This window comes from Gossypium raimondii, chromosome 11 (genome assembly GCF_025698545.1).
Source record: "Gossypium raimondii isolate GPD5lz chromosome 11, ASM2569854v1, whole genome shotgun sequence".
NCBI classification, from domain to species: domain Eukaryota; kingdom Viridiplantae; phylum Streptophyta; class Magnoliopsida; order Malvales; family Malvaceae; genus Gossypium; species Gossypium raimondii.
The window spans coordinates 59,580,005-59,723,702 of record NC_068575.1 but is presented as its reverse complement, the minus strand read 5'-3'; the positions used below and the strand labels follow the sequence as shown (position 1 = coordinate 59,723,702).

Sequence of the window (143,698 nt, the reverse complement as noted above, 5' to 3'; positions counted from 1 at the left end):
GTTAAATAAGCTCTTAATCTATGATTTTTACTCATAAAAGCCATTTATTTTATTATTAAAGTAAATATATTTTACCTAAAGTAAAGCTATTTAAAAAAGTATAAACTAATTTGCATTTTATGTATTATTTTCGTAATTTGATGAGAATAGTTTATTTAAAAATTTACTAAATTTGATGATCAGAATAGTTTATAATTATACTTTATTTTTCTATTTGGGTTACATTTATAGGTGATCGGTTTATTATTACTTATAGTTAAGTGATAATTAAGATACTTAGAATTCTAATTAGTAATAACTCTATTTTAATTTAATAAACTATTCTCATTTAATAACTATATTTTAAATTAATAGAAATATCAGACATGCCTTATTGAAAAATAGTTTACTTAATTTATTAAATTAAAATAGAGTTATTAAATGAGAATAGTTTATTAAATTAAAATAGAGTTATTAAATGAGAATAGTTTATTAAATTAAAATAGAGTTATTAAATGAGAATATTTTATTAAATTAAAATAGAGTTATTAAATAAAAAAGTGAGTTGAAGGGGATCCAAAAGAAAATAATAAATAAGGAGGGCTTAGAAGACAATTAGCCACATTTCACTTTTAGTGCGCACAACAACAGCAATTCACTTTCAAAATTCAAAATGGTAAATTTTCATGTCAGGTCCTTGAAACTACAAGTGGTCACATTTTAGTCCTTTGGCACATTGGTGCCGCCAATGGCATTGGCACCATTGGTGCCGCCAATGGCATTGGCACCATTGGTGCCGCCAATGGCATTGGCACCTTTGGTGCCGCCAATGGCATTGGGGTGATCAGGCTGTGTCAGTTTTTGTTTTTGTTTTTGTCTTTTGTTGTTGTTTTTTTATATTTTTGGTAAATAATAAAAAAGTAATATTTTGGTAAATAAAAAAGTTGTAATATTTTGGTAAATAAAAAAGTTGTAATATTTTGGTAAATTTTATTTTTATAATATTTTGTAAAAACCCTTGTTTTTTTTCGTTGTTTGTCATTTCTTTGTTTGTGCAGAGTGCAGCGTCTGCACCACCGGTGGCGTGAGGCGGTGGTGCACGTGCGAGGGCAGAGCTTGATTGCGGCGCTAGAGGCTCACCATTACTGCTAGGGTTTTCGGTGTTTGGGGGGCACTTTTGGGCTGAGTTGGTTTTTGGGCTAGGCTAGGGTTTGGGTTTGGGTTAAAGCTGATTGGGTTTAGGCTAATCGGGCTTAGGACTGTATTTTGGGTAGTGGATATTGGTTGATTCTAATTTAGGGTCTGTTTAGTTTGGACCACATTGAGCCCGGTGTAAAGGGACTATTTTTGGACTTTTAATTTTGGTTTTATATTTATTATTTATTTATTTCTGATTTGGGCCAGGCAAATTTGGGCCATTACAGTTTTTTTCTAGACCAATGCATATGCATGTTTGTTGTGTACTTACGATCATCAACCCTAAAATCGAAAAAGATCTGGGTCACAGGGACTCACCAGATGGATATGTGTAAGCCTTACAATACAAAGCTCGCAGTCTCGGCTGGCATATGCGTAAAGAGTGTATAGCAGGCAACCCAGAGCAATACATGTGTCCAATATGCATAGAGTCTTCTAAAAATGTAAATTCTATAAACAGTAGCTATATATATAAATATTCGAATATTTTTCTTAATAAGACACGACAAAAAATTACTCAATTGAGTGCTGTAGTTCATGAAATTGGAGTAAACACGTATCCATTCATGTGATAGAATCAAAGTGGCCATGTGCACCTAGCTACAATCATGGAGTATTTCAAAACTATTTTGTATATCCATATTCCAATAAAAATGATGAAAAGCTAAAAACTAATCTTGGATCCAACATCCAACTTGTTCGGGAATACAAGAAAAAGACAATCAAGGGTGTTTCAGATTTTCTTTTATTCCTTAATCCTCCACTAAAACCATACGCGTGCTTTGCACCAAAAAACATCACTCTTTTTTCTGCTTTCTGCAACTTTATCCAAAAAATAATACTCAGTTTCCTCAACCCTTTCTTTATCTGATCTTTTACATGAAAGTTTGGGCTTCCATTACCAAATCTAGTATTCCACTTCGGTCACCCTTTTGGTGTAAATCCAAAGTGTCATAAAGCTATATTGGACATGAAATTAATTTTTTTATTAATTTCATAACATGTGGAATATGTGTTCTCGAGAGTGAGACTGGTATTACCTCAACTGCTAGTTTGTTGATAATTTATTTGTTGATATATTAGATCAATAGATGTAGAAATTAAAAAGCGATAATTTTGGTCAAAAAGTAGAGAAGAAGATCATCCTTCTTTTGAGATGTCTGTCTCCTTTTATTATATAGAGTCGGACCTCGAGTCGATTTCGTGTCGAGTTGTTTTTAATTATTATAATTATATAACAATATTATATTGAAATGGTTAAAGTATATTATAAGATTTTACTTTTTATAAATTTAGAATTTAGTTTATATTTATTTATTTTAAGAAATTATTTTTCACTTATAACATATTGTAAGAATCGAACCCATAATCAAATCGGTAACTTTGCATTTGTAATTAAAAACACAGTCAGTTTTTTCTATAGGCTGAAAACATGTATGTAAGTAAAGTTTACCTAATAACCCTTTTCTTTCTACCAAGTGGAGGAGAATGATTTTGTTGATGGTTTATTTTGTATTTGTTCATCCCCTCTACCATCTCTTTTGCCTATTTTACGTGATGATTGTAAAAGTTTATGGTTAAACACCATGTAAACTTGATTAGATGATTCTATGTTTGAATGTTTTTATCATGCAAAACTATAACCTTTTTATGTTTTACATCAAAATGATGGTGCCGCAAAACCGAGTTTTGTTTTATATGTTTATTAAATATTTATTTCTTAACAAAATCAAATATAGGGTAAAAATATCGTGTTTGGAGTTAGATTGCATTTCACCTTATTTATTCAATAAATAGGTATATTAATCATGTACTTAGATCAAAGAGTAAATTGGTCTTTTTGTTAAAAATTCATCAATTTTACCGTTAAAACTAACTTGGTTGACAAAAGAACCGGACATGGACTAATTTTTAACGGTAAAATGAATGAAATAAAAAAAAACAGTTTACTTTTTCATTTTTTTTTAGTAAAAAAAACTTTGTTTTCCAACTTATACATGTTTTGTTTTGCTTCGTGTTAAAACTAAATAAATATATCATTATGAGCACAATTGACGTTATACTTTTGATGCGGCTAAGTCAAATGATTATTTTTAACAAATCTTTGATGGATCCCATGGTGCTAAGAGTCTTAAAACAATTCATAGTATTGTTTATAATGAAATAAGGCCCACTTAGTGTCTAAGCCGAAGTAAATGGTCCTTAAAATGATTCAGAACTGGAATATTTGCTTGGCCCATCATGTCTAGACTGCATCTCCACAGTTGGTTCTAATTTGGGACTAAACTCCATTTCATTGGGTAGCCATGATCTTAATAATAGTGCAATTTACCACTACAGTTCACTATGTCAACTATCGACTAACCTCGAGATCCGCAGCTAACTTAAATCATTCCTGGTCTTGTATGCTTAAAATTACTGAACCATATAGCATTTAAACAAAGAGTATGACGGAGATTAGAGCGTTAAATGTTGAAGGCAGCATTAGGCAGTGGAAATGGATGAGGGTGGGGACATATTTGATACTTTGTTTCTCTTTTTCTCACTCTTGCAGCCTTTCGAAAGATGTTTGATAATTAGAGCTCGAAGTTTGTGGGGACTGTTTGGTTTCAACTACGTATAGAAAAGGACTGGTTGTGGGCATTGGTGCATTTTCGAGTTGAGACAAATGAAAACAGTGAGAGAAGTTGGATTCTGGTATTAGAGTTGGGGTGGGTTTGATCAGTCATTGTTGGGTTGATGGAATATATATGTGAAGGCACACATTCTTCTGAAGAAAATTTAGTCCAAACCAGTAGTAATATAGCAACAATGGAGGGAAAGGAGGAGGAAGCGGTGGTAATGATAATGCCGGAGGTGGAGGAAGTGGACGGGTGGAATCATTTCAGTGCCCCCCCCCAAAAAAAAATTTATAAAAATAAAATAACAATTTTTATTGATTAAAACTTAAAACTTTTTATTTTTTAATTTCTATTTTATTTTTAAACAATGGTTCTGGTCATACTTATTTTTTTTATACAATGATAATACAATTAGTGATAGCTATAGTTTTTTTTTTCTTTTATCTCTCTTTTTTAAATTATTTTTATGTAAGTTAATTAAAGCTAAATTAAGTTAGAGAAAATGCCATGTATAGATGAGTGTATAGTACTATTTGTATGTCTTTAAAATTTGATGATGTGACAATTTTATTGGTGCCTAAAATTATGTTTTTTAGGATGATCTTAATTTAATTTATTCTCAAACTCTAAAGGGATAAATATCAAAATTATACATTAATTTTGATCGAATGTGTAATGTTATACATAAACTTTAATTTTGTGCGATTTTATATATGAAAATTTACCTTTATTCAATTTTCATAAATTCTGATAACATTATCAAATTAGCACTATTTTACATTTATATATTGCACACACAAACAATTATATTAATTTAATATGAAAATAAATGTATGTATTTATTTCTTTTAATGTACATAATTAAATCAAAAGTAAAATTTCACGTATTCATTTGAACCACAATTCAAGTTTCATATGTATAGTTACACGAAATCAAAAATCATATATTAAAATTACACGTTAAAATAAAATTCATATATAAATTTAATATTTATCCAATCTTAAATTCAAATAATTGATATGATTAGAAATTTTAGTCAGAATTTGCCAACAATAGGATTTGATTTGCCCCCACTACTAGATATTATAGTCCCAACCATGACCCCAAGTGAAGTACATGATTTCCCGCCTTTACTTGCAACCTAAATATCCTACCTTATCCTTACCAAATCAAATAAGAGTACAAAATTCATATCACCACTTAATCATACAGCCCACTCTCCACTTCCTCTCTCTTCTCTTACCATTCCGATGAAAAACCAGCAGTCGTTTCATTTTAATTCAATGATCTGTATCACATTATTATGACATACATTCTTATCAAAACCAGCAATTTTGCATAATAACTTAATATTAAAGTTATCCTTTTTTGCACCAGAAGATGATGACCATGTTCCGTTGTGGGAGCTTTCAAAAACATTAGCTTGACATGACATTGACTGCCATACTTTATAATTGCTGTCGTGCAGATTGGAAGTGGTGATTGCCTATGCCACACAACAATTATACATGGAAACCCAAGAACTGCGGCCCAAATGCTAAAAAGCTGTACAACTTGTGTAAATTTTATATGAGGTTGGGGGCTTATCAAACAATGTCAATGTTTAGCAGAGCCCGCTATAGTTTTATAGCTTTTCTGGGCATCAAACAGTGCAAAGCCATTTGGTTTAGTGTCTAAAATCATTTTCACCACACTCGATGATGATGCAGATAAACTTGAAGTGTCATAAATGGGTTAGATTGGAGTCTCCCAACCCTTGTCGGTCCCCACCCTTGTTTCACATTTTTAATTCATCCAACCAGATGAAACAGGGCCAGGGCAGAGCCCTTTTCAAGATTATGGATAACCTCAATTCGGATGGAACCATTTTTGTTTATGTTCAATTTGCAAAGGACAACTAAGAACTGTCCAAAACCAACAGCAAAGCCCATATTCCCTCCAACGATTCAACATCAAACACGAAGCTGCTTCGGGTACAACCACTCCAAATACCTAAAAATACACATCCTCAATGCAAAATAGCAAAGAAGTAGAAAATTAAAATGATTTGAGGTAGGGGTGAGCAAAACTCGATTCGATTCGAAAAAATCGAAAAAAAATTCGAATTTCGAGTTAAACGAATCGAGTTATTCGAATCAACTCGAATTATTTTTTTCGAATTTCGAGTTCGAATCGAGTTGAGTTTTCAAATTCGAATAACTCGAATAATTGAATATTAAACTATAATATTTTACATTTTACCTAAACTCCCAAACCTTTTACTTTTCACTCAAAACTTTTACTCCTTCCCACTTTTTCCCCAAAACTTTTACTCCTCCTCCCAACCCCCAATCTACCCAAAATCCATTTCCCATCAAAATTTTACTCTCCCATTTATTATTTCTCAAAATTTTACTCCAAAAACCCTTAAAACATTTTATTTTCCCCCACTATTTTTACTTCCTCCCACTTTTCCCCTAAAACTTTTATTCCCTCCCCATCCCACCTCCCATCTACCCCAAACTCTCCCCCCTCCATTTTTTTTAATATTTTCCCTCCAAAATTTTACTCCCCCTATTTACTTTCCCTCAAACTTTTATTCACCAAAACTTTTTATTTTCCCCCTAAACTTTTACTTCTCACCCTTTACTCTCAAATAAAAAATCAAAATTATCCAAAAAAAAATCACTAAACATAAATAGTAATAATTTTATTTATATCTACTATTTATATTATTAAATTAAATTTCACATTTTATATTATTTATATTATTGAATTGTTTAGTCATATTGAATATTTATATTAAAATTGAATTATTAATTATGCCATAAAATATTAGTGTTAAAATTTTATATTGGTATCAATTTCACATTTTATTTTTAAAATAACTTTTATTAAAAATCGTATTTTACTTTTAATATATTATTTAATTCCAAAATACATAGTGACAAGAATCTAAAGATAATTAAAACAACTAAGCAAGCAAAGAAGCTAATCAATATATAAAAATTAAAAATAAATTATGAGGTGATGAAAGTTAATAAAAAATTGATTAAGGTGGACAAATTTTATTACGATGGGTGACAATAGTTACAAGGACTCCAAATTATTTTTTAAAAATTAACTCGAACAAATATATTCGATTCGATTCGATTCGAATTCCATCTCACTCGACTCGATTCGAGAAAACTTCAAATAAAGTTAGGATGATAAAATGAGATTCGAAAACTCGATTAACTCGAAAATTTTTGATTCGATTCGATTCGATTCGATCGAATGCTCACCCCTAATTTGAGGGTAAAAGAATCGGAAATATATATATATAAATCAAACAAAGACAATTAAAATCCTACCTAAATGAGTTACATTCCTAGAATTCTTCCTACCCAAACTAATAATGTTTACAAGTCCAACCGAAACTAACTCGGGTTTAATATTATCCAAAACTGGGAACAGAAGTAGGAACTGAACCGGGTTCCGCCTCACCCGGAGCTTCTCTCTTACGTCGCATCTCAAGCACTTTCCGATGATGGTTCGAGTGTAACTCGCTTGAAAATGTCGGGCTACAAGCTGGTCTGTACTCGGGTAAAAGCCGACCCGATTTGAACCTCACCCCGCAAGCGTTGCACAAAGTCTTAACTCCCATTGGACCAGCTCTCCATTGTGGCGTCTTTGTAACTCCACAATGACTGCACCTACGCGTTGGCTGGGTCCCATTTCCAATGGTTGACTCGGTTGCCGGTCTCTTCTTATGCTTCTTCTCCATTGAAAGCGATTCGGATAGTTCTAAGGTTGAATCTGAACCGCTGTTTGAACAAAGGAACCAAGGGCTTGAAGCCGAAGGGCTAGAGGAGGATGACGATGAGGAGCTTGAAGATGATTCTGTAAAAGGAGGGGAAGCGACAAGGCACCAAACTCGACCACCAGTTCGACTGCGCTTGCTTCTGGCTTTGCCTGGAACACGAGTTTTGAAACATGTCGTAACTGGTTTCTCGGGTTTAGGCAATTTGTGGTCTGGTAAATTGGGCTTTTCCGTTAACATTCCGGCGGGATACGCTGCCGCAGAGTGTTCCGAGAAGGAATCCTCAACGAAATGAGACAACCATTCAAGGTTAGCGACGTCATCCGCCTGTAAAAATGGCACCTTTCTCACCATTAACAACTATTCCCCGAACTCAAAATAGCAAAAGCAATTTTTTTTAAAAAAGAAAGAAGGTTCTTTTTAGAAGTACCGGAACGGCGAGCTCGTTGGTGGATAAGGAACTGTAATCAAAATTGATAGTATCGTTAGAAAAATGGTGCTCTTGGCTTAGCTTTTGTCTCTTATGCGAAGAAGAAACTGGTACTTGTTCTTCTTCTTCTTCTTCATCTTCATCATGTTGTTCAAGGAAACCCTCTTCGTGAGTGAAGTCAAACAGGTCGTCTACAGAAAAATCATCACAAGAGACTCCATTTTGTCCATTATTTACAACCCAAATATCCTCAAGAAGCGCTTGGGGACTTGATTTCAAAGCCATCTCCTTCCTAAAACTGGTCTTCAAAGCTGCTTCAACGCATTCCATTTCCTAAAAAAAAACACGTAAAAAAGATAAAAACTCAGAATCTAAAAACAACCCACCACAAAAAACCACAAGCTAATATCTTTACAAAACTGAATACCTGAAGAGAAGAGGATAATAGCAAAGGGGTGGTAGAAGCTAGAGGAGGGAATTTGAAGAAGAAAGGATGGTGGTGAGTTTGGTAAAGCATTGAATGATGATAGAAAGCATCCATGGTTCCTTTGATTCCTTGTTTTATCTCTCTATCTCTTTGATTTTTATTTTTTTCTTTTTTACTTTTCTCACTTTTCTAGGGGATAAAGAAAAGATTAATTTATGGACACTGTATTAAATTTCTCACCTTTATTATACGTTGGAAATTTATGTATTTATAACAGTAGTACTCTCATAAATTACGAAAAAGAAAAAAGCTGACTGAATTACGAAGACTACCCTTTGGGGACTTTTTAGTGTCTGGGTTTTGGCAGAATTAAGATCAGGTCAGGTCGGACCAAATCATCAGATTCTCGAATTCTTTGTTTCCTTTTTTTTTTCTTTTTTTACAAACAAAAAAACCCCAAGGTCGTGAAGACCTAGGAAACCCCAACCTTTTTCTATGTTGCTTTTTTTTTTCGTTTCTTCAGCGGTAAGAATTTGGGCCGTCGTCTATTTTGACTAATTAATTTCACGTTTTATTTCACCACCGCGTTAATTGCCTGCCGCTCCTCTTGGTTGTTCACAGCTACTCCTCCTTTCTTTTCTTTATTTCCCGCCCATTATAGGATAAATTATTTTATTATACAAACCTTATTACTATTCATTTGTATTACACAATTTTTTAATATATCAATAAATGTATTTAAAGTTCAGTTACATGTTCAAAACTTGAAATCAGAACGTCTGTTCAAAATATAAAAAATTTTGAGGCATTTTAGATTTTTTTTTTATTCTACTAAGTAAATGTATCAGAAGCCCATAATTTAGATACATAATTTTGAGGTGATTAGAGACGGACTCAAGAATCACAGTACTTAGGAGAGTTCAACGAATTATGAGAGTTGAAGGTCAGTGACGAATAAAATATGTTCTCATAGAATGTAATCTAATTGTTAACTCTTTAGCTAAATTAAATTTCTACAGGTTATTGATGTTGCACCTAACTAAGTTTTGGGGTTCCTTCAACAAGACAAAGTTAGCAGTACTTTCGTTTAATTTAGTTTTATGTAATTTTCTCTTTTGTTTATCACCAAAAGATATATATACAACTTGAACAATAATATAAAATTTTAAAATGATTGTTTTTAAAAATAAATTGAGCTTAGGTTCTAACATTAAAGGTTTGAGCTTGACCAATTTGACTCGTTTTATTTTATTTTATAATGTATTTTTATTTTGATATATTATTAAATTATATAAATAAAATATATAATACTATAATATAAATATTAAAAATATATTCAGTTGTATATGTTTACAATTTTAATAAAAGAAAAAATTGTAAAATTAGGAAAACAAATAAACGAGCTTAGAATTGGTTTAGATGTGTTATTTAAAAATATCAATAAGCTTGAATAAATTCAAATATTCATAATCGAACTAAACTAAATTTAAATAAACATAAAATATGTTAATATTATCGAAAACTTTTATATATTAATATTGTATGAATGCTTTATTTTTTTCATTTTATTGGTGTTCGTATATAAGTAATTATTGGAGTTAAAATATATTATAAGTTATCCTCATTTTATAAAATAAAATAAAATAAAATAAAAACATTCTCTTCAAAACAAAAAAAAAATCTAAATCAAGTAAATGAAATATTTATTTTATAGTTAATTTAGTCTTACCTCGAATAATATAGATATTGTTGTCAATGGAAGAGTATGTGGGTTTGAGTGCGTTAAAGCGCATTATACTCTGGGAGAAGCTATAAGTAATTTTAAGTAGTATATAAAAAAGAATCGAGATTATTTAAAAATATATATATATTTATTCGGTAAAAGATAACATTTAGAATTTGGATTAGTGTTAAAAGTCTACTACAATTAAACCGAGCCGTAATTAAAAAGCTATAAAAACAAATAGTAGAAAAGTAACCCATTGATAATTATGGTAAAAGTTAGGGACAGAACATGCTTTGTAAGCAAAGACAAATTAAAAAGAAGGGTTGGGCCAGCTTTTGTCCCAAATGTATTCATTACTTAGGTGTTGTGTATTTATTGGATGCAACACCGGAGGGTGACGCGAGTCCGCCAATCAAATCTGCTTTTTCGAGGGTTCTTCTTTTCTTTGGTTTTCCATTATATATTTGTTTCAAAACTGCTACTTTCCCTTTCGACCTCTATATTTAGAAACGCGACGGGATATTTATTGTACTACTACATCAATCTTAAACGCATTAAAAAGCTATCCAACTTTTTTTACAAAATCAATTATTCTGCACGGAACTAAACAATTTATATCCAACTAACCACTCTAATATTTTTGGGGTAATAGAATTTTTAGCTTTATTTTAGTATTTAAATTTAACAATTAGATTTATTTCAATTTCTAGTGATGACAAAGTACAATATTAGAATGTCTCATTTAGTGCATTAATAATTGGATCAATGCTTAAATCGTTTAGATTGATTTGGTTGGTTCTCACCACTAGACTAATAATAATTAATTAATTCATAAAAATCTAAAAAATTATTAAAATTTTATTAAATCAGTTCAACTATCGATTTTTGTCTCAATTCTTTCGACCAATTTCAAGTAGTTTTCGATTCAACCTATTTGTTTAGACCATTATACTAATCGATTTTGGTTCTATCGGTCCAACTAATCGATCCAGTTCTATTCCAGTAACACCGGTCACATTATCAAATTTTGATAGAATTCAAGTTTAGAGACCAAAATGTATCTAGTTGCTATGTTTAGGTACCAAAGTGGACAAAAAAAAGTATAGGTACCAAAATGAACCTAATTGCCTAATTCAAGAGGCAAAAATTATATTATCCCCTTCATGTAAAAATATATAATAAAAAAAGTACAGAAGTAAATAAAAATTTTGAAAGATCATACAAATTTTAAAATTTGTAAGAAAAATGCTATATAGAAAATATAGTTTTAAGAAAACAATTTAAATTCGAAAATTGAAAATTAATATTATTAAAAAATAATCATGAATTTTGAAATTTAATAAGCCGGCTACCTTAATTAAAAAAAAAACAAAGAGAAAGGAGTTTTCATGTTGTCTATGCTTTGGATTTTAAATTACTGCAACATTGTTTGTTGTGATAGTTGCATTAGTTTTGTTAGTTGGTTTCAGGGGCGTAGCCAAAGTGCAGGGGCTTTGGCCCCTTCTCAAGGGAAAATTATTTTATCGCCCTTTTTCAAAATTAAAAAATTTAATTTAATTTTTTTCTTTAACTTTTGATTAAATGAAAAAAATATATATATAATTTTAGTTCTCTGAGAAATTAATAATATAATTTAAACATTTTTAATACAAACTGTTTTTGCTTTTGACCTTAAAATTTTATAAGTTTATCTCAACCCTCTTAAACAAAAATATCTATTTAAATGAAGGAAACCTAAAGACAAACAACAAAGTTTGTGAGGACTTAGCTTGAATTTTGATTTGCATGCTAATTAGTAGGAAGTCGTTTTTGACAAAATTAAGCGAATTTCTTTTACCATTATTTGCATGAGATTTCCAAAACAATGTTTTACGAAGTTGAGAACATTCTGGATTGAATTGAAAAACAGGAGAATTTGAACAATATGTTACTTAAAAGCAAGTATTATGAAACACCCGCCTCCCTTTCCTGTCCACAATAAAACCCTAATCAATCCGACATGTCTTCCTCATCCGTCACTCTCCCCAGTCCCCATCAACCCAAAAGAGACTGTATTTTATAGTCTTGCACTACACTTCACAAAAATCTCATAAAATATAAAAATGCAGCCTCTCTCAGCAGTCAAGACGATGAGTACTGTTAGTGTTCTGTTCAGCACCATAGTATTATCAAACAGATGAAATGGGTTGTAACATTAACTAATTTTCCTGTCAGCAAGTTGCAAAACCCTGCAACATATTTAATCGGTGGGGAATGTAAGATAAATTCCCGATGTTTGTTGAGAAATGGCCTATCCCTTCTTCACTTTCGAGAATGCTATTGATTAGGATATTCAAATTATATGTCATTATAATCACACAAAAAACACCCTGATTATGGATTGTCTCCCAACATTATGACAAGATTAATTAATGGTACATATGCTCTAGATCCATCATGATTTTGATCAACCAAAAAGAAAGGTCCAAATAAGCACGCTAAACACTCCGAAAGGCAGTCATCTTGGCCCCTTAATTCAATGAGATTGTTAAGCATTTAATTTAAACTATTTTCCATTATAATTTTTAACCCAAAATTTTATAGTTTTGTTTTGATTCCTCGATACCAAATTCCTGACTTCACCTTTGTAAACACTTGAATTTTGCATAGAAAACCTCTAACAAGTAACTAATTATCTTTGCATGTTAAAATTATGGTCTTCGAATAAGTGTTAGATATGAGTATATGTCTAATATGATATTTTTTAAATTTTGTATGTACTCAAAAAGTAGCTTAAAAGAGTTGTATTCTTGTACTCATATCTGAACATACACCAAGATACAAATACGAACACAAAACTAAAACAAGTTGAGTAGTGGTAATTCTTGTATTGGGTGGGAAAGGTCAGGAGTTGGAGTTTTCAATCCAGCAGATGGAATAATATTTCCTAACTGAAGAACATATAAAATTACATGCAATTATTCTTACTTTTCTAAAGTGTGCAGGCATGATGAATTAGAAAAAAAAAAAAAAGAGCTATTCAGGCAGGCATATAAAAAGACTAAATATTTAGGTTTGATTTTGATGAGATTATCTGAATAAATTAGTTCATCTATTGAGGAACTTTATCTTCCTTGCCTAATATTTGAAATACAGATTATTCCAGGAACACCCATTATTATTCCAGGAAAATAAACGAAAAAAAGGATCAGGGAAAATTTTAGCAAAGCTGTTGGAGCTGTGGCCCTGTTTCTGGCAGTACCATCTCAGTTTCATTCTACCAAAATAATTAAAGGCTGTTAATAATAAATGGATTTGCAAAATTATTTTCTTTTGTTTGGATATCAAATAAAAAAATAAATTTATATTTGGTAAATTCATTAAATCTAGAATTAATTTTTTTTTTAAATTGAAGTTAAATCAAGCTTTCTTTATTATTGTAATAATAATTGTATCAATTGAATTCATGCTCTATGACAAACTTCACTCTTCTTTGTTGTTATTTTATTTATTATTCTTTAAGTTTTATACTTTTCGCATTGGTTTTTCTGGTTATAATTATATGAATTGTTATTTGGTGGTGTTGGAAAATTCGGTTTAGAGACAGCACAACTTAAATCGAGCTAGTTCGGAAAATTTTTATTGAATAATTAAGAATATAATTATTTAGTAATTAATTGAATACATTACTTAGTATAGTACATGGATTAAGCTGTAAGTGACCTAAACTAGTAAAATTAAATTGGGAATTTAATAAGCCTTTAGCATGCAATTAAACCAAGGATCAAAAGGGCAATTTGCTCATATTTAAATATGGTTGATGGCTTAATAAATCAAAATCATTTTCCACTATCTTAAGAATCATAAGATAATGTGTGATAGCCCGAAATAGGGCCTAATTGGAATAGTGGTTTCGTAACCACAAATCCGAAGTGAAATAGTTTAATTTTATAAATTTTTATTAGTTACTGATTGATTGAAATATTGTGTGAAAATATGGATAGGAAATTTTAATGCTTTAGTGCTTAATTGAATTTTTAGGACTAAATTGAAAAAAATGCAAAGTGTGTCTAATTAGTGATTAAATGACTTAATTGAATTATTGCATGAAATTGGAAGTGTTTATGTGGCAATTAGACCATAAATTAGTGTTATGGACACAAAAGGGTATTTCTAGAAAAATATCTAAGTAATGGGTCAAGGGCATTTTTGTCCAAATTGAATAAAAGACAAAATAAAGATGAAAACAAGTGTTCATCTTCTTAAAATCAGACGTTTGCTGCCAAAAAAATTCATGTCACCATAGCTAGGGTTCTTGAACTTCCTAAGCTCAATTATCAAGAAAGAAGAAATAGTGGAAGTGATCGGGGAAAAAAGAAAGTTATCGACTAAATTACAAAAAATAGTCGTTTTGCATCCGAGGTAAGTTATATGTAAATAATAGTTATATTTGTATAAATTGTGAATTATATTTGATATGTGAATTAATATTGAATGTGGAAGGAAAATTGTTCATGAATTATTCAAGTAATAAAGTGTTAAGTGTAAATTCGGTTGAACTTAGGAATAGAATTGGATACAAGTGACATGTCACTAGAGACCGATGTTCTGAGTGTTACAGATTGTTACAGTGAGTCCCGGTCTTTGGGTGATCTAGCATGTGTTGCGACACTGACGACTTGTGTGAGCGGGCCGTGGACATTTCGGTGTTATTGATCGATGGTAGCCGACTACATTTCAGTGGTAGCCGGCTACATATCGGTGGTAACCGGCTACATATCGATTGTGGCACTTATGTGCTAAATCTCTACGTATCCGTGTATATTCCAACTGTTCAACGGGATTAATAATGAATTAAAGTGAATATGAAATGTTAAGTGTGAAAATGTATATGCAAGTGAATTGGTAAGATTGTGCATGTGTAAGTGATTGAAATTGCTAAGAAATGTTTTGATTAGTTATATGTTAAAAGTGTTAATTATTAAATGAGTAATTATTGTTTACATGTAACTTACTAAGCTATTTATAGCTTACACATCTCTTTCTTTCCTTTGTTTTATAGTGATTTGAACTTGATCGAATAGTGGACCGTCGAGACTCGTATCACACTATCATAGCCATCTCGGTATTATGTGCTTTTCAAAATGTTTGAACTATGGCATGTATAGAGTCTTAATCATTTTGAGCATGACCAAATGATATGGCTAAGATTAGCTATTGAAATGGTTAGTAAAGATTATGTTTTGGTATTATGTATGTGTAAATGGTAACTAATTCAAAGAAGCAGTTTCTTTGACAGCAGCAGTGACGTGAATGTAAAATTCACCATAAATAGTAGAAATGGAATTAGAGAGTGAATTATATATGGAATTAAAGCTTATCAAGTCTATTTTTATATGAAAGAAACGATGTAGGAAAAGGAATTCTGTATTTTGAGATATTTGAATTTTAGTGAGACAGGGTCAGAATGGTTTTTGAAGTCCCCTGTTCTGAGTTTAGAAAATCATTATAAATTGTACAGAAAGAATTATGGGTCATAATTTATATGTGTAGATTTCTTAGTGAGTCTATTTTCAAAAGAAAAAACGATAACCTTATATGTACTCTGTACAAAGAGATAATTGATTTTTAGTGCCGAGAGGTCAGATCTGTCGAGCTGTGAAACAGGGGATACTTTAATGAATAAACTGTACTAATTGGCCAAGTCAAAAATTCTGAAAATTTTATGGTAAGTAGTAATATGAGTCTAGTTTCAGGGAAAATTTACGGATTTAAATTTTGAGTTCTGTAACTCGAGTTATAATTAAATTAGTGAAAGTCACGCAGGTAGACAGTTTTGTTGTGAACAGTGAATTTAATTTTAAAAGTAATTTTTTTTATGCTCCGAATTGGTAAGTTAAATTGGATAACATCTCGTACTAGATTCCGGTGACGGTCTCGGGTAAGGGGTGTTACATAATGACCATTGATTATTTTAATTATTATATTAAATTAGACATTATTATAAGTGATAGTGGGAGAGATGATATATAACATTTCTATCTTCCTCCCATAACCGACTGTAGAAAATAAAATAAGGACAACAACTTATCTTCCATTGCAGATCAAATTCAAAGGTGATTAAAATTCTCATAGACTAACAAATCCATTTGTTAATTTTTGTAATCTTGAAGGTTAGTGTGAATTATCATTATTGAATAAAAAGCAATTGGAAGCTAGAACCATAAATGAGTAGTTGCTAAGTTTAGTTCATATGAGATTAAGTAGATGATGAAGTGGGTTGACTTGGGTAGATTGAATTGAATTAGAATTTATAACCATTATTGAATTCTTAGGACCAAATTGTAAGAAAAATAAACATCAAGATTTTGCAATAAAAATGATAATTTGAGGTCCCTAAAATTTATGAAATCAAATTTCAATTCGATCAAGAAAATTGAAAAATACATATGGAAATTTAGATCAATAGGGTTCAAAGGGTTATAAGGAGATCTTACATTTCATGACATTATCATCCATTTGAATGGTCATTTAAGTGTATGTATTGAAAGATGTTGGAGCAAGCAAAGGGAAGGATAAAGTCGTTAATTAAATCTTGAAAGAATCTTACTCGTTTTATGTTTTGAAAAGTTCTCATGGAATTTTATTATCCATCCTTGTTAGCTATGTATGCTTGTATGTATCATTGTGTTTAAAATGTCATTAACTATGAAATATGTTTAACGTTCAATGAATTTAATATATTTGGCAAGGAAACATTAACATATAAAGCTTAAGTTTGTGAATAAATGGAATGAATATTATTTGATTAGTGAAATGAAAATAATGTATATATGCAAACTTAGGTGTTTATTGAAATGGGGTCAAAAGAATAGTTAATGATTTTCTTATGTATTACGCGGGAGCTATGTATTTGGTATTAAGCTATGTCTTGTAAACTATGGACAATGGAATGAGACACGTAAATGTCAAAACTATTATATGTTGGAAATGGTAAATGTTAATGTAAACTTGGGAGAAAGATTAGGATATAGTTGGCATGTCAATAGGTTGTATACACATTTTTGTATGGGTTTTGGAAATGATATTGAGACTATGTTATGTCAAAGGATGATTCAACATTTGTTGTGGATTATCGGATATGTATTGTCTCTAAGGAGACCTTAGTGTGGTGGAGGGACGTATTTGAATATGTAAATGTATTTGTTCCTTGCGAGCTTTACACTTAAATGCCTTGTTGTGTAGTTCATGCTCCTTAGAACTATCTTTGTGTGGTGTAATTCACTTGCGTGCCCAAGTCTAAGTCTGTTTATACTAAGGTTATATTGGGCGAAACGTTAAAATTGAACATAAAATCGAGTAATGAAAAATGAATTTGATATGCTATATTATAAAATTTTGTAAATATAGTTATAGTGGTATAGATGAGTAGTTCATTGAAAGGAATTGACAAATATATGATCATACAAGAAACGATATGGTTCCATGATGCTTTTGTTTGAGGTTATGATATTTGACATATGAGTATACATGCTTACATATGCGTGCTTTGCCTTGTAATGTTATCTGCTTTGTTTTAGTTAGATTTGTGCTTAGTTCACTTGACATTTAATATGCTCACCTATGAACAAGGTAAGTGTAGTGAATTTTGTAACAGCCCGTTTTTTGATAAAATTAGAACAGTGGTTTCGGGGCCACAAATCTGATTCTGGAAGGAAATTTTATTTTAATATTATTTTATGATCAACAGTACGATAATAATGTCGTATGAAAATTTTGTAAAGAAATTTTACCGATTACATGTTTAATTTGATAAAGGACCAAATTGCACAAAGTGCAAAAGTTTATTTCTAATAGCTAAAGGGATTAAATAGCTATAGAATTCAAAATTTGAGGTCCTTATATGGAAAATAGACCATTAAAAATGCTTAGTGGTTAAGGATGATGATTCATCCATGGAAAATTAATTAAAGAAAATGATGAAATTAGAAAGTGAAATTTTAAAAGATGATAAATGATAAAAAAAATGAAAATATCATCATTTTGTTATCATCTTTCCCAAATAAAACATGTAAACCCTAGCTAAGAGAAAGTGAGCTCAAGCAAGCTATTTTGGCTTACTTGGGTAAGTATTCAAGTCCTGTTTTTAGTCATTTTCATGTTTTTGAGATCGTAATAGCTTAATTTAGCTATCTCGGGGATTAATTTGTAAATTTATCAAGGTACTAGGGTTTTTCCATGGATGAAAATAGATGAATTATGAAGTTTTATGGTAGAAAATGAAAGGTTTTTGATAGATAAACAACTTTTGTAAAGTGAAATTTGATGAAATTAAAGATTTAGGGACTAAATTGAAAAGATGTAAAATCCATGAAAAAATTCTTAATTTTATGAAATATATGGGCTGTAAATGTTATATGTAAAATTCGGCTAGGCTTGGAATAAGGATTAAATTGCATGAATTTTATTTTCCGAGCCTAGGGGTAAAATCATAATTAATTAAAAGTTTAGGGGAAAAACGATAATTTTTCCTAAGATGTGAATTGAATTGAAATGAACATAAATTGATGTTAAATTTATTCATGTAGATCCGGATAGACCAAATTTGGAGTTAGAACGAGGAAATGAGAAAGTGTCGGATTAGTAGATTTTACGTACACGAACATTTATCGAGGTAAGTTCGTGTAACTAAATTGTGTATATTTATATGCTTGAATTGAATGTTACGTGTGAATTGTATAAATGTCATATTTATGAAATTGAATACATATTTGATAATGCCCAATAAATGATAAGTCTCATTTGAATAATGAAATTTTATGGATACAGGATTTACCGTGTTGGTTGTGGTATTGCATATGTTGCAGACACGCCACAGCTCTTACGAGCTTCCTGTTATTGGCCCTCTCGAGCTTCTCGTTATATGGTTCCTGCGAGTATCTCGATCAGTAGTGATCCTGCATGTGTTGCACACATACAGCAGCTCTTTGTGAGCGTCCTGTTATATGATCGATAGTGATCCTGCATGTGTTGCGGACATATCGCAGCTCTTTATGAGTGTCTTGTTATATGGCTCTCCGGAGCTTTCTGATATGGTCGCCTAAACTTCCTGATATATGACTATCCGGAGCTCATGTTTAAAGGCTCTTCGTGAGCTTCTTGATTAAAAGTTCTTTGTGAACTTTCTGATTATGGCTCTTATGAGCTTCCCGTTATATAGCCCGGATAAGCTTCTTGATAGGCTTTTTGTGAGCTTCCCAATAGGCTCTTTATGAGCTTCCTGTTATATGGCTCGAGAGAGGATTTCCCGATTATGTGCTTTAAAGAGCACTCCTGAATATGAATTGACGGATTCTAATTTGTACACTTCAAGTGTACTTCCTGTGTATCCATCGAAGTTTTCAATGATTCAATAGGCAAAATCCTGACATGAAAATATATGAACATGGAATTTGTTTGATGAATATGTTCATCCATGGTTATAGATTTGTACACCTTGAGTGTACTACCCGTGTGACATTGATATTTCAAATGATTTAATGGCCAAAGTTTCGACATGAAATAATCTGAACTCGAGACGAATTATTATGAAAATGTACTTGAAATATAGGAATATGATTTGTATATATTATATGAATACATTATGTGGAAAGTATATGTACATGAAAATCTAATTATTGTTGAGCCCATATATGTTTCTTGATAGTTATATGTAATATATGACTAACAAGGGTGATGAGGATATGTGTTAGGGCTCGTGATCAAATTGATTGAATATGCCTTGCATGTTTATCTTGAATTTAAATGAGTGGTAAGTTAATTGCCATGCTATACGAACTTACTAAGCATTTCATGCTTACTTTATTTTATTTTCCCTTGTTCTATAGTAATTCGGAAGCTCGTTGGATTGGAAGCTTGGCAGAGATCACTCACACTATCCATCGGCCCATTTTGGTATATATGGTGAATCAATTATGGTTATAATGGCATGTATTGGTTATTTAGCCAATAATGACATATAAATGTTTTGAATGAAACCAGCCATCGGAATGGCTTGTGTTTGACATATTTTAGTATGTTTATAAGTGGATCTATCATGTTTGAAAAGTGAATGTGATCATACATATATATGTATTTGGTAACTAGGTAAGTATGAATGATAGATTAACATGATAATAAATTGTCATCTGAGGTACCTAAGGGTACATTGGTTGTTTGTGATAATATGTCATGTTTAAGACATGATTTTAACTTGTTTTGAATGCTTTGATATGGGTTCTGAATATGTAAATTGATGGTGTAGGTGGAAGACAAATTGGGTGAGAAATGTGGCTTAGAAAATAGATTATTTTCGTCCATACGGGCAGAGACATGGGCGTGTGTCTCAGTTGTGTGTGACACATAGCCTAGCACATGGGTGTGTGATTTGGTCGTGTGTCCCCTGCATCTTAAAAATTTCAAAACAGAATGCTTAGGTATTTTCACAAGGCCTGGCACACTGGCATGTGGCTTGGCCGTGACCCCTGCACTTACACACGACCTAGCGCACGGGTGTGTGACTTGGCCTTGTGACTAGGCCGTGTGACTTAAGTCAATAATCACCCTAATTTGGACACGACTTGAGACATGGGTGTGTCTCTTGACCGTGCGAGCCACACGGCCTGACCACACGGGCTGTGTTCCCTACACCTTGGAAAAATTTTGAGATTTTGCAAAAAATTCTCTGAGTACCCGGTTTAGTTCCGACTTATTTCTAATGCATGTTTTGGGTCTCGAGGGCTCATATAAGGGACAATATGATTAAATTTGATTAAATTCTGATATAAATGCTAAATGCTTACGAAATGTCTGTTATTTGACCCGTAAACTCCAATAATGCTCCGTAACCCTGTTCCGATAATGGATTCAGGTTGGGGGTGTTACAAATTCCATTTGAACTTACTAAGTATTATATACTTACGCACTGTTTTTTTTTTTTTTTTTGCGCATAGATCCTCAACTATTAGATTCTCAAAGCCTATTTGGAATGAATGTCACACTATCCATAAAGCGATAAAAGCATGCTTATTTTGTACCAGATGTTGTGGCATGTACGGGGTGTCTTTTGTATCTAATGGCCAAGCTCATGTATACAAGTGTTAAGCTTAAGCTTAATTTTGTTATGATGGAACTAGAAAATGTCTAACTCTTTATTATGTGTTGTTGATCAAATCACTCTGCTGTTATAACTATAAGCTTTAATATTCTCTTATGCTTAGGGTTTATATGATGTGGTATGAATTAGAAATGTGGTGATTAGTTAATTGAATGATTAGTTTCTTACTAGCAACGTTAACTAGTTTGGTAGGAAAGGTAAGTGCTTATCGAGCATGTCAGTGATTAGGCTGAATGTATGTGTTGAAATAGGTATATATATATGATGTTTTGAACATGGTTTTTGAGTGTTATTAGTTATAACTTTATTGATGCTTGGTAGCCTCATAAGAAACATTGCAAATCTTGAGCAAACTAAAGAATGCATGTTGTGACACTTGTACAGCCCAAACTTTGCCCAGCCCAAGCAAACACAAAAAACCCAAATACTGTAACACTCCTTACCCGTATTCAATACCGGAATAGGGTACGGGGCATTACCAAAACACATGCACTTGTAAACGTATTTAACCGAGTTATAAAATTTCATTTAAATTAAAACTTTCAAAATAATTAACATGCTTCTATAACTTTTCACAGTATATCCTCAAAATGTTATAATCATAATAATTAGGGCTTACGAGACCCGATACATACTCATGCAATTCAATGCTTCATTTCCATTTCCTTCAATTCGCAATTTCTCATGCTCACGATTTAGATCATATCACTAGCAATTTCCATTTAATTCACGTACAATTCAATGACCTCAAGTTCAACACTAATACGTATTTACCATTTAACTCAATGTTTATTGATTATACCATTCAATAACACATTTATGAAATTCTCAATTTTGCAATGAAAATATCATTTTAGCTTGAATAACAACATCGTCCTGATATAAATACACTACCACTTACTCATTTACTTTAATTCTTTTGGGCCCATTTGTCACTTACCATCCTTAATCAAATTAGGGAACGGTTACGGAAAATTGAGTACTTCACTTTCACTTTGCCATAGTATAACTATGGTCTTACATGATCACTTATCACCTGTCCCTGATCAGATAAGTGTAGCTAGGCTACCACTTATCACTTTGTCACTTGATCAGATAAGAGTAGCTAAGGCTACCACTTATCACTTTCTCACTTGATCAGATAAGAGTAGCTAAGGCTACCACTTATCACTTTCTCACTTGATCAGATAAGTATAGCACTTATCACTTTTTCACTTGATCAGATAAGTGTAGCTAAAGCTACCACTTATCACTTTGTCTCTTGATCAGATAAGTGTAGCACTTATCACTTTTTCACTTGATCAGATAAGTGTAGCTAATGCTACCACTTATCACTTTCTCACTTGATCAGATAAGTGTAGCTAAGGCTAACACTTATCACTTTATCACTTGATCAGAAGTACTCAAATCCGGCGTTCCGCTCAATTTGATCATTTATTCATATATCAGGCTTACCAACATGTGTTAACTCATAAACCATTCATGACATTATTTCATGCCACATCATATATTGAATATACCATACACACATACTATGAAACTTTATTTTCACACATGAGTTTAAACCATGACCAATAATGCACAAATATAAGTATAATTCATATTTCATCGTTTATCAATTAAAATCAAGCATATGACCAATTATACACAAATCATTCATATATTTCCCAATTTTCCTCCTCCTCCTCTCCATTCCACATCCTTAATGTGTATAACACACTTAAACAACATTAACCTTAATTTCAATATTCACTAACATGTACATTCAAAGCTGTTTATCCGAGTCAGAGTCACTAAATTATTTTTATCCGGAGCTACAGAGCTCCAAATTAAGATCCGTTAATTTTCCCTGAAACTAGACTCACATATCTTCATACCATAAAATTTTCAGAATTTTTTGGTTCATCCAAATAGTACAGTTTATTCTTTAAAGTTTCCCCTGTTTTGCTGTCTGACAGTTCCGACCACTCTTCACTAAAAATTAATTATCTCATTGTACAGAATTTGGATGATATTTTTGTTTGTTTCTTATAAAAATATACTCATTAAGGATTCTAACCATATAAATTATAACTCATAATCATTTTTGTACGATTTTTAATGATTTTCCAAAGCCAGAACAGGGGAACCCGAATTCATTCTGACCTTGTCTCACAAAATCTATTATATCTCATGATTTACAATTTCATTGCTCACACCATTTTTTTTATAAGAAACTAGACTCAATAAGCTTTAGTTTCATATTTTATTCATCCTCTAATTCAATCTATACAATTTTTGGTGATTTTTCAAAGTTACACTACTGCTGCTGTCCAAAACTGCTTTAGTGCAAAATGTTGATTTCCATTTTGCCCCAAATTTCACAGTTTATACAATTCGGTCCTTTCTCAATTAACCCCTCAATTAATCTAATTTTATAAATTACTACTTTACCTAGACATTATAAGTTATTTCACAACTATTGAAATTCAGAATTTCCACATATAACTCTATCTTCAAACTCTTTTACTATTAGGTCCCAAACATTCACTTTCTATTCAATTCTTTCAATAAAATCAGCATATGAACAATTTAAAGCTCTAACTTCATGATAAATCATCATATAATTCCAGCACATATTCATATCAACTTTTAACTTCTTTCATAAAATCAAAAACTAATGAATTTAACAAGTGGGCCTAGTTGTAAAAGTCATAAAAATACAAAAATTTCAAGAAATAGTCAAGAATTGAACTTACTTGTAATAAAAATATGAAGAACCAGCTTGAAGAAGCCCTTCCATGGTGTTTTAGCTGATAATAATTCAGAAAAAATGAAGAGAAATCTAGATAATTCCTCTTTGGTCCTAACTTTATTAAGCAAATTTTGCAATATTCCAATTTTGCCCTTAATTCTTCTCACTTTCTTGCTGATTTCATGCCTTTGCCGTCCAGCCCAAATAGACCTTGGGTCTATTTTCCTTTTAAGCCCTCTTCCTTTTATCATTTAAGCTATTTCATCATTTCCCAAAATTTTGCATTTGTTACAATTTAGTCCTTTTTGTTCAATTAATTATCGGAACTTTAAAATTTCTTAATGAAACTTTAATACTAACTTTTTAACACTCCATAAATATTTATAAAAATATTTATGGCTCAGTTTAAAATCCCCGAGGTCTTGATACCTCATTTCGATTCTAATTATTTTAATATTTATTTCTAGTGCACTATTCACTATTTCAAAAATTTTCCTAACTTCACATTTAACTTATACTTACTAAATTAATAATATTTTCTACCCATTTGTCGAATTTAGTGATCTCGAATCACCGTTCCGACACCTCTGAAAATTCAGGCCATTACATTTTTTTTTTCTTGTCGGATTTGTGGTCCCAAAAACCACTGTTCCGACTAGGCCTAAAATCGGGCTATTACAAATACAACCCAAACAGAAGCCCAACACCCCAGCCCAACAAACAAAGTCAAACTAGGGTTTCAAAAAAGCTGAAACCCTAGCCCTTCTGACGCCTGCCGCCGCACAGCCACCTGCCCCCTTCAGCATCGCCCCATTTACGCCATCAAATCACCTGCAAGAAGAAGATGAACACGCAAGCATCAAACAAAAACAAGAAAAACTGAAAATAAATCATGTATATCTCGACTATAAAAACCGAGATCTAATGCTTGTAAAACTCTCTTGTTTTATGAACATCAGAAAATAAAAAGGCATTTTAGAGGTGATCCTTTATTATTTTTTTAATATTCGTTTGATTTTTTTATTTTTATTTCGTCTTTCTTTCTTACTTTTTTTTCCTTTTGCATTTAAGTAATAAAAGAAAAAAAGAAAAGGGGAAGGGACCGGAGTTGTGTCGCGTCTTGGTCGTCGGAAGGTCTTTTTTTCAGTGACAAAACCCATCGTTGAGAGGGTTGTTAGTCCTTTTTATTGCGTTTTTGGGTGTTTTGAGGTCGGGCTTGAGTCTAAGGGGCTGAAAATAAAATAAAAAACAATTTTTTTACCTTCGTCGGCCACCGTGCGCGGCGACCGACATGGTGGCTAGCGGCCGGACCCCTAACCGGATTTCTGAAGGGAGGGGGATTTTTTGAGAGACATTTTCAATTTTGGGGGGGTGAAGGGCTGTAAATGAAATTTTTTAAAAAAATTGGGTTATATAAGTGCGCGAAACGGCGCCGTTTTGCGCCAGTGCACATCGACGTCGAAACGAGGTTTTGAGATTCGAAAAATCGTACCCTAACTTACGGGGTTTTGATTTTCTCGATAAATCCAAATACACGAATCATTACAAACAAAGTTTTTAAATGTTCTCGGGAATTAATAAAAGATCGTGTTCTAACTCACGAGACATGATCTTTTTTCTAAACCCTAGATAATCAAATATCTTTCACAATAAATAATTTTTTGGCATTTATTCTCGTATCGAGAATTCAAGACATTGTGTCATAACTTACAGGATGTAATTCTCTTTCTCGATTAACGTGAAATATGTAATTTTCTTAAAATTTTTAGCATTGCAACAAAGGATCATGTTTTGAATGTTTTTTAAATTTTCAATCTTCGACACTAATTAATCAACTAGGTATCAATTTTGGGGGTTACGATGGTGCTAATCATTTATTGTACGTAATCGACTCCCGAACCCGTTTTCTGATTTTCGTAGACCAAAATCGTTGTTTTGATAAAATCAAATTGTTTATTAAAACAACTATTTTTCGAGGTAGCCCGATCACACCTCATCAAAAAAGATGGGAGGATACTCCCATGTTTGTTTTTCATTTTTAAAAACCAAATCGACCCCGTTTTCACAAAAAAATGGTGTCAACAACACTATTCCTATTTTAATCATTTTTACGTTTTGGTTCTCATTTGTTATTGATGATTAACGAAAGCTATCGTAAGTTTAGTTAGAACCCAAATATAGTTCATCAAGTGCTTTTGGATGTTCTTTTAAACTCAGATATCTTAATGAATGTATTGAGTGGCCTGAATTGTTGAAATATTTCTTGTTAAATGTTGAATTGAGATCGAAGTTACTTCAACAACAAATGTGGTGTCTCGTGTTCGAATCTGACGATAGAGACTGATGTGGTTAATACACTATAAATGAAAAGCAGAAGAAATCCATAAATGCATTCTTTCAGGGGCATTAAAAAATCTAAAAAATAATTTCAAAATTTTAAAAATAAATAATTATACTTGTTGAATTTTTACTTTCCATTGATAGTATACTTGATAATAATCCTAATTAAATTATGCTGAAATGTCAAAGTTTAATTGAAAATATTCAATAACTTTAATAGTGTCATGTCGTGTGTAATTTTTTTTTATAGATTTTCACAATTTTTGTCATTCATGTGTTATTTTTGACACTTTCTCAATTGTTTTGGTACTATTTGTACTTAAGTTATTTTTAGTTTTGTTAATGGATTGAGTTATATATTAGAACCGAAGGCCAAATCGAAATTTAGAAGGATTTAGGTAAAAATTTTAGACTCGAAAAATAGGCCCGAGCAAAAAAATAGGTTCGTTTAAAATATGGCTTGGGCTTCAACATTCAAGGCCCAAATCCAACCCAACCGATTCGACCCGACCCATTTTTAAGTTTATAATACTTTATATTATGTAATTTTGAACACATTAAAAAAATCTTATACTAAATATATAATACTGTAATGTAAACATTAAAATAATGTTAAGATGACTATATAAAAATATTCAATAAATAAAAAAATATATAAAATTATTAAATATTAAAATAATATAATATAAATATTTAAAAAAAATGGCGCAGGCTTAAAACGGGCTTGGATTAGCCTTTTGCAAATATGAATGACTTTGAATAAATTTTTAGGCTCATATTTCATGCTCTACTTGAACAAACATAAAGTATGTTAGTATCATACTTAAGCCCGACTCAAACCTGGCCCATGAGCACCTCTGGTTATTTCTGGAGTAGATGAAGACTTGGTCAATAGGCCACAATTTGAGGTTCTCTCGTATTTTAATTATCGATAGTTGTGGTTTACATATTAAAAAAAGGCAATTGTTCGTCTTGTTAGTTCAATTCATCTCACTTTAATCTAAATTGTACTAGTTTCTAGTCCGTTTGAGTTGTAATAACTTATTTGTACTTCAATAATTTAATACGTTGGACATGTATTTATATTGTATTTTGATTGTATTTATACTTGAAAAAAAAAGGGCAAATGTTCATCATCTTGAATTAGTAACTTTATATTCTCCCAACCAAAAAAATTAAATTAATAAATTTGAAAACTATAATTATAAATTATATTTCCATGTTCTTTCTAAATATCTTTTTTCTTTTCATGTTGATCTGAATCGAAGAAAATGTTTACAAAAAGTTTAGGGGCAGATAAAACGAAAAGAAAGAGGATGTGAACTAAAAACCCAACAATCTAAAAGACCTATAGACACCCAAAAACACTAGGCATATCCATGAATGCTCCAACAAATAATAAAATAATGATCAAAATACAGATAATGGGATGTCATCAGATGGAAGCTTGATATGCTGTAGGCCGCCAATCACCTTTCTGAGCACTTAGTATTCCTTCTTGATCTTTGGAGAAAGTTAAATGAACTTCCCAGTGCAGTGATTTCAACAAGTTCTCAACTTCACCAATGGCATCTGATTCATCACGAACTATCAATTTTCCACCTGGTCTCACGATTCTATCAACCTCTGCCAACACTGGTTGAAGTTTGCACCTATGGACACCCAACGTGCAAGTCATTTAACAAACAAAAGAAGATTATGAATGGGGAGATCATGTTCTAATTTCTAATTCTACCTCTTTTCCAGCTTCGAGAAAAGGTGATCGGCATGCAGGAGATCATACGATCTCGGATATGTGCTAAACGACTCGCACCAATCGTGGTACATTCCGAAAAGACCGCGTTCGTAGATGATCGGAAGTGTATCCGGGGAATCAAGGTTCACCACATTCATCACCCAGACTTTAATGTCCTTCAAAGCTGCTGCAAACCTGCAGGCATCCAAGGTGAAAATATATGAGAGAACTTTGATATTTGTTAGTGGCAGAGTCAAAATTGAAAACAGAAGAGAAACGACCATTACCCTCCATAAACAGCTCTCATGTCCATCACATTTCTAACATTAGACCAACTGATTCCCAATCCACTCATATACAACTTGCTAACTACTCGAGTCCAGTGTTCATGGTCTTTTACAAAATCTTGAGGAGCCGGTTTCCCATAAATCCCCATCTGGGTTCGGTTCAACCAATAAGGAGCTTTCTGCAGCCGATTAGGCCAATGTGCAGGCCATCGTGTTCCTCTTTCAGCTGGATTTATCGGTACGCGATGCATGCATGCCCGCAGGGGTACATGCCTGAAATGAAACCAGCAATAATGAATCAATCGCCTTTATGGTGCATAAAACATGATAGAGTGCGTGAAGAAACATACCAGACAGCGTTTGCATCATCGTTTTCTTTACACATTGGTGGATTATGATCCGGCCTTTTGTCATAACATTCGTTTGTGATAGGTTTTCGATAGACGGCAGCACTAACGGAGTTCAATTTATCCCTTTTGATGGTCAAAAGATCCCAACACATGGCTTTTGTCAGGGACGACATAGCTGCAAAACAAACTTGACATGTCAGCCCCATGGAAACGCTTAAAACCATGTTTGAACTGAATTGATAGTATTGTGTTTGTGTTCTACCATTCCATATTTCAACATCCTCTGGAAGTTTCTGATAGACAGGGGTGGCTGACCAGATAAAATATCCTCCAGGTCTCAGTACACGGTTCAGTTCTAGCAGAAGCATACCATTTTCAGCATGCCACGGCACTCTACAACGTGCACAGTGAACCACATCAAAGACTCTACAAGGAAATGGTAGCCTCTGAGAACCCATCACAGCTGATATAGCAGGGATTCCTCTTTCGAGGGCGAATTGAACTTGAGCTTCATGCTCATCTTTGGGGGCAAAAGACATTGTTAAAACATCTCTATCGAAAAGATACCCTCCAAAGCTTGCAACTCCACATCCAACATCCAAGATCACTCTGGTGCGTTTACCCCATTTAAGGTTGGGTACTGACTGCAACCACAATTAAGCCAACATAATATTCTTTCTTGAAACATCATCATTGCAGATTCATAAGCAAATAACGGTTTAGTTGATGAGGCTTGTGGAACTTACCTGTTGGAGAAAGTCGATGTAGTGGAGAGCGCCATGGATGAATTGGGTACCCCCACCGGGGAAAGTCAAGAAGTCGCCGCTCACTTTAACCCAGTTTTGGTGCCCTTTAAACTCAGCCAGTTTCGTATGTGGTACATTATTGTACCATATCTGCCAGTTACAAAAATCGTTATCAATCCAACAGGTTTAAATTCAATTCAATTCAATTCAATCTTTACCTTCTCTCTGCTTTTGGGCCAGGAGATGGGCCGTTTGTATCCCTTTGGAAGAGGGACCAAACACGTTGGTCCTTCCTCAGGGCAATGCCTCTCCCGATGCTCGAAGTGCCTGGTACTGCGTAATTTCTTCAAAGCTTCCTCGTTATCCAAACAGGGTATGTAATCAGGGCCAGCAGTTACGTTGCACAAATGCCAAGTGTAACCATAGAGGCCCTCTTTGCCGCTCGATTCGTCCCTCCGTCTCTCCTTCTCGTTCTCTGATTGTGCCTTTTGCGACTTCCAGGCGTTCTTCGATTCGTTGGACTCTTTCGGAATGGTACTTCCTAACGTTTCCTCCGAGGTGGACTCATGCTGTTGTTGAGCTTCAATCTGGGTGTCTTTCTCCGCTGTTTCCTGGTTCGTCTTTGTCTTCAATAAACTCTGGAACGTATCAGTTTGGGTGGCGTTTAGAATCTCCGGTTTGTCCTTGGTTTCGTCATTGAATGTGGCGTTGTCGATCCCTTGCACCTGCGACTCTTGTTGGTCATGATTCTGTAGTTTGTTTCCCTTGGGTTCATCTTGCTCTAGTTGATCTTGATTTAGTTGTTTGGTCCCCTTCGATTCATCTTCCTCTAGTTGGTCTTGGTTCAGTTGTTTGGTTCCCTTGGGTTCATCCTCCTCTAGTTGGTCTTGGATTTTTGGTTTGTTTACCCTCGGTTCATCTTCCATTTCCGCCACATCATCCTTCTTTGATTTCCCGATCATCGTCGTCTCCAGCGGTCTCTCAATGCTTTCAGCGTGTTTCTTCTTCTTTTTGCCACGCCGTTCCTTGGGTTTCTCGTTTATTTGTTTCTTTTCCACAACCCGAATTTGATCTTGATCTTCCGACGGATCCTGATTGTTGATAGTTTCCTCTTGATGAACCTTGATGGGTTCTTCATTACTCATTTGCTTATTATCTTCAACTTCCTTGAGACCATTTTGCTTCGATTGTTGGTTTTGAGTCAACACACTTTCTTCGGATATCTGAGTTTCACTCATTTTTTGCTTCTCCTGTTCTTCTGCTGATTCTTTTCCTTGTAAACCATGTCGGGTTTCTTCAACAGCCGCACCTTCTTTCACTTTATCTAGATCATCGGACTCCGACACCTTATCATCGTCAGGCTTGACGGCCTCATCGGGAAGTTGGCCAGGGTTATCTTCGAACACCGCTTTATCTTTCTGATCTTCGTTAATTTTGGAGGGTTGTTCTTCATTGGAACCAGAAAATGCAATGTCACTGTTGGTGTCAGTGATGGTGCGAGTGGTGGTGGTGGTTTGAGGGGAGGAAACGGAGTTGGAAGTGAGCATCCAAACACCCAAAACACATAAGGTTACGAAGACCACAGTGGTTACAGTGGATGCATACGAAACAGAAGAGGAACGCTTAGCAACACGAGACTTTCCCCCGATCGCCATTATCGTTTTTTATGGAGTTTGAGAGGAAACGAAATGAAGTGAAAGTGATAGCATGGAGATTAAAAAAGACAATGGAGAAGATTAAAAGCTTTGTTTGTGGAATAGATGTAATAAGAGCGAAGAAACTTTCTAAGTTGGAATGTGTCTCAAAGATCCGAATGAGTTGGAGAAGGGGAATTCGTTGGGAAAAATCTTGTTCCTCATGGACCTTCCGTTAACATCAACAAAACCCAAATCCAATATGGCAAAAGATTTAAAAAACAAGTCTCACAGAGCCCAGGGAACAAAGAAAAGGACAATCGTTGGCCCAGCAATACACACAAATGAAATTCTTTTATTAATTAATTCAATACAAGGAAACCAAAATAACATGACAAACAGGAATACAAACTTTATTCATATAATTATCACTTGATGATTTTAAGCGTTAATTTTCCTGCAATTCTGTCTGATCTCACCCCTATACCCTGTCAACGGTGAAATATTCCCCATCTTAATCATGGACTTAGCGAATTGCTGAAAGAAGAGTTCCTGGTTATAAGCATATGTCTTCACTAACTCCCTTGATTCACCATTCTTTGTGAACAAAACTTGGTCAGAGTTCAACAGTCCCTTGTTAGCCAATAAGTTCTTGAAGTAGCTGTTGTCGAACTTTATGGGGCTAACAAAATCTAAGAAAAACAGGTTCTGGTCGCCGCCTGATCTTGGACAGTTCCTGCGCAGCTGAGAAGCATAGGATTGGTCAAGTGTGTTGTCTGGTTGTCCATTGCCTGATTGGTTGTATAGTCTCTGCCTGAAACTGGTGCATCGGGAATTTCCTATTGTGTGGCTCCCTGCATGATATATATATGGACAACTTGGTCATATATTTTCAGAGTATTGCCTTTCTTGGTTATTTGCAGAATGTGAAAGAACTATATAGCTTACCAGAAAGTGCAACAAGATCAACAATGTCTAGGCCTTGTAGCTTAAACTTGGTGAGAATTGTTTGGAATGTGTTGTTTGGAGCAGGAATGTTGTTGTTAGAGCCACTCAAGCTTGCACCTCTGGCATCCCTTCTTCCAAGAGGGACTTCCCAGCTAGGCCCACCTGTCTGCAAATCCAAAAAAACATGTTACCACGGGGTCAATTTCAATGACAAGACAAGACTATAACCAAAACGACATACGAGAACGGTAGAATCTCTAGCAGCCAAAGCCATAATATCAGCACATGACACTGTATGAGGACACTCTTTCTCCATTACAGCTTTGATCTCATCTATCACTTCGAATCCTCTAGCTGAGTTCCTGTTTGGATTCGACCTCTTTTCGCTGATAATGCTCCCGCTGCTGTCTAACAAAATCGATGCATCACAGCCCTGGAAACAATGAATTGTTAAACTTTGCTGCTATATAACCATATATAATAATATAATCCTTCAAAGAAAAACTTGGAAAAGATTGAATATATCCATATTAGACACACTAGTCTTGTATTCGACACTGACAGTCGAGTAGTAAACACTTTGCCATTGGTTTGGCGAGGATGAAGTTACCTTAACAAAGCAGTCGTGGAAGTGTAGCCTAAGCAATGAAGCAGCCATACGAGGTTCCCCTGCAACAGCTTTGGCAACAACGTTTCTCACAATCTCTTGAGCTTTGGGACATGAATGATCGTAAAACTGAGGGTAAAGGTATCCTCCTCCAACTGTCTTGGAAGACAAACAATGGGGGGCAAGGCCAAGGGCTAGAAGAGTAATAACTATGATATAATGAACCATAGTGTTTACCTTTTTTACTTTCTAGACAAAAAGATGTATAGTTGAAGTGGAAACAGCTGAAATATGAAGAGAACACGTTGTTATGATGAGAGCTTTCAAAGAGGGGAATGGGTATTTATAAGGGAGACTTTGATTGAAATGACAATCAAATGAAAGAGATGACATAATATTAGGTAACTAGCTTTGCATCAATCAAAAGCAGGAAAAAGATGCAGAAAGGTTGGAGTTGGTACTAAAATGCCCACATTTGCTTGCCCAGGATAATTATCTAAGATTGTGCTTTTAGTAATAATTGTGTTTAACATAATTACTCAAGTTAATTACAATAAATAAATTAAAAATAATGTTTCTATAATATGTCACGTTGCCAAATTTATTTAAATCTGGGTCTCTACTCTAGCCATGATTTCTTTTTATACATAATACTAAGAGCTCATATCAAAATATTTACAGAAAAGTTGAGCATATCTGTGTATGCATAAATCCAAACAGTCATTCGATCAACAACTCGTGGAATAAAATAGGACCTGGTCAATACCTAAAATGGTCTAAAGTTGATTGAGACACGGTCCTAGCCATACCGTAAAGTTTTAAGAAGGGAGCAGGTAAGCCTGCTCCGTTGACAAAAACCAATATATGAATGCTAACTGGAAATTGTCAATTTCATAAGCTTTACATTAAAAATGTTTATGGAGGTATGTACCATCATCAAACATTAAAATTTCCTGTTCATCTATTATCCATGTACTTGAAAAATGTATGCCAACATGGTGGTTTTTTGAAAAGTTATATCTTCATACATTAACAAAACGCTGCGTACAATCATTGATAGTGTTTTTGTAGGTTTGTATAATCCTTTGCTTCAAAGCAACGATTATGTCCATTGAGTTCTTTTTGTAGAAATTCTTTTACACAAACTTTCACTTGAACAACCAAATTATAAAGAATGTGTGCAAGTAAAACGACTGTCGATTCAAATTTTATGTTATATTTCGATTTGAATATAAATATAAATTTTAACTTAAAAAGAATAACTATTTTTAACTGCAATATTTATCATCTAAACTCGATAATGCAGAGAAGAGATACTAATACGTATAAGCAAAACATTGGAAACACAAGAAAGCAAACCAAAATGATTTCTTCAAAGCTACCTAGAAAGAGGTAAGAATGCTTGGATGGATCTAATAAATTTTTTAACCCAAAATAAATAAAAGTTTGGTTTGTGAAATAATTATTTGTGTGTGCAAATTTTTTATGGGATAACATCCCAACCTTATAATTGGACTTAAAGATTCATAAATGTCGTTTTTAAAAAAAAATTTTGTATTGACAGAAAAATGCTACAAACTGGAAACGTTTTTTACCACATCAACACTAAAAATGGCATCACCAATATTTTTTCTTATCTACTGGTACCACCTATTAATGTAGAATAAAACTTACAAAACAAGTCCTTATATAGACCCAAAGTCTCATTTCCCTTATTTTCTTAAGCGATGTGGGATATGGGATATGGGATATGGATATATATAAACTCATAATCTATTTGCAGCTTATTTCCTGGACAATGTAGGATTGCGTATGAAGACGCATTTTCATAAAATCGGCCTATTCCTGTAATTTTTTCAAAATCGGCCTATACATGTAATTTTTTTAAAAAAATTCGACATTTATGAGTATTTAAGTCTTACGGTTGTTTCTTGTAATAATTAAACTTGAGTTTTGATATTGATAATACAATTCAGTCTTGCCACCACATTCAACACTTATTTAAAATTAGAGTAGATATTTAAATATTTAAACAAGAAATATTAAATAAAAATAATTAAAGTAGGATTGAAGCAAAATAGATTAAAGACATGTTTGAGAGATCTACACATTAAAAATATTTAAACTTTTGACTTGAAATTAAATAAAATGGGTGTGAAGGAAATTTCCAACTTAGTTCGTCGGAATCTGACCAAACTAATCTAAAGCTGAATAAAAGAATATCTCATATATTTAAAAATAAAAAGGAAGAAGCTTTTGGGTTTTATAATATAAAGTTTGTTTTAGGGTGGCATCTTCTTTACCCTTATAGCCTTTAACAAAAGAGAATAATAAAAGGAAGAAGCATATCCTATTCCTATGTTATTATTTTCAAACCAATTTTTTTAATATATATTGTTATGATTGCTTGTATATGTGGCAATTAGGAAAACTTCCTCTATAATTTGCATGAGAAAAGAATTAGCTCAATTGAATCTTTTAAAATAAATTATTTTTCTTAATTTTATATTTTAATTTTTTAAAAATGTTTATAATTTTAAATTATTTGGTGATATGATTTATAAGATAAAATAGGGATACATTGATTATAATGTATCATCAATAAACTACCACATCGAAAGAATAGATTTAACGGTCAACATCAGTCAAATGATTTATTTGACTAATTTTATCAATTGAAGGGTTCGATTAAGTCCAAAAAGTTTGAAGAGGCTCCTTTTTTGTTTAAAAATGCTTCGGGATTTTTATACCATTAAACCTTAATTGTAATTCAATTTAGTTAAAACTTGTTAATGGGAAGTTAGACTCCCTCTTGGATAAGTGTGTCATCCATTGAGAGTCGACGGATTCCCAATAAATCGATATTGGACCTGGAGTTTTTGTGTTTGGTTCCATCCTAGGTTTATCTTCAACCTCTGCTGAGGGTCTCAAGAAGTTCACAAGGGAGCGGCTCCATCCGCCTGCTCTCAGTGGAATTTGAATTTGTGACCTTAAAACTATACAAACAATTGAATATATTAAGTAATTTTCAACGTCACCTTCTTCTACCCTATGAGACCAGAAAAACTATCACAAACATCATTCATGTCAAGAAGTCCTTTCTCAAATACCATTAAATAGAAACGAGATTCACATTGCTGATACTATATATAGGCGCAGAGGTCGTCCCTTCTGCCTGTCAAAAATATTTTGTTCCAACTGTTGTTTTAGCGCTATATAGGAGAAGGGATTGAGTGACACAAGACTTGAACCTGGCATATGATGCCAACAAACAATAAATCTGTCATTGTAGCTGTAGTTTTATCGGCAACTAGCTTAATAATCTCAAAAAGCAGCAATTTTGGTTCATATAAATTAACTCATGTGTCCACTTCTAGGTGCCTCAAATTCTAATATTTGCAACTTTTTCTTTATTTTCAGACTGAATTAATTTCTAAAATTATCAACTTTATTAGTTAAATGTTCTTCTGTCTGCTAATCTGTGAATTAATTTCGGGTAACAATTGGATATGCTGTCGGCTCATCAACAGAGTGAGAAGATATCCGGGCTAAAAATAATAGCATTTACAGGTTAACACGAGCCAATCAAAACTAAAAATCTCAATGCGAAGTTCCATGGCATGCAGAAGTTTCAATGGTGTTCTTCTAGGTTAAATAATAATACTGGTTGCGAAACAAACATTATAACAAAGTAACAGAACCCAGCATAGCTTAAAACAATGTCATCTAAGCATTTGCAGATGCAGCCTCTGGGTGGTAATGAAGCATCTCAGCCCACATCATCTCCCTAATCATCTCTTCTCTCATGTTCTCGTCTATGTCGAGATCAATCGGGACTTGGGCAGGTGGATTGCACCTCGGATCATATAGCCCTGACATGTATGGGTGTAGGAGAGCTTCTGTGACGGTAATTCTCTTAGATGGGTCAAAAACAAGCATACTTTGCAACAAATCTATGGCTAATGGATCGGCTTGAGGATATAAATGGGAAAGATGGGTGCCCCTAGAATAAGGAAGTGACTTGATATACCTTCGGGCTTTGGGATTATCGATAAACTGAAGATCAGCCTCTTGCTGGCTTCCAAGGACATCGATTATTAGCTTAAGCTGGCTGAGGCACTCTGTTCCAGGAAAGATTGGTTTCCGACCAAGAATCTCTGCAAAGATGCATCCTACCGACCAAACATCAATGGATGTCCCATAATTGTCACAGTATAGTAGGAGCTCAGGTGCACGGTACCAACGGGTGACAACATACTCTGTCATGAATTGTTCATTACCTCTGCTGGTTCGGGCAAGCCCAAAATCACATATCTTTAGGTCACAGTTAGCATTGACAAGGAGGTTCCCAGGCTTCAAGTCTCGGTGAAGGATATTTTCCGAGTGAAGGTACTTCAGCCCTCGTAGTAACTAAAATATGCACTAAAGGTTAGTCACAAGCAGACAATACTTATATGAGACATGAACGACAGGGAATGAAAAAAAGACTAAATTTACACATAATATTTGACACGAGATCGCAATTAGGTTCATTGTAGCATATGCAAACGTCGAAGCACATAATTTTTTAAGTTTACATTATTATTACCTTTGCCTGGTATAGGAACCAATCTACAAGTATTTAATGAAGTAATTATGATGGCTACTAGGAAAAAAAAAAACTGACAAGAGAAGATACGTAAACTATTATTTACCACCTTGCAAAGAAAGCAAACCAAACAAATCGAAAATGTATGAGAATCCAACGAAAGGGAAGAGGAAGGGAAGCATAACAAATCAAATTTGAAAGAACCCTTGCCGAATCAAATGAACACAGCATACTATTCATACCTTTATGATTACAAACAACTACCAAATAACTCTCCTTCAATAAATATGCAACTGTATTCCTTGAACTGTTGATCTATTATCATCATCTTGTACCATAATCAATTTACTAATAAGTTTCCAGAAGTACAACACAAGTTGTATTTAGCCTAATAACTCAATGCCCCATAGTTCTGCCAAACTAAATTCAATTTGGGACCAGATCAGCATGGAACTCATAGAAGTCCCAAACCCAAAAAGGCATACAATTTAGCATCAAAGGACGGCTATTAATGCTAACTAGACACTATACATTGTGAACTGCGAAGGCCTTGCAAAATGTGGAAATCAAACAACAAGATCATAACAAGTCCAATGACTTCTAGCTTTGTTACTTGAACTCAATAGTTAATATGCATTACCAAAAGTACCATCTAGACTTGGTTAATATCATTTCTGATCATCCAGGACATAAAAATTTACCTGTTAAATCTAATAATGCAGAAAAATATTTCAACATTTTAACATTAGAAAAGCAATAATCATAAGCAAATCATAATAAGAGTTGAGAAGAAAAGGGTTACTTTCCAAGTACCTGAAAAATAAAATATTTGCAATGATCCTTAGAAAGTGGCTGAGAAGATTTGATAATCTGATGCAAATCCGTGTCCATAAGCTCATAAACCAAATAAACATCCTTAAAACTGGTTCTGTGAGTTGGCATCATGACATCCTTCAAAGCGATCACATTGTCATGTCGAATGTGTCTGAGAAGTTTCAACTCCCTCAAAGTTCTCAACGCATCAACACGATTGTCGAATACATTGTTGATCTTCTTTATAGCCACTTTTTCGTTGGTTTCCTTGTTGATGGATGAGCAAACGACCCCGTATGCTCCTCTCCCTATTGGCTTGATTGGAACGTACTTTGTGTCAATCTCGAAAAGGGTCTGCCACATTGAATAGTAGTGCTTCCCTCTTGGCTTCACCCCATTTGGTGGCTCTACAAGCATCGCCATTCCTCTCTGAAATTCCCAAGAACAAAGGATCACCAAATTTAAAAAAAAAACAACAACCTTAAATTTAACCCAGAGAAAATAAAAAGAAAAAAAGGGTTTGGAATCAATCTTACATGTTGCTTCTACTTTTTTTGATTTGATCTGTTTCTTCGCTTTTTTTCCTAAAAAAATAATAGAAAAAAAAAACAACTCTTTCTGCTGCCCTTTCCTTCAATCTATCAGTAAACTCCAAATTCACTAGCTTTCAAATAATTCCTGTAAAATTTAAAATTTCCACCTTCATTTCTTCCATAAAAAAGACCCAACTTTTTTCTTACCCTTTTCTTCAACCTCTAAACCAATTCCAAAACAAAAGTTGGGACTTTAAGCAAAACTCTAATCCAAAACAAAGAGAAATGGCCTACTCTGATTCCGAATTACTGATCAGACCAAAGAGACAAAAGAGAGAGAAGAGAAGATAGGATGTAAAGATAAGGGCAGGGACGTGATGCCCACACGGCATTTCCCTTTAGGCAAAAACGACATCTACATACTGTTTTAGACCTCGGGGGTTTCAGCTTTTACGAAATATCAAATCTTTTCTCCCCATATATATAAAAAAAAAAAAACAATCTTAAACATGGAAAAATATCTTCTTTTTTCAGATAATTTGCAGCTTGGCTTGGCTTACTGGAAGGCTTTGCCACGCACAAACTTTGAACCCTCTTCGTCTCTCAACTTTCCCCAAAATTGGGGAAATAACAAACTTCTCATACTTTTTTTTTTTTTTGAAGTATATTGAGACCATTCTTTTGTAGACTTATGTGTCACCTATTACTTTTGTTGAAAAAAGAAGAAAAAATAACATATAGATTGTAAATATCTGATCTTTTTTCTCTGTTTTTATTTTTTTATCCAACTTTTTTAGTTATTTTCTTTGAAACTATGTTTTTCCTTTTGGACGAACTTTGGAACCATGTTGTTATGTTCGAAAAAGTATATTGATATATGACTGTTAGCCATAACCACTCTTTTAATTTCTTTTCCAACTTGATTTTCCACAAGTTGTTCTTCTACTTGGTACTAGTTTAATTAATTTTAAATATGATATTAATTTAAAAGAGTAAATTATTGAGGAGATTTTAATTGCATGGGAAGAAATTTGATAGACTTAATATTTTGCAGTAATAATTTTGATTGTTTTGGAGCCAATAGCATTTCAGCTTCCCATCCCAATGGCTAAAGTTGGGCTTTTCATTGATAGAAAGGTGGAACAGATTCTTCTTCTTTTCAACACTTTCTACCCTTTGCCTTTGCTTTTCCTTTAATCCTCAATTCCATGATTAAGTCAATATGAATTTAAAAAGTCGAAAGATATTCAAAATTTATATTATTTATGGAAAAATATGTAAATATCTTTTAAAAAGTTGAAAGTACCTCAATATCTTGTAAATATTATTGATGAAGAAATACTTAAATATCTCTCAAATAATTAAAAAATAGAGTAACTAATGATTCTGTATGTTATGAAAAGTCAAAAAAGCAAGATAATATGAGTCGAAAAGGAGGATTTAAAAAGGTTAAAGAGTGACCAACCATATCTTAAATAGTGGCTTGTGGGTGAAGTTTATCAAATAATTGAATAGATTAGTTTGCACATGACATGAGATGGACTGTTTATGGAGGTTGGTGGACTTTGACATCAATTTAAGATTAGATTTGGTGATTTTGCTTATTTGTCACAACTTTGTTCATTCATTTTTAATGTCGGTGTGCTAATCAACTTAACCTAATGCTCAGTTGCTCACCTATTTGCATTATTCACCTCTAATCTTTTATGTAACAATAATATCTTTTATGTCTCTTGACTTGTATAAGGTCGTGATTATCTGTTTCCCACAAACACAAATCGTGTTAACCCATTAAGGGAAAACACTTCATTCTCATATAAACAAATAAGAAGGCGAAGTTGACATGCATTGTTTGAGTGCAAGGCCTGTGAAGAAATTGAACCTGGTATTTTGCTTTGGGCTTCTGCATGAACCTTGGGACAACCTAGGAAACTGCAAAAAGCCCAAAGACAAAGAAGAAACTGTGATTAGGTGTCCACTGGATTACCTTCTTCATTGATCATTTCCTTACAAGCTGAACAACGTTGCCCATTTTTATTTCGAAAATTAACAACGTTGCAATTTGATAGATTTCTTCTAATCCCCTTTTTTTCAACTTTTTTTTTATTTTTTATTTTTATGTTTGATACTCTTTTTTACATAATATTCAAAAATAGGAGCGAAAATATAATACTAATAAAATACTTCAAGTATATAAAAATTTTAAAATAAATTATTATACCAATATTAAATATATATCTTTATTCAATATTAATATATGATTGAATTGAGTAATATAAATAAAATCTATTAGTTTTGACCAGGTGTGTTCTATCGGTTAACCTATCGAATTAGCATTAATTAAATTAATCGAACTTTTTAAATCTTTAACCGTTAATCAAACTGGATTTTTTAAGAAAATTAACTGAACCGAACTTTTTTTGTTAATTCGGTTAATTAACCGAATTAACCGAATTTTATTTATTTATTTTTATTAAAACAAGTATAAAACATATCAAAAATTAACTGAATTTAATATATGTAAAATGTATATAAAAATATAAATTTTCGATAAATTAACTAATTTCGAACCGAATTAATTCAATTAACCAACCAATTAACCAAAATAATTCGGTTCGACCGATTAAATCAGTTTTACCCGAAATTTTCACATCCCTAATTTTGACAAAGATTCGCAAGTAAGAATTCGAGTAATATGACCACACGTTTTGTGGTTTGATTTTTTATTGTTTTAAAAAATAATATTTTTATTATATATGCTTTTAATTTTTTACATTTTTGTATATTTGAAATTTAATTTTTTTAAGTTGATTCGAGAATTGATACGAATTAATTAAACCGAATAAAAATTGATTGAATTGAGCGATTGAACCGAATTTTTATATCTTTTATTTTAATCTTTTAATAATTTATTTAATCCTACAGATAAATTAATTGAAATAATTAAATAAAACCAATTTTGAAAATTTTCTATTCTTGTAATCATAAATTTAGAAAGTTTACTACATTTATGGCATGTTGGTTGCAGTTGAAGAGGACCCACAGCTTCATTAATGTTACCAGACTGTTGCCCATTATTTCTTTAATACAAAATATTTGCATTAGGGTCCACAACTGCATTAGTTATTTAATAGGGTGATGTGATTGAATATATTAGCGTATATATATCTCAGAAATTTTATGTTAGTTAATTATATTAGATACATAAATTAAATTTTAATTGATTGGCATGAGTATTATTATTAATGTAGGAGGATGTGGGTTTGAGTATTCTAAAGTACATTATCCTCTTATTAATGGATTAGAAGGATTATTGTAATTTTAAACATTATCTTAAAAGAATAAATATTCTCAAAACTTATAATAAGATTGTTAAAAATTTTATATTGAATCATTAAATTATTAAAGCTTAAAATTTGAATTCCAAAGAATGTTTAAACATGTATTCTTTATTGATTTCAACTTTAATTTTCTATTTTAAAATTTTAAAATTCATATTTAATATTAATATTATTAAAAAATTTAAAATTCATCGGTATGATATTATAAAACAATAAAACTTACTTGGTATGTAATAAAAACAATACTATAATAAACTTGAATTTAACAAAAAATTTAATAATATTAACAATTAAACTTAATTTTAAATTTAAAAGAATAAATTTTAAATTCATTAAAATAAAAGTGAAGAAATTACATACTAATATACTAAAAATATAAAAAAAATTTACCGCTATCCTTTGCTATCCACGAGAAATATAAATAAAGGCAAGAAACTTACAATATTTTGTGAAAATCTTGGGCCGGCCATTAGAACTACGTGTGCTTTGTTTTTCTTGATTTAATTCCAATAACGTCGTTAAGTTACAGTAAACATGTGAGACCATTTTACCCTTTATTTTTCTGACAGACTTTTACGATGTAAGAAAAGGATGAAAGAATAAAAAACAACAGAACGCTTACCTGTATAATATAAAATTTTAAAAAAATACTAAAATGACATGTTTCAAAAATTATGTAGTAAAATGGTATATTTAAAAAGGTGAAGGGTGGTGCATAAGCGGTGGCATCCTAAGATTTTGATAAAATTCAGTTAAAAATATATATATTTTAGTAGTGGTGCCAAAGTGATAGGCGACACCACTTAGTCTATTCTGTTGTATATGCGGTATAAAAATACGGAAGGGGTATTGGGGTATAGTGCCTATCTGATAGGCAGCACCAGTAGTATTTTCCCCTTCCCCCATCTTGTTCAATTTTAAAGTATCATTTAAAAAAAAATAACAGAACAAGAGAGGGGAAAGAAAAGAGAAGAAAGAAAAAGTATTATTATTTTTATTGTTATTTTCAAATAGAATAGATTATGATAAGAAAAAATTATTTTGTTAGTATTATATAATTTGTTTAGTGTTATTTTATGTTTTGTTTTAAAGTTATTTTGTTTATTGTGATTTGTTTGTAAGTTTTGTGTTTAGATTAATTATGTGTTCATTGTGAATGTTGTGTTTTAAATTTTTTAATATATTTAAAAGTTTTTATGTTAGTAAATATTATAAAGTAATTGTTAGTTAGTGATAATAACAGGAAAAAATAGATAACTCTGAAAATATTTCTATCATAGATATTGTTAGAAATGACAATAAATTTGATATTGTTATGTTTATGTTGTTCAAATTGTTTTAAGATTTTTGTTTATTTTTTAACAGATTGAGTATTGAAGATGGATAATTAGTTTTTCATATGCGTTTATTTTGATGGAATCATCTTGACAACAACCGTTCGATGTATATTTGAATGTCGGCAACAAATAGCAATGAGATTTAATAGAAATGTCTCGAAAGTTTTCTAAAAGTTTTCAGTTTCGACATATCCCATCAAATTCACTAAAATGGAACTTGTAAACGATGAAGACGTGGAGACAATGATCGCTCTTTATTGCAGGAATTGGAGTGACCAAAATGCACCGATTCACTTATTTGCTGAGTTAATTGTTGTGGAGTCAACTGAAGATCTCACTGCATATGATAAAGAACATGGAGCTCAAGAACCGTGTATGGTGGCTTCAATATTGTACGCTGACAGTGAATCGACTATACGCGGGATCGATATCGATCTTAATGTTGCACCCGATATTTATGTGGTTGGTGATGATGGATACGACAGTAGTGATCTTTGTGATCAAGAGGACGATAGTGATAGTGATCCCGATATGGACGAGGTCTCCGATATTGACGATGAAGACGTGAATGACGATGGAAACATTAACGCGTCTTCAATCGAGAACCAGATTCGACGTATCGTGATACACAATAATCCTGGGCCACACATGTCGCTCATAGACTTCGATGCGACGCATGTAGCCAAGTTCCCAGAGTACTCTGAAATACTACCTACTCACTAGCTAGCCGTAGATTCTGATCCTGAGGAGTTGTTTGTAGACCAGATATTCAAAAGTAAAGAAGTGTGCGTATTTACTATTAAGCGGTATAGCATGAATATATCAGTGAACTACAAAATCACAATGTCTAAACCAACATTATATATTGGGGAGTGTTGGATGTCGATGGAAGGCTGCAATTGGCGAGTACGAATTGCATTTATAAAAAAATTCGCAGATGTGGGAGATACGAAAATTTGTTGGGTCTCACACATGCATATCAACACGTATGACAGAAGATCATCGAAAACTTGATTCCAAAACTATCTGTATATGTATCATGCCAATGGTGAAGGACATAACGACCATTAAAGTTTTGGTATTGATTGCCGAAATGCAGGCATGATTCCAGTATCGAGTATCATACCGAAAGGCGTGGATAGCTAAACAGATGACAATAGAGCAATTGTACGAGGATTTTGATGCGTCATATAATGAGCTACAGGGATGGATAACCGCTATGCGGAAGTACGTACCAGGGACTGTCATTGAGTTATATACACGACCTTATTACGGCCAAAATGACCAACTACAACCGGGAAAAAGAATTTTTCATCGAATGTTCTAGATGTTTTGATCCATGTGTGCGCGCATTTCCCCACTGCAAACCGTTTGTGCAAGTAGATAGGACCTGGCTATACGAAAAATATACACAAATCCTAATTCTTACGATTGCTCAAGACGACAATAAGAATGTGCTCCCGATTGCATTTGCAATCGTAGATAAGGAGAACATAGAATCGTGAGAATTCTTCCTTACCAACCTGCGGAGGTATGCTATTAGCAATGATAATATTTACATCATCTTCGATATAGTGAAATGATTAATTGCCGCCATTAGGCATTCCTGTGTGCCATGGAGATTCATTTACTGCATCCGGCATATCGCGACTAACTTCCATTGAGATTATAATAATGTAGACTGGCGGAGACAAATTGTGAGAATGGGTAAAGGATAACCTTATCTTTTTAATATAAGTTTTAATGTTTTAGGGCAATAGTGTAACTTATATTTTCTTAATACATATACAAAGCACGAGCTAGAGCCACACATTTTCCGCCAAAGAATGACTCGACTTGAGAGTGACATGGAGGGTCAAACGAACACATCTTTCTAATAGTGGTTAGGTACTATGGAGCTGTGACAATGGGCTCAAAGTTTTGACGAGGGCTTTCGTTATGGTCAAATGATCACAAACTTGGTGGAGGGGATCAACGCTGTGTTGTTAAAAACACGACATCTTTCGATTTCATCTTTCTTCTTGGCTACATTCTACAAGTTGGCTACCTTGATGCCAAAAATGAGTCAGCAACAAGTCAACCAGATGGAGGCGGGACACGTGTTTTTCGAAGATGTTAGGGATACAATGGTTTCAAACAGTCGGATTGTAACACCCCCAACCCGTATCCCTCGCCGGAATCAGGTTACGAAGCATTACCGGAGATTACAGATCAAACAGACAGAAATCTCAAACATTTTATATCATCAAAACAAGTCATCAAGCATCGTTTTAATCCAAATTATAAACTCTCAAAAATAGATCTTATAACTTCATTTACAATCAAACACAAAATAACTAATATTTAGACACTCTAGGTACATGCTGACACAGAGAAATAAACATCACCATATTTGAGTTCGGGATCGTTGTTGGATGCTGAATCAGCGATCAAACTTAAGTACTTAACCTGCGCACGGAAAACAAAACTGTACTCTGAGTAAAAACTCAGTGGTATTTCTATAATCCAAATATTTAAAAATAAAACAATAAAATATGTATAATAAAATGTTAAGTACAATTGAATATTTAAAATCACACAATACTCAATTTTCATCACTTGCTATATATAATACATTTCTATAATTTATTCACGTATCATTTAAACAATGGCACTATCCATTCCACAATCAATTTATGAGTATATAACTCGTGTATTCCATGTATTTACAACATATTTCACATTCTATTTTCAGTTTACTATCTCGTATTCTTATTCTTAGCCCAAAGTGGATTTTATAGAACACACGGATATCGGAACAAATACTGAGAGGTGCATTGTTATGCACTAATGAGCAGAAACACGAAGTGCTATCAGAGAAACAGATGTGCTAAACAGAGAGCATTGACGTGCTAGTAATCAGATAGCACTGATGTGCTAATAATCAGATAGCACAGATGTGCTAATAATCAGATAACGCGCTAAAGTTCCCTAATGGCATGCCACTAATATCCCAGTAGTTCTAAATTCTATCTACTTGGGCATTAAAACTGAATTTTATACATATAAAAAATAATCCAATTATCATATTTGCTCAATTTCACATTTACACACACACACATATATATATATATATATATATATTCATAATATATATTCCAATTCAATTCAACCAATATAATTTCATCACATATCAAGACAATCTATTTCAATTGTAAAACACAATAATTCTCACCTCAATCACTTACTATAACATTTAATCAAATTACAAAAATTAACAATTAGATTCGGATTATAGAAATACAAACCATGAATTCCGAGCTATTCGATGTCGACTATATTTTTCCCCTTTTTAGACGAGAATTTTGGTACGACGCTAGCTACGGAATTAAAACAATTAAAAATCATCAATACAACACCATTCAATCTCACATTAAATATTTCAATTTTTACTCAGTATTTTCCTAAATTCCAATTTAGTCCCTGAACCGAAACTAACTTTTATTCTCAAAACTAATTTCATATTTTCATTCCATTCCCACTTTAAACTAATTTTACTCTCTAATTTCACCATAAATCCTTAATTTCGAAATTCTCTCAATTTAGTCCCTATTAATTCAAAACCTATAATTTATTTTACAAATCAACCCTTTACTAACTTCTAACTTGAAATTCAATCAATTTAACCCCTAATTCGTCAATTAATTCAACATAACTCATGTTTAAAAATCAACTATCTTTCAAAATTTCAACATAAATCATGACATATGTTGTTCTAGAACTCCAAAAACTCAAAAATTACAAAAAAAGGAATTAAATTAACTTACCAATTGAGCTTGGAACTTCAAAACCCCAAAATTCCCTTCTCTTTCTTTCCTTTCTATTTCTCTGTTGCGTTTTTCAATTCTGTTTCTTTCCTTATTTTCTATTTGTTATATATATATATAATAATATAATATTATAATAATATAATTAATATAATACTTATTTATTAAGTAAATAAATATAATATATATTAACTAAAATATCTCAGATATTTCTTTAGCTATGCCGTCTCAAATTTAGAAAAAGGCATAATTCCTATTTGGTCCTTTTAACTTTTCTTTAATCTTTAATTAAACTTTTATATCTATTGCAATTTAATCCTTTTAATCAATTAACCATCGAAACGTTAAAATTTCTTAACGAAACTTTTATACTACCTAATGACACTCGTAAATATTTATAAAAATATTTACGGCTTAGTTTATAATATCGAGGTCTCTATACCTCGTTTTTGACCCAATTTACCTAATAATTTCTTTTAAATCACAAAATTCACTAATTCAAAAATATTTCTAAAATCACACTTAACTTATAATTATTAATTAATAAATTTTTCTAACTTTTTCATCGAATTTAGTGATCTCAAATCACTGTTTTGACACTACTGAAAATTGGGCTGTTACACGGATGGCGAGATCGATGAATGTAGAAGTATATTCACGACGTCTTGAAACGTTTTAAGTTACGGAGACCATCGGTCATCGACCCGGTATACCACCTAGGTCCTATAGAGTTGATCTCCCAAACAGACGGTGTGATTATAGAGGTTCTAAACACTTCATTATCCATGTGCGCATGTCGTGGCAGCGTGTGCTAAAGTCTCACTTAATGTTGAACAAATTGTCGATGATGTGTACACTCTCGAGCGCACGTTGCGTGTCTAGGAGAATAAGTTCCCAGTCCTACCTGACCTATCTACGGAGGAGGTGTCTCCGACGACTTTTGAGCTTGTCTCAGACAATGGGTTACGAAGGAATCCGAAAGGTCGTCCGAAATCATCCAATAATCCATAATGAAATGGACATTAAGGAGAAATCCAACGGTAAGCATTGTGGATTATGCAAATTAGCTGGTCATAATAGGAGTAAATGCCCATAGTGAAACTACCATATTGGACAATTGTCACGATTGGGTAGGAATTGAGCTTATGTAATCCAATGTACCTAATTTATGTTACAAAGTTTGTTCCAAATTTTAATGTTGTAATGTATTTAATTTATATAACAAAATTTATATTACAATGTTTGTTCCAATTTTAATATTGTAATGTATTTAATTTATTTTACAAAATTTATATTACAAAACTTGTTCTAAGTTTTGTTCTAAGTTTTAGTGTTGTAATATTGTAATTAATCTAATTTATGACCACAAAGTTTGTTCCAAGTTTTAATGCTGTAATTAATCTAATTAAATAAATACAAAGATCATCTTTTTCTTAATTTATATTTTTTAAAATAAAAAGTACAAACTTTGTAATATTTAAATTGTAAGAAACCCTTAAAATTGATAGTTTGATGGTGTGGTCCTAGGAGTATATTTTTGCGGGGGTCAACATTCACGTTGGGGGTGATCGCGGCGATCAACATCCTCTTCAGTCGCAGGTTGGTGTGTGCGAAACATGGAAGAAAAATCATATGCCCTGAACGCCATCGATGAGCTTGAGCCGGGAGGAATGCTATACTGCGATGAATATGACCTAAGAGGAGTGGAGTAACGCAGTGGATACGGGGCGGGAGGACTGCTGTACTACGATGGTACTGGACTAAAGATATCAAACCCAGAATGATATCTGTGTCCTGAAGAGCCCGGAAATAGTCATTGACCCGCAACTCCGGGTGATAAGAACTATCAGCGGAATGTGTATACGACCACTCGGGCTCGGGCACTAGCTCGTATGCCCCAAGTCGATGCATGTGCGAAGGACTATAGTTAACTACCCACCAAGTAAATATGGTTTTCCCGTACTAAAGTACCATTTTATATACTTTAACGATGGTTGCAAATCGGAAGAAATTTCCATTTGAGGTCTCCGCGCCATCCGATTATCCCACATTGCAATATATTTCTGGTGCACAACCCCCCAATTATTTCATTGTTTTCCTCTCTTGTTAATCCCGTGAATCTTCCCCAACTGCATTGGCGGATTCGGGATATACTGGATGCAACCAAACTGCCGGAGTACTTGATCCCCGTTATACCACTCGACTGTCTGAAAATTGATAATTGGTGCGTTAATGCACCACAGATGAGAATGAATGTGGGCAGACGAGGGCAGCGGAACAGATTGAAGCCACAATGGCAAATTTTACTTTCCAAAAGTTACAAGCTACGAATCCTATCTCCCCCATGTTGCAGTGGAGTGGATCGAAGCAATTCCTATACATCTGAAGATGCTGTAGGATGGGATGAGACAACTTGAAGAAAAAAAAATACCAAGGTCTAGCACGACCGGGCAAAATTGGCCCTTTTTAGTCTTTGCTTCATTCCCGTTACACAGCAATGAGCAAAGAGGGGCAGCTGTAATACCCCATTTATGCCCGGCCCACATGCATATAAAAAAAACAAGTAAATAAAAATAAAAAGCCAAATAAATAAAATTAAAATCAAAAGTCCAATAAAAACAGTCCAATACAAGTTATTAACCCACTAAGACCCAACTAAAATCAAACCTAAATCCAAATTTAACCTAGCCCACTAACCTAAAAAACCTTTAGCCCAATGAGCCCAAAACAAAGAAAGAATCAGAAAACCCTAGCAGTTTCTGAAGCAAGCTGAGGCGCCGCTGCCGAGCCACTCTACGCACGCCCCCAGCTAGCTTCCGTACGTGCCATATCCCGCGCACCTCCGTACCCGTACCTGCAAAGGACAAGCAAACGAGCAACAAAAACAGAGAGCAACAGCAAAGAAAGATACCATAACAAATGGACAGAAGATAATAGCAGAAAAATAAAAAATGTAAAAGAAAAAAAGAGTTTTAGAGAATTTTATTTTGGTTTCTTCTTTCTGTTTTGGCTATATAAGGCCAATCGTCTTCTGTAAAAAAGGTTATTCACGCATACTGTATCAAAAGAGACACAAAATCAATACAAAAATAATGAGGTTTTCTTTTTCTCTTTTTCAATCTGTTCTGTTTCCGATTGATATTTCTTTCTTTTTCTGTTTTTTATCAGATGTATGTATACATAAGGATAGATATAAAATAAAAAGCAGGGATTACCTTTTAGCAGCGCCGTTGGGTCTTCGCTCCCTCTGTCGCTGTCGGAGTCTGGGTGGAGATTAATCGGTGTTCAAACGGCCAAGTTTTTAAGTGGAGAGCGGCTAGGGTTTTCTTTGATTCAAAATGGTTGAAGCATTTTCCCTTTTTAATTTATAAGGGCCATGTAAAATGACACCGTTTGAGGTTTGTTTCAATACCCTCAAAACGATGTCGTTCAATCCTATAACCCAATGATCCGACCCGAAACGGATTAGATCTGCGTGTCCTGGTATTGGTAGGGTTATTTGCGCGCTAGGTCCTCCACTTTTGCGCTTTGGTTCAACCTAGTTTATGTTGTTTCTTTAAATTGGGCCGTCTATTTTCCTACGGATTTCATCTTAGTCCACATGCAATGCTGCGTTTTGAGGGCACGGGATTATTTCCCTTTTTGGTCCCTAATATTGCGCGCATGTTTTGACACGACCCTTAGACATTTCTAATTGCATTTTCTTTCCCTTAAATTCGGATTTAACTTTCGATTTAGTCCCCCTTGCGCTTTTTAAATTACTTAACTATTTTTATTATTATTGTATTATTATTAATGTTACTATAATTATTAGTATTATTATTTGTATTAGTTTATATGTTTATTTATTTTGTTATTTATATTATTACTTTAAGTTTTGAATTATTATCATATATTAATAGTTAGTTTCATTACGTATTTTTTATGTAGTATTATTTTATATTATAAATAAAATTGCATTTCCACTTTGGATTTATTATACATTTGTTTCAAAATTTATTGAGTATTATTGTTTAATCTTCATTATATATTGTTATTATAAATATATGTACATATATGTATTATTTAATGTACTTTGATTTATTTTTACATAATACTTACTTTAAAATTTATTTGGACATTATTATTTTATGTAGTATTTATCTTTAACCGTATTTTTAATTTATTTCAAAATTTCATTTATGTATTACTTATTTTAAATTTATTTTAATATATAATTTCATTTCTTTCATATTTTTAGTTATTTCAAACTTGTACATTGGGTTAGTGTTTGTATTAATTCACTTGTTTCTTAGTATTTTTTATTACTATTAGCTTTTAAATGTTAATGTTGATATTTACATGTGATGTGAAATTATTGCCTTTATGCATATGATATTTGTTTATTGGTATTCATTTATTATTAGTGTTTATTAACTTATATTGTGGTTTATGAATTATCGCCTCGCGTCGTGCATTGTTATTCCATTGTGCTTTATTCGTTCAAAAAGTCGTGTTTAATATGGTTTAATATCAAAACCGATTATTCAAAAACTTTCAAGATAATGCAAAGTTCGGTATTTGGAATCTTTGAAAGAATTGAGCCCTAACGTATTGGGTTCCAATTTTCCCCGTTAAATCTAAATAATCGAGAATTTTCTTTAATTAAAACATAAATAAAAAGCTCATTCTCGGGAATTCGATACGCGGTGTCCTAACGCATTGGATGTTACATATTGTTTTCTCGAGACGATGTTTTTTTTAAACAAATAGAAATAAAGGCAATATTCGATATTTAGGAATTTTGTGAAATTTAACCCTAACTTACTGGGTTTTGATTTTCTCATTTGACCCAAATAATCAAATACCCTTCTCAAGATGCATAGATTTTAAAAGTCAACTTAATTTTGAGGATTTGGAATATTGCACTCTAACTTACTGAGTATGATAATTTATTTCCTTGAAGTAAGGGAGTCTTATTATCCATTTCATTTTATTCAAGATAAAAGGATCCTATTTTGAAATCTTTTCAATGTTCCGACACTAAGACATTAAATAATCGATTCGGTACCAATTTTGGGCGTCACGAGGGTGCTAACCCTTCCTCGTACGTAACCGACTCCCGGGCCTATTTTCTCAAATCTCGCAGACCTAAAATTTATTTTTAATGGTGAACCGGTCACACCTTAATAAAAGATCGGTGGCGACTCCAATTTTCATTTTTTTTAAAGTCGACAACAAACTTTTTAGTTTTTCAAAAAATGGTTTCGACAGAAGGATTCAAAAGAAATTTCATTTATAATATTTATAAAAAACATAAAATAAAATTTAAAAACATAAACTCTTAATCTCAATTATAAAATCTTAAGAAATTAGAACATATAAACTAATTCCTAATTTATCTCATAAATTCCAACTCAATGGTCCCATTCACAAATTTCATATTAATGGTCTCATCTTTTACCTACATAAAAATAAAAATTATATTAAAATAATCAAAATAACATGCCAAATAAATTACATAAAAACAAATCTAATCAACCTAAAATTCACATAACAAATAAATTACATAAAAAAATAAAACATTATTTGTACAAAACATAAATAGGTCTTTTTCCTTTAGTAAACATTAAAATAAATTTTGAATGAATGAAAATATAAAACAAATACAAACATACCTTAATAGCTCTTTTAACCAAATAATACATTACAAAAATCAAATTAAAAATTAAATCCGAATTAAATCAACAATAATAACAACAAAAACAAATTAAATTAACATTACTTTATAAAAAATACATTTTCTTAAACACCTAATCATCCCTAAACAATAAACTCTTCTTTCCTTTTCTATTTATTTTTTTCATTCTCTTTCTCCTTCCCTCTTTCTATTATGCTTCTCTTTTTTTCTTTCATTTTCCCTTCCCTTACCTTCCCGCCTCGCCCTGCCCTGCCCTGCCCTGCCCTCCCATCCTCCTTCTTCTCTTATTTTCTTCAAAAACTTTCTCTTCCAGCCAAAAATGGGGCATTGGGGACCATTATAAGGTCCCCAAACACACAACTCATGGGTTGAAGCCATGACCCGTCCCATCGCCTAACACTGCAGGCTAGTGCCGCCTATGGAGATGGCGTGACCGGTGGTGCCACCTCTGCCGAAGGCGTGACCAGTGGGTGCCGCCTCTTCCCTAGGCGTGGCCCATTGTGCTGTCCCATCTATGACAGCAAGTCAGGTTTTGGGTCCAGTTTGTATCATATATGAGTCGTATTTGACCCGTATTTTCTTTAAGTGCCGCCTATTAAGCTACCTCCATCATTTTTTTATTTTTTGTTTTCATGCAAATTCTTGTTTTCATCCAAGATTAGTTTCTTATTGATTCCACCTCTTTGAATATATCATTTTAGTACATAATTTTTGAAACATGTGATTTCAATATTTTTTTAATTTTATATTATGTAGTTAAAAAACCCGACAATGAAACATTTACTACAGTGAAAATGATCACTTGTGATGAAATCCATGTATTGTAATTTGATTTTTATTCAAAAACTTCTAATTCCAAAGCTTGAATTAAACCATTTTCTCACTCTCTTTTGAAGTTATCAAGAAAGAATCACAGGTTTCAGTTTTTTTTTTTTCCGAAGACTAACACGAATAATAAGTGTTCATATTTCACTGCTCAGACAATCATGTAGCTTCTTAACAGTGTTTGTCATTTTCTGGGACAAGTTAGTAATGGTCGATCCCCCCGAGTCTAATTAATGCGAAAACCAAAGGATCTAAATGGAATTTTAATTGACGCATTAAGAGCCAAGTCAAAGCTTAGATCAGTAAAGGAAGTAGGTGAGTAGTGTATGTACTGAAGAACTTTCAACAAGGGAGAACCGAAGCCATTTTAGTAGAGCCCGGATCTATTTTCAATGTTGAAGAAGCCATTACATGAACCTCTCCCTGTTTTAAATCCTCATCTCGAAGTTTCCGCCATGAAAGCTGCTTCCTTCAACGCTCCCCATTTTCCGTCCATCATCACAAGAAGAACATCAACACAGCCATGTCCAACTCGATTCGCAAGAACCCTTTTTCTTAAACTCCCTCAGAGCTTCCAAAACAATCCCTTTTTTGGACCGTCGGCTAATTCCTTTGCTTCTTCTTTTTCCTCCGTTTTTTCTTCTTCCAACGCATTCATCGAGTCAACTGCCAATGGCACGTATTTGGGTTGGAACAAAGCTCCGGAGATTGAGATCGATGGTGGTGGACAAGCTAAGGCTCTGGGGAACAAAGACAAAATCATAACCGTGGTTCTTTTGGGATGGCTTGGGGCTACAAACAAACACTTAAATAGATATGTGGAATGGTATAATTCCAGGGGAATCCATGCAGTTACTTTTCTTGTAGAACTTAAGGATTTACTATGCTTGGATCCGGTTTCAATGCTTGACCGGCGGATAGCTGAATTGGCTAATGGGTTGGCCACCTGGGGTTCGGAGAAAGAGGACGATGGTCGCGAAAGGTGCTTCATTTTCCATACTTTTAGCAACACTGGCTGGCTCGTGTAAGTTCCTTTTTTTTCCTTTTTCTGGTATGACTAAAGGTCTTTGATTTTGGAATTTTGCACAAGGAAAAGTAAATTCTGGCATTATTTGGCAGATACGGTTCAGTGATTGAGCGTTTTCAGAGAAGAGAGGGGTTGAAAGAGATGATAAAAGGAGTAATTTTTGATTCAGGATCAGCTGACCCTTTAAATCCTAAGGTTATTATTTATGATGTTCTTAATGTTCTTAGACGATTGATTTCAGTTCACAGTAAGCTTTTGAGTTTTGAAATGAAAGTTTTATATCAAATTATGAGCAGAGTTCTTTAGCTTATATCACTAAAGGTCTGCTCTTGAATAGACACAGTGGAATCAATAAGATACTAATCTTGGCCTTTGATAAAAAAGAATTCAGTACGAGTCCAGGTTCTGGACAAAACATTTGGAAATTTCTATCACTTCAGTAGCACTACTCTAATTGTATGATCAAAGTTGAAATACTTGTGTTATGCTTTTTTTTGTTAGCTGTAGAAAAGACTTTAGAATGCGCATTATATGTATTGATTTGTGAAGCAGATGAAGTCTCTGTAGTCTGGATGTTCAAATTCAACTTCTAAGTAACTTTGTTCATATACTATTTTGATTTTCATAAAACTCTCCTAAAGTTTTCTTTGATTATGAGCTTGGATGTCATGTTTTATCTGTTTTGTGCACATTTTCTTATGTATGCTTTCCAACAAGGTGAAAAGGGCTCATCCTTTGCAGGTTTGGGCAGCTGGTTTTGCTGTTGCTATACTGAAGAAACTCAACTCAAAGAATGGATCTGAAAACGGAGGGACCGATTCCACATTACAGAAAGCGGAACCTCAAATGGTTGAAGCTGTAGTGCTAGCTTCCCTGGAAAAGTTCTTTAAATCCGTTCTAAATATGCCGGAAGTGGAAAGGTAGGTTTTCCCATTATGATCCGATTTTGCTTCCCACATAAATGTTAAATGAACACATACATGCCATGCTATTTGCTCTCTCCGAATGCAATCAAATCTTGTGCTTGTGATAAACAACTTGTGCTTCCTACTGCAGAAAGTTTAGAGCGGTGGTTGATGCAGCTTTGGAGGCCCATCCGCACTGTCCGCAGCTATATCTTTATAGCACAGCTGATAAGGTCGTTCCATATAAGTCAGTTGAGTGTTGTATCGAGGAGATGAGCAAGAAAGGGATAAAGGTATCGTCCTTCAACTTTGGCACATCTCCTCATGTCGACCACTACCGGAATTTCCCTAACTTGTACTCATCAGAGCTTCATACTTTCTTTAAAGAATGTTTCCCTCTTTCTAAACAAAAATGAACTCTCCAAGTACTTCAATCACTTTATTGTTGTTGTTGTATGCGGATATTCCTTTGGAAATAAACCTTTTCCTGGGCATGAAGTTGTACTGTTTATCAAGCTGATGCTAAGAGATCACTGCCGAACACTAATAAATTGCCCGTCTTGCATGCTAAAGCTGCAAAAAGATCTCTTATTTTGAACGTATTTTGTTCTTAGAATGCGATGCTTTGAACTTCACTGCTGTTTTAGACCTGTCCAAGAATCTAGGCTACTCCATCCATTTAATATAAAGAAATAGAAACGATTTTGAGCAAGCATTAATACCAATGTTAATTTAATCTCAGAGTCCAGTTTCTTTAATAAGAAAATTGATGATACTTTTTCCTCATTTTCTCAATGTAAAATCCATACATCAAGGCTTCAACAATTTAAAATTATTCCCATAAAAAAAGAGAGAGTATAATCACAAATCATTTTAGTCTTATTAATCATTCTCTCAATATTTAATTAATTTTGAAAATATTAATAAATATATTTTTAATAATTTTATTTTTAAAAATAAATTAAATGATAATGTATAATTCATGTGTATGTCACAACAATAAAATTAAAAATATTGATTTTTCCATTAATAACAAAAAATATATATTTAAAATTAAATTGAATGGTGAAATAAATTATTATGAAATAAAATGTTAAAATCATTAGAAACGACAAAAGCTTCTAAATCAAGAAGATTTCATGAACAACCTTACAACAAAACTGACTGTGTTGGAAATTTCAAAGAATTCAGCCTAACATGTGATATGAAAAGTTGAAAACACGTATTTTCGAATCATGTGAGAATATTCCCAAATAAGAGTATCGAAATTATCTGTATTAGACAGGTTTGGAGGAAGGTTTGTTTAAAATTTGAAAAAATTTAGATAAAATTATTGAGTCTGAAAAATGAGTTAGGACAAAAAATTTAAAGTCTCTTTAAAATATGGATCGGGCTCAGGTTAAAAATTCAAGGCCTGAGTTCGATTCTATTTGATTCGTTTTTAAGTTTATAATACTTTATATTATGTTTTTTTTATATATTATATAATTTATAACACATTAAAAAATAAACCTATACTAAATATATAATATTACTCCAATATAAACATTAAAATAATATTAAGATGATTATATGAAAATTTACAATAAATATAAAATTATTAAATATTAAAAATAATATAAATATTTTTAAAATTTTTAAAAATAATATGAATGAACCTAAAATAAGTTTGAGTTAATCTTTTACAGATATAGAAAAAATTTAGACTGAATCGAGCTTAAACAAACATAAAATACATCAATATCATACTTAAATCCAATCCAAACCATGCTCCTGCCTTTGCCCAACCATTACCAACAACATGCACTTTTAATAGATAAATCCTTTTAAAAAATTAGTAAAATTTTATATTGAACTCTGAAATTTATTTCAGATTTGTAATCTATAAATATATGTTTACGTCCTATACACGTGTTGAAACCTATGTTTATCTTTGAAAAGTAAGAAGATGGTCAAATATATTTATTATTTTAAGTATAATTTGGATTGAATTATATTAATCGTATTTGTTGCTTGAATTTTACTCTCTTATTATAATTAACTAAAAAAAAGGGTGAAGTGTATAAATTTTAGGTTTAGCAAAAGGTGTAAGTAATAACAATGGATTTTAACAATGACACTATGAAAGTAGTGATGGTACAATAAAGCTATTAATAGAGCTTCTAGATATTACCCATACAAGTTTCCAAGCATATTGAGTATTAAAACTCTCTTATTTAAAGCATTTTAGTATAGTTTTCGTAGGAGTAATATAATTATATTTTATTTACCTTTTATTTGTTTTTATTATTTTTAGAGTTAATTTAGATTTAATTATTTTTTCCCTTGTAGATTCAAAATAAAACATTAAACAAGAGACGGTAAAAATAAGTCTTTCACTCCATTGGACCATAATGTATAACTTAGTTTCAACTCGTAAAAAAAATTCTAGCTTCTCCCTACTTCAATTTTGAAAAACAAGAAGAAAATTATATCAAAATAACTCCATCCAAATTCTTCATCTAATTTCTTTATAGATTATTTCCTTCTTTTTAATTGATGCAAAATTGTCTTGAATATCTTTTGTGATGTTTTCTCAAAATAAATTAAACTAATTATTTATTCAGTTTAAGCATATTTAATCTGCTTGTATGGTAAGTGGCAATATGTATTAATTTGATATTCTTAATTTATCTAGACTAAACAGATTAGTATTAACTCTAGTTGCACTAATGAACGAGTTAATCTGCGGCTAAAACATAAGAATATAACTAGTGGGGGAAAGAGATTGACTTAGCTAGATGCTTGAAAGGTCTAAGTAATGCCATTAGATCTTAGATTAGTAATTAAATACATTGAATGAGAGATGGTTGATTAATTATTTTAAGTGAAGTTTCTAAGTTCCATTGAGACATTGCCTTAGTTCAATAAAATCTTTATAATTTGCTTAGTTTTATTTTTTTAATAATAATTAGAATTAAGTTTATTGATTTGGATTAGATAAATGTGTAATTATTTGTACTAACCAACTTAGAAATTGGTGTTTGTCTTATCATTATGTTACTTGGATGATACATTAATTGGCACATACAATTTCAGTCATCAACTATCCTGGTGCCAAAAGATTATTGGGAGATTCTCCAAATGCCAATATTTTTGGTAGCTATCTTGTGTGCTATACGTAAGAGTCGACAATGCCAAATATTCGTGAATTGCAGGAAAAGATGATGGTTGTTTCATTGTTGGGAAAGCAATGCATGTCTTTTAAAAGATACTGAAACCTGAGGTATTCTCCTAACCAAAACATCATTATGATGAAGTTGGTGAGTTCTCTAAAATCAAAGTCGAAGTCAATATTGAAGCCGCACATATATGATCCAAAGCTAAAACACAATCCAACTATTGTAGTTCTAATGACTCACAATCTACATCACCACATTCGTAAATATGAATTTCTCAAATATATCTAAAAATGTATGATTTGAATTTTCCTTTATCTATGAGAAGAGGTTGTTATTAAAAGAATCAAGACCTACACTAATTTAGGGTAAACGTTCGATCGAATCGAGTGCAAAAATTTTGAGTTAATCAAGTTGAGAAGTCTTATTTTATCATCTTAACTCGATTTGGAATTTTTTCAAATCGAATTAAGTGAAATAAAATTCGAATCGAGTGAAATTGTTTGAGTTAAATTAAAAAATGAAACATGTCAAATAAAAATTTTGTTACAGTATAACTAATTCAAACATAAATTTAAAACCATATATATTTAAATTTTTTAAGCAAAATAAAAAAATATTTTAGTATAATAAACTTGAATCATTAATTCTTATTTAGTTTCCCAAAATTATTATTCTAGAAATTTTTAATTTTTAACTTTCTTTATATATTTTTAGAATTTTTTATAAATATTTTGAATTTTAAAAATTATTTTTAATTTTTTGTAATTTTTGTTGAGAGAGACCAATTTGTTTATTTTCAAATTTGACAATTACCAAAATGATGTTTATATCAATCATTATTTAAATTATTGAATTGTAAAATTTAATTCGATTCAAACTCGAAACTTGAATTACTTATTTGAATTAACTCGAATAATTCAAATAACTTGAGTAATTTAATTTAATTAACTCAAAATTTTTTATTTTTTAAATAAATTAAATTTTATTCACCTCTATACAATCTCATATAAATTCATGAAGTCCAGTGTAAATGCATTAAATACAAGATTGATGCAGGCCATCATTGTAAGGTTTGTCACTGACTAACATATTTTCCATATTTGCTACCAATTCTAAGATAGGATACGAAGTAGCAACCTTTTCTATGACAAAGACAGTTGTCTTGTCTCATGCCTGCTAATTTACTTCATTTTCATGCCTGACATTTATGTCCTGCTATAGAGCGCAGTCTTTTCTATCAGCAGATATTATAGGGGCACAGCTTCAATACGTGACGGAACATTAGTTATATAAAAGTAAGATTAATGACAGCTGAAAACATAACGGGTTTTCTACTAAATTATTATAAAAAAATAAAAAATAACCAAAATATTATAATTTTTTTATTTATCAAAATATTATAAATTTTTTTCATTTATCAAAATATACCAAAAAAAAAAAAACCTGCAAAAGGTGTCAAAGGATTAAAATGTAACTATCTATAGTTTCAAGGACCTGACATGCAAATTTACCATTTTAAATTTTGAAAGTGAATTGCTGCCCTGAGAGTGTGGGGCGCACTAAAATTGAAATGTGACTAATTGCCTTCTAAGCCCTCCATATTTTAATTAAGTAATAAACTCTAATTAGTTAAGTGATAATTAAGATACTTAGAATTCTAATTAAGTAATAAATCTATTTTAATTTAATAAACTATTCTCATTTAATAAACTCTAATTTAATAAACTCTATTTTGGTAATTTGATAAGAATAGTTTATTAAATTAAAATAGAGTTATTACTTAATTAGAATTCTAAGTATCTTAATTATCACTTAACTAATATTAGATTTAATTAAAAAATTAATAGAAATACCAGGCATGCCTTATTGAAAACCGAAATAATAAAACTGATCACCCATAAATGTAACCCAAATAGAAAAAAATTATAATTATAAACTATTCTCATCAAATTTAGTAAAATTTTTAAATAAACTATTCTCATCAAATTACCAAAATAATACATAAAATGCGAATTAGTTTATACTTTTTTAAATAGCTTTACTTTAGGTAAAATATATTTACTTTAATAATAAAATAAAGGGCTTTTATGAGTAAAAATCATAGATTAAGAGCTTATTTAACTACAAAAATAGGTTGAGGGCTTGTTTATTAAATAAAAAAGTGAGTTAAAGGGGAATAAAAATAAAATAATAAATAAGGAGGGCTTAGAAGGCAATTAGCCACATTTCAATTTTAGTGCGCCCCACACGCACAGCGGCAACAATTCACTTTCAAAATTCAAAATTCAAAATGATAAATTTCATGTCAGGTCCTTGAAACTACAGATAGTTACATTTTAATCCTTTGGCACCATTGGTGCCGCCACAGTTTTTTTTTTTTTGCAGGTTTTTGTTTTTTTTGGTATATTTTGGTAAATAAAAAAATTATAATATTTTGATAAATAAAAAAGTTATAATATTTTGATTATTTTTATTTTTTTATAATAATTTAGTAAAAACCCAAACATAACCTTCTAATTTTATAAATTTAATCCTCATTTAATTTTCATTTTATTAACACTTAAATTTATAATTTTTTATCAAATCACCTTAAAATAAATAAAAAATTAATGTTTTTAATTTTACTGAAATTACATGTACGCGGATTGCCACATGAATAATAGATCATCATTTAATTAATTTTTAAAATTTAAAACTCAAAAGATTATAAAAATATTTTTAAAAATTTTGTAAATTTTAATTAAATGTTAACGTGTATGCCTTTTCAAGAATGATTGGACAAAAATATAAATTTAAGAATTAAAAATAATAAATTAAATAAAATTTAAAAAAGCAAAAACATTGGAAACAAGATCAAAAGATGGTACCGAGAGAAGAAGTGTAATGTTAAGAAAATAAGTGGTAGTAAAGCAGAAACCATTAATATTAACAAATCATGTGGAATGCTACTGTGTGATCAATAATAAATCCACTTAAATAAATCCAGTGGTTACATGTTTAACCTGTTGTGGCGGAAAGTCCAACGGCTATTGTATGTGAAACGAACCTTTAAATTCCGTAACCGCACAATCGCATTCCCGGATTCATTTCGAAAACTCCCCCTTTCAAACAAACCCTATAATACTTACACAGAGAAGAAGAAGAAAGAAGGCTTTGGCACTCAACAAAGCATGCTTAACATTTCTCCTTAGTTTTATTGGAATCCCACTTTCAGGTTTTCTTCTTTACTTTCATTACTATTATATTTTTCATGGGTTTTTTTTAGTTACTTTATCCTTGCAAGTTGCAACTTTTTTTCTGACTCTGTCTCGGCTAACATGGTGAATTTAGATTGCAGAAGAATCATTTTAAAAGGAAAACACTGAGAAATCTGTACGAGTTCATCCAAACAAGGGTTTTTTTTTCTTCTTTCTAATTTCTCTTCCTTTCTGATGTTTATTTTCTTTTTCCCGGGAGAAAGAAAGATTTTCATTTTCTGTTTCTTGATTGTTTTTTTCTTTTTCAGGAGGGTTATATTGCAAAGTTCTTGCAAAGATGAATGATCTAATGACAAAGTCTTTCTTAAGTTATGTGGACCTGAAGAAACAAGCAGAGAAAGACTTGGAATCGGAGCTTGATGTCGAGAAAGGCGTTGGGCGACTCAACCCTACTGATGAAATGAACCTATCTAAGTTCTTCCAAGAAGTGGCATCGATCAAGATAACAATGGAAGAGATTACCAATCTCGTGTTTGATCTTCAAACCCTTAACGAAGACACTAAGTCCACTCACAGCGCTAAAGTTGTTCGAGGGTTAAGAGACAGGATGGAATCCGACACGGTTTCCATTCTCAGAAAAGCAAAGATCGTCAAGGCAAGGCTTGAATCACTCGACAAATCCAATGCAAACAACAGGAGATTATCGGAGGCATATAAAGAAGGGACATATGTTGATCGAACCAGGATATCTGTAACCAATGGCTTAAGGGCTAACCTTAAGCAAATGATGAATGATTTTCAAGCCTTGAGAGAGAAGATTTTATCAGACCATAAAGAAGACCTCAAGAGAAGATACTATACTGTTACCGGAGAGTTCCCGACCGAAGACATGCTCGAAAAGGCGGTTTCCGGCAGCGAAAACGATCGGTTTTCGTTGAAGGAGACAGTCGAAATGGATTTGAAGAACAAGGAAAGGCATGAAGCAGTGATGGACATTCAACGAAGCTTGCAAAGGCTGCATCAAGTGTTCTTGGACATGGCTGTTCTGGTGGAGACACAAGGGGAGAAAATGGATGATATTGAAGAAAACGTGGCCAATGCAGGTAATTTCATCAGTGGTGGAACCAATAACCTTCATTATGCAAATCAAATGAAGAAGAAGAAAGCATGGGTTTATTGGGTTTGGGGTGTTATTGTCATCATACTTGTGGTTTGCGTCATTTCGATGTTAGCCTCTTGAGAAGCACAAGATTAAGCGATGGTTCTTTTTTAATGTTTCATAAAGTGAGTGATATGAACTTTTTGATCCCATTGTCTAACATTAATGGGACATCACAATTGGTTTATTTTGGTGGGTTTCGGCATTTTTAATATTTCATTTGGATTCTGTTTTTTTGTTAAATGCAATTGAAGATTTTATACGATTGTTTGGAAGAGACATCAACTCGTAAAAATATCATTCTAGCCCCTTTTAATTTAGATATTGAGCTAATTGATCCCTCTTAAAGAAAATAGAGCAATTTAATCTCTATCAATTTCGAAAGTGAGTAACTAAGGAATAATTAATTACAATGTTAACATTTTTCGTTGATTGTACATATTTTATTACTATAATAATAAAATTTTCTTTCCATGTTTATATATTGTAAATGTTAAACATAATGTGTAAATATTGTTGCGGGTTAAATTTACTAAATTAAAAAGCGAAGTGACAATATGTAAACGTTGTGGGTTGAATTTGTTAAATCAAATATCAAATCGACGAAATGCGTAAACATTGAAGACTAAATTTATTATAATACTAATAAAAAGTATTTACAATTGTAAAAACATAAACATTGTCATCATTAATTATCTTTCACTCACTTTTGAAATCCGCATTAATTAAATTGTTGTGGTTTTCTAAAAGAGACTAATTTGTTTAAAATTAAAATTGAGAGGGACGAGAGTGGTGTTTTACCTTATTTACACAAAACTAGCTAGAATTTAGAAAGGATCATATATATATATGGTAGGGGTGTTCAAAGGTTAACCAATTAGTGCACTAAAATCAAATTAATATTAATCAATTAATTGAATTTTTAATCTTTTAACCATTAACATTAATCGAATCAAATTTATATGTTTTTTGTTAAAACAAGTATAAAACATATACAAAATAAATTTATAATGTTCATTTGATTGGATTAGTCAAATTAACCGACTAGTAATAACCTATTACATATAATATATAATATTATTTATTAAGTTTGGTTAATTGATTAATTACCGATTTGAATTAAATTAACCATTAACTGAAATTTTTAAAAAAATTTAACAGACCACTACAGAATTAAATCAATTAACCGATCGATTAACCGAATTAAATTAATTTAATCAATCAATTTGATTTTAACTGATGTTTGAACACTCTTAACTAAGGCTGAATGGACGGTTATGAAGCAGATTGGGTAGAAAATGGAAAAGGATTGTGTTATAATTATATTTAAAATGTTATATTTTATATAAATTTTAATATATTTTTTATGTAACATTATATTTTTTAAATTTATATTCTATGTCAATTTATTATTTGTAAAATAGTATGTATATCTGGGAAAATAGAATTTTCATTTTAAAACATTAAAATGGTCGGTTGTCAAATACTAATCGTGTGGGTAGAAAAAGACGTATCTCCGCAAATACCTGATTGATTGCCATGTGTCTTCATCTACACGCTTTTTTCACTCAGTCCAAGTGACAAAAATGTGAAATAATAATTAATCCTTAAATTAATAATTAATAATTAATAATTAATAATTAATAAAAATCACCTTTTAACGGACCTTAATTAAAAGAAATATCAAACAAATAAATTGTATTTGTTTTTTTAATTTATTCTAAAACCAGAAATTAATTTTTTAAAAATATTATATATAAAAAACTTTGGATCCCCTTTAACTGAAAGAGAGCTCTGGTCTTAAAAAGAGCAGGAGGGAGTTAGTTTTGGCTTCTGATCTGCGGAGAAAAACGGTGTTGATGGCTGCGGCGGTGGCCGGGAGGATTGAACGTCGGCGTTAACGCTGATTGAATCGGTCGCACCGGCGTTACGAATGACGTGGCCATCTTAAGATTCCAGCCAATAAAAAGAAAAGTTGGCACTTTCTTTTTCTAATACTGAAAACCTTCTTAATTTATTTATTCATTCTGATCTGATCTTTGTTTTTGGTTTGTGGTGTTGATTGAACTGTGGGTCCCTAAGAGTGTGTGGGGGAGTGCATCTGAGCTGGTTCAGTTCTGGGTTGATTTGAACCGGTTTGGCTTAGAGCTGGTTTCCTCCTTTTCTCGCAATCCTGCTTTCAGCTTTTCTGGGTTGGTGATTCAGGTAAAAAAGGAAATTCATTTTTTTGTACGTTTTATTTTATTTCATTTATTGGTTGTTGATCTTTGGGATTTCTTTCTTTTTTGGTCTTGGGTGTTAATTATGACTCAGGTTTCAATATTTTTATTTATGGAGTTTGATTTGATAAAAAAAATTGTTTTAGTGGAACTGGGAACCTGATATTTGAATAGTAGAGAAATGTTTATTTTTATTATTTTTTGATGTTTATATTTGTAGTTGAATATTGAGAGATTGGATTTGGCATGCTTATAAAAGATGTCATTGAAGAGTATTATGCGAGAGTTAAAGGAAATGAAGGAGGGGATTGGGAGCATATCAAAGAGAGGAGGGGAAAGCAAGGTTTGGCGTAGTAGGACTCGATCCCATGTTGCTCCTGATCGAGCACCAACTGAATCTGAATCCGTAGAACAAAGCCCTTGGGCGAACCTACCGCCTGAATTGCTCTTGGATATCATCCAGAGGGTTGAAGAGAGCGAGACAGCTTGGCCTGCTCGAGCCGTTGTAGTATTTTGTGCTGCAGTTTGTAGGTCTTGGAGAGAGATTACAAAGGAGATTGTGCAGACTCCAGAGCAATGTGGAAGGCTCACATTTCCCATTTCGTTGAAGCAGGTTGTACTTTTTTCTCTATTGGAAAATATGCCATTTGATTTTGTGGACGGAACTACTGGTTATTTCGATGTTAGTCTAATTTACTTAGGCCAAAATCTTTGCACTGATATATTTGTTGTTGCATCTTTGTCAAGAACATAACTGCCTATATTTCTATGTTGTTGCTTTTTCAATCATGAAATAGACGCTGGCTTATAATGGAAGGTTTCATCTTTGTATTATGAACTTCCAAACGCATGCTTATAAGCTAGGTCTAAAGTTCCCCAACCTTTGTGTCTGCTATATACATTCAACAATAGCTCCGATGTCTGTGTACATAAATAATGGAAGTGACTGTTTTTTATCTCACTCTTCCATTTAAAAGGTTGTTTATATATTCTGTTTATGTTTGTGAACAGCCTGGTCCCCATGAGTCCCCGATTCAATGCTATATTAGAAGAGACAGAGCCACTTCGACATATCTTTTGTTCTATGGTCTGGTGCCTTGTAAGTCCTCTTGTCAGTTGTGCCTTTATGCTTCTATTCATCAAATTGGATTCATTGAAGGTTTTGTGCTAGGGGAGTCAAAAAATAAGTTTGATATCTTGGGTTTTTAAAATAAATTTAAGATGCTAAAACAGATGTGAAGGCTTTGAAACACGGTATAACATTACATTTAGTTTTCCTTTTCCCACGGCTGACTTATACTCATTGAATTTGGCTTTGAGTAATCAGGGTTACATAGCTTTGTGGTTATCGTATTTTGTTCTCATTCTTTTAGCCAATTAATAAAGATTTGTTTGGGCTGCCAATTTTATGAAGCTTCCATACATTTTGAGAAGTATAAACTTGTGTTGCTTCTTTCATTTACAGCTGAGGGGGAGAGTGATAAATTGCTTTTAGCAGCAAGGAAGGTCAGAAGGGCTACCTGCACGGATTTTGTTATATCTTTGGTTGCTGATGATTTTTCTAGGGCCAGCTATACATATGTCGGTAAACTAAGGCAAGTCTCGCTATTAGATTTCTTATGTTTTTCTGATCATTCTCTCTTTATAATATCTGCGATGACATGTTAAAATTTCTTTTCAGGTCTAATTTTTTTGGTACCAAGTTCACAATACATGACAGTCAACCTCCGTGTGACTCAATAATCCCATCAAGTACCCGATTGAGTCGAAGATTCCACTCGAAGCAGGTGTTTCCAAAACTATCTTCGTCCAACTACAATATTGGTACCATTACCTATGAGCTCAATGTTCTGCGAACACGAGGACCAAGGAGAATGCATTGCGTTTTGCACTCGATTCCCATGTCTTCGATTCAGGAAGGAGGCACTGCACCAACACCATTAGCGTTCCGCCAATCCTTTGATGAACAACTTTCTCCCTTAATCAGTTCAAAAGGAAAGGAACCGGTGACAAACCCCAGCTCCCCTACCCTCCCAGCCACTCCATTACACCCCTTGGGCTCAGGAGAGCCACTAACCCTAAAGAACAAGGCTCCTAGATGGCATGAACAGTTACAGTGCTGGTGCCTTAACTTCAAGGGGCGTGTGACAGTGGCCTCTGTTAAGAATTTCCAGCTTGTTGCTGCTGTTGAGCCATCACATAATGTATCACCTGAAGAGCAAGAGAAGGTAATCTTACAGTTTGGAAAAATCGGCAAAGACATCTTCACCATGGATTATCGATATCCTCTATCTGCTTTCCAAGCCTTTGCAATCTGCCTAAGCAGCTTTGACACCAAACCAGCTTGCGAATGATCAGTGAATCGGTGTTGCCATGGATTAACTCTCCCATGCTTTCAAGCCTTTGCGATCTACCAGAGCCGCTTTCTTCCAAATCTGCCTGTGAATGATATAGCATGTTGGCAAGAAGATACGTGCATCTCTCCTTTGGAATGCTTCCTTATTTTATTACTATCGTCATTTATGTTCTAATGGAAGCTTTTCTTGGACAGCCATTGCTGGCTAATGCTTAGCTGTTCGGTGCGTGACATTTCGGATCATGCAATCTGATTTGCATTCTGTTTGAGTCGTATCTTTGAATCAAAACTAAATTAACCGCAAATGCCTATATCTAGTCTTATAGTTAATCTTATTTAGCATGCATGCATGCATATAACCTTGGTAAACTTCAACAATAGATATACAAGGCTATGTTACTTGAATTTGAACATAGTGTCGTCTGACATCAGTATGTTCAAAATTTGTAAGTTTTTTCATGAATTTGAAGGTTTATATCTTCATACCATGTCCGAATGTATCAAACACAAGCATATCGAGCAGATACAAGGTATCCAAATATCTATAGCCTTTTTCTTGAATAATGGAATGTCACATTGTCTAAAGACATTGTGGAAAAAGAAAATCAGGAAAGAACCTAAAAGGGAAGTCTAAGCTAGTTTTAATCTAATTTATACGACAATCCTACTCATTTTCTTCTTCTATCACTAATGATAGATACAAAGCCATCAGCATGTTTTATATTTACTTTCCTAAGAAAACTACCTCTTCTTAGTTCTGAAAAAATATTTGTTGTCTTGAGTAACACCCATAGTTCTCGTCTAAGCTACTCTTAACTTGGGTATATGTTTAGCACAAGTACATAAATGTTCTCTCAATTTCTTCTGTGTTTAGAATGTCTTTGGATGATCATATCTCTATATATTCATGGCCGAATGTGTTGGACTTGGATGCTTCAAAATAATGGCTTGTAGCAGCATTAGTTTTCTTCAATTTAGTACAAGATTCCAGAAATCATATTCGACGTCAGTTTTGACCCAAAAGCAAGCTATTAGATCACATTTTACTATCTCAGAGTGGGGCATGTAATGAATTCCCTAGAGGTAAATTGGAATGGTGGGGTGGAATAGGATTCCTGCAATCCATCATTTAAAAAAAAAAAGGTTTAAATCTAGAATATTGGTGATCAAAGAACTGATGCACTGAAAAAAGTAAGAATCTGTGGTAAATCACGGCTGAGGTCCATAAACTTCGATCTGGCGGACATGATTATCCCTACCAATCAAGTGATTTGACAAAGCCACGATTTGCAGTATAAATGTTTTTAGAAGTTCTACTGCAAGACATTAGCCAAGTGTAATTTTCCTCGATAATTCATTATATTCACTTGTGTTCTCCGGGTTATAAACTGTTTATATTAACCAAAAGTGCCTAGCAACATAAATCGAACACAATTATTTTCATGGAACTTAAGATACAGGCATATGAAATTCCGGTACATCTCTGTTTTTGGCCCATACTACGTCTTCAATGGCAGTACTCCACGGTATACAGAATGTAAGGCTTTAAGAGTCCTTGTTCCAAGATGAAAAAGGTTGCAGTTGCAGAAATATGATTCAGAGGGATATAACACATAACAAAAGGCCATAAATCAAAGCGTTCAATATGAAGGCTTAAAACCATAGGTGGAAATAATTACAATGATGCAGCGAAGGGAAGAGTTGTAACGTACGTCAAGAGGCCTGTTGGGAGGGTCTTCACCAACTTCATATGGTTATATCTCCACAAGATTTCGTCATGAAGGCTCCTCGGTCCTTAATAACTTATGCTGATCAGACTAATCTGAGTTCCAACCCAGCCACTGGCTATTGTCCCTTGCCAACTACTCATCGAACCTACCAATTATGCAAAACTTGCCTAACAACTAAAAGGGCCCATCAATTTTAAAGAACTTCAACGCGAAGAAAGCATAGGATATGAGCTTATCATCTCTAATACGGAAAACTTCAATTACCTATTAGCTATACATCAGCCACAAAACAAAATAAGTCGAAGTCATGAAATATTCTGAGGTTTGAGATTGTTTTCTAGTAAGAACAATTCCCTGCATTTGCAGGAAGCAAACCGGGCATTTATATGAAAAAAATGTGGAAGGCAATGATGTTTACCTCGGCAATCCCTGTATATAAACGTGTTCTATTTGTGATCTCTCGACCAATATGACAACTTACCAGAATCTGATCATAGAGAAAAAGAATTAGACGAAGAACTTCAGAAGTTGCCAACAGCTGTAAATTCTCAAGAGTTATAGAACCAAAAAATTTATAGCAGATGCATCATACACATAATCAAATCTAAGAAACTAAACCATCAAAATTAGTGTTGGAGCCGGAAATTTACCAACTAACTATATTTAGTTACAGTATGAGGATGTTGTAGCCACATTCCGGTAAGTGAACCCTTCCCAGGCAAGGAGAAAGAATATTACCAGGCATAATACTTGTTAACCCTAATGTTAATAAAGAGAATAAAATCCAAGTCTAACCACACTAACTAAATTAAATTTATCTGAAAGTAAGTTTAGGAGGAAAACAGCCCCTCTATGAAGGAAATGTTATATGTGGTAATGCACATTTGACCCTAATTATGACGAAAGAGTTATTAAGCATCCAACTTGAAATTATTTGGTTATATGTATAAAACCTAAGCTGAATATGGGATAACGCCACCTTTTTTGTCTCCACTTACGTGATGAGGTTTATTAAACCCATCACCAATATGGTAATCTTCTTTGTATTGGTGAACTGAAAAACATACTTTGTGTACCCAGTTGTTTACAAATACTTCTTATTTTAGAACCAGGTAAAGCTTTTGTAAACAACTCTGCTTGTTGGTCCATAGATCTTACTAACTGTGTACTAATCATACTCTATATAAGTTTGTCTCAAAGTTGATGATAATCCCCCTCAATGATTTTGGTTCTTTCATAAACCTCCAGCTTTGAGGTTATAGAAAAAGTAATATAAAAAACATAAAGTATTGTGTCCCACACCCTATCGAAGTTTATGGCTAGTGGTGACAAGGCGATATCCATGAACTAGACCTACCCGCAGGCTCAGAACCTAACATATAACCCAGAGAGCAGAGGCCGTAAGAGAAGAAAGTATACAAACATGCAAATAAGAGGCGGAAAAACACTGCATCCAGTTGGGTTCATCATGGTCTTGATAACGATACAAGAGTACTACTGTTTCTTAACCTCCCTTCAATAATTGATTCATTATATTATCCAAACGATCCATTATGATATGCGGTTAGATAGGATGGTAAAACTTGATCTATTCAATGGATTTCGAACAGATTCATACCGAATGGGGCAAATTTTTGTTTTTGAACAGTAGATGTAATGCGAAGCAGGATGGGGTGGGTGAATTTTTTTTGAAAAAGAACAATTATGTTAATTACTTGTCGCCCTGTCCCACCCATCATATAAAGTAGGGTGAAAATATAACATTTGAAGAGACGGTGAATTTGACAACGTTTGCCCTTGTCCTGCTCTATTGCCATCTCTAAAAGATATTAAAATTGGCTATTAACTTTCTATCATAGACTAGCATGCATGCGAATGAACCCCAAAGTCTGAAGCAAAGAAAGAACATTGAAAGATCTCTTTTGCTCCCTCAATCAGGTTCACTTGTTATTAACATTTTTCCTGAGCCATCTGTTCTTTTGTTCAAAAATTCCCTAATAAAAATGTTCCATGCTTATGCTACCAGATGTAGACTAGACAAAATTAGTGGATTTACTTTCATTAGCTTCGAACCAAAAGGTTAAGCGTTACTGCTTGATTGACTCATTATTAACAAGTTGGATTAGAGTCCTAATATTCACCCACTAATGAACTTACATCTTGAATTTCTATATGGGTGTATTGCAGACATCTTCTGTTCTTTGATATGGAATCTAACCACAAAGGAACAGGAAGGCTATCTAGGCATCTTCTTTTGAAAATTTCAGTCACTTCTTTAGGTAAATACAAAGCAACAACCACCAAATGAGAACAAATCTATCAAGGTAAAAAATGGGAATCCATCCGTGTTACTTTGGAAGGAAAGCGGAGATATGATTCCAAAATCTTAGACAGATAAGGTAAAATGATAGTAAATATTCGCTCTACATTTAACCCCAAGCCACTATCACCCAACGGTTAGCCCCCAAAACTACCCTTCTATTATTCTTTGACGCCAACTAGCCAATAGTAACAACTACTCATACTGTGTAACATGAAGAAAAAAACCCTAATTCTTAGTTCTAACTTATGTTATTTGGATTTGGGTGGAAGTGTCAAATAGTATGTGTTCAACACATATATGTTTTCTTCCCCAAACTTAGAGGTCGCCGTACCATGTCTAAATACGTGTCAAGACCAATATTTCAAGAAAAAATGAAATGTTGGAATAATGTAGGTTCTGACTGCCACAGCTTCCAGAACCTTGTTGCCACTTAACCATTGTACAAAAAGGAAATATTGGTCAAGTGAGTGAGAAGATGCAACTGAGTAACTAAAAAGAGAGTCTATAATTTCTAAGCATGAGCGTAGTAAAGACAATCAGCACATATATGCTTATAGCTAGTTAGCTATAAAAGGATACAAAAACTGGATAAAATTTCCGTACCTTCCTCCTTTAGTCCGATTGTCAGAAAGCAGTTTCTAGATTTTAACTGCGATACATACACATGATCACAGTTCCACTTGCAACAGGTCTGTTCATCCTACCACTTGCACAGTCGGCTAGCAAGGGTCTAGGTATATGCCGAGATATTATCTTCGGTTGAGAATCCATATGCCTCACTTTTCAAACGGTAATTTATATTCATATATATATAGATTTTAGTGAGAATTCAGTCCATGTCTTGTTGGGAATAATAGCAAGTGGAAGAATCAATGGTCACAATCTGTGTGCCACGGAGTAAAGAGATTAAAAGCCGCAAATGATAAGATTCACCATCAAGATCTTTCAAGATTTGGTAGCGGTCCAGTAGGGTGCCATTGACAAACTACACAAATTCCCAGTACTATTGACCTTGATTATTTAATGTATTACATGAGGTATGCCGGGCCACAATCTGCTCAGGTTCAGTGAAAATAATGGAATTGAAATCTAAGTTTATCCGTTGATCCCTATCATGGTGAAGGTTCGATTGAATCGAGTAAAATTTTTTTTGAGTTGATAGTCAAATTTTATCATTCTAACTCGATTTGAAATTTTCTCAAATCAAGTGAAATTATTCAAGTTAAATTAAAAATACTAATTACATATTAAGCACATAAATTTGAAATAATATATATTTGAAAACTTTTTCAAAGTAAAATAAAAAATATTTTAGTATAATAAAATTGAATCATTAATTAACTTATTTAGATCCCAAAATTTATTATTCTAGAAATTTTTAATTTTTAACTTTCTTTATATATTTTTATAATTTTTTAAAAAATATAAATTTTGAAATTTTTATAACTATTTTGAATTTAAAAATTATTTTAAATAATTTTGTAATTTTTATTAAGAAAGACTAATTTGCTAATTTTCAAACTTGACAATGACCAAAAGAGTATTTATACCAGTCTGTTATTCGAATTATTCTAGTTATTCTAATTGTAAAATTTAATTTGATTCAAACTCTAATTCGAGTTGGCTCGAATAACTCGATTTGATTAACGTAAAATTCAAATTTTTTTTCGATTTTTTCGAATCAAATCTAATTTTGTTCACTTCTAATCCCTACTATTAGCATAGCCCTAGCTTTAAGGTAGTAAAGTTATGCTGGTTTGCATTTTTTACTCTCCAAGAACATCAAATAATCGCCATGTTGTCTCCGTACATGAATGGTTCATTTTGATAACAATACAAAATAGATAGATCTTAAGAACACTGAGAACCTAAGTACATGCCGGAAAGATACAGGATCATTGTCAAAAGCTATTAGAAGGTTGATCTGACTTAAACACTGCAATTTATGATTTATACATGCTCAAGAGGAGATTGCCTAGTTGATCAAAGTAAATAACCATGGTTGTTTGGAAGTTGAGAAGCAACTCTTATCCATGGTACACATTACAACAAATACAATTAATTAGACTTTTGAAGCTTTTTTCTTCTGCTTCCCTGGAAGCCTTTATTCAGCTGGACTACATGGCCCTTTGGTTTTATTTATTCTCTAATTATAAGGAGTTGCAGAGATAAAAGCCGGTGAATCAGAAACGATTAATTAAGAAAGAATAACAAAAAAGTTTTTATTTCTTTCGTCTAGCTATCATGGTTCAGTTGGAACCAACCATTGCACTTAACTGAGAGCTGAGCAGAAAGACCGTTAATTTACACAATAAACAATTATGGCTTTGTATGTATAACTTGAAACACGAAAGCAAACCTTACGAATCAATATGCGCCTTCAGTTTTGCTTCAAAACTCCATATCATTAACTTAAACTTCACCCGTCTTCTTCAGTTTAGTAAGCAAGGCACATCATCATCTTTCACATGAAATTCATAACTTTAGCAGCTACTTTAAGGTTTTGAATTTTCATTTGGGAAAAAGTGAAACCGTATTATTTTATAACACTTCGTTAGAAACATGTCAAAATCAATACTGAAGAGCTGTTAATGTCTCTAAAACCCAGTTAGAAGACTAGAACCATTACCAAAGGTTAACTAAGAGTGAAATTTTTCTTCACATGCTTGTAACCCAAGAATAAAAGGAAAAAGCGACCATGACGAAGTAAATCACTTACACTTACCAAAAATTCTTAAACTGATCAACTTCGGTTTTATTGACCTTATGTTTCAATTATTCTGATTATCCCTGTCTTTTTTTTTCTTTCTATAATTAATATGTTATTCCAAAATCCAAAGCAAGAAAGAAAAACTTGCTACAACAGCAACATAAGGGTAAAGCCTAACAAGTTTTAACTATCATGGCTTATACCCCTCTGATGTCCACTTTCATGCTAAAAGAAAATGTATTAATTATGATTAACTAATGCAACTACTGCTTTGCTAATTGATGCTTCATAACATACAACAAAGGATGAGTTTGCTCCAGCTAATGGTATCCATATATGATATTTCTTTTCACTGACTAGCAAGCAATAACTAGCAAGGCAAATCCCACTTGCCACTGCTAATCAAGGAATACGGTCTGGTTTTAAAATTATAGAGATTGTCTTTTGATACCAATTCTTCTCTTTTTAATTTTTGTTCGTTGTACTACTCCATCTTGTGGTTCCTATGGGGACGGGTCACTTCATACTCTGCCGTTTTGGAGGATATATTCGCCCAACTGGCTCAACCCCACCACACTTTTCCTCCTGCTTATAAGGAGCTCCTTTCATTTCTCCCATACAACTCCTTCAAGTTAAAGTAATTTTCTTTGAGAGAAATAACCCCATCTTTTCCCTTTATACAAGTTTCAATTTATTCACTCTTTCAAATTCAGGAACTGACATAGTTCTCTAAATTTTTAGCCTGTCATTCTGATCCGAAGCTTGTTAAAAAGACCCTCTGTTTTCAGTTTTTGTGCTTATTTTCACTTATGTCATCCAATTTTCTCAATAATTCACGCTGCTCTAGCTCTTCCTGGACACCTAAACAAAACAAAACGTTCGAGAAGGCTCTGGCTAAATATGACCAGGACACTCCTGACCGCTGGCACAATGTTGCCAAGGCTGTGGGTGGAAAGTCTGCTGAGGAAGTCAAGCTGCACTATGATGCCCTAGTTAGGGATCTCAAAGACATTGAGTCTGGCCGCTACCCTTATCCATATCCAAGTGGAAGCAACAGCTAAAGTGGTGAGTATAAACAACGGTAATGTGCTCTACTTCGTATTTGCAAGTAATCCACAAACACTTAAATCTCTTCAGTTAATTAAGTGAAGAACCCTGTCATATGCATCAGTGTCACATCCTAAATGCAGTTTTCTTTCTTTATTGTAAGAAATACCGAATTCTACGGAGTTCATTCGATAAAACAGTGACTTCTAAGAACTACCAATGAGGCATCCATGAAGTATATCCTTATCCTTCTAGCACCACACACCCACAGAAACTCTTACTTAGACATATACCGCCATTCCCGAAGTCCTTAAACATTGATAACTGGAGTTCCTAGTGGATACAAAATAATCTTGAAAATGGGAATAAGAACTCTTTTAAGTCCCTAGTGGGTATAAAATCATATTTTCTTTTTCCTTGGCATTCCAACCATCCAGTTCAACTAGCTGCTTCTCAAATTATCATTTATGTTTGATGTTCTTTTTAGGACAAAACTCCTTGGAACAACTTGTCCTGTCTACAAGCCAAAAGGAACTCAATATGAGATTGGTCCTTTACTTTATACCAGTTCAGAAGATTCCCATGTATAATAAAAAAAAGGACCACCTTCTTTTGTTTGATTTTAATAAAGGGCCACTCAATAGTTCACCATCTTTATTCTCGCTTTCTCAGTCACTTGGAACATTCTTTTATTAAAATTTTATGCATTTTGTCTTTACGCAGGACCAAACCGATTGCTTTCCAACTTATTTGGAAACATTGACTGCATTATTGCCTAAACTGATAATGTTTCTTTTTCCCTTTTCTGGATCGTTTTGGATTCGTTTTCAAGGTTTTCAGTGAGCTATGAAAAATCAATAAAATTCCTTTTTCCCATATTCTAACCTATATTCTCCTTGTCTTTCAGGTTCCCAAAGAGTCAAGTACTAAAATGAAAAAGAACATGATACTCACAAAACCAGAGACCTCAGTCGCACAGTCGCAGAAATCTAGCGTTGGATGATATTCCCCCAGAAAAAAAGAAAATCCCTAATGTAATTGTACATGCTGCTATTACTATTTTCTGTATTATCACTTTGTATTATCACTTTGTATTTTCCTTTGACCTTGTCTAGTTAAATTAAAATGTTAAATATTTATATAGTAATTTACCTTGTTTTTACAAACACAAAAGCAGTGCCGACGAATCAGTTTATACTAAATTATAAACAAAGCAGGCTACGAAACCGTTGAAGAGAGCCGAACCTGCTTAATTTCTGGAAAATCAATCCAATCGAAGAATCCTGCAGATCTAGCAAATAAGATAATAACCTGAAGAATTCAAGAACAAATTTACTACGAAAAAGACGGTAACACTTGAGAATTATTTGTATACATTTCAGTATCAAACATAAAATTGTTATAAATGAAAATTCAAAAGGTTCGGTTTTGAAATTCTACAAATAAAGTGTCGAATACCGACCTGATCGTTATAGAATATCGGGGATTTTTCGCCGATTCGTAAAGCGATCCGATTCTCCTTTTCCATCACATAGAAGGAATCTGGTGTATCGTTATGATGAATTTCTAGGGAAAAAGGAGGACAAAAGTTGAAAGAGGAATCCAAATTCAAATGAAATGAAAACGTAAATTTGCATTTAAAATAAACGCATGGTTTTAAGGCGGGAACTTGTTTTCCCACACGTTTTCCTGCTTAATAAGAAATCAAATTAAATGAAACAAACATTGATTCTTTTCTATAGATTATGTAATATATATTTCTTTAAGATTGATTCGATCCAATAAGTTGAGTTTGAATTCTCTTATGACTCTTTGTATTTGTAACTCAATTCTTCAATTATGCTTATATTACTGTTTAATGAAAATAATAGCATGTCATTTTGTTTATTTTAAATTACTATGTATTTTTTCTATTTTTAATATAAAAGGTAAAATTACTTTTAAAATAATATATTTCAAGGTATGTTTGTTTCACTACAAATGGTTTCGGAAAATTATTTCGAAAAATGACTTACTTTTCTTAAATGTTCATAATTTTTGTGTTTGGATGAATTTGTGTAAAATATTTTCATTGTTTGATAGATTTCTTAAAATCTTTCATAAAAGTTGTTTTCAATGAAACAAATATACATTTGAAATTTTTTTTATCTTTTCATTGCTTAATTGAGTTTATTTTATATCTATAAATTTATATTTTACATTATTTTTGCATATATTAAAAATATTTTGTTAAATTTCGTAAGTCATTTTTAGTTACATAACTACTAAATGAGTATTTTTATTTTAAAATGTGACATAAAAATATTGACAAAATATTTAACAATGTCAACAATTGGACTTGATTTTCAAATTTAAAAAGTAGAGGATTTAATTCTTGAAAATAAAAGTACAAAGATTAAATTGCAAATTTATGAAGAGTACATAGACTTATGACATATTTTAACCTTTATACTACAAAATATTTATTATTAATATACTTATTATTAAAATAAAATTGAAATATTAAACAATTTATTAATATAATACAGTATATTAATTAAATTAATAATTTATTATATGACTAAATGTAAGTAATTAAATATGTATGTTTAATAATATTAAAAATATAATATTTTATATTAATATTTTAAATATAATAATATAAAGTTTGGTTTAAGTTAAATTTTATATAAAAAAAATACCTATAGAGGAGTTCTTTTTCGAAAAATGACTTACGTTTTTCAAAAGAGTAGGTCATTTTATAGGAAAAATGGCTTATTTTACGTTGATATGTAAGTCATTTTCCGTTGACCAAGTTGTTTTCTATGAAACGAATACAGAAAAATGCAAAAAACATGTTCCGTAAAACTTTTTATATGTAAACAAACAAAACCCTTACTTCATAAAGTAACAATATTTTAATCGTTATTCAAATGAGTTTATGCCCAATTGACTTATGACACCAACTTAATTAAAGACCCGATACATAGTATAGATAATTAAAAAACAAATTGGGTTGAGGTAAGATTAAACTCCGAATATAAAACCCAATTCTTCATTTTTTTTATAAACAAACCCACCTAATTTCAAGTTTGACCTACTCCTTTCGTGTAATGTTAGAATGAGTATTTTTTTTCTTGGACTGATAAAATGAGCCTTGAAAAAAATTTCAGCCAATTGGATTTGATTTACTTGAGTCTGGAATGTTTGACAAAACAAGTAGCATGATTCAGCTATAATACAAAGACTCTCAACTGTTTCTTAATGCGCTTGAGGTCATTGGATAAGTATTGAATGATTATCATTATCTCTTTGGTGAGTAAGAAATTAATTCAGAGATAATTATCTGATTTTCTCAACTTTCCCTTTGTGCTACACGATTTTGAGTTGGAAATCTACCATACTTTCAGAGATCTTTGTAACGGGCTTTTGTTTATTTTATTGTATTGAGTGTTTCACTTTTTTGGTGGTTAATTGACTTACTCTCTTGTTTGATTTAGTGATAGCAAGGTTTTGTAGATGTAAAATTATTGTGTCTGAACTTAGTAAATAAAAATTAGTTTTATTGTTTTTCTTTCCTTACATTTTATTTTATTTTATAATTAGTAAAGTTTCAGTAATATTTCTTTTTCTATGTTTAATTAATCAAATTAAGTAAAGTCAACTTAACCACCTCTAATTTACGTTATTTCATTACTTGGCAGTACTTAAAAAACATCGAATGTCCTTTTGTAATGTTAATTGCCTGTTAAATTTTATGTTGTTATAGGGACTCATCATTCTCATGTTATCACGTAGATGAATAAAATTTTAGATGTCACCACCCTTAAAGTGATCTAAGTTATTTGATTCAATTCAACCATATTAGCACAAATGAATTTAACTAAGATGTACCGTAAAATTTATTAGAAAAGAATAATTTTATTAAAATAGTCATTTTGTTTGTCTCGGGTTACATTTTAGTCACTTATGTTATCATGTTGTAATATTTTAGTCACTAAGCGTTTATTGCCGTTAATGGTGTAACAATAAGTTGATATGTCACGTTAAATCATCATTTCAAATGAAAACTTTAGGTTAAATTATACAATTGGTCTCCATATTTTTTCAATTTGAGCAATTAAATTTTTTTTTTTATGTTTTTTTTCTTTTATTTTCCATTCTCTTCTGCTTCTCCCTCTATTTTCCTCCCTCTCCATCTCTCCTGCTTCTCCAACCATTTTTCAAATATTAAATTTGATACATTGATTTTTTTAATTTCAATTAGAGAAAATAGTTACAAAAAATGTTCATTTTTTCGTTATTGATTTTTTTTTCAATTTCTATTTATGAAACATGTTTTTTCAATTTTTAAATATAGATAATAAAAATAGAAAATATTTTGAGAAACCAAACATTAATGTTTTAAGTTTAAATTACCTTAGATGAATGTATTTTTCTCTTTTTTAATATAAAAGGTAAAACATCTCCAAAATAATATAATTTACTTCATAATGTAATTAGAGGTGATCATGGGTTGGACTACCTGGCCCGGCCCGACGGCCCGCCCTAAAAATGGGAGGGTTCAGGTAAAAATATAGGCTCGAAATATGAATTTGGGCAAAAAAATGAGGCCCGTTTAGAAAACAGGCCTGACCACGGATAAAAATTTTTTGGCCCGAGCCTGGCCCAGCCCGACCTAAATTATATATTAAATATATATTTTTAATTTTTATCAAATATATATTTTTTATATTTAATCAAATATATATTTTATATATATTAAATATATATTTAATATGAGCCGGCCAGGCTCTGGCTTAGCAATTTTCTTTCGGGCCGGGCTTGGACAAAATTTTAGGCCTATATTTTGGGCCGGGCCAGGCCCAAGCCTAGAAAATAGGCCTAAATTTTTGTTTGTGCCCGGCCCGACCCGGCCCATGATCACCTCTATATGTAATGATATTTTAATCGTTTTCAATTGAGTTTATGCCCAATTAATTTATAACACCAACTTAATTATAGACTTAATACATAATATAGATAATTTAAAAACAAATTGGGTTGAGGTAAGATTAAACTCTGAATATAGAATACAAATCTTCTTCTTCTTCTTTTTTTATAAACAAACCTACCTATTTTCAAGTTTGACCTACTCCTGATAAAATGAGCTTTGAAAAAATTTTCGGCCAGTTGGATTTGATTCACTTGAGTGAGGCATGTTTGACAAAACAAGTAGCATAGTTCAACTATGACACATGACTCCCAACTGCTTCTTGATGTGCTTGATATTATATATTGGATAAGTATTGAGTTCTTATCATTATCTCTTTGATAACTAAGGAATTAATTTAGAGATAATTATCCGATTTTCTCTAATGGATTTTTTCAAGGGTTTATCTGCTAATTTAAGAAGATTATTTTGTTACTATTTCAGCCTATAAATAGGCGTTACTTTCCCTTCGTGTTACTCGATTTTGAGAGTTGGAAATCTACAATCCTTTGTAACCAACTTTTGTTTGTTTGTTTGTTTTTTTTTTTTTTGTATTGTGTGCTTCGTTTTTTTGTGGTTAATTGATAAACTCTCTTGAGTGACTAGTTAGTAAAGGGGTTATGAGTTTTATCTGATAGAGATGGATTGTTGCGGTTATGGATTTTATATATTTTAAGCTAGGCTTCATAGACGTAAAATTATTATGTCCGAACTTAGTAAATAAAGATTAATTTTATCGTTTCTTCTTTTCTTATCTTATTTTTATTTTCGTTCTATTTATTATTGCAGCAAGCTCTAAGTTTACTGAAAACTAATAATTTTTTCACCCTTTTATATGTTTAATTAACCCAAGTAATTAGTTACTGTAAATTAACTTATACTCTCAACTCAATCTTTAATTTAAAAATAGTAAAAATGAAAGCAAGATCGATATATTCCAAATCAAAGCCTGCTAAAAAGGCAAATAAATAAAAACCCAAGTCAACTTAAACTCGGCAGTACTAAAATAAACATCGAATGTTCATTTTTCTTTTTCCTTTTTATAATGTTAATTGCCTGTTCATTTTATCACATAGATGAATAAAATTTTACATGTCACCACCCCCTGAAGTGACCTAGAATGGTAACACACTGTAAACAAAATTCAGAAAATAAAACTATAAATTATTTGATTCCATTTCATCATATAATCATAATATTGTTTTAACTTACTAATCCTTTTCGAGAGTTCATTCTGTTGTGTTTCAACCATATTAGTACATTATATATCAAGCATCTAAGTAAATTCAAGCATAAATGGATTTAACTAAGATGTACCACAAAATTTTATCAGGAAAAATAAAACTAAATTATCAAAATAGTCACTTTTGTTTGGAATGTTACATTTTAGTCATTAAGCCATTAATTGCCATTAACGATATAATGGTAAGCTGACGTGACATGTTAAATCATCATTTCAAACAAAAATTTTAGGTTAAATTCTACAATTGGTCCCTATTTTTTTCATTTTGAGCAATTTAATTTTTTCTTTATTTTCTATTCTTTTTTGCTTCTCCCTCTATTTTCCTCCCTTCTCCACCTTTTTTAACGTAAAATAAAAAAATTAAATTGCTCAAAATAAAAAAAATATAGGGACCAATTGTATAATTTAACTAAAAATTTTCGTTTGAAATGATGATTTAACATACCACATCAGCTTACCGTAAACAGAGATTAACATTTAGTCACTAAAATGTTACAACACGATAACGTAAATAACTAAAACGTAACATTTCAAACATAAGTGACTAAAATATAACCTGAGGCAAATAAAAATGACTATTTTAAGAGTTTACCCAAAAAGAAAAAAAAAAAAGGATGTACCATAAAACGAAACTTAATTGGGTTGACCTAAAAGCCCAAAATTAACATGAACTTGATTCCATTTCTTCCCAAATCCAACACAAACCCATCAATGTGTCATGTACATATTAATTAGAGAAAAATATTTGAGAGACAGTAAGAATTTTTAGATTTTAAAAATGACATTGCCCATTAAAAATTTAAGAAATAAAGAAAAAGGATGTGGCAGCATTTGAACCTACTCTTAATAAAATACGAAATATGTTTTGTAGTTTAGAACATAGAAATCTTAGCTGAAGTTATTAACTTAGGTTAAAGATAAGAAATAAATTGCAAATGTTAGAAATTTGAAGTTATTGATACTAGATTTAAGTAACCTTCCCCTATTGATTGTGTGCGATTCTTGGCAGCTGTTCTCCCTTCAGATGGACTTAATTAATGCTTTCCTTTTGTTTTTTCTGTTTTTTTTTTCTTCCTTCATCACCTACTTCTCCCTCCATAATTTACACTGCTGAACAGTGTTCCTTAACTATCACTTAATATTTAACCCAATCCCTAGTTGCCATGACTTAATGTTTCATTTGAATAACCGGTGGGGAGTCTCCGGTGCAATGCCAAACACCATATATGGCACGATTGAAACAACTTCATACAAATAAATCATTGACTAAGATATTGATATTCTTATGACTCCTTCAATAGTTGGGATTTGTATAAATAGTGTGTTTCTCGAAGGTTAAGGTAATATTTAGTCCTTGAATTTGAAGATTTGTATAAATAGTGTGTTTCTCGAAGGTTAAGATAATACTTAGTCCTTGAATTTGTTAGGGATCGACCCGATTAAGCAACAAGTAGCAAAAAATTGGAATAAATTGAGAAATTAAACACACAAATTTAACGTGGAAAAACCCCTTCAAAGAGGATAAAAAACTACGGGCAAAGATAATTTTACTATAATGGAAAAAGAACGAAGAATACAAAAGATGGAGATAAAACTAAACTAAAAAAACACAAAAACAAAGAACCCTCAAAACGTAAACACAAAATTCTCTAAATGTGTTATGAGTTCTAATCTCTAATGGGTGTATTTTCTAAGGTTGTAAAAGAGCCTATTTATAGGCTAAATTCATATGTCAAATAATAATAAAATAATTTAAACTAATCGGTGTTTGATTGAAACAAATAAGCAGAGTTTAACTAGAAATTTTTTCTCAAATTTGACTGAAATAGAAGTCATACTTAACAGAATTTGAAGATTAATATGAATTAAAAGTCAAGAGAAATTGTCAAATTCCATATGAACCAATAAAAGATATGAAAGACTAAATTGAAAAAAATTATCAAATTTAAGGATTAAAACTGCTACCCTTTCTTGAACTATCTAAAATGTCCATTCTTCCAATTCATTTACTATACATCTTTGATATATATCACGGCTGACATTAATCTGACTAAATCTACTAGATAAATGTGAGTATATATATATATATATATATATATATATATATATATATATCCAAGTGATTGTCTATCATTTTCCATATTTCCATCACTCTTTACCACGAAAGAATCTCTCAATTATGATAAGTCTCCTTCAAAGATGGGGCCAATTACATTAACACTAGAAACATAGAGAGTAAAATCAGGATTGCCATGTAAAAACATGGCCCAATTTGTAGCTCCAAATCAACAAAAACTTGGTTCCATCGAAATATTCTTAACCATGGAAAATGGGATTTATGTATGATGCCTATATAATCATGTTGATATCGTAAAAAACCCATCAAATTCCGGTTGCCCCGGCTTTTATGGTAGGGTTTGAAGCAACCATAGATACCATGATTAAGGAGTGAAAGTCAAATGGAAGTGGTGGAAAAAAGGTTGAAAATATCTGCATGCATAAAAGTAAACAACAACATTTATTTACAAACTAGTGAAAGAGCTGAAGCCACGGAGTGGGGAAAAATTAATAATGGCCTGGTTATGGGTCACACTCTTATATATGTTCTTAGCGGAATGTGATGACTATTAAGTTAAATTATTGATTTTATTTAAATTCTAATTTATTTACTCACCTTAAAGAAGAAAATATATTGAACACAAAAATCCTAGATGTTTTAGTGAAAAAGAAGTACAATCTTTATGTGTTTCGGAAGTTTGTAAGAACTGTAATATGTCCGAATCTGAAATACAATAAACAAACATTAAGAAGAAGAATGCCAGATTTAAATGATGTTAATTAAACAAACATTACTTTCTGAAAAAAATCAGGGATTATAGTAAGAGTTCTAATCTATTTCTTTATGCACATCTCTGACCTAAATTTATTCTCTCTTGCTACTAATTTTAAAGGGTTTGGTACAAAAATCTTCCTTACATTTGCTTTTTCTTCATAGCTTGTTTACTGTTGTGCATCCAAACTTTAAAAACCTGTCTCTTAACTCCCACTTGAGCACAAAATTGCTGCACTTCTGGTTCATCTTGTTTCTGGATTCTCCAACCCAATTTCTCAGCAAATTCCATCATCTTATCCTTTTGATCTCGGCTGAACTTTGTTCGAAACCTCTTCTTTGATGACTGTGGATATGATGGTTGTCGACCTCCTGCTTCATTAGAATGAAACATGTTCAGTTCTTCACTTGATGACTCCGCCCGGCCGCCACGGAAGTTCATCATCGCAGCCGGTGCAATTGGCAAACACGGACTGTTAGACAATTCAAGGGAGAATCTTTGTTGACGAAGAGGTGTTGGTTGTTGAGGATGAACGGGTCCTCTTCTCGCGTTGTTTTTGTAGGTAAAACAACACCTTGTGGCGGGATATTGTGTTTCGCCGTCGATTTCTTTTCTGTGGAAATTCCTATGGCATTCACAGGCTGCACATTTCAAGGCTTCTTGGGTGCCGTCTTCGCCGCTGGGCATGAATTCTCCGCAGCCATCGACGACATGACCACCCATGCTGGCAACGTGGTTCTTCAAACATTCTCTATATCTTATCAAAGGAGTCGAGCTTATAGTTGTTGATGTTGGAGCAGCAACTGTTGGAATCGGAGATGAAACTGGATTTCGGTCATGATCTGGATTGCTTCTGGGATTGTCTATTTGATGTTGTGATGGGTTTGATTCATTGTATTGATCTAGGGTTCTTGATTGGTTTATAGGTGCAGAAGAAGATGAGAGTTTTAAGGAAGAATCAGCTTGATTCAGCTTATTATTACAACTAAAAGAGCTCGGCATCCCCATTTCCTTATCTTGGCCTTTCACTTCCATTAAAACTATGGTTTCTAATGTATAAAAAACTCTTGATCTCAGACACCCTGACCTTTTATTAAACTAATATATAGTAGTAAAACATTTACTAATATATTTTAAACCCTAATTCACCATCATTTATTCACTTAATTAAAGGAATAAGCAATAATACCCAAAACCTGTTTCCTGAAATTGTGTTTGAGCAGACAAATGAAGCTTTTTTGAAGGACTAAAAGGGATTAATTATATAAAAAAAAACCATAAATTTGGCATGAAAACTCAAACAGGAAATGGGAATAAATAATAAGGGGCCTTACTGGTAAAATATGCTAAAAGTTGCAAAAGAACTTACCTTTGATGAATTAAACTGATAAGAACTGGTGTGTTGTTTGATGTAAGAAAGTCAGCAGTTGCATGAGGCAGCAGATGCAAATGGAAGGAAACTTGTTTTTTAGCATAGATTAAGGAAGGCAAAAAACTTAACTTTGAATCTTAAAAAACTGATAAGTAAAAGGAGTTTAAATCCAGGACAAAGAGGTTAAAAGAAAAAGGATAGAGATATGTGAGGGAGCTTTTGTTTCCTACTTACCCATCAGATCCAAATAAAATCCATATAAACGAAGGAGCAGGTGGGTTGTTTTGTACTAAAAACAACTAGTGATTAGTATTAACGACTGGTGCCATTGAGAGACCTAGTACTCCTACAGAACAACCGACAAGGCCACGTTAGTTCCTCTCAGAACCTGCAATACTGGTCCAGCTCCTAATTATTGCCTCCTTAACACCTTATTTTTATTTTTAAAGACCATTCTCTAATTCTCTCTTCTCTCTCTAATCTATCTGCAACTCCAAACAAACCCATAAACTTTGATACTAAAAGACATGTAAATAATATTAGCTAGTATGTGATGAACGTTGGGTTGTTTGCCTGAAATCTGCCTGCAACCTCAAGAACCCACATTAGGTCAGGTTTTGAACAGTGGTTGGGGATTTTGTACATCACCAGACAATGAAACCTTTATAATTATTACAGAATCTGTTAAACAAAGGTAGTTAAGGTAAAGATGGATGGATGATCTAAAAGAGAGAGAGGACCCCATCCTGACCTTTATCTTTTATGTTCAGCGGCAGTTGAAGTGCGGGAATGGTGATCCATAGCTAACACTGCACTTGTCCTGTTAGTGTGCGTATGTGTGTGTCAGATCCTCTTTCTCTCTCTACTCGAACCCTTTTTTACTTTTTAGGTGCAAGCAACAATTTTATTTTTCTCTGCAATTCCACTATTAACTTTTTGCTCTACTAGAGATACAAACGCATTTATTGAATTTAGTCTTAAATTTTATGTAGTATAAGAGAATTAATTACGAATTCTTAAAACATTAATCTGAAGATTAAAGATATTTTAAGACATATAAAAAAACAACAACCTCCCAACCTTCAAAATTGTCTTCCATATCAAAATCTAACCCGGTGGAACTATTTCATTATCATCAAGGATGAATTTGAACGAATAATGCATTTATTCGTAATTAATATAAAAATAATGATAATAATAAAATTAAATACTATAAAAAATAAATTAAAATCACACCTCACTTAATTACCCATGCCAACTCACCCTCAATATAATACAATCTTCTCTACCATCTGAATCGAACATCGATTAGTTGCGGGGTTATTTTTGGGTTACATATTTTGTTGCGCTTTTCAACGTCTACTTTGTGTTTTTCCTCTTTGTCTTGGTGGTAAGAGCGTGGACACGTTTTGTGCCCCCAAAAATAAAAAAAAGAAAGTGTTGACACGTTGGCCAATATAAAGAGATGGAGTAGCTTTTAAAGGATCTGCACAACACAGCACTGTAGTGTTTTGACGCATTCTCCCACCTCCTTTTAGGTCCATGCTTTGCTTCTCTTGCCATCCATCAAACATTACATTCGATGAGTTTTTTACCATTCTCATTTCGGCCATTAAACCCCCTTTTTGTTTCACTCAATATTCATAACACCGGTTCTAAATAAAAAGGCATTAATCTACACTGTAAAGTGAGAGGAAAAAGCCTGGGTTTTCTTCCCTCTTTAATCATCAATCCAAGTAGGAGAGGAAATCAAATGGTTAGCTGTGTGGAGAGGCAACAGTCAACTCACTACTCGATTTTGCAAAAGAGTATGAGCACTACTGCACTACCCTCGTCTAAGTTTCCTAATTAAAGAGTTCATTTGTAGGACATACTTATCTCCCAGTACAACCTACAATTTCATATAAATCCAAAAACAAAGTGAAATGGATTAATGAAGTGGTCCATTTCAATGTTCTTCTTCGACCCACTTTCTCTTTTTGTCGTAATAGAGATCACACCCTCCCCCAAAACATCCTATACAGTTTTATGTCTTAATCTCATTCTAGAATTTCAAAACAAAAAATTAATCTTATTCTAGCTTTTCAACTCAAACTAATATTTTCACCTAAACAAGTAGGGTTTTTTTTCTTCAAATTAACACTTAGAGTAAATTTAAAAAAAAAAGCCATTTCGTTCAATTTATAATATTGTTATTCATTTATTTTAATTATTAATTATAAATATAATTTATATATTCAAATAAAATTCATTAATGGGATTACCATAATTTTTTACTTTTATTATTGTCTATGTTGAATATTTATTAATATCAAAATAATACTAACATGACGTCGTGATAATAATAAGAAAAAATGATGAAAGAACAATACTTTACATACTAGTCTATTAATTATAGAAATTTTATTAATTTATAAAACATTTAAAATATATTTTATATATTCAAATTATATTTTATAAACAATTTATATTAATTTCTAATACTTTAAATCTTAGATTGACTCGTTTTAAGTTTATTAATTTGATGGGATCTTATATATTTCTCCTCGAAAGTTTATTTATGGAAAAATGCAACACTAGTTGAACTCAAAGTTGATCCATTTTGATAAGATGGATCAAAACGATTAATGTTTGACCATTATCTCCGGCGGCCCATATTAGGGTTTTGTGTGTGTAGAGTGAGAATCAAGCATGGACTGCTTACTATATTTGGGTTTGCGTAAGAAATACACAATCATTAATCACAGAATGTATTTCGATATTTTGTTGTGTCCAAATAATTTTAAGATTCGGTTATTATCAGTTGGACCCAAGCGAGTTAAGTGAGCTTTTGATCCAAGCGAAAAATATCACAAACTTTTGGACCGACAAACCAGTTGGAAACTTATCTGAAAGGTGGTGGAGAGAGTTAGCTATCTTTGTGACCTGAGACGCCAATCTTTCTTAGCTTTTCCGGGGAAAAAAAAGAGAAATGTTTTTAACGGAACGGGTCTGTTGGATTTATTTTCTCAAGGGGAAATGAAGGTTCTTGGAAGGTAACGGGATTCGGTAAGAGGAGTTTTGGTGGGGAATGGGCGGAAATGAGGGCGGCGCTGGACAAAGAAATGGCGAGGAAACTTTGCGGGGATTCGGTGGCGCCGTCAACCTCCGTTTGGAGGCAAGCTACTTGACGGTGCTACTAGTGGTGATAACAGTTGCTTGCGGTGGAGATTTCATAAATGTTTAGTTAATTTGATGTCTCAAACTCAGTCCCTCCAAAGCTTGAAAAACTCGAGCAAGTCATCCAAAAATAGTAATAAAGTTGCCATCGTAATAGGATCTAGTCTTTGAAACCACGGACAAGACCCCGACCAAGATCTTCAAATTAAACTAAAAATATATCTTTAATTACAATTATACCGTTAATTCCCCCCAAAATGGCGCCACGTGTTCTTTCCTCCACTTAAGAATATTAACCAACCCAACAGTCGTCTTCTTCATTTTCAGCATTCCTTTTTGTTTGCCTGTTTCAATCAAAAGATTGAGCTTCAAAATTTCCTCCAAATTCGACCGTTCAAATACGCCATTGTTTTGCTTCGATGAGTTTCCGTGACGATACTGAAGATGGCCGCGATCTCAAGAAGCCGTTTCTACATACCGGAAGTTGGTATCGGATGAGGCAGTCCAGTATTATGAGCTCCTCCGCTCAAGTCATTCGCGATGGATCAATCTCCGTCGTTCTCTGTGTTCTCATCGTCGCCTTGGGCCCTATACAATTTGGCTTCACCGTACAAAATTTCTTCATCTTTCTCTTTTTCTGTTTCTGATTTAAGCGTTCAACTGTGAAATTTAGGTTTTTCTTAAATGATGTTTCAAATTTGAAAATGCAGTGTGGATTTTCTTCACCTACGCAAGATCAAATCGTTGAAGATCTCAAGCTTTCGGTTTCAGAGGTCTAAATTTGAATCACTTAAATTCCCATTTCATTTTTTTTTTCAATTTAAACCGATTTTATTTTCTCAAAAAAAAAAAATTTGTGATGCAGTATTCTATTTTTGGTTCGTTGTCAAATGTGGGCGCAATGGTTGGTGCGATTGCCAGCGGTCAAATTGCTGAATACATTGGCCGAAAAGGGGTACAAATTGATTTTCATCGATTAATATTTTAAATCTAACGTATAAATCCCAAAGTCCTCAATATTACCCATTAATGTGTAAATATTTTAAAATATATATAATGTGAATTTTTCAAAAAAAAATATAGTGATACTAAAATTTTGAAATGAGACTTCAATTTTATACTAAATTTAAAAAGAAAAAAATGTAGATTATAAAAAACTCTGAAAATAACATTATTAAAAATTCAAATAGAAATATCGAAATAATTAATTTTGATGAAAAATGTTTCATAAGTTTAAATAATAAAATACATAAAAGAATGATATTAAATTTTCTTAAAATCCATTTATACTAAATGGACTAAAACATTATCATATAAATTTAGCTTACGAAGATAACAAATAAATCCAAACTTTGAATAAACATAAAATGGTGTCAGATAAATTATATATGATATGAAATTTATCCTGAATCTTATCATTTCATTAGTTCTTGGTTTCTCTTATTTACTGTTTGATTGATGCAATGTTTCAGCTTAGAACTAAAACTTATAAATCAATTAATTAATATTCCTCATTTATGTATTTATATTTAAATGCATGCTTCTTTTAACATTGAATATACTGCATGTTGTGTGTGTTGAATTTGCAGTCGTTACTGATTGCAGCGATTCCAAACATAATAGGATGGCTGGCCATATCTTTTGCCAATGTGAGCCACTTTCGCCACTTCTGTTATTGTTGCTGTGTCTCCCATGCAAAGCTTGTTGCTAATTAATTTTATTATGCCTTTTGCTATTTGCAGCATTCCTCATTTTTATTCATGGGAAGGTTGTTAGAAGGCTTCGGTGTCGGCATTATTTCGTACACGGTAACTTCAACTCCTTCTCTTCTCCTTTTAAGTAGGCAGGGTTGACAAAGAACAAAATATCAAATCCGATTTTATAAGCATATATGTATTTTTAATTAAAAGGTTAAAATAGCAGTGACATCATGCTGTTAATTGTGTGTGTAGGTACCTGTATATATAGCAGAGATAGCACCCCAAAACATGAGAGGAAGCCTTGGATCAGTAAACCAGGTTTGTTCCACATTTTTATCCATATTAGTATCCCATACTTAATACTTTTATTAACTGATTGGTGGAGTTAACTTGTTTACTGGATAGCTATCAGTCACTATTGGAATAATGCTGGCTTATCTGTTGGGGTTGTTTACAAATTGGAGAGTGCTTGCAGTTTTAGGTATGTGGCCAACAATATGTAAAAGGTTTTCATAATAATTGAACAGATTCGAGAATTTTGAAAATATCCTATCTTGAATGCATACGCGTGATAGAACTCGAACATGGGTCAAGAAGCTACCATGGGTGGACGGATGCTCAGTGTTATGATTAACAGATTGACATCATCTTTCTTCTTTGTAGGAATATTGCCATGTCTAATATTGATACCTGGGCTGTTCTTCATACCCGAATCTCCTCGATGGCTGGTATGAAACTTGCTATTGCTATCATTCATATTGGATTGGACCTCTTATAATCCCTTTTGTATATATGTTGTTGTTTTGGGACTGGGTTGCATACCAGGCACAAATGGGAATGACGGATGAATTTGAAGCCTCTTTGCAAGTTTTGCGTGGTTTTGATACGGATATTTCTGTCGAAGTTAATGATATCAAGGTATACAAGTACTGACTTATCGATACAACCGCTAGACTGCTCATATTTATATTTACACATCCTATATACGAGAATTTTAGTTGTTCCCTGCAGAGAGCCGTAGCATCATCAAGGAAGACAACAACAATTCGATTTGCAGATCTTAGGCGAAGAAGATATTGGTATCCTTTGACGGTAGAATTTGAATCTTTTTATTTCATGTGTTGTCCTTTGAGGGAACCGTCTTTTGTTTTAGTGCTAATTGGTATGCCGCAGGTAGGGATTGGATTATTGGTGCTTCAGCAACTCAGTGGCATCAATGCTGTTTTATTCTATTCCAGTAATATCTTCGAAAGAGCTGGTAATTACAACAACGTTTCTTTGATGTTTAACACAAGCCCTAGTAAAAGGATATATATACGCAAGTTTAAAACATTGAATTTCCCATTTTCGTCTGAGTACTGCTCTCATTCTATAAAAGCTTTTGTGCTTTGCCTTTTCGTTGCCCAGGGGTTAAATCTAGCAATGTGGCCACGTTTGGGCTTGGTCTTATTCAGGTAGCATCTCTAAGTTGTTCAGTAATTTTTATTTTTATTTTTGGAAAAATAATAAATTTGTATTGTGTGTTGTAGGTCATTGCATCTGGTGTGACCACGTGGTTGGTAGACAAAGCCGGTCGCAGGGTGCTCCTTATGGTATGTTTTCTCTCTTTTATTATTTTTAAAATCCATAAAAAAATTGTAAAATTTGAATATACTCATGTCAAATATATACATAATTATTTACCCTTATGTGATAATAGGTTAAATCGAAAATAGCAATAAATAAAATGAATAATCTACGAATGATTTTGCAGATATCCTCTTCTGGAATGACTTTGAGTCTGCTCCTTGTTGCCACGGCATTTTACGTTGAGGTTAGTGATAATGTACTCATTTAATTATTTTTCAGTATATCTTCTAATGCAAATTTCAACCATCAATGCATATTCAAATATGAGAAATTCAACGTACCACATTCAAACTGGAAACCCAGTAAGATAACATTCTTATCCATTTTCCTCTTGTATTGTGATGGAGAGCAGGGATACATCTTAGAAGATTCCGTCATACATAGCGTAATGGGAATAATGTCATTGGTGGGCCTTGTGGTAAGATTTCCTCCATACATCATGTTGTTGGATTCATTTAAATTATGGTTCTTTCTATTGCAACTTACCACAATTTATCCAAATTACATTTAAGAAAATGGTTGAATGAGTTATTTGATCAATCTGATTGACTTTTTTCTTTTCCATCTAGGCTTTTGCAATTTCCTTCTGTTTGGGTGTTGGAGCAATCCCATGGGTTATAATGTCCGAGGTAGTCAAATTCTTCTCATATGTTCATCTTACATAGAAATGGAAATTTTCTTAAATTGTGCAGACAAAATTTATATTACAAAGTCGGAATTAGATTATAATTTTTAGATTCAACACAAACTTTATGGACTCAAAAGACAAATTTATCAAACTGAAATTTTAAAAAAAAATTAAATCTTATCGTACCTACCTTTAGATATAACACCTTAACTAATTTCTTTGTCTCAAATGCGATGCATAGGTTGATTATATATGTTAATTTATTTATATATTTTTTGAAAATTAGTACTTTTCAATAAAAATATTAAATCATTTTAGGGCAAGATAATATAGTATTTTTACAGTATTAAAATATAATATTTAAATAGTATATATTTAGAATACATTTTATAATATGGTGTGGACTTCCTGCACAAATTATTTAATTATAAGTATAGGATTGGCAGTTTAGGTTGTTCATTTTCAGTAATTTCCTTATTAAAATGTTCTTTTAACATAGAAAAAAAATTCATCATTCAGATACTTCCAGTAAATATTAAGGGTCTAGCCGGCAGTGTGGCGACGTTGTTCAACTGGATGACGGCTTGGGCAGTTACCATGACTGCAAACTTGCTCCTCTCTTGGAGTGGTGGAGGTATGTACAACATTTAATGGCAGGCATGAATTTTAATAATTATTTCAAGCAAGTTTTGGATTTAAAAATAATAAATAAATAAATAAACCATTTGATTTGTCGGGCTCAAATTACTATTTAAAATTTTTAAAATATAGTTTAAATTTAAATTTAACTGTAAAATAAAAGAAAATAAAGCTTACATGGTTTGGTTTCAGGGACGTTCACAATTTATGCTGGTTTGGCTGCTTTCACCATTATATTTGTGGCACGTTGCGTTCCGGAAACAAAAGGAAGAAGTCTAGAGGAAATTCAATCCTCCTTCAGATAGAAAATAGCATATTTGTACATCCAATCTTTTGACTTTTTTATATTATGCATTTATCACTAAACTTGTTTCAACCCATGTAATGAATATATGGATAAAGATGCACGTTATTACTACTAAAAATTCTATCACACGCATATGAGTGTGAAAATCATGAATTTATAATATAAATGTGTGTTTCAAAATAATATATAATATTATAAATATTGAAATGTATGGTTTGAAATTAATTAATAATAATACCATGATATATGTATGGTATTAAAATGGAAAAAATAGATTAAACTATATATTGATAGAGGTATAAAAGGTACATATTAAAATAAAATATATATAAAAGAAGATTAAATTAAAGCTTTGATTGAGTGGTAAATTTAAGGTTTATTAATGCAAATCGCTTGAGTTTAAATATTATCTTTTGCACAGTTTTGTTTTTAAATTAAAAATTAAAATATTTTTAAATAATATAATTTATTTTAATTATAAAAATATTTCTATTATTTTCTTAATGAAATTGGTGATGCACCAATTCATAACACCAACTCAATTAGGTGCTAAAATAATAGTATAGATTTATTGATAATACCATATTTATAATTTTATATGCTATAATTGTGTATAAGATGCATTTATAGAATGAAGTGAAGTAAATTTTAATTGATCAAGAAATAGTTACTTAAGGAAAAGGAAGGAAAAAGAATATAAAATTTCTACCTTTTTAATTTTGTATAAATATATAATTACTTTTTTATTTAATTTTTTTAAAAGAAGATGCCATGTCCCATAAAAGAATTGGTTTCAAAAGAAATTTTAATAGTTGATTTAAAAGTGGCAACCAATAAAAAAAAGTACCTAACAACAAAATCAGCTTTCGATTGGATTGAGTCGAATCGAGTGAAAAAATTTTGAGTTAATTGAATTGACGAGTCCTATTTTATCATCTTAATTTGAATTGAATCAAATGAATTTGTTAGAGTTAAATTTAAAAATTAAACATATCATATTAAAATCTTGTTAGAGTATAATTATTTCTAGGTTAAAAGCATATAAATTTGAAACCATATATATTTGAAAACTTTTTCAAAGCAAAATAATTTAAAAATACTTTAGTATTATAAACTTTAATTATTAATTAACTTATTTAGGCCCCAAAATTATTGTTTTAAAATCATTTAAATTATTTATAATTATTTATAAAATATAAATTTTGAATTTTTTATAAATATTTTGAATTTTAAAAGTTTTTGAATTTTTTGTAATTTTGTTGAGAGACCAATTTATTTATTTTTAAAATTGATAGGGATCAAAGGAGTAATTACACCAATCTATTATTTGAGTTATTGAAATTGTAAAATATAACTTGACCTGAACTCGAAACTTGAATTACTTATTCGAATATTTTTTCAATTTTCTCTAATCGAATCGAGTTTTGCTCACCACTAAGTCAATAGTAAACTGAAAAGCGCAGTGCAATGATTTAGTGTTTGTTTACATAGTACCGTTGTGTAGCAGATTCAGAAGATATACTAAAATGGCGAAATACCAGTCAGCGCCTGCAGTCAACGTTGTCGTCATTTGTATATAAAGATATGCCTGTACATACTTATAATAAAGATAGAGACCGCATATGTATATAAAGATATCTTTCGTCAATTTATGTCCTTATTTTATAACGACCTTAATCATTCTGTAATCTCCAAGTTCGAGATGTCCAACGTACCTCTACTCATCCAATTTCATCACCTTTATAATCTGGTTGATTTTCCTTTAAATTTTCATTTCTTTGCTTTTATAACAAGAAATACACAAACACAGGGTGAGCTAAATCGCCGAAGGAGAAGATGCATAAACATGTGTCATACAGAATATAGCCATATCCTTTACTAGCATTTATGTCAGCAGAAAACATGCTCCTTTTTTTGGTCTTAATAGTTAGGAAGTGAAGGGGGGTAAAAAAGGAAATGACTTTTATTCATCATGTAAAGAAGGATGTGGATGTTGATTTAAATAGGCACATCACTTAACCTTAGAGACATACCAGTTATAGAAAATAGGCAAGTTGTCTCAGCCCGCTTGTTGTGAAATGGGCGCTGGCTCCGGTGCTACTGAATGTCCATTGCCAATTTGGTATGGTTTCTCATCAATTCCCCAGAATTTAGCAGTTTTTACATCATCTTGAGCCATCAATCGTGAGAACTCTTCGTGGTCATACTTCAATGTTGCGTTTCCCCCAAATTCGTTGGGGAGATTCTCAATATCAAAATATAATTGCATCATCTCCACACTACCTTTGTTTTTAGGGTAAACAAATTTCACCTTCTGAGCTGTTTTTGGATCCAGAAAATACCTCACAGCCTGTGGAAAATGTACATAGCAACACATCAATCAAATGAAATATTGCAACTTCAAGGAGCCAAGTACATTGGTTTTATGTTAGTTCCTATGTTCCTAAATACATGTTGCAATATTAGCGTCAAACATATAATCAGATATCCGTATGGAGATATAAATAACTAGGTTAGGCAATGGTCTTCCTGCCAGACTTATAGAATGCTTAAAGAATACAAGAAACCAAATTAATGGAAAGGCTGGAGAGAAAACCTTATAGAAGGCTTCAAAAAACCTTGGTGGATTATACAAGAAAGCGATTGCCAGCCTCTCTGGATAGTGGCTCTGAAGGATGTATATGATATCCCGGGCTGTTCTGATGGGAACACTGGTGTTCAAGGAAAATCCTGTGAAGTCTATCAACCATGACATTTGCTCTTGGCCTTCGGAGAGATTTATGATAGCATTTTCTAAGAGATAGACCAAATGGCGAATATTATTTTCCGCTGATGTAGTGTTCTGCCAAGACATATAGGTGGGAAAATTAAAAGGGCATGTTTGGTGACGAAGCTTAGCAAACTGAATGAAACCTACTGCAAACCTGCATTCCAGGCCTCAATATAAGCACTGTTCTTCCTTGACGGTCATGGAAACTCGCTCGGGATACTTTTCCGGTCTCACCTTCATGTGCCACTTCGTGCTGGAGAAAAACATGTCATGAGGTAAATTCCAGAAACCAAAAATAAGCCTTTTAACATCAGAAATTTTACTAGTTATAAACTCATAATCATACGCAAAAACAGGAATGAAACATGTCATCCGTGATTCATGATCAGGTAGAAGGAAAGAACAATTGTCCAGTTTCATAACCATAAAATCTTAAATTTATAGAGAGACATCAAAACTGATCTAAACGAGTTTTGACTTGAACTTATTAAACAAAGTTTCAAGTATTCTAATACGCTTTGGAATCTCATCCTGCACTAACAACTCTATGTTGCTAAGACTATTCATTTTCTTTTTTTCCGGGAATATCTATATCCTATATATGTCCGGATAAAAGGGTATAATCATCCAAATACTTTGAAGATACATGAAAATCTTGAAATGAATGAATATACAAGTCTCGGATATATATCCATGTCTGACACTCGCAACCAGAGTTACATAATGATTACTAAATTATCCACACATTGCTACCATAAGGAGGCAGGAATTATCAAACATACCCAACGGATTTCTTCAGGCTTATAAGTCGATCGCCACTTTAATGTCTCTTCTAACATCTTCCTTGCCTTGTCTACATTCCAATTCCGAGCTTCTAAATATCTCATGAGGCATGCATCGGTACAGAACAATGAACAACGTCCAGACAGGGGTCCTATTGCAGTCCTGAGTTCAATGACCTGCTTATCAACCAAGTATATGATTCAACTTTTTATATTTAGATATGCTTTGGACTCAAATGTAGAACACAGATGCCGTAAGCCGGAAAAATGAAGAGTCGAAATAACAAAGAATTCAAAAATACTTTTTAGACTTTAATTTGACGCCTCCCGTATTTACAACATCTACAGATCAATTCCATAAACTTTGAAGGATTTCTCATTATTTCCAATCCTTTGATCAACAACGATAAAGCTATGAACCGAATTAATTAAATTTAGTCTGCTCAAAATACAAATATATTCGAATAAAATAAATAAATATTACCTTTGCATCTCGTTGCTCAGAATCATCCTTCTGTGTATGCTTTCTCCGAAGAAACATTTCCCTGCAAATCAAGTCAATCACAATCTTAACATGCTCAACTTTTCAGTTTAAAATTAATTAATTAATTAATTAATTAAAACGATTGTTCTAATGTTCATAACAAATTTGATTATTATTATTACTATTATTAGCATAAACTAAACAGCTGTAATGAACGCCAAACAGAGGTCCAGAACTCTTAAAGATCCATCAATTTAAAAACAGATCTATCTCTTCGCAAGCTCTCAAAAAAAAAAGGGGGGGGGGGGAAGGAGTAGTTTATTCAAATCTTATAATCAACACAAAAATTAATAATATGGATGAAACAGTCAATGCAGATAGATCTACTTTACAGCACAAGAACACTGTAAGTGTTGAAATATTAGAAATAACAAAAACGAGATTAGAAAAGAAGGAAAAATTTTAAATTATATGTACCTGGTTATGCAAAAACCAGCTGAATATCGAAACTATCAGGGGCAGTGAGAATATCAAAGCTTTCAGATTTCTTCCTTTATTAATGATGGGAATACAAGAGTATTGTTGGTTTGAGTTTATTTTATTAATGTTTTAGAACCCAAGCGTGGGCCTCATAGCCTTGCTTTTTTTTTCAAAAAAATATTATTATAATACGATGTAATTATATAATTTACTAGAAAAAAATAAATTTTGTTGATTGAGTTTAACTTAATTGGTATCAATATTGTTGATAATATAAAAAAGACTTGAATTTAAGCGTGTCAATCCGTCGATAAATTAACGAAATTTTTAATAATAGTGACGAGTTCGGATAATCATCCTAATTAAGTAACTAAATTGAAAAAGAATTTATAATGACCAAAATAAACGAGGGACCTGGTTGTCTAGTCTCAGAAAACAGAAAGAATGGCTAAAAGCTATTCTCAGAAAAAAGAAAGGCCGAAAGCTTGGACCACCGCATTATGCTTGCGTTTCCACTTTCCACGCAATGGCACCAGTTTCAACTCCACTGTGGTATGTTTTTCATTTAATTTATATATTTTTATTTTTAAAGCATTATATAAAATTTAGTGTTTCAGAAAAGAAATAATGTCTTCAAATTTTTATTGAAAATGCTAATCCGAGATAAGTGGTCTAATAAATAATAAACATATTAAAACAATTTTTTTGTTCTTATAGAATTTAATATTCTTTTTTTTTCTGTTCAACTATAGAATTTAATTTCCATATAGAAATAAGAAGTTTCCGCTGTGATTTTCTAGGTTTTCTAAGTGGTCACTGTTTTCTTATAAAATGTTCATTTTTTACCTTCTTAAGGTAAAGACAAGTTCATTGTTTTAAACGCTAGCATTAAATAAGTACCATTACTTCTTTTGACCCTCTTATAACAAGTCAATTAACATTGTTTTCTGAGTTAGTACCATATACAGGAAATTTTAATTTTATAAATTAAAATCGTAATAATGCTATGGCTCATTTTATAATAAAATAATATTTATTGTTTTATTACACTAAGAAAGAACGTGTTAGTCATCTAAATGCTGCTTGTGAAAATAGTCCAAGCAATAGATATTGCTTTCTAACATTAAATTTTCAAAATAATACTAAATTATAAAAAATTAATATACTTCTAAAGAATTAATACAAAAATAAATTGATCTTTGTCAAAATTATAAAGTTCCGTCTGTATATTCATATTTTTTCCATTACCGAAAAAAGGAGAAAGAAAAAAAAACAGATCTGGATGGATTCGAACCACCAACCTCTCAACCCCCGTCAAAAGGATTCAGCGCTCTGCCGTTTTGAGCTTACAGATCTTTCGAAATAAATGGTCATAAATGAATCAACAATGCACCTCCTTTTCCTTTTGACGAAATATAAACAAAATTTAGTGTGGACTACAGTTAAGAGTTCAGACAATTCGCAGAAAACAGCGATTTTCAAAGGAAAAAGCAAATCATATTATCAAAATCCGTAATGGGTACCCAATTTTTTGAAGTTATCTGTTCGAATATAAAGAACTTCCTCAGAAACTCAAATCTGAATCATAATCAACAATTTACATGCGTGAATTTGTTTTTTAAATGGAATGAAATAATGTTTTTATAAAAAATTATTAAGAACCATTATAGAAAACAACTTCAAAGAACGAAGCCTTAAGAGCCCAAAAATAATAGCAACTCTCAAACCTGAAGTAAAACTCGGGTTTAAAATCACAGAGAAACACGATGGTTTTTTTCGTAATACAATAGAGAGACTTGACTTGAATAGGGTTATTAATTTAGTTGAAAACGTTGAAAACTTTTAGTAGAAAGAATTAATGGGATATCATTTATTTTCATACCTTCGAATGGAATCAATAGTGTGACGCGATTCACCTTCGGCTTAATAACGAATGAACATAAGAATATAAGAAAGACACCAAATTTACGTGGAAAACCCCATAAAGGGGAAAAAACCACGGGACCGAAGTCCACTGAAAATTTTTTAATATGTAAATGGAACCGGTTACACATTTGACATATGTACCTCTCGTATCAAACACTTCTTCAGAACTAATCCCAGTAGAAAACTGCACCATGTAAAAAATCAAGGATTCAATATATGCAATGACTTCAATGCTTCAAGAACTAGGAAAATGATGGAAGACCTTCTACCAATAGAACCCGCAAAAGCATCGAGCTCTTCATCTGGTGCGTCCCAAGCTCCACTCTCTATAAATCCATAAATCTTGAAAATCGACCAAAGCTCAAATACATTGATCCCCGATGCTAATCAAAGCTGACATATGCAAACTCCCAATACACAAACTACCTCTTCTCACTGCTGATACAACTTCCGTCAATATCTTCAACAGCTAGTAAATGAACTACAACCTTCAACGCAATGAATAATAAAGGCCCATGCAAGAGCCTGAACAACTACAGGGCAATACAAGACATGTACACGTACTAAAAAAATTCTCAAAATACGCAGTTCGGAGAAAAATAGATACGAGGATAATACATTAAAAGGAAAATAATAATGATAAAATGAGAAATTAGCATAGGCAATTACATGGAACCAGGATTGATACTGGGAAATTGATCATTGTATTAAGATACCTACTTTATCGGGGAAATCCTTACCGTCTCCGCCTAAATGTAATCCAGTATTTTAGTAAGCACTTTGCAAAGGGAATTGGTGAAATTTTCAGCTGATTCAAATGGACATACCATTGAATACATTTAAAAACAGTTATTGCCTAATTGCTCTACCTAAGCCATGGCATATTTTGGGTTATTTAAGCTGGGATGTGTGAAGGCAAATAAAAAAACGAGTACCGAATTTTCTAAACAAAATCTAACCGACATATCACCACTTGAATACTATACTCTTGTTCTTATTAGATCAACTAGCTATTAAAACAAACATATTAAAAATAAATCTTGAAATTTTAAGACCATGAGAAGTTCAAAATTGAATAGCTTATTTTAACAATTTTAAAAAACTTATTGGTAATATAATTAAACTCCTAAAATATACAGTGAAAGAACACGGTCAGTTAGGAAAAATCAAATAAATTTAAAAGTTGTTATCAAAATCGTTATTTGAAAATAATTAACTCCGTTTTTAAAAATAAAGACAAGTACCAAAAATCTAGAATTGATAAAGATGCTTTTAGAAATTGATTATAAATTATATCTATGTTTAAGATATATACGATTCTCATCCTTATCCGGCTTATCCTGGTAACCCAAGGATAGTTAGGTGCATATTTGTCAAAGTTAATGGTAAATTGACTGGCATGATAACTAGCAAATGTCTATTTTTTAAACTAAAATTTTGTTTTGAATACGTAAAAAATACCTTGGGTTTGATGTTTGCAAGTGGTTGAAGATCAATTGCTTCGACAGCTTATTCCGAGTTGGTGATGATGATGTGGGATCATGCATCCATCCCGTATGTTGCAGCGTATATGAAGTAAATAATGGTAAGCAGAAAGGATAAAAAAGTAAAGAGGCACGAGACACAACAGCAGAGAGGAGAACCCGGGCAACCCCCGTGCGAACTCCCCCTGAAAACACCGAAAAAATAGAATTTTTATTAAGTTTCGGTGACCTGCCATGCAAGCGCACCCGACATGGCAAAGGTCTTGGATGACAAAGATAGATCAGGACTCAGCCCTATTCTTATTTTCAAAATAATTAGGACCTCTGACCTGACATCTTACACATCCTTTCAAACATAAACCACCTTTCGATCCAACATCGCTATCTCAGAACATCACTTGTTCTACTACGATAGATCCTAAGATCAAGAACAAGAACCACCTCTGGCGAGATCAAATCTTTCACCATCCCTGCAAGATTACAAGAACAATATATAAACAAAGGAATTATTGAAAATAAACTACGGAAAAAGAGAAAGAATATAGAATACATACTTAGGAAGATATATCTCTTCAAATAGATAACGATTCCTGCAAACCTTTGGATCTTGCCGTCTAAGGACTTTTTAAAGCATTAGATCAGACAACGTTAACCCTCGTCAACAATCTGATATCAAAGAGAAGATCATGAAACTGTGGTACCGGATCTGAAGAAACAAACCTCGCATAAGGAATCATAGAAGATAGATCTGAACTTTTGCAAGAACTAGACGGCGGGAAGGAACAGAAAATAACAGAGGAGATGAGAAATTTAGAATGAGATTTTCTTTGCAACAAAACCTAAAATATATAGGCGGCTTTTTGAAGAATGGACGGTCAGTGTTTGGAAAGATGAATGGTTAATGTTAATCCACGTGTATTAAGTCGGCATCTTTTTTAATTGAGGAAAAAGGGTAAAAGAATTTTGGCAGACACCATCCAATAGCTGTGCGCCACGTCAAGAATGTGGTTGTTATGAAGTTGGCGTTATGTTTTTTTTATTTTTTTCTGATAAAATGAAATAGCGTTGTTATTACGCAAATTGGGGATGTGTTATCATCTCATCTTTACCGTCCGTTCTTCGTTGCGCTGTCCTTCTCTCAGTGCGATTGAAAACGACGCCGTTGGTTCTCTCGAAAGATACGTATATAGCTGCATCACATGCGTTTTCTAGGTAATTGTTTCAACTTTCACCATAATTTCATTTGGAGGTTTTTTTATTATTGTATTTTCTTAATCTTTAAGTTTTCTCTTCCTTTTCGTCAAGAAGGACGAAGATATTGAAAAGAATCTATACTGTATAGAAAAAAATATCTATGTGTAGCTTTAGAACCCACCTGACTGAGGGAAAAGGGTGATGACCACTTCTGGCGCTAGTGTTGATTGGAGTTCAGAGCCCACCTGACTGAGCAGTCTGCATATGCTAGAATGCTGTTCATAACTTGGTACCGTTCTAATAATAAGTACCTTACGGATATTAATGCTTTTCTCACCCGAATCCAAATTTTATTTCAATAGACCACAATGGTTGTTTTAATAAATATTAATTTATATTACAATTTTATTAAAATAACAAATATTTTTTGGATGACCAATTACATTTAAACAAAACTTTATATATATTTTAATCTAAAAACCATTAAAGGGAAAAAAATGGAAAATAAAACATTTGACTGCAGAAGGTTTCTTGCATAGACTGGACAAGAACATATAACAAAACCCAAATCTTTAGTTGGAAATAATTGACAAATACTTTAACTTTAAGTTCAATGCAATTGCTTGTTCTCTGCTGAGAATTCCATCTGTAATAAGTCAAAGTAAAAAATACAAAAGGAAAAAAAAAGAGAGAGAGAAAGGACTCAAGAGAGCTTGCAAAGGTTTTCAAATCCCATGTACTCTTCATCTTCCAGTTTTTCAACCATATCAGCAATGCCAACTCCACCTGCAAACATTCAACCAAATTGTATGGTTCAGCTCTGCTTCTTATAATACCTTTTCGGACTGAAGTAAATTAAATAGAGCATTCTATACCTAAACTGATTGCACTGATAAAGATGGTTAAAGCCAGTATGAAGATGATTATCGATGCTCGTCCGAGGACTGTGATAATTTTTCGGACTACATGCTGGCCGGTGAAAGCCGCTATGGTGGCGACTAGAACGAAATAAGCAGCTGCAGGGTAAACAAAAAAGTTTAACATCAAGACTATTAAGGCCGATGAAGTCTATGTCGAGAACACGCCTTAGGTACATATTTGTATTTGACATTCATGCTCAAATCCGAGTATTTTTCACTTCTAATGTCGCTTACCATATGGAATTGGGAAACGATTGAGAAGATAATATTGTACAACTGACATTGAGGATGAGAATGCCATTGAAAACGTTGATGTTGCACTAGCTACCTGGACAATATTGCATAGTGACATGAATCTTTTTTCAGCTTCTGGTTACTTGAAGACGCCTACATATCGGGATATGACTCGTCCCTGTGTTTACTTACATCGAATGTATTGCCCTCTTTGATCACCCACCAACTCCTCAAAGATTTATCATAAGCAGGGTGCGTCTCTGGTTCGAGCCAAAGAGTCACCTTGCAAGTGGCAAATCTTTGAGAGACCGGTGAATACCCATAGAGAAAATACCTTTGATGTAAGCATACGCGAAAATTAGTGATACTAGTTTAAGTAATACCTGAGGAGGAATTCCAAGTTCAAGGAAAAGAGGACCCAAGATGAAGCCACCTCCCAGTCCAAGCAAACCACCAACCATACCAGCAATTATGCCACAAGAACAGTAAAAAAGAATCTGATATATCTTCCAGTTTGTGATTTCTTTTCCTTTTGATGCAATCACCCTTCTCCCTTTGTATAAGCATATGGCTTCAAACACTGTTACAGAGGCTGCAATGGGTATCTATAGAAAAAACAAAAACAATAACAACAAAAAATTTGAAGAGATATCAGCCATACGAAACTCTACACTCTCTGTTCTGCAAAAATGGGCATCTCAAGCTTTCCAGATTCTACATTTTTTTTTATTAATTATCTAGAATTTCAAAGTTTCTACCTGCAAAGAGTTCACAATCCAATACATGACCGAGCAAGTTTGAAGATATTCCTGCATAAACATGTGGGTCATCTTAAAACTCGAACTCAGTTTGAAAAACTATCTTATATAAACTTATCATTAAACATCGATGGTTGTTGAGATGTGGACAATAATAGCATACCTTAATAATCTGAACGATAAGAAAACCAATCCACACATAAACGAGCAGCGATAACTCTTTCCAGTATATGTTATGTATCAGAGAAATCTGAATTCAATGATTAACAACAATGGTTAACAACATTGTGATTTAGAGATGAAAGCCTGTTTTCGTAAGGACACTGAAAATGTTCTTAATTACTCACATCATCATCAGGCATGGTGCTTGGGCCACTAGGTAACATTTTGTAATCTTGAACAGCTCCATCTGCAACTCTCTAAGTTTAGTACAACCCATTTGCTATGTTCTTTAATTATGTATGTAGAGATATTTCTGCTTTTCACATATATTATTTTTCATACAAACTGTCGTTTGAATCTGAGCCCATTTCTTATTTGAATTTCTTTTGAAGTTATTTCTCCTTTGAATTTTTGAACTCATATTTTGTGGCCAGAATTAATAAATTGGACAAACCGTTTATGCCTGCAAATGACTCAGCACTTAATTAGGGGCGTTTCTCCGTCAAGTCTAGCTGCATTTTTTTGCTTATATAAGTTTAATCCGATACAAAATATTATCTTAAAATTTTGTTTAAATTCATCTATATTTTCAAACCACTAATCCAAACTACTTTTAAGCTCATCTATATTATTTTTTATTTTTTAAATATTTCTATTATTTTAATTTAATATTTAAAATTTTATTATATTTTTCATTTATTAAAATTTTATATAAAAACAACTTAACAATTTTGTTTGAATATTTACATTGTAGTATTATATATTACTACATGTTTAACTTTTATGTTTTATAAATTACATAATATATTAAAATAACATAATATTTTAAACTGGCCCGTCATACTCATTTTTCAAGTTTAATATTTTTATTCAAATATTCTAAAATTCTAACCAAAATTCAGACTTTAACAGATAACCCAATACTTGAATATCTACCTTGATTACCTATCCCCTTCATACTATCACATTACATCCTAGTTTATTGTCCTTTGTGTAAATCCATGTGGATCCCGTCATTACATTTACAAGTTTATGTAAGAATCATTAGTTTAATCTTTATTTCTCATCTGAAATTTACTTATGGATATAAAAAGCTATTTGGTGGATCAATTACGGCACTCACCAGCTAGTTTGGACACCTCAGCTTCTAACCTTGCTGCTTCCTGAAAAGAGAATCTCAAAATCCTCATTAATATTCCTTGCCATGGAAAAACATGAAGAGCGAAACGAAGTTGGAAACTCTACCTTTTTCATCACTGTCTCTTTCTTCCATGTATCTACACCTTTGAATAAGGCTTTAGTCGAAGTACCTGGAGACAATGGCATGTGAAATCAATCATAATTAATAGTTAAAAAAAAAGTTATCTTCCTGGCCGAAATGGTGAAAATGAGATAGAATTCCCAATACTATGTTATTATTGTTACCAATGAAGAGGAGGATAAGCAAAACTGTGACCATCCAATCAGCAAACATGATATTGAGGGTAACTCCAATGCTGATTCCAAGCATAAGCATGGGCTGGAAGAGCAACGCCAAGTCATAATCTATGAGAGGCATTTCCAGTGTTGGATGCCTAAGTCTCAGGTTATAGTATACTGTTGATCCAGCTGCACCCATTATCATACCTGCAATCTCCAAAATATAGATACATGTATCTTTCTTATCAGTCTACATGATAAGCCTATCATGCGTTATCAGTGCATATACCAACGTTAAATTATGTTATGGCCATGCTTGCTGCAATACCCATACTCTTAATAAGCACGTACGTGTGTATTCATATTATGAAATGGATTCATACATACTGACATTAATGCAAAATGAATACTGACATGGAAATATTTGAGCAAATTAAGAAAAAACTCTCACACTTGGAAATGGCAGTGGAAGACTTGGGGTCGAAACCTATGATGAGAGTGAGCATTGGAACAAAAATCCCACCACCACCAACCCCTCCAACGCTACCCAAAGCTGCACCAAGGAATCCAACAATTGTTCCCACAACTATTTTCCAACCAAACTCCATCTCCTATTTCAATCATTAGTTTAAATTCAATTATCAAATCTAAACTAACTTGCAAAATTAAAGACAAGTGCATTTATTGGAAAGAAAAAAGGATTTCAACTTTCAAGGCTGTTTCATCTTGTTGATGTTCAACAAGGTTAAACGGCGGCTAACTCACCGGCCAGACTGGTTCGTAGGCAGACTTGCCACCTTGCCATAGGAAGCTGACAACCTTAAGTAGAAGCCCTCGTGTTTTTTCGTTTTCTTTGGAAACTTGGTGGTTTCTTTCGTCTTTCAATAATCTCTCTGCAAGACCCACATTGGTCATCATCACAAGAACCATAAAGACTGTCCATGCTACCATTGCCAAGCCTCTCCGGTTCACATGAAATTGACCCATTTTGGCTACTGCCTTGAACTGTTAGCAAGGAGGGAGTCAAATGAGAAACTTTACTTGGGTTTAAGTTTTCTTAATTCTCTTCTTATCCCTTTTTGCTCTCAATACAGTAGCATAATACAAATGGAAGAAAAGTTGAAGAAATTTAACGAGTTCACTCCTTCGGTACCTCTTAGGTATCTACATTTATAAAACCCTCTCTCTCTCCTTTCCTAGAGTCTCGAATAATGAATATCGAATACGAATACGTATTCAGTACGTATATATTTTATTTTTAGAAAATATTTTAAGATCGTATGTTATATCATATCTAAATATAACATAAATCTCTACCATACATGCCATTGTGAACTTTTAACCATCTCATCATTTGAGAAGATAGCTAACAAAGAACTTGTAACTTAAAATTTCAGAAAAGAACAGCTATGAATATTATGTAATTTACTACAAATTTGCCTTGCCTTTAAGTATCCTATTTTCCCTACATGTCTTGAATTTTTTTTTTTTTGCAGGAAGATAATTAAATGCTTTATAGTAAATAAATTACATGATCAGGTTTCCAATTCCATACTCTTTTGTTAAACAACTTTACCATATTTGACCTGATGTAGGATGTTAATAAATATGAACTTTGCGTGGATAAACTTTGCTGTTTTTTACCGATTATGGTCTATGATGACTTTAGTTTGAACGTGTAAAACACAGGGTGTTTTTTGGGTTATGTATTTAAAGGGTCTTGGAAAGATAAGATTTTCATACTCATGCTCAAAATAAAGAGCAACATAGATTATTATCACTCTTTTTAGCAATTTTCTTTATTCTAAGTTATATTAGCTCTTTGATATGAATATATGTCTCACATATATAATATAGATCCTCATTCCCTACCCACTACCCACAATTATATAAACAAAAAGCATAATAATATTTGGCCTCTAACTTAAAAAAAAAAAAAGAAGAAGTTATTTTAGTCTTCCATTTAATTTTTCGGCTCTTTTAGTTATTGAACTTGCATTGTTTATCAAATCACCCTAAAATTAATGAAAAAGTCAATATTTATTAACTTTGCTGATATGGCATCCATGTAGAAGTTCATGTGTATGACATTTAGGTAGTAGTCTACATGTATGTCACATCAATAAAGTTAATGCAAATTTAAGGACTAAAAGAAGCAAAAAAATTAAATAAAAGGTTAAAATATTTTTTATAAAATTGAAGGACCAAATAACTCATTATGCAAAAAAAAAAAACATTCAAAATCTCCCACCTGTTGAATGTTCTCTATATATCTTGGATAATCCTTTTCTTACTATGTTTATAGGAAGCTTCATGTCTGTTTCAATTTGACTTTAGTTGATATATAATAAACTAGTTAATCAAACCATGTTTCTGTATACCAATTTTAATGATATTTTTCCTTTCATAAACATCCATTTCCATATAATAACGTAAAAGAAAAGTAATTGATCCCATGCTGATGAACTCAATCGATTTTGATATCCAAAAAAACATTAAATTTAAATTTAATAAGAACTAGTAGTTTTGAGGATATATAGTAAAGGGGGTGGCAATTGGTAAGGTTTGAAGGAAACTTCGTAAAGTTTTCAAACATTTTAGTACGAAATATTAAAGGTTTACGGGGAAGCCATATGAAGCTTCATAGTTGCGTCAATATTCAATCCAACTTTGGCTTTTCTTCTTTTTGATTTCATTATTATGTCTTTTGCTGGGTTTTGGAACTTCCTCGTTTGTTTTCGGTCCAGAAAGAGAGTTTCAACAAGACAAATTACCACCTATTTTTCTTTTTTCTTTTAAATGTTCACCGCCTATAAAAACTACAGACAAATTAGAAACATTTTTTTATTTAAATTACTTGGGATTAAATTAAATTAATCTTCTAATTAATTTAAATTTATTGAAAAAATAAAATAAATCTAAATTATAACAGAATCAATATTTACGTTTAAAAGATGTGATGTAAATATTTATAATTTTATAAAAATCTCTATGTAAAATGTATTATAAATAATTATTATATTGTTAGCAATTTTAATTTGTTTTGATATTTTTAAAAAAATTAGAATAATTATTAAGAAATAATTAAAATAATCAAAACAATATTTTAACGGAAATAAAAATAGAAATGTATATTCACCAAAGTCATGGGTATATTTTTAGATAACGGGCCATGAATCAGGTGAAGTTAGATAAGAAAATCCGTGAAGCCTATTAACAAGAAAGGAAGGCCCCGAAATTCTTTTTAACAATAAACCCACTATTTGCTATGGTTTGCATTGAAAAGCCCAAACCCACAATTTTATTTAATTTTATAAGTATGACTTTTGTTTATATTTTTTCACCAGTTCATAAAATACAAATCAAATTACCATAAAATAAAAATTTATAAGGGTTACTAAATATTATAATTTGTCACTGATATTTCCCATTATACTTTAAAAATATATGAGTAAGAATATTAGCTTAGTTGGTATCAACAATTGATGGTACAATAAGATGTGGGTTTGAGCGTATTCAAGCGCCTTTATCATCCTATTTAAGGGTTGGGAATAAGTTATAAGTAGTTCTAAGCATTCTATAATAAATATATATACTCAACTTTTATCTGAATCAACTTTATCATTAAACTTTGAAATTTATTAAAATTTAGCAAGAACTTTTATTTTAATTAAAATTTACCATTTGATATTGATTTTGATGGTCTCAAAACAAAATATTACGGAAAAAACATTGTTGAAATATTTATTTTATTAGTTAACAATAAATTAATTTTAAAAATAAAAATTGACTTCAATTTTTCATTTAATGAAAAAGATACTAGAAAATTTAAAATAAAAATATTATTTTTATTTTTATAAATAAGAGTTTTATTGATATTTAACATTATATTGCTTAATTTATTATTGTTAATTATTAAAATTTTCTTCAAGTTATTTAAAATTAAAATTTAATCAAAAATTAAACTTTAGTTTCAAAATTTAATAAAGCAAAAGTGAAGTAAAATTTAATATAGAGTTAAAATAGAATGATAAATTTACCCTTAGTTCAAAAATATAAGAGCAAATTTTAATTTTACTGCCAAATTTACATATGAACCCAATTTAATATTTAATCACATATGTGATTTATTTTGGTATTAAAGTCTTTGTATATTGCGAGTTATAAGAGCTTTAGAGGAAATTGAAAGTTTAGAAAGGTTTAAATTTTTTTACTTTTAAGTGTCTAAACCCGGGCGGCCTGGCCCGGCCCGACGGCCCGTTCAAAATATGGAAGGGTTCGGGTAAAAATATAGGCCCGAAATATGGGTTTGGGCAAAAAAATGAGGCCGGTTTAGAAAACGGGCCGAGCCTCGGGCACCACTTTTTTGGCCTGGGCCCGGGCCCGAATATATAATAAATATATTTTTTAAAATTTTAAATTTTTAAAATTTTTTAAAATATTTTTTTATTTTTATTTTTAAAATAAATTTTTGGTGATTATTAAAAAAATAGGCCGGGCCGGGCTCGGGCTTAGGAATTTTTCCCAGGCCGGACATGGACAAAATTTCATGCCCATATTTCGGGCCGGACCTAGGAAGCGGGCCGAAATTTTTTCCTAACCCGGCCCGTCCCATGAACACCTCTAGTTCAAACTCATACACCCACGTATGCAAGTATTATAACATTATATAAGTGAACTTATGAATCAAACCCTAATCTCGGATTTAAACGAACTTATTTCAACTAATGAACCGACTGCTGGAATTCTATTGAGACGAAACTTAGAAATATATATGTACTATCAATATCCATAAAATAATAGTGACATTGAAGTGGAAGCCGAAACACAATATGCAAACAATAAAATAATTATAGATTTAGCAAAATTCATTGTAATCCCTATTTATTGATGATAATAAATACTCCCTCTTTTCCAGTATTGCATTTATATTTTAGTCCTTCGCAAATGGCCATTGCACCGAAAAATATATACAATTAATTTCATGCTTTCTTTCATCTTATCTTAAGAGAAAGATTATGAACAAAAACTAGGGTAAAGGCCGTTTCCGGTCATATTTTTTAATACCAAAGGTCGCTTGGCAGAGATTGGAAACGAAAGACATCAGTCATCCGATCAAGGAAAACTCGGTAGAGCAGGCTAATTTAGTGGTTTCGCAATCATGACTTATTCACTCAATAAAGTACTATTAAGGGTGCCACTCAAGTTTTAATGAAAAATAAACCCCATTAACAAAAGATGTGGAAGAGAGAGAGACCAACTGGAAAGCAAGTAATAAACTATATGTATATCTCACATCGGGTTCGGGTTTGCATAAAAACTTAACCAAACCGGTACAACGTGATTTTGCATATAAACTAGTATTCATTTTACATAGAATACAAGTCGAAATTTGCTAGTTTTTGCTTAAGAATCACTTTAAACATACTAATTTAAGCCCTACTAAACACTATTACTGGTTGTTGGTTGGATTTCTAAGCCCTGGTTTTCATGCCTTGTGTTCTTGGTGAAGAGTATCTCAATCTCTTCCAAGGATTTCCCCTTGGTTTCAGGCAATAGGAAGAAGAAAAACCACCAGGCCACTAGAGATACTCCTGCAAACATAAAGAAAGCACCTCCAATGGTAATGGCTTTATAGATTGAGATAAAGCTCATTGAAACTATGGCATTCATCAGCCTATTAACAGCCACACCAATGCTGGCCCCTTGTGCCCTTAACCTGAGTGGAAATATTTCACTGCTGTAGACCCATGTGATGGGACCAAGTCCTATGGAAAAGAAAGCCACATATAGATATGTGAATATAATGCTTAAACATAATGCCCATACAAGCCTCTCACCAGGGTTCAGCTCCACCATTGTTAAAGCAAAGCCTAACCCTGACAAGGATACGACCAATCCTGCGGTGCTGGCTAATAAAAGCCGTCGTCTCCCGACTTTGTCGAGGAAAACCGTGGCGATTAAAATGAAGGTTGTTTTTGTAAGGCCGACCCCGACAGTGGCGAGCAAAAGCTTGTTCTTGCTCGTGACTCCAGCTTTGTGAAAGATTCTTGGACTGTATAAAACGACTGCTTCGATCCCTGTTGCGTGTTCGAAGAAATGGATTCCGATGGCGGCGATTAGAATCCGACGAACGGCCGGTGTCGGCCTTATAAAAAGATCTTTCCACACGCCTTGACCATGGTGGATGTTAGGTGGCTTGACGACTTCTTCAACACAATCCGGATCGATCCCTGCTGCTATTTTTATGTCGTGGAACCTAGATTCGGCTTCTTCTTCGCTGTTGGATATCAGTAATAAGATTTTCTTGGCTTCTTTTAATCGACCTTCTAACACTAGCCATCTGGGAGACTCGGGCATTTTCAGTATACCGAAAGCTAAAGCGAGGGAAGGGACGGCGGCGACGCCCAGCATCATCCGCCAGCCAAGCCTCAAAGTCAATTTTCCAAACAAGTAATTGGAAGTGTAACCGAGTAAAATGCCGAAACTGATGCAAAGCTCTGGCAAGGACGTTAAGAAGCCACGGGTGGAAGGAGATGAAATCTCTGCCGAGTAAACTGGAGCGATCATAAGGGCGAAGCCAACACCAACTCCGGCAGTGCATCTTCCTGTCATTAGAATGGCATAGTTCGGAGCATAGCCCATTAGAACTGCACCGATCAAGAAAATTATTGAAGCTAAAACGATTGTATATCTGCGTCCAATATAATCAGACGTTCTTCCTGCAGCTAAAGAACCAACCAGAGCACAAATATTTAGAATTCCAGCCAGTATTTCCACTTGCACGTCACTGATTTTCAGGTCCTCCTTTATGAATATCATGGCCCCGCTCATTACTCCGGTATCTGATCAACAATCCAACAATTTGATTTACTTAATCAATCTTATATTTCGTAATTAGATTAAAGTGATGGCTATTATGCATGTTAATATATAATAAGCATCGCAATGGAAATCGAAAAAGTACTTTAATTACCCAGTGAAATATATAACACCAGCATGCATATATATATATATATTTGTTGAAGGATGGAAAAGGGATTACCATAACCAAAAATGATGGAGATGATAGATGCAATAATAGCACATAAACAAGCATATCTATTGAAGCTGTTCTTGTTTTCACCACTCTCTGCTGCCATTGAAGCCTACCTTACTAGTCTCCCACTGTGCTTCTTCGTACAATTTGTTTCTCAATTGTTACTGAACACAACAATCTCCCATATATATAAACAAATGAGATGGCATAAAAAGTTGCAATTGTAATAGTTAACAAGTGGATGTCAATGTTGAATTTAGAGGAGCATTATGGATAGAGTGTTTTTTTTTTTTTTGCATTTAATTATCCTATCTCTTTTATTTTTTTTATAATTCTATAAAAAGATAATTTTACTTAAAACTGATTTCTTTTAAAAATAGAAAGTTTTAATTACGGTTTAATTTTCAAAGATGGATAGATAATTAAAATTAGACGATAAGATAATCTCTAATTCTCTATATGGAGATTGGAGAACTTAATTTTATTTTGCCAAAATAAATAATTTGCAATTGGGAGGACATTTAACTTAATATCCATAGTTGTCTGAAATATAGGATTTCGAAATGTGATTATCTAATGGATTTTAGCCTTTCGTTTCGATAGTTAATTTCCTTATTTAATTGCGATAAGAACGCCAAGCAATCTCACCTATATTTTCAACAGAATCGTTCCCCATTGACTACCCCATCTCTATTTTATTAGAATAACATTTTCTAACCATTTTTTTTTAATTTGACACCTAAATATTTTTTTTTCCAATTTCATATTTAAACTTGACACCTTTTCTTAAATTGATATGTATATTTTTTGGCCCAATTTAGTGCCTAAATTTATTAAATGTTTTACTACTTTTTTGTTGTTATGCTACAAAAATATTGTCAATGTTAGAGAAAATTATGTTAAAAAAAGTATTGAGTTATACTTGACGAATTAATATTAAATAAGAAAAAAGAGTTTTAAAACCCAAATTTAAAAATTCATTATTTTAATTAATTAAAACTAAAAGTAATTGAACATATAAAGTACAAAAAATATCATATCATCTATCACATGTCATTCATACATTGATTATTTTTGCTACTCATAAAAAATAATATTGTTAGTATATTGAAGTAATTTGTAAAACATTTGACAAGTTCAAGTACCAAATCGAACAAAAAATAATTAGGTACCAAATTAGGAAAAATAGTCAAGTTCATGTACCAAATTGAACCCAAAAAGATTAAATACCAACTTAAGAAAAGTGCCAAGTTTAGGTACCAAATTAAAAAATATCAAATTTGAATACCAAATTAGACCAAAAATTTAAATACCAAACTAAGAAAAAGTATCAAATTCGGATACCAAATATTATACTGATAATTAGAATAATGCTGGTATGAATAGAGCAATCAGTATCAAATTAGGACCTTTACATTATCCATTGTTTTGAATTGCACTATTAGATAATAAAAAATCACAAGTGATTGTACGTGTATGTTTATTTATTTTTAGATTTTAAAAATTCTATTATCTAATCTTTGCTCGAGAATTTTTTATTTTATTTTCAGAAACAATACACTTAAATAATAATTGATTAAATGTTTAAATTGGATCAAATTTTTATAAGTTATTCACATAAGAATTAAACTATTTAAAATAAATATATAAGAACTCATCGTTTAAGTGCTTAAATAAATATTAAAGCTTTTAAAATTGTAAATTAAAAATTAAATTCTTTCAGAAGTCTTCAAATAATAATTAAATTTTAAATTATGTTTTTGTTTTTCTTTTAAGGAATATTGGATTCAATTGTTCATTTTACTACAAATTAAATTAAAATATATGAAATTTTTTTATTTAAGTCTTTTCGTTAACCTTTTACCTAAACAACACTAAAAAAAATGGAATTGGAGGTCATTTGAGGATTTAGCTTTTTGCTTACTTTTAACATAAAGGTGCATGTACAGCTAATTTCCAAATCCAATTTAGCCATATAGTTGGAATTAGCTATTTGCCAAATCCAATTTCTTCCATCTTTGTGGTTTAGGGTAATCATGACTTCCACAGTACAATTTTCTTTTTATGAATTAGGCATTCAGAGTAGAATATATTTATATTTGCATATATACAAGGACGTCGCCAACTAAGACAGGCGATTTGCCGCATTGGAAGCAATGGAGTTTCACTTTCATGAAAATGAAAGTTTTAAATATAAAAATAACACAATAAATTTAATAAAAATTAGAATTTTTATCACATTACATATTTAAAATTAACATATAATAAATAATATAATATATAATAAAGCATGCAATATATGTATAATATTAAAATAAAAAATTTAGATTAATTTGTGAGTAAAATTAAAGTTAAACACGTAAATACATGAAATAAAAATTTAATAATATTAAATACACTATGAACCTCATGTTGTGACTTATTGGTCAGGTGTTCACCTTCTCCAAAAATAGTTTAGGTTCAAATCATTGTTATACCAAAAAAAATTTAAATACATTACAAGTATTTATCATAGTATTGTCGTCATTATTGAGTTTATGTTAAGTTAATTTATAACACTAACTCAATCAATAACATTATCAATATATATAATTGATGGAGGTGAGAAATTATGCATAAGAAAATTATAATATATTTAACGTTTCAAGATAAAACATTAGTTGAGTGATAAAGTTGAAGTTTTATAGATGTTTATTTATTAATTATTGGTAAAAATCTAAAATATTATAAAATAAAATTATTTATTTTAAATATATAATAAAAATTTTATAATTTTATAATTAAATTGATACTTAATTAATTCGTGATATACCATTTATATATTTTAAATTTTATGATATATTTACTGTTTACATGGAAACGAAGATCAACATCGTCTTTGCTTTTGCGCTTTTACATGGTGGCATGGCCATGTCACTTGTATGACAGTCATGACGACATAAGAATATACAATGCACCGAGCAAGAGTCAAAAACCTACCAACCCATATGTCCCTCTAGTGGGTTTGAATGGTGGAAAATTTATTAATCCAATTTGCTTTCATTTAAATCGGATAATGTTTGTATTGGAATTGAGGAGAGAAAGAAAAAACAGCTTCACTAGACGCAGACACAGCGGACTATTGTGGCTGCTGGTGACGTGACCAAATTTTGGTGCATCTTTTTCTCCGTTATTAGAAAGTGAGTTTGTCGTGTGGCCTTCTACCATAAACCAAAAGTTCTCGGATTGAAGAAGTAAAATTTTACGTGTTTTTCACATTTATGTTTTGGTTTGGATTTAAATTGACGTATATATATTGATTATGTCATAAAATCGTATGAAATTTTAAAAATTATATGTTAGGATTGACCTGATTAAGTAACAAGTAAAAAAATTAGCGGAATAAATTGATAAATTGAACACACAAAATTAACGTGGAAAAACTCCTCAAAAGAGAATAAAAAACCACAGGCAAAGATAATTTTACTATAATGTCAAAAGAACGAAGAGTACAAAAGATGGAGATAAAAACTAAACCCCAAAAACCCGAAAACAAAGAACCCTCAAAACGTAAACACAAAATTCTCTAAATGTGTTATGAGTTCTAATCTCCAATGGGTGTATTTTCTAAAGTTGTAAAAGAACCTATTTATAGGCTAAATTAGTAAGTCAAATAAACTATGCTAATAAATGCTAAATATATTATACTTATAAATACTAAATCTTTTAGAAAGAAAATATATTTTGTTTAACTTGACTTGCAAGCAATCTCTTAGAATTTGGGTCACACAACTCAAACAATCTCCACCTTGACATGAATTCTTACAATTCCATCTTTGCCAAAGCCCGCCATGGGCCTATCTTGAACTATGCAGGGAATTAACTAAGTCGAATATGTGCTTAGAAGTCGGAAGACTTCTAGCCTTCGACTTGTGCACTACTAAATCAAAACTAACTCGGGTCTGATTTTCACGAACAGAGTGCCCTAACTTTTCAAAACCTGCATCCAAAAGAGAATCCTCTTCAACAAAAACGGTCATACATTTTTCCCTCCTATGACCAAGTAGCCTCCGCTCCAAACGAGTTGATTTCGACTCTGTAACGGATGAGGGACGTCCAATTTCATCGGCCACTATAGAACCTTTCAGAATATAAAGATTGCCAATTATGTTACCTTTTAACAAAACGAGAGCTCTACGAGATACTTTAATGTCGCTCGACTCGATGTTGATTCCGCATCCTTTCAAGTCTAAAATACTCAAGGAGATGAGATTCTTTCGTAAATCAAGTACATACCTAACATCTGAGAGTGTCTTAATCATCCCATCGTGTATCCTAATTTTAATTGTATCAATACCAATTACCTTACTAGATGAATCATTTCTCATGCGCACAACTCCACATTCAACCGAACTGTATGTGGAGAACCGTTCTCTATTGGGACACATGTGGAAAGAACATCCTGAATCTAGGATCCATTCGGACGTGAGCTTGGAGTTATCGCTCGTGACACTAACAAGAAATCATCAACGCTTTCAACGACCAAATTAGCACCAGCTACATCTTCCGCGTTACTCTCAACAACTCTTTTATTTCGCAGTTTATAACAATCTGCTTTGACATGACCTAACTTTTTACAATAGCGACATATTTTGTCTCGTTTCTTTGATGCTACCAAAACGAAAGCTTGCCTATCTGCCTTACTATCCAAACCAAACTCATTGTCGAGTTTGTCTCTATTCAACAAATGACCCTTCACATTTTCAAACGAAAGTTTGTCTCTGCCATAAATCAAGATCTCCCTAAAAGACTTGTATGAATGGGGTAAAGAGCACAATAATAGCATAGCCTGATCTTCATCGTAAATATGAACATCAACGCTCTTTAAATCATTTAAAAGAGTAATGAATTGACTGATGTGATCTCTAAGAAGCTCACCTTCGTTCATGCGAAATGTAAATAGATGTTGCTTTAACACTAAACGGTTAGTCAAAGATTTAGTCGCATAAAGAGTTTCTAACATTTTCCACAAGGCAAATGAGGTTTTTCTCCATCAATACCTTTTGCAATACCGTATTCACGAGGCACAACTGGATTGCAGACAATGTCTTTTCATCAAGCTCTTCCCATTCTGTTTAATTTAAATTCTCAAGCTTTTTCCTGGTAACAACTAGGGGTGTGCATAATTCGGGTAAAACCGAAAAAATTCGGTTAACCGACCGAATTCGGTTAATCGGTCGGTTAACCGAATTTTTTCGGTCGGGGGTCGGTTAATTTTTTTATGATTTTTCAGTTAACGGTTAATTCGGTTCGAAACCGGTCGGTTAACCGAAAAAATTAATAAATAAAATTATCCAACCCAGCCCAAACTCAATTACCCAACCCAATTACCTAACCCAATAAGACTAAAACTAAAGTTTACCCAATTACCCAATCCAATAAAACTAAAACTAAAAGACAACCCAATTTACTAAAGTCTAAAACCCAATTTACTTTAATAATTTATAATTTTTAAATTTTAAAAATAAAAATAAAAAATTTCGGTAATTGGTAATTTTAACCAAAATAAAAATACATAATTTTTGGTTAATTCGGTTAACCGACCTTATTAACCGAAAAAATTTCGGTTCGGTTAATTTTTTTTTAAAAAATCGGTTCGGTTAACGGTTAAAATTTTTGGAAGGTCGGTTAATTCGGTTATAGTAATTTCGGGTCGGTTAACCGAATGAACACCCCTAGTAACAACCTTTTCAAGCCAGTTTGAACTAGAATTATCATCATCCGAACTTGCCACAAATTAAAATTTGTCTCACCATCGAACTTATCAATTTCAAACATTTTTGTTGTCATCTCTGAACGGGCTGATCTATGAAAATTGAACTAGCTCTGATACCATTTGTTAATATCAACCCTCCAAAAAGGATAAAAAAACCACGAGCAAAGATAATTTTACTATAATGCCAAAAGATGGAGATAAAAACTAAACCTCAAAAACCCGAAAATAAAGAACCCTCAAAACGTAAACACAAAATTTTCTAAATGTGTTATGAGTTCTAATATCTAATGGGTGTATTTTCTAAGGTTGTAAAAGAACCTATTTATAGGCTAAATTAGTAAGTCCAAATAAACTATGCTAATAAATGCTAAATATATTATACAAATAAATACTAAATCTTCTAGATAGAAATTATATTTTGTTTAACTTGACTTGTAAGCAATCTCTTAAAATTTGGATCACACAACTTTAACATTATATATTTTAATTTTAAGTGTCACATCATCATATTTTTACACGATTCAAGTTCAAGTATTAAAGTAGATTTTATTGTCAAATTACGTATGTCAAAGTAAATCTAGTTGTTGAGTTCATCATAGTTGATCCAATGAGGTTTTTGGTCCTAGAATACTTCTACGGGTGAATCCAAAATTTTTTTTAGCGAAGATCGGAATTTAATTATAATTTTTTTTATAGTTCAAAATAAAAGATAAATTATGTTTCCATCACTTTTTAATAGACTAAACATAAATTATGTTAGTTTTATGAGGTTAAAGTGCGATTTTACTATATATTAATTTATAATTTCCTTATTTATAAGAGGAACGAATTGAAAATTTTTCATTTTGAGGGGTCAAAGTGCAATTTTTCTATATTAATTTATAGTTTCTCTGTTTATAATAAGACTAAATTGAAAATTTTCATTTTTGGGGGCTAAAGTCTCTACCTGCCTCCTTCATATTCGTCTTTGAGTACCTCCATTCCCACCAAGTGGTGTTGTCATGTGTGTTAGTCTGATCGGTCGGTTTTAGTTCAGATTGTCCTAATTCTTAATTTGTTTGTGGTTAATATTGGTTTGATTTTCTACTTGTAATTGCACATATAGGTTTTTGTGATTGTACTATATATAATTGTATTGTATCTGTACTTATGATTTTTGAAAAAAAAAATCAATTATGATTTTTTAAGTTTTATAATATATATTTCAAATTTTTATATCAAAATGTCTTTTTTAAAACACAATAACTTTTTTTAATAGAGAAAGGGTCATTTGAGGCCACAGTAATGGATTTCAATGGGTCAATTTCATCCCATTTTCACTTAAATACTGCGGCACTGAGTGAAACAAATTAAGAAGCAGGCAGGGATTATTGTGGACCTTCGAGAATGGTTAAATAATAAAAGTGTTTTATTACACATGAGCTCTATTTTGACCTTATTAATTAATTTTAAAACTCGATTGTCCCCTTAATATGATTTATTATTTCGTCTTCTTTATGATATTTCTGGTTTCAACTCTTTCATGGGACTACTGGTTTTGTTTGCTTTAAAGTGTCTCAATTGATATCACCTCTCATATGATCCAAAGGACAAATAGTAGAAGTTAAGCCAAATCTAAAAGCAATTAGCAAGCTACGTTGCCTGTCTTTCCAATGTGCCAACTTGCTTGTTTGGTTCCACTACATCATATCTTTCTTACTTTACATCAGATAATTAACGATAAGACACCCAAAACACCTACTGGTATTTCACAATCTCTCCTACCATTATTTTAGATGATAATTTAATTAAAATTGCATGAAAATATCAGAGACCAAAACAGGCTCTACCAATATGGTGCGAGAAATATGTCTCGGTTTGTTTTTTTGTTGGTCAACATGAGTGTACGAAGTAGGCAACAAAAGACCTAAACTTATCTGAAAAAGACATGGTAAATTGTACCTTTCAACATTCAAGTAGTACGGGCAAGATTTAGCGTATTTTGCCAATATTTGCCAATAAGATTTACAGTCACAATCTTAGCTGATCTTCTGAATGTTTTGTAGCGTAAAATGAGTACCAAGTACCAACTCCGATACCAGCCTGCAATCTGATTACTTTTTTGGTGAAGGTAACATTATAAGGTTTCTCTATGTTGGAAAAAAGTTGTAAATCGATCAATCTGTTAAAAATTTACTGTTAAAAATGATGATGTGGAAGATAATATCATTTAAATTTGGACAATTATTTGTCGATATTCAAATCCAGGTTTATCATGGATACTTGCTAACATTGGTATTTGCCATGTCAGTATAAGATACTTGTAGCACATTTTGTACCAGTATTTAGTTGCTCCGTCAATCACATTATCACTTGGCAGTAGATATGGATGAAATATTTAACCGAATGATCAATTTGCTATTTGATCTAATGTATAATGACTAATTTACCCATTTTTTAAGTAGGGGGATAAAATACAATTCTACTTCTACTATAGGAGCATCCATAGTACTTTTAACTGATCGGCTCATCCTTTAACTCCACGTCACTAGCATTTAAAAATTTTGAAAAAGTCAAATAACTACTTAAGAACACAAATTGATAAAATTTTAAAAGAAGAATCAATTTGCACTTTTTTAATATACAATGATTAATTTACTTATTTTTAGTAGAATGAGAAAATATAATTAAACTTCTAGTATGGAGACCTCCATGATACGTTTACCTTACTTCTTTAAATTTTGATTATTTGACTAAGAACTCAATTAAAGAACTTTAATATTGGTTAAATTATGATGCCTCTCGTTAGTGCCCATAAATCATAAAAGTAGATTAACTTATTTAGCTCTCCAATTTTATAAAAAAAATCATTTTAGCTATTTATTTGATTTTTTTATCCTTTTATCTCTTAAACATGTGTTTTTGTCAAATCTCCCAAAATGGATGGAAAAGATAATATTTTTATTTTTTTTGACGTGGCATATATATGGATTGTCACGTGGATGACACATCATCATTTAATTAATTTTAAAAATTATAAAATATTTAAAACATATTTTTATATTTTATAAAATTTTAATTAAATGTTGACATGTAATTTGCGTGGCAATCCACGTGTATGTCACATCAACAAAGTTAAAATACATTAATGTTTCCATTATCCATTTTGGGAGTAATTTAACCAAAAAAAATAAATTTAAGGGTTAAAAAAAACCAAAAATTAAATAAAAATATAAAATAACTTCTTCTTTTTAAAATTAAAAGGTAAAATAAACCATTATACCAACCATAAAAATTTCTTTTTTTTGGGTAGAATCACGAACTACCTTCATTGTTTGAGAAAAATCATCCCACTCATTCAGAATGAATTACGGTACAATTGATAATCAAATTGAAGTGCAATCTATTTATGGAGCCTGAAGTTGCCAGTTTCTAGTAAAGAAGAAATGGATGGATCAAACAGTGTAGCATCGGCAGAAAAGATCAGCCCATGTGTAGGAAACTATCGCACAATCTGGAGCGGACCCAATGATCACTCGAACCCAGTGTTGGTGAGACTTGAAGCCTTTGGACCATTCAAACTATTAGACCTGCTGCAAATGGCAACCCCGTGCTTGTCATCAGAAAATTATTACATTGAACTATAAATTTATAAAGTGTTAATGTGTAATATTATTATTATTATAGTAAGAGATAATATAATTAAGTTCATTTCAGTGTTTATATTTTTTTCGGTTCACTTTGACGCATGAACTTGGTTATTCGATCCATTTTAATCACTAAACTTGGATTTTGTTTAGATATAATAATGTGTTCAGTGTTATTGACATAAGATTGAATTAGACGATTGGACCAATTGAACTAAGAATTGATCAATATAACAGTCCAAACAAAGAGATTGAACTGAAAACTACTTGAAAATGATAAAAATCCTAAATTAGGATAAAAATCTACTGTTGAATCGATTTAATATTTTTTTAGATTTTTATGATTTTTTTAATTAATTAATTATTGTTAGTTTAGCGGTCAAACTGATGGCCTAACTGATTAAACCATCAATCCGGTTATTAAAACATTAAATAAGACACTTGGAGACTATACTATATTATTACCTGAAAATTTTTACAAATTTTTATATTTCAATCAATGATGTGAGATAATCTCATAATATCACATCATCAAACTTTTATATTTTTTAAGTTTGAGACAGCGATGAAGAGGAGTCCAAAAAACGTCAAAATATCAAAATAAATCTAATTGTAAATTTAAAAGACAATAAATATATTATTATTTTTATATTAATTTATAATCTCATAAATTCTTTAAAAAAATCACAAATTTATATTTTTGGGTGTAAGTATCTATGTATCCTGCAGCTCCGCCGTGGCGCTCATGTTTGTAGGCCATCTCGGCGCCTGACCAGCAACCTTAAATATGCAAATCCTGGTGTGCCACGTAACTTCATTATGGGCAATACAAAGCATAGGTCCATAATCAGGGTTCACGTATTCCCTTACGACATGAATATTTGCGTCACTTCCGTGGTGACATGGACAAAGTTGGATCGTTCACCCAACTTTATCGATTGTTCTAATTTGATGTTGTGCTTTATCCTAAATATCTTTGGTCTTTTCTTTCCTTTTTGTCACCAAACAAAGCATGATCTTAACGGTCATCCTCATTATCTTTCTATAAACGTTTCATTTTATCGTCCTTTTTTTTTTTTTTTTTTGGTGTTATCAAGATTAGGAAAGGGGAATTAATGTTCCTCCCACACCCTCTTAATTGGGCATTGCAGAATCTTCTTTATATAACCCTAAATTAATTGGAGTCTTAAAAGAAAGAAAATACAATAAATCACTGTAAAAGTTATCTCTTCTACTGTCGACACGTTGAAAGGTTTTTAATGTATATATATATTTATTTTTATTATTTATCTTAATTTTAATTTTAAGTAATATATTTAAAGTTATGAGTTCAAATATTAACTTTAACCGATTGCTTTAAGATTCACATTTGATCATATCTATTTTTTTATACAATATTTAGAATTATCAATAGTCTCTCCTCAACCCATAAATTAGAGGATAATGTGCTTCAAGAACTCGAACTCACATCCTCCTAATTTTGAATGATGTATTTAAATGATCTACTTGCTTAATTAACAATCTCTCTCAATATATTATTTTTAAGGGTAAATTATCAAAATAGTCAATTTTGTTTACTTCATATTACATATTAATTAGTCACTAATGTTTGAAATGTTACATTTTAGTCATTGAGTCGTTAATTACCATTAACGGTATAACGATAAGTTGATATAGCACGTTAAATCATCATTTCAAACAAAATTTTTATGTTAAATTATACAATTGATCCCCATATTCTTTCGTTTTGAACAATTTAATTTTTTCTTTTATGTTCTTTTTACCCTTTTTTTCTTTATTTTCTATTATCTTCTACTTCTCCTTTGGTTTCCTTCCTTCTCCATCTCTTTTAACATAGTTTTTATGTTTTTCATTTGTTAAAACTAGTCCCTATACTTTTATTTTTTGAACAATTTAATTTTTTCTTTATTTTCCTTTTAGTTTTAACAAATGAAAATATAGAAAATTACGTTAAAAGAGATGGAGAAGGGAGGAAACAAGAGGAAGAAGCATAAGAGAATGAAAAAGAAAAAGAAAAAAAAAAGTTAAAAGAACATAAAAGAAAAAAATTAAATTGCTCAAAAAAATACGGGGATCAATTGTATAATTTAACCTAAAATTTTTGGTTGAAATGATGATTTAACGTGTTACGTCAACTTACCGTTACACCGTTAACGGAAACTAACTGCGCAGTAACTAAAATATTACAATACGTTAACGTAAGTGACTAAAACATAATATTTTAAACAAAAGTGATTAAAAGATACCCTGAGGTAAATAAAACTGACTATTTTGATAGTTTACTCTTATTTTAAATTATTCATATAAAATGGACGTTCCATAAAATAATTTATTGTATGTAGTCAATATTATCTAATAAAATTTTATTTTTCGAGCAAAAAGAATGTAGTCTATATTAAACTATTATATAAAAATAATAATTTGTCATCATGTTCGACACAAATTCAAACTGTGTTACCTTTTCTCCTACTCTAATATTATATAAAAAAATAATGAAACACAAAAATATAGCTATGGAAAATTATGAAATTGTAGGACCAAAACGGGTAAGGTCTTAGGTTTGAGTTAATTTACCTGACTCAACCCTTGTAATAGTTACTGATTAGTAATTAATAACAATTTAAAAAAGAAAATTGGGGTCAACAATAAAGCATGAGTTGAGAAAGAGAAAGGAGTAATTTGCACTAGATGTCATAATTATGTACAAATACTAAAGATGAACCTGCTACTTAATTTACATATACATATTCATCCACTCCATGCCAGGGATATTATTGTAACTATTCTCTGCTATGTAGAAAACATTATCATATCCTTCTAATCCAAATTCACCTAAAAATGGTGTATCCATGGCTTCCATTGTCAGAGATGAGCTTGGGCTATTACTCGAACCCCTATCTACTCGCTCCCCTAGCCGTTGGATTTCCTTCTTTGCTTCACAAAGTTTCTCTTTAAGCTTTGTAACCTACAATTAAATATATACATACATATGTGACATTATGAATTTATATTCTATAGAACTAAATTAAAATTATTAAAAACTCCTAATGAGTCTCCAAGTGTGCCTTGGCTAAGCCCAACCTCAACCACCTCAAACATGGCCGTACGGACCCTTGTCGTCTTACGAGGTGGCAGTTTTCTGTTCACTGTTCATTGTCAAGATTTTGACGCCTAACAACATGGCATGGCTTTCTTCGAGCCCAGAGCTCATGCACGTTCTAAAATGGATCACTTTTTTTTTTTTTTCAAAAGGATGAAGGTTTAAAAAAAGGGCAGACATTTGCTTCATTAATTTTATTTTTTTTCAGACCAACAATTAATCAGTTTAAAAAAATTTAACTAAGCTTTAAAAATGTTAATCTATACTTGTTATAAAAAATAGTGAATCTATATATATATATATATATATAAGGAAGGAAGGTCTGCATGACACTTTTCTAAGTTTTATTTTGTTCTCTTTCTAACCATGATAAAATAATGGTTAAATTTAAATGTTAATCTCTTTGTCATATTTTTGAGATTTAATTATTATATTTTAATTTAATATAATTTAATTATCTACTTTTACAATGCGCTGGATAGTTTAAATAATATTCATCTTTAACTATTCCAATTAAGATGATGACATGAATTTTATTAAAAATATTGTTAACACAAAAGAATAAGTTAGAATAGATATTTAAAAAAATCAGCCCAACATTACTACTTAGGGTAATGATAATATTTCAAAAGTGCAAGATTGAAATTATGTTAAATCGAATTATAAATAATAAAACCTAAATTTAAATCTAATAGAGATACCATCACTGTGAATTTAACTTAAAACAATGTAAGCCGAAGCATGTGGGATAAAAAAAAAGCTCTCACCGTAATTTTTTAAAATAAAATAAAACGGTTCCATGTTGAATAAAATATTACTTTTTTACTGTAAAAAGAAACAATTCTAACAATAAAAAACGAAAACATATTATTTCCAAAAAAAAAAAAGAAAAAAGAAAACATATTTGTCGACCCCATGAGACCCTGAGGAAAAGAATGTGCAGAAGACAACACCCTGATAATATAATTAGCTTCTGTTTGGTTCCCGGGAAACCAGAATAGAAAATTAAAAAAAAAAAAGGGGATGAATTTGTATTTCAAGTTTAGACATCCAACTAAACTTAATCAATTAATCACGTAACCTTAAACATGGTATTTTTAGATGACTTTGAATTATTTTCCTTAGTGAAACTAAAAGAGAGAGAAATTTATACCTCGGATTCAAGGCGACATTTCTCAAGAACAACTTCGTGATGGTCAGACTTCAACTTGCTAAACCCTTCCTCGAGCTTCTTGTTCTTCCAACGAGCTCGTCTGTTTTGGAACCAAACAGCAACCTGACGAGGATCCAGTCCCAGTTCGGAAGCAAGCCTGTCTTTCCTTTCAGACTCAAGTTTATGTTCATTGCCAAAATGATGTTCAAGAAGATCAACTTGTTCTTGGCTGAGCTTCCTTTTTTTAGTCATTGAAAGGTTGTTTTCTCCTCCTTTGTTCTTATTCCGCCGCCGTCGAGGCTTTGATTCCGCTGCTCATCACCAAAAGAAACTCCGGTTAACTTAACCTACAACTTTCAATTACGTATCGTACACAAATATTTTCAAACTTTTTACGCGCATAATGCATTTGAGTATAAAATATAATTATTTCAAAAGAAGTAAACAAAATACCTTGTTGTGGTGCAACTTGAGGGTATCCACCAAGATATATTTGGGAGATAAAAGCCATTTGATCTTCAAGCTTATTCATTTGATCTCTTTGTTTTGTTTTTGTTTTTGAATTTAGTAATGGGTGATGAATGCAAGGAAGTAAGGCTGTTTATTTATAGGGTTGAGTAGGAGTTAAGCAGTTTGTTTTAGTTTACTTTTAAAAGACCTTTAATAAAAAATTGGACTTACTTGTGCAATGAAATAACATCAATGCCCTTCATGTGTTACAATTTGGTATAATTAATGGGAGACAAAATATAATAATAACAATAATAAAATGAAATGTGACATCTAAATTATATGATAGAACTAACCCATCTTGTTCACATATTCGACTTCCTTTTGATATTTTAATAGTAAAGTTTTTAAACCTCATAACACTGTTACAGCACACATCTCGCAGTACTATTAAAGCACATGTCTCCTTGTCATTTTCAAATTATACTGTAAGAGAGTTTTGCACTTAATATAATAATTTTTATTGAATTAAATATATAGAATGAAATTAAAAAGACCCAAATTAACATACAATTGTTTTTTTATAAAGAAAATGACAGTAACCTAACCCTATTTTTGCTTCTTTCAAATTCCAGTAGATTCTTTTAATTGATTGTGATCCCCCAGATGAAACTAGGTTTTGGGGGTAGGGTTTCCTAGGTAATTAATTAAGACAAAAGTTGAAGCTTGATGATGCTGGTGGAGATGGTGACTGGTGAGTTGGAAATTGAAATTTTTTTTTTTAAGTGTTTAGGGATCAGAACCTGACCCACCTTGAAGTCAATACACAATGAATGGCCTTGGATTTTTTGATGCAAGTCACCTTTGTTGTCCAATTAGGTAGGGGTATTTTCATCTATTTCCATGCCTGTTATATTCTCCTTGCCTTAGCCAATAACCATAGTTATTCACTAGATGTTCCCACAAAAATATTATCCCTTCGTTAACATTGTTGATATTACATATGTGGATGTCACATAATCATATAATGAATTTTTTAAATTTTAAAAAATTCAAAAAAAATATTTTAAAAATTAAAAATTAGCAAAAAAGAAGTATAACATTTTTTTAAATATTTTTAATTTGTAAAAAAATTAAATAATTGCTAATGTGACATGCACATGAATTGTCATGTGAATGTCATATAAGCAGAGTTAACAAACGTTGACTTTTCCATCAATTTTGAGGTGATTTAATAAATACTGTAAGTTCAACGGCTAAAATAAGCGAAAAAATAAATGGAGGACTAACAGGACTTTTTTTTGTAAAGTTGGAGTTGCCAAATAAGACATTTTCCCAAAAAGATATATCATTTTGATTCTTGAGTTTGATTTAATGTTTAATTTGATATATGAAGTTTTTTGTCTTAATTTGTTACCTATATTTAGCTTCAATGTTCAATTTAATATAAATATATGAATTATGAATGTGTAGGGTGCGTGAAATATTCTCATACTTTATTAATCTATGTTTTTTTGTTGATGAATTCTATTAATCTATCATCGATCACGTTTCCATATATCGTCATTGATGACGTCTTCAAGTGATTACTATTGCAATGCATTTCCATGTGGTTTTCTGTTTTTTTCCTTAATTATTAGTTTATATAAAAATTTGAGATGTTTATAAATATAAATTTTGTGTGTAATCATATTTGGATGATGAAAAGATGAAAAGCCATTACATGCAAGAGTTTTTGGACAATTTAGGAAAAATTAAAAATATTGATGGTTTGAAGACCACTTCACTTAAAAGATGTAATATGTTTGTTAACTCTGTTGTTTTATATTTGACTTTGAGCTTAATTACACTTAATTCTGTAATGAAAAATAACACCGCATTTCTAAAATCTATTAAAATCGAAATATTTGGATTTTTTATATTTTATTTTATTTTATATGATGTAAAATAAATCGAATATATTTTAAATAAAGAAAACACTAGGAAAATTATTTTTAAAATAATACAATACGAGAGTTATTGATTTTATTTATATGTTTGAAAATAAAGTCTATTTTCTTAAAATAAATCAAAATTTTAAACCCAAAATTAATATAAAAACTAAATTATTATTAAAGGTTCAAAAATGCAGATATATGATTGAATTAAACTAAAATTTCTTAAGAAATAGTTATTAAATATATTTATATAAAAATTATTTTATGATATAATTATCATTTTCTTTTCACGTCATTTATACATAATAAAATTTCTAAGTCATCATCTTTACAGCTCCATCAAACTTTTTCCGTCGTTATATTCCTACAAACTCAACATCAAATTTATCTAACATTTCCGAGTAAAAATTATATCTAGCACTTTTATTTTAATGGGGCTGAAAATTTGAAATGAAAAATATTTTAATTTTTATTTTATTCGATAATGTTGGATAAATTTGATGGTAGATTTACAATAAATATTGGGATGGAAACAGCATGATAAATTACTTTGAAATTGTATAAATAAGATGAAAAGAATAATAATATGGTTTTTTTTAATTGGTAAGTATCATAAATGATATGGAGGAATATCCATAAAAAGGGGTGTGTGGAATGTGGAGTGTGTAGATGAGAGAGGAGTGGTGGTGGGAATCTAATATGGGTCACTCACACTGTAGCCATTCAAGTCAATAAGAAAAGACCCGATATCAGACAAACCAAGATAAAGTGTTTTTGAGAGAGGCAGAGGGTGACAAAGTCTGCTTTACGTGGCTTTGGAACGCACATGGGTGCCTCTCCTACATTTAAATTCGTGTCACCACCCCAACTAAAGCACCTCTTCTCGAGAGGGACCACCTCTCTTTTATATTATCTTATTTAAAATAAAAACATGCATATATAAAAATTTATATTTAATTTATCTAATATTCGAAGGATACTTAAAATGATGAATTGATATGAGTTATTTATTAGATACAGACGTAGACAGTTTTCTAACCTGCCACCAATGAGGACTTTCATCTGTTTTACATTTTCATATTCGCCATGCACCCGAGCCGCCATACCCATAGCTCAATTGTCAATAGCTATCGATTTAATCAATATAGCCCTCCTCTCATTCATGCATTATAAAGCAGAAGCTTGATTTTGATTCTCTAAAACCTCATCACTTTAACCATGGACAGCAATTAACCAGAAACGCCATTACAATAAATGGAATTTTCGGGGAAAAAAAGGAAGATAACTTTAGGTGCATGTTGCTCATTTATCTTTTTTCATTTTATACCTTATCTAAACGAATCCCCTTACACATTTCATAAGGAAAATGCTTTCGGCTTTGTATCCATTAAAGCAAATTCAGAAACAACTTAGGTGTCGACCATTGATGCACAACTACTAATGTTTGTCGAAATAAAGTATGTGTATGTATATATATGTCAGTATTGGGTCCCTTTGGAGCGCAAATGGGATTAGATTTGTCGATGTTGGAAAGGGTATGTCGATGAATGATAAGGTTGTCTGTCGAGAAAGCATTGATTGGGGGATTTTGATATTCACGAGTTAAGTCATTGGATCAGATAAAGCCCTTCTGTTTTTTATTTTTACTATATACATTGGTTTCTTATTTGTTAAGTGAAAAAAAAGGGTTTCTTCATCTTAAAACAAGTTGGTGATTATTTTAAGCAATATATATAATATATTTATATAATTTGCAAACCAAGGTTAAACTTGGATTAAGCAAAGCCGAAAGATGGTCAGAATAGGATAAGGATGAAACATTGTCATAATAAGAGAGAAGGTGAGATTACATGTACGGATTTAAAATTGTATATTATTAGATTATGAATTTATAAATTATTCTAAAAGTAGATCATGTGATATTTTTAAAAGTAAAAGAAAAAGTATTTATATATTTTTTAAAAATTGTAATTATGTGGCATGATTTGGTTCCCTCAATATCTTAATTTACTCATACTTTCTAGAGTTTATATATTTAATACACTGGAACTATATAATTATACATTCAACCAGATCATGTGCCTCATCAAATAATAATTCAAAAATTTATATTATTATTTAAGTTTTAACTGAATTAACATTACGAGTTAATTGGACACTAATTTAATTAGGGAATAATTAAAATAAGTTATATTATTTGGATGTACTTTAGTAATTTTACTAAAAAAATTAATATATATACAGAGGATTTGAACTCACATCAATTGTATTAGTAAAGACTTTAATTTACCACTAAACTAGAGATAAATACCAAAAGTATACATGAGTTATGGTTTAATGTGCAACTCAGTATAGTGAATTTTGATTTGATCCAATTCTTGTAAATTATTAACACAATTATTGATATAACATCATTTTATATTTATATATTGCATACGTAAATAATTATATTTATCTAATATAAAAATAAATTGATGTATTTATTTCTTTAAATGTGTATGATTAAATCAAACTTAAAGTTTCAAGTATACATTTGAGCCACAATTAGAGTTTCATGTGTATAATTGCACCAAATTAAAGTTCATGTATGCAATTTCACATTAAATCAAAGTTCATGTATAATTTTTAGATTTATCCCATAAAACTTTATCTTGATAGTTTTCTACATTTTAATTTTATTACTCACACTTTATTACCTTAATCAACTGGATATATATGTAATATTGTTGATTGAATTGATATCATAAGTTAACTCGACACCGACTCAAGATTGATTACAACACCATGATAAACAATTGTATTCATTTAATATTCTTAACTTGATGTATTTATGTGTCTTAATTTTTTTCTCATTTTAATATCGTACGTATTTCATGTATCATTACTAATTAGTTTCAAACCATATGTGTCATTTTATTTGGATTTTTTTTAATTGGGGGGATGTGGTTGCTTGGGATCGAACCCATTTGGATGTTATTTTTAAACACACATTTATATTAAAAATTGATGGTTTTCGCACCCATATGCATGTGATAGGATTTATAGTAAATATTAAGAATTTTATTTATATTAATTTCTAGTACATCAAATACAAATATATTTTTCAAATGGATTAGCTTATTATTATCTACGAAAATAGATTATTTAAGAAAAATTATTGAATAAACAAAATTAAAATATTAAAAAGAAAAAAGAAAGGTTAGGCTAATGAAGGATTCCATTGTATGCTTTTTGAGTTGTTTAATAATCATTTAAACCCTAAATAATGAAGTGAAACTGTTTACATTAATGCTTGTCATGTTTCTCCCGACATTTCCAACTCTTGTTTCCCCATATTCCAACTTTCATTACATGCTAACCAGCTATGGGCAACTAGATTTTACAATCTTTTTTTCCATTTCTTAACTAATTAAACCTTAGTTTATAATAACCCTAAAGAATTAGATCTTATAGTTTCAAAACTTGAAGAGAATATGCAGTGGTCCATTCCCTTTGGTCTCTTGTTTTCATACAGGTATATATTTTACTCTCTTTTTTCCAGGCTTAAATGTATTAAAGCTCCATCAATATTTTACTCTTAACACTTTTTCAACTGTACATTCTCTTTTGTTTTCAACAAATGTTTAGAAAAAACAATAGATTTCCTTCTTTCCATCCAATATTTTAAGCTATTATTTAATAGCAAAATAGTTTTGTTTATACATTTCCTTCCTCGCTCTTTCCTTTGGTATATTGACAATTTTGGATTAGTTTTTAGAGACCGTGGTGCCATCGGATTAGTGTGAGCGCTTATCAATGTCCACCTTTTGTTTTTGTTTTAATAAAGTCAAATTTGTTTGTGTTGTATATGACAGAAACAGTACACTTCCATGTTTCCCTCTTCCCATACTAGAAATCCCCTTAACGCCTTGTCTTATAAGGTCTCTTGCACATGTCTCAGTTCAATGCACCAAATTAAATAAAATTCAGGCCATTAGATTCCTTTTTAATTTACCCTACGTTTTCAAACAAACCCTTGAATCGTGCCTACATTTAAGCCATCATCTAAGTAGGGTTATGAATTTTTTTTTAAACTTGTACAACATTGTAATTTTATGGTAAAAACGTAGTACAATGCCTTTGTCCCTCATTGGGTTCGTGGTGTCAAGACGAGAGCGCGTGTGGCATGTTAAAAAGAAAAAAAAGGAGGAGAGAAGATAATTAACCCATTAACTAAAGAAACCTAAACCACAAAATACACATAATGAAAGCTAAGGCAAACCCTTGGCCTGTCATTTTCACTTTCTTTAAAGTCTACACAAAAAAACATTAGATAAAGTAAGGATTATATTCCCCATGTTTAAAAGCAACAAATCTTTAAAAACAGCTAGGTTTGTATCTTTTGGAGGGGGGTATTTAATAATGATTAAAAGATTCCACATTACTCGATTCACTCCTTAATTAAATCCCATAATTTATTACCCAACATTTAAAATAAAATCGTACAAAAATGAAACGTGTATGGAGGACAAGTGGATTTGTGGCAACGTTTGGTCCATGTTAGTGAATATATATATTTTGTTCCCCAAGTTTTACGAATCCCAAGCTGTCTTTGTTTCCCTTGATCAATGGATGCCCCCGGCCTCCCCCTCTCTCTTGCTTGGTCACATGATAACCATTTATTCACTTAGACTCAAATATAAAGGTAAATTATTTTACATATTTAAATCATATTCTCATTTTCATCGTGATAGTAAGGAATGGTTTTCCTGGTTTTAAGTTCGATTATGTTTGGTTAGTACGTGTTGGGCAAGGTGTGTGGTGTGGGATCGGGTAGGGAATCTGGGTATATAGTAAGAGCTAAAAGGCTGCCTTGCCTAGATTGCTCTTATCAGATGGTCCTAGATCCGAAGACAATGGTATATGGCGACCTTCTGATTTATGAAAAAAAGAAGAAGAAGAAGTTTCCCTTATATTGTGTAATTTTTTTACACCTCAAAGTTGAAAAGTTCGTATGATGTTGGGATTGAAGTGTGTTGGGGATAAATTTGTATAAGTAACGAACAAGTAAAATAATGAGAAAATTGAAAAGATTAAACATACAAATTTTAAGTGAAAAAAACTCTTCCGAATAAGATAAAAAACCACAGGTAAAAGGAAATTGAATTAATAAGATAAAAATACAATATGGAGAGAATCAAAACAAACAAAACTCGTAACCTCAAAAAATTTCCCTTCAAATTGAAACACAAAATTATCTTTTAACTGCGTCATTTTCTGTATTTAGGTCTAACTTACACACTAATCCTGATGGTTCTAGGGTGACTTATATAGGCTGCATGTTACTTGGAGCCCACTTACTCTAGATACACTTTAGATACTAATTGATACAATATAATATTAAATGCTTAGGGTCTAATTAGAAAATAATCCCAAAATTGTCGTCCAAGAAATCAGTTGCATATTTTCATATCTCGTCGCGACATTAGCTACTCTTCACGACGTTGTGTTATCCGATGTTGCGGCGTCACTCTCTGTTTTAATTTGAAATACGAAGCATATACTTCACAAAATATTAAAAGTTAATTTATGGTTAAGTTGAACATAAAATAATATTGATATATGATGGTGATCAGTAAAGAATTTTCTGGAGAGTACTAAGAAAGACATTATTTTATGAGAGCATTGCACCAAAACTTGTGTATTTTATAGAATATAGACCCATGTTCTAGAAAATTTACGACATTTTATAGTATTAATCTTTAAAAAATCAATAAGTTTTGCACATGAATGATTAACAGGTTGCCACAAAATGTGGATATGGTTCTTGCCTAACCAAAGAGATTAGTGGATTAATCAATTGGATTCTTATTATGTCATGATTATATTATGATATTCTGATGGATTTAATCAATTTCATATATGTTATTTATGGGACGACCAACTATAGTCTCATTACAAGAAACTATGAGAACGACAAACATGCCATATCCATGGCTTACTGCATGTTAGAACCAACAAAATCAGTGGTTAAAGGAAATTAATTAAAATTGTTTAACTTGTTGAAATACTAAACTATTAAGTTTTGGTCAAATTATTTTTAGTAGATTCGATTTAATCTAAGTTGAACTTAGACAAAATTTTAAAATCTTAAATTGATCCAACCTATAATACAATTGATATTTTTTATTTAAATTTTATTATAAAAATGTTAATATAAAATAATTTTAAACAGTAAGTTAGTAACCATGACCTCGCCTAACCTAAATACTTTGATCCTTATAACTTTGGATATTTGAACATCTTGTGACAGTATTAACGCAAATGATAGGGGCCATTTGTCCTATAGGTCTTATCATTTTTCCTAACAACATGGTTTTGGAGGCCCATTCCTCACTTTATTATGATTCAAACTCGATCCGCTGGACCCTTTCCTCTGCCCCACTCCAGAATTCAAGAAGCAAAATTGTTTTACCTGTATCATGGGCCAAGCCCAATTTAACATGCTTTGACTGACAACACTTACGTGTGTTCCAAGCTAAATCATGATTTCAAGTACGGATGAACAATACCCAAGATTTTAACTTACTTTTCTATGATTAATTTAGATGTCAAATTTTAAATTTTCTCTTCATTTATATAAATTTTAAATATAATTTGTATATTAAAATTAATATATACAAATAGTTTATATTATTAACATAAATGCATTTTATGTATTATAATATTAACAAATTATCGTAAGTTATTTTATTATTTTATATTACAATTTAAAATAAATATTTATTAATATCAAAATCATAAGAATAGCATGACATCACGATAATAATGACATGAAAAAAATTATATGTAATTTTAATATCTAAAATATAATTTATATTAATTACTTAAAAAGTATTTAAATTTTATATTTCATATATATATTAATAATATTAACAAATTTAAAAATATTTTAAAATATCTTAGTTTTTACTTTAGCAAGCTTATATGCAAAAAACTCCTTAAGAAAATACCAAAAAATAATAATAATTAAGCTCTTATATTAAATTTACAACCAATTAAGTCCCGCCGTTAATTAAAATAATCAATTATGCTTCTCTGTTAATGATTTTCGTCATTGACCACGTTCACCATTAAAATAAATTGGAAAACTAATCGATGGTAACATGTGATAGCTTATAGTTTAATCTAATATTTTCTCCCTAAAAAATTTAAAAATCATTAAAAATTAAATATTAAAAAGTCTAAAATGAAAAATGATTTAAACTTAAAAAATTATTAAAAAAATAACATCTAATAAATTATAAAATCTAATAAATTAATAAAATAATCAGTTTGACCGATTAGATAGAAATTGGCAAGGCTATCGATCCGGAGAGCCATTGGACCAATTGACTTAGGAATCGGATGGTTTAACCGATCTTTTTTAATTTTTAATGTTTTATTTAATTGAATAGAATGAATCAATTGAATTGGCAAACTGGTGACCTGACCAGTTCGACCACCGGTCTAGTTTTGAAAATCTTGGTTAGAATATTTCATTCTAATATATGTAAATAGTTGAATAATGGAATTTTGGTTTGGTAAAAATATTTTTTTTAAAATCAGTCAACCACTCGATTCTCAGGTCAACTGGTTTAATGGCTTTCCCCAGACTTGTACCTTTGCCAATCTCAAGCTAATAAGTGCAATTAAAGTTTTTATGAACTTTTTTTGTAATTTTTAAAAATTTATAGCAATTTTAATATTTTAATATTTTAATTTATTATTATTTTTAAAGAATTCTAATACTTTTTATTTTAAATAAGTTTTCTTAATTATATATATTTATAATGTATTAGATTTTTTATGTTCTTATAATATTTATAAGTTTTATAATTTTTAATACCTTTTATAAGTTTAATAAGATTATATAAATTTTAATATTTTTAAATATATTTTTAATTTTCTATTTTTATGATTTTTAATATTTTTATGAAAAAAATTAGATTAAACTATAAGCCGTCACGTGTCATCATATGATTGATCCATCAATTTATTTCAACAATGAATATGGTCAATGACAGAAATCATTAGCGAAATGGTTTAATTGATTATTTTAACTAATTGCAGGAGCTTAACTGGATGAGCATTTAATACAAAGGCTTAATTGTCTTCTTTTTTTTTTCTTTTTTTCTTTTTTTGCATTTTCTTAATTTTTTGACTAAACACATAAATTCTTAAATCAAACTTTCAAATAGGAATGGCAACGAGGTGGATTTTTTCCTGTCTCGACTCCGACCCGAAGCTTGACCAATCCGCCTCAACTCCACCCAACCTTGATTCTTAAGAAAAAAATTCGTTTTGAACTCAAACTCGAAATTTTATAGAGGATCCAATTCCGCTCAATCTGATCTGACCCAAATTTAATTGTTTCATTTTTTTTAATTTTGAAGCAAATAAGATTATATATTTTAACAATTTTATTTTTATTTTGAAGCAAGTTCAATTTTTTTGAGTTTAGACTTAAAAGTTTAATATATTTATTTATATATGAAATTGAAAGAAAAAATTAATATATGTATATATATTAAGAGCATTTTTTTAAATATCTCGAAACGGGATAGATTTACTTCAAACCCGATATCGACCGAATTATTTTTCTAATTTCATCCAACCCGATCTACCCCGAACTAGATTTTTCAAAAAAAAATCCGATCCTAACAGATCAGGTAGAGGCTGAACCCATCGGATTCAAAATTTTTTGTCATCCTTACTTCCAAAAAACACTTTTAGCCTTAAATCGCCCAATCCAAACCAGAAATAACTTTATCCCGAAAAAAACATGAAATTACCTGAACTCAAAAAAAATCCCAATCCATTGTTCAACAAGCACATCGGATATCATATCATAAATAAAAAAATAGGTGCAAGAAACAAAGACAACATCTTGATTTTCAGATTGAGAGGCATTAAGGAAGAATATTATATTCTAAGGCGGTGCATAAAATTCAGTCTATCCTAATTCCACATTTAAGATGATAAATGCCATGCCAACATACAATATAGCATTAGGAAAGCTAAAGTAAAACACAAATAGAATTTCAGCTGCTTGGTCTTGTAGAAAATATTTCCCTCAGGTTCACTGAGAAAATCAAAGGGGATGACAAAGGGTAATTTCCAGACAAATTATACAACCCACAGAAACCCAACTGTCCATAACATAGTGAGTTTGCGCTTTCAGCTACATCGTAAAAGCTACATACACCGCGGGAAATAGGTTTGCCCCACATACCCACCATACATAGCCCTTTTCACATTTGATTCAAACATCTTTGGATTATCCCTCAACACTGCAGCAGCATCATGATTGAGGGGATCCTCATAATTTGGCTCCTGCACACAATATGGAAAGATTCGAGTATCAGATAGCTGAGAAATCATAGAATTGTTGCCATAAATTCACTAGGCATTACCGTGAAAAGATGGTATAATCCGTAGATTACAGTGTTTATATTTAGCACTGGTTTCCAGTCTTCACGCAAGATGTTTAAGCAAACATTTCCTTCCAAGTCAATATTTGGATGGTAGACCTTGGTTTATAACCAAAAAGCAAATAAGACCATAACATGAATGCAGTAAAGGAAAAAGAGGACTAGAAGTGAATAAGATGAGCCAGTCTACCTTGGTCTTGCATTTAACTTTTGGTGCCTCGTGCGGATAGATGGGAGAAACTTGGAAGGAGAACAAAAATGTGCCACCGCTACAAAAACGGAAGCCAGTCAGTTGAATACTTGTTTGTGTTATTAAGAAGAGAAATGAATGTATATAGAATAGCATCTCTTTCCCTGTAATTTGGAATGAAAAAAGTTCCTTACAAATAATATCCTTCATCAGGTCGAATTGAAACCTCGAAATTCATCAGGTCATCCTTTCCATTTGGAAATGATATGGAACATGATTTAGGCAGGTTCAGCTCAGAAATGTCTGCAAGTAACATGAAGCTCACATTTACTAAGTACTAATTCAATCCTAGATCAAACACGGATCTTCTTAAACCCAGTAAAATTTCAGTGCTTGAGCAAACTACATTAACCTCATTTAAGATCTCTCTCCTTCATAAAGGTAAATCAACTAGCAATACATATTTATAAACTGAATCAAATTCATTAAACAGGGCATGCAAACCTTTGTGTAAACGCAACTCCCCTGCAGATTGCTTTTTGATAGGTGATCCGCCATTTGCGTTTTCAGCTAGTTCTCTCTGCTTTTCCTTTACTTTGAACAGCCGTATCATAGCTCCTGCACAAGTATTTTAAAATTGCAAAACACACCCATTAATTTCAATAGTGGACAGCAGAATTTAAAACAAAGCCATTAATTACATCACCAAAGTAATACCATTTCAAAATCTAAAATAAACCACAAAAAACGAGATCTTGTTCTTCATAAACCCTAACTGAAAATTTTGATTAGTACCAAGTCAAAATCTAAAATAAACCCTAATAGAAAAACCTTGTTTTTGTTATATAATTTGATTTCATACTTTTTCAACTGTTGTATGCAAAAAGGAACAAAACAGAGCACTCTTTTAACCGATTTCAGAAATGGAATCAGTATCACTCAATAGAATTCGAGCAGACCACTTCTAATCTACTTTATATATAAAAAAAAATCTTTTTTCTTCATCTTTGCAATATAAATTTGGAAGGGCAAAAAGATTCAGAATTGAATTAATTTGAAACAGATCGTATTTCAAGATAAACTAAATGGAAACAAATAAATCTTAAAATATTAGAGCAGCTTAACAGATTTAAGTAAATAAACTTAACAAACAGATGAAAATCGATTAATAGAAATGTGAAAAATAGTGTTTTGGTTTTATCAGACCGTGATGAACCTGCTCGATGAAAAGCCTGAGAGAAATTTGATGATTGTAGAATCCAAAAGAAAAAATGGAAATGAATTATGAGAGAGAGGGGGCTGCTTTGGATTTTATGGATGTGGCAATGAAAGTAGAAGAAAGAGTTGCTTTTTTTCAACGCTATATTGTGGAATGAATGAACCCTTTTTGTTTAAGAATAAAAAATCAAATTTCAAATCTATTTTTTGTTAATCCAAGTAATTATCTTTGATATTCTCAATTTTTTGTACTTGATTTGAAGATTTTTTAATTTTTTGGGGTTCTTTTCTAAAGAATGATGAAGAATACTAAGTACCAACTAATTGCATATAAAGGTCTAATCCGAGTTTTATCTAAACCGTGTGCAGCAGCGTAGTAATAACCTTAGGTCTATAGCTTCATTTATCAAGAGATGGACAATACAAGATCCTGAACAGTCACCTTCAAAAGACAAATCTTGAAAAAGTAAAAACCCATCTTTTTTTTAACTATTTAAAGTGCACAAATAGCTGCCCTGGCTTCCACATGAAAAAGGGTCCTACATTCTCTACTTCAATCAGCTTGCCGGCTAGCCCTCAATGGCTCCTTTAGATTCCCTTGTACACCTATTGCTGCTATTTTTGTATTGACGTTAAGAAAAATCGAATTTGAAAAATGCAATTAAAAATAAATTTACAGAAAAATTAGAGTTTTATTTTTTTCAAAATAAATATTTAATTGTGATATCTAAGGGTTTTTTACAGAAATAGGTTAAAAAAATTAGTACTGAAATAGGTTGACAGATAGATTATTTACAAAAATAATACATTTTTTGTAATGGCGCCTATCTCAGAGGTGCCAATGAATTAAAAATTATTAATTTTTTTAATGGCTCCTATCTAATAGACGCAATTTATATTTTATATTAAAATTTTTTAATAAAATATAATTAATTTTTTTCCCGGGTCAGTGTATGACCTGGTATAATACAAAGTAGTGGTGTCTATCTGACAGGCGCCATTAGTTGTGCCATGTTGAGAGGCGACAATGGTCTTATTTTTACCTATATATACCCTCGAAACACAGACATAACTTTTAGCAGAGGAACGAAAATAAGAAGGAAGGGAGAAGAAAAAAAGGAAGGAAAAGAAGAAGAAGGATAATGCATTTTGGTTTATTTCTTTTTAAATAGAATGTAGAGTCTTGTTAGTAATTTTATTATTTGAAAGTTATTTTGTTAGGTTATTGATTTTGTTAGCTTCTGAGTGAAAAATTTTGCATTAAAAATTTTATGTAATTTTTTTACATTTCGAAACTATTTTAAAATTTTGAAAATTTTTTAACAGATTTAGTATTGAAGATGGAGAATCAGTTTTTTGTATGCGTTTATTTCGATGGAAAAATTTTGACAACAATCGTGGAATGTATATTTGAATGTCGCAAACAAGTAGCAATGAGATTTAATAGAAATATCTCGTTTGATGATATGAAGGAAAAAATTAGTGAAAAATTTTATAGACGTTGTGGGAGAATGATATCAAAAGTTTTCTACAAGTTTCCAGTTTTGACGGATCCAATAAAATTTACCGAAATGGAACTTGTAGACAATGAAGACATTGAGACAATGGTCGCTCTTTATTGTGGGACTCGGAGCAACCAAAATGCACCGATTCAGTTATTTGCTGAGTTAGCCGGTGTGGAGGCAACTGAAGATCCCACTCCATTAGGTGAAGAATATGAAGTTCAAACGCCGTGTATGGTGATTCCGGTATCGTATGTTGATAGTCAATCAACTATACACGGGATCGATATTGATCTTAATGTTGCACCCGAGACTGATGTGATTGGTGATGATGTATACTATAGTAGTGATCCTGTTGATTACGAAGTTGATAGTGAGAGTGATCCCGGCGTGGACGAGGTCCCAGATGATATTGACGACGAAGGCGTGAATGAGGATGGAAACGTTAACATGTATTCAGTCGGAAACCAGATTCGTCGTATTGTGATACACAATAATCTTAGGGCACACATGTCTCGGATAGACCCCGATGCGGCACGGGCAGCCGAGTTTTCGGAGTACCCTGAAATACTACCTGCTCACTGAATGGCTGTATATTCTGATCTAGAGGAGTTATTCGTGGGCTAGAGATTTGAAAGTAAGGAAGAATGCATATTTGCCATTAAGCGGTATAGCATGAATATATCAGTAGATTACAAAGTCACCGTGTCTAAACTAACATTATATATTGGAGAGTGTTGGAGGTCGGCAGAAGGCTGCAATTGGCGGATACGAGCTGCATTTATCCAGAAGTCGCAGATGTGGGAGATACGAAAATTTGTTGGGCCTCACACATGTAATTCAACACGTATGACAAAAGATCATCGGAAACTTGACTCCAAAACTATTTATACGTGCATCATGCCAATGGTGAAAGACATGCCGACCATTAAAGCTTCGGTACTGATTTCTGAAATATAAGCACGATTCCAGTATCGAGTATCATATCGGAAGGCATGGATAGCTAAACAGATGGCAATGGAGCAATTGTACGGAGATTTCGATGCATTGTACAATGAGTTACAGGGATGGATAGTCGCTATGAGGGAACACATGCCGATGATTGTCATTGAGTTGCAGACACGATCTTATTACGGGCCGGATGACCAACTACAATCGAGAAAAAGAATTTTCCATCGGATGTTCTGGACGTTTGATCAATGTGTGCGCGCATTTCCCCATTGCAAACCGTTTGTGCAAGTAGATGAAACCTGGCTATATGGAAAATACACACAGATCCTACTTCTTGCGGTTGCTCAAGACGGCAACAGGAACGTGCTCCCGATAGCATTTGCCATCGTCGATAAGGAGAACATGGAATCGTGGGAGTTATTCCTTACCAATCTGCGGAGGTATGTTATTAGCAACGATAATATTTGCATCATCTCTGATAGAGGGAAATGATTAATTGCAGCCATTAGGCGTTCTGGTGTACCGTGGAGATCTGTTTACTGCATCCGGCATATCGCGGCTAACTTCCAGCGAGATTATAAGAATTCAGACTGGAATAGACAAGTTGTGAGAATGAGTAAAGAATTACCTTATCTTTTCAATATAAGTTTTAATGTTTTAGAGCAATATTGTAACTTATATTTTCTTAATAAATATGCAACGCACGAGCTAGAGCCACACATTTTTCGCCAAAGAATGACCCGACTTGAGAGTGACATGGAGAGTCTAACTAACACATCTTTCCGACAGTGGTTGGGT

At 31.8% G+C, this 143,698-nt stretch overlaps 14 protein-coding genes across 22 annotated transcripts; 4 read left to right on the top strand and 10 right to left on the bottom strand.

The window, feature by feature from the left end:
• Positions 1-7,067: 7,067 nt before the first annotated feature.
• Positions 7,068-8,776, bottom strand: LOC105802183 (GATA transcription factor 5). The gene is made up of 3 exons (XM_012633671.2): positions 8,437-8,776; positions 8,010-8,342; positions 7,068-7,906 (listed from the first exon to the last, which is right to left on the bottom strand). Exons 1-3 carry the CDS (start codon positions 8,548-8,550, stop codon positions 7,214-7,216), a joined length of 1,140 nt encoding a protein of 379 aa, XP_012489125.1. The 5' UTR covers positions 8,551-8,776; the 3' UTR covers positions 7,068-7,213.
• An 18,822-nt stretch (positions 8,777-27,598) lies between these two features.
• Positions 27,599-31,333, bottom strand: LOC105802184 (probable methyltransferase PMT27). Of its 2 annotated transcripts, XM_012633672.2 has the most exons (7): positions 29,707-31,333; positions 29,489-29,638; positions 29,005-29,386; positions 28,743-28,917; positions 28,393-28,665; positions 28,106-28,300; positions 27,599-28,022 (listed from the first exon to the last, which is right to left on the bottom strand). In XM_012633672.2, the coding sequence occupies exons 1-7, from the start codon at positions 31,141-31,143 to the stop codon at positions 27,806-27,808; spliced, it is 2,829 nt and encodes a 942-aa protein (XP_012489126.1). In that variant the 5' UTR covers positions 31,144-31,333; the 3' UTR covers positions 27,599-27,805. The 2 variants fall into 2 exon arrangements, with proteins under 2 accessions (XP_012489126.1, XP_052478984.1); XM_052623024.1 differs by having other exon boundaries at positions 28,743-29,386.
• Positions 31,334-31,457: 124 nt separating this feature from the next.
• Positions 31,458-33,002, bottom strand: LOC105802185 (peroxidase 72). Its single transcript, XM_012633673.2, has 4 exons — positions 32,681-33,002; positions 32,312-32,503; positions 32,071-32,236; positions 31,458-31,976 (listed from the first exon to the last, which is right to left on the bottom strand). The coding sequence occupies exons 1-4, from the start codon at positions 32,903-32,905 to the stop codon at positions 31,564-31,566; spliced, it is 996 nt and encodes a 331-aa protein (XP_012489127.1). The 5' UTR covers positions 32,906-33,002; the 3' UTR covers positions 31,458-31,563.
• A 3,215-nt stretch (positions 33,003-36,217) lies between these two features.
• LOC105802187 (mitogen-activated protein kinase 7) lies at positions 36,218-39,279 on the bottom strand. Its single transcript, XM_012633677.2, has 3 exons — positions 38,615-39,279; positions 38,079-38,507; positions 36,218-37,087 (listed from the first exon to the last, which is right to left on the bottom strand). Exons 2-3 carry the CDS (start codon positions 38,499-38,501, stop codon positions 36,404-36,406), a joined length of 1,107 nt encoding a protein of 368 aa, XP_012489131.1. The 5' UTR covers positions 38,502-38,507; positions 38,615-39,279; the 3' UTR covers positions 36,218-36,403.
• Positions 39,280-53,887: 14,608 nt separating this feature from the next.
• On the top strand, positions 53,888-56,134 carry LOC105802186 (uncharacterized). Its single transcript, XM_012633676.2, has 4 exons — positions 53,888-54,624; positions 54,720-54,822; positions 55,369-55,547; positions 55,684-56,134. Exons 1-4 carry the CDS (start codon positions 53,993-53,995, stop codon positions 55,946-55,948), a joined length of 1,179 nt encoding a protein of 392 aa, XP_012489130.1. The 5' UTR covers positions 53,888-53,992; the 3' UTR covers positions 55,949-56,134.
• A 6,075-nt stretch (positions 56,135-62,209) lies between these two features.
• On the top strand, positions 62,210-63,189 carry LOC105801429 (syntaxin-112). The gene has a single exon (XM_012632730.2). It carries the CDS (start codon positions 62,228-62,230, stop codon positions 63,128-63,130), a length of 903 nt encoding a protein of 300 aa, XP_012488184.1. The 5' UTR covers positions 62,210-62,227; the 3' UTR covers positions 63,131-63,189.
• A 1,644-nt stretch (positions 63,190-64,833) lies between these two features.
• On the top strand, positions 64,834-67,929 carry LOC105802189 (tubby-like F-box protein 5). 2 transcript variants are annotated; one of them, XM_012633679.2, is made up of 6 exons: positions 64,834-65,023; positions 65,132-65,254; positions 65,489-65,881; positions 66,280-66,367; positions 66,734-66,863; positions 66,950-67,929. In XM_012633679.2, the coding sequence occupies exons 3-6, from the start codon at positions 65,528-65,530 to the stop codon at positions 67,620-67,622; spliced, it is 1,245 nt and encodes a 414-aa protein (XP_012489133.1). In that variant the 5' UTR covers positions 64,834-65,023; positions 65,132-65,254; positions 65,489-65,527; the 3' UTR covers positions 67,623-67,929. The 2 variants fall into 2 exon arrangements, with proteins under 2 accessions (XP_012489133.1, XP_012489132.1); XM_012633678.2 differs by having other exon boundaries at positions 64,834-65,254.
• A 16,502-nt stretch (positions 67,930-84,431) lies between these two features.
• LOC105802191 (zinc-finger homeodomain protein 2) lies at positions 84,432-86,610 on the bottom strand. The gene has a single exon (XM_012633681.2). The coding sequence runs from the start codon at positions 85,492-85,494 to the stop codon at positions 84,601-84,603; it is 894 nt and encodes a 297-aa protein (XP_012489135.1). The 5' UTR covers positions 85,495-86,610; the 3' UTR covers positions 84,432-84,600.
• Positions 86,611-88,676: 2,066 nt separating this feature from the next.
• On the top strand, positions 88,677-94,011 carry LOC105802192 (sugar transporter ERD6-like 6). Its single transcript, XM_012633682.2, has 18 exons — positions 88,677-89,598; positions 89,701-89,763; positions 89,856-89,945; positions 90,580-90,639; positions 90,733-90,798; positions 90,943-91,008; positions 91,096-91,171; positions 91,354-91,418; positions 91,516-91,608; positions 91,702-91,782; positions 91,864-91,948; positions 92,098-92,144; positions 92,220-92,282; positions 92,444-92,503; positions 92,672-92,737; positions 92,889-92,948; positions 93,467-93,581; positions 93,779-94,011. Exons 1-18 carry the CDS (start codon positions 89,410-89,412, stop codon positions 93,889-93,891), a joined length of 1,458 nt encoding a protein of 485 aa, XP_012489136.1. The 5' UTR covers positions 88,677-89,409; the 3' UTR covers positions 93,892-94,011.
• A 1,637-nt stretch (positions 94,012-95,648) lies between these two features.
• On the bottom strand, positions 95,649-98,550 carry LOC105802193 (uncharacterized). The gene is made up of 6 exons (XM_012633688.2): positions 98,407-98,550; positions 97,930-97,990; positions 97,446-97,622; positions 96,818-96,916; positions 96,490-96,735; positions 95,649-96,243 (listed from the first exon to the last, which is right to left on the bottom strand). The coding sequence occupies exons 2-6, from the start codon at positions 97,984-97,986 to the stop codon at positions 95,953-95,955; spliced, it is 870 nt and encodes a 289-aa protein (XP_012489142.1). The 5' UTR covers positions 97,987-97,990; positions 98,407-98,550; the 3' UTR covers positions 95,649-95,952.
• A 1,699-nt stretch (positions 98,551-100,249) lies between these two features.
• Positions 100,250-107,669, bottom strand: LOC105802194 (sulfite exporter TauE/SafE family protein 3). 6 transcript variants are annotated; one of them, XM_052624280.1, is made up of 14 exons: positions 107,272-107,669; positions 106,958-107,117; positions 106,513-106,713; positions 106,333-106,397; positions 106,211-106,250; positions 105,273-105,334; positions 105,089-105,175; positions 104,926-104,976; positions 104,551-104,772; positions 104,168-104,261; positions 103,889-104,029; positions 102,374-103,799; positions 100,598-102,289; positions 100,250-100,519 (listed from the first exon to the last, which is right to left on the bottom strand). In XM_052624280.1, the coding sequence occupies exons 1-12, from the start codon at positions 107,491-107,493 to the stop codon at positions 103,717-103,719; spliced, it is 1,428 nt and encodes a 475-aa protein (XP_052480240.1). In that variant the 5' UTR covers positions 107,494-107,669; the 3' UTR covers positions 100,250-100,519; positions 100,598-102,289; positions 102,374-103,716. The 6 variants fall into 6 exon arrangements, with proteins under 6 accessions (XP_052480240.1, XP_052480241.1, XP_052480244.1 ...); XM_052624281.1 differs by having other exon boundaries at positions 100,605-102,289; XM_052624284.1 differs by having other exon boundaries at positions 100,250-100,804; positions 101,797-102,289.
• A 4,089-nt stretch (positions 107,670-111,758) lies between these two features.
• LOC105802195 (probable polyol transporter 6) lies at positions 111,759-113,697 on the bottom strand. The gene is made up of 2 exons (XM_012633690.2): positions 113,552-113,697; positions 111,759-113,351 (listed from the first exon to the last, which is right to left on the bottom strand). The coding sequence occupies exons 1-2, from the start codon at positions 113,646-113,648 to the stop codon at positions 111,949-111,951; spliced, it is 1,500 nt and encodes a 499-aa protein (XP_012489144.1). The 5' UTR covers positions 113,649-113,697; the 3' UTR covers positions 111,759-111,948.
• Positions 113,698-125,604: 11,907 nt separating this feature from the next.
• LOC105801430 (homeobox-leucine zipper protein ATHB-40) lies at positions 125,605-127,762 on the bottom strand. The gene is made up of 3 exons (XM_012632734.2): positions 127,654-127,762; positions 127,201-127,511; positions 125,605-125,912 (listed from the first exon to the last, which is right to left on the bottom strand). Exons 1-3 carry the CDS (start codon positions 127,730-127,732, stop codon positions 125,682-125,684), a joined length of 621 nt encoding a protein of 206 aa, XP_012488188.1. The 5' UTR covers positions 127,733-127,762; the 3' UTR covers positions 125,605-125,681.
• A 10,829-nt stretch (positions 127,763-138,591) lies between these two features.
• Positions 138,592-140,607, bottom strand: LOC105802196 (NEDD8-conjugating enzyme Ubc12). 2 transcript variants are annotated; one of them, XM_012633691.2, is made up of 6 exons: positions 140,446-140,607; positions 139,734-139,847; positions 139,424-139,532; positions 139,230-139,308; positions 139,022-139,138; positions 138,592-138,941 (listed from the first exon to the last, which is right to left on the bottom strand). In XM_012633691.2, exons 2-6 carry the CDS (start codon positions 139,840-139,842, stop codon positions 138,804-138,806), a joined length of 552 nt encoding a protein of 183 aa, XP_012489145.1. In that variant the 5' UTR covers positions 139,843-139,847; positions 140,446-140,607; the 3' UTR covers positions 138,592-138,803. The 2 variants fall into 2 exon arrangements, with proteins under 2 accessions (XP_012489145.1, XP_012489146.1); XM_012633692.2 differs by having other exon boundaries at positions 140,436-140,604.
• Positions 140,608-143,698: the final 3,091 nt, after the last annotated feature.

Excerpts from the sequence above, each read along its gene's own strand:
- LOC105802183 (XM_012633671.2), bottom strand. The coding sequence starts at position 8,550 with ATGGATGCTTTCTATCATCATTCAATGCTTTACCAAACTCACCACCAT. Across the intron at positions 8,343-8,436 it reads TATTATCCTCTTCTCTTCAG|GAAATGGAATGCGTTGAAGC; the intron begins GTATTCAGTTTT and ends GTTTTTTTTTAG. Across the intron at positions 7,907-8,009 it reads CCAACGAGCTCGCCGTTCCG|GCGGATGACGTCGCTAACCT; the intron begins GTACTTCTAAAA and ends CCATTTTTACAG.
- LOC105802184 (XM_052623024.1), bottom strand. The coding sequence starts at position 31,143 with ATGGCGATCGGGGGAAAGTCTCGTGTTGCTAAGCGTTCCTCTTCTGTT. Across the intron at positions 29,387-29,488 it reads ACATCGACTTTCTCCAACAG|TCAGTACCCAACCTTAAATG; the intron begins GTAAGTTCCACA and ends TTGTGGTTGCAG. Across the intron at positions 28,023-28,105 it reads TTCTCGAAGCTGGAAAAGAG|GTGCAAACTTCAACCAGTGT; the intron begins GTAGAATTAGAA and ends GGGTGTCCATAG.
- LOC105802185 (XM_012633673.2), bottom strand. The coding sequence starts at position 32,905 with ATGGTTCATTATATCATAGTTATTACTCTTCTAGCCCTTGGCCTTGCC. Across the intron at positions 32,237-32,311 it reads CTAGAGATTCTACCGTTCTC|ACAGGTGGGCCTAGCTGGGA; the intron begins GTATGTCGTTTT and ends TTGGATTTGCAG. Across the intron at positions 31,977-32,070 it reads TGATCTTGTTGCACTTTCTG|GGAGCCACACAATAGGAAAT; the intron begins GTAAGCTATATA and ends TATATCATGCAG.
- LOC105802187 (XM_012633677.2), bottom strand. The coding sequence starts at position 38,501 with ATGGCGATGCTTGTAGAGCCACCAAATGGGGTGAAGCCAAGAGGGAAG. Across the intron at positions 37,088-38,078 it reads GCAAATATTTTATTTTTCAG|TTACTACGAGGGCTGAAGTA; the intron begins GTACTTGGAAAG and ends TGCATATTTTAG.
- LOC105802186 (XM_012633676.2), top strand. The coding sequence starts at position 53,993 with ATGTTGAAGAAGCCATTACATGAACCTCTCCCTGTTTTAAATCCTCAT. Across the intron at positions 54,823-55,368 it reads CTGACCCTTTAAATCCTAAG|GTTTGGGCAGCTGGTTTTGC; the intron begins GTTATTATTTAT and ends CATCCTTTGCAG. Across the intron at positions 55,548-55,683 it reads AATATGCCGGAAGTGGAAAG|AAAGTTTAGAGCGGTGGTTG; the intron begins GTAGGTTTTCCC and ends TTCCTACTGCAG.
- LOC105801429 (XM_012632730.2), top strand. The coding sequence starts at position 62,228 with ATGAATGATCTAATGACAAAGTCTTTCTTAAGTTATGTGGACCTGAAG.
- LOC105802189 (XM_012633679.2), top strand. The coding sequence starts at position 65,528 with ATGTCATTGAAGAGTATTATGCGAGAGTTAAAGGAAATGAAGGAGGGG. Across the intron at positions 66,368-66,733 it reads GTTCTATGGTCTGGTGCCTT|CTGAGGGGGAGAGTGATAAA; the intron begins GTAAGTCCTCTT and ends TTTCATTTACAG. Across the intron at positions 66,864-66,949 it reads ACATATGTCGGTAAACTAAG|GTCTAATTTTTTTGGTACCA; the intron begins GCAAGTCTCGCT and ends ATTTCTTTTCAG.
- LOC105802191 (XM_012633681.2), bottom strand. The coding sequence starts at position 85,494 with ATGGAAGTGAAAGGCCAAGATAAGGAAATGGGGATGCCGAGCTCTTTT.
- LOC105802192 (XM_012633682.2), top strand. The coding sequence starts at position 89,410 with ATGAGTTTCCGTGACGATACTGAAGATGGCCGCGATCTCAAGAAGCCG. Across the intron at positions 91,609-91,701 it reads TCGAAGTTAATGATATCAAG|AGAGCCGTAGCATCATCAAG; the intron begins GTATACAAGTAC and ends TGTTCCCTGCAG. Across the intron at positions 93,582-93,778 it reads CCTCTCTTGGAGTGGTGGAG|GGACGTTCACAATTTATGCT; the intron begins GTATGTACAACA and ends GTTTGGTTTCAG.
- LOC105802193 (XM_012633688.2), bottom strand. The coding sequence starts at position 97,986 with ATGTTTCTTCGGAGAAAGCATACACAGAAGGATGATTCTGAGCAACGA. Across the intron at positions 96,736-96,817 it reads TATTGAGGCCTGGAATGCAG|AACACTACATCAGCGGAAAA; the intron begins GTTTGCAGTAGG and ends ATGTCTTGGCAG. Across the intron at positions 96,244-96,489 it reads TTTTTGAAGCCTTCTATAAG|GCTGTGAGGTATTTTCTGGA; the intron begins GTTTTCTCTCCA and ends CATTTTCCACAG.
- LOC105802194 (XM_012633689.2), bottom strand. The coding sequence starts at position 107,493 with ATGGGTCAATTTCATGTGAACCGGAGAGGCTTGGCAATGGTAGCATGG. Across the intron at positions 105,335-106,210 it reads TGAGGTGTCCAAACTAGCTG|ATGGAGCTGTTCAAGATTAC; the intron begins GTGAGTGCCGTA and ends AGAGAGTTGCAG. Across the intron at positions 104,030-104,167 it reads TCGTTTCCCAATTCCATATG|CTGCTTATTTCGTTCTAGTC; the intron begins GTAAGCGACATT and ends TTTACCCTGCAG.
- LOC105802195 (XM_012633690.2), bottom strand. The coding sequence starts at position 113,648 with ATGGCAGCAGAGAGTGGTGAAAACAAGAACAGCTTCAATAGATATGCT. Across the intron at positions 113,352-113,551 it reads CTCCATCATTTTTGGTTATG|ATACCGGAGTAATGAGCGGG; the intron begins GTAATCCCTTTT and ends ATTGTTGATCAG.
- LOC105801430 (XM_012632734.2), bottom strand. The coding sequence starts at position 127,732 with ATGAATAAGCTTGAAGATCAAATGGCTTTTATCTCCCAAATATATCTT. Across the intron at positions 127,512-127,653 it reads TCAAGTTGCACCACAACAAG|CGGAATCAAAGCCTCGACGG; the intron begins GTATTTTGTTTA and ends GGTGATGAGCAG. Across the intron at positions 125,913-127,200 it reads AATGTCGCCTTGAATCCGAG|GTTACAAAGCTTAAAGAGAA; the intron begins GTATAAATTTCT and ends ATTTAATTGTAG.
- LOC105802196 (XM_012633691.2), bottom strand. The coding sequence starts at position 139,842 with ATGATACGGCTGTTCAAAGTAAAGGAAAAGCAGAGAGAACTAGCTGAA. Across the intron at positions 139,533-139,733 it reads GGAGTTGCGTTTACACAAAG|ACATTTCTGAGCTGAACCTG; the intron begins GTTTGCATGCCC and ends TGTTACTTGCAG. Across the intron at positions 139,309-139,423 it reads CCTGATGAAGGATATTATTT|CGGTGGCACATTTTTGTTCT; the intron begins GTAAGGAACTTT and ends CCGTTTTTGTAG.